Source organism: Coffea eugenioides, chromosome 3 (genome assembly GCF_003713205.1).
Source record: "Coffea eugenioides isolate CCC68of chromosome 3, Ceug_1.0, whole genome shotgun sequence".
In the NCBI taxonomy this organism is placed as follows: domain Eukaryota; kingdom Viridiplantae; phylum Streptophyta; class Magnoliopsida; order Gentianales; family Rubiaceae; genus Coffea; species Coffea eugenioides.
The window spans coordinates 7,742,888-7,864,783 of NC_040037.1; the positions used below are offsets into that span (position 1 = coordinate 7,742,888).

The window sequence follows — 121,896 nt, forward strand, 5'->3', positions numbered from 1 at the left end:
CTAGGAAAAGCAGAGAAGTTAACCTCAACCAACCAGGAAACAAGATGAAAATCATAGGTTGTTAGCTTAAACCTCAACCAATCGAAAACTACAATCTTTGATGTTAAGCACAAACCCACATAATTTACCTTCACAGAGTCTAGAGAATGGTTGGAACTCAATTTTCCTAAAATTGTGAGGAAAATAATGTAATCTTAGAAATCTGACACAAATAATGGTAATAAGAATGCACAAGAAGGATATGCAGACTCACAAAATGGCACCAAAATATAGATCTAACAGTATTTGAAGCAAATGGATGAAGTATTGAAGTTGCTCTGAGGTTTTCTTACAGCAATAAAACCTAAGCCCCTTCACGTTTTGCAATTCTTGGGAGATAGACAGGAGGTGGGCCTTCATTTTTGAGCAATTCCTCAGAGGTCTCCTTCACGTTTAGCAATTCCCGCATCTGTTCTTCAATTTTTGGACTAAAAACCACCAATCTTGGCCTTTGAGAGAAGAACATATGAGTGCTCGATCAATTGAGAGAGATAAGTGAGGGCCGGCCTTTCTATGTATATATATAATAGTATTATCCCTCAGCTGTAATGAGCCTTCAAATTTTGCCGGAAGGACGTTGCGGGAAAAATAAAATTCTTGGAGGGAATAAAGCGCGCGTGTCCTAAATTCTGAAACATTTATGATGGTTTAAGTGTTGTAGTTAAAAGTTTCTAAGAATTGGAGAATTGGAGTATATTATATAGAATGAATATTGAGTGTTAGAAGTATATAAAAATTGAAAGAGATCATGTATGAGAAAATGAAACTAATCAAAATATTCTCAATATATAGCAAATCAAATTAACTGAGTTTGATAAATTTGCATTTAATTTTCAAATAGAGGTTTGTTGTATGATATGTAATTGCCATTTCTTGAAATTATTCCTCACTCTTATATTTTTGCTAAACTTCAAAGAACTTAACTACGCATAAAATAGCATGAGAGGAATGCCTGCAAGTGTGCTAGTCAATAAATATTTATATTATATTTGTGCTAATACATGTCCATATGCATAATTCAAAAATTCTTATGTATTTCATATATGAGTATTCTTTTCAAGTAACTGTATAAAACACTTATAAATGTTAATAATTAGATGATTTAATTTAATTGTTCTAAAGTTTTAAATACGAGGATAAAGAATAAAATTGATATGGATGTACTATAATCTATGAAATTATAGTAAATTACTTGTAATTCCAGTTCCTCAACTTTTAAATCTATTTGTATTGTGACTTTCAACTATGTGTTATTTTGCTAAACTCATATTTCTATGATGAACTTTTGATCATAATTTATAAAAAAGAATTTCGTGTAACAAGCGCTTTATGTTGCCTATCCATTTTTTGAATTGTTATAAAAGTATGTAATTCTTTTATTAAGAAAAAAAAAGTCTTCTGTAATAGGCTTAACCTCTCCTCAATTAAAAAATTGATTGAGATAATGTACTTTAGAAGTTTAATTGAGTATTAATAAGGGATAATTGCAGAAACCTCCCCTGAGGTTTCTGACATTTGCACTGACCTCCCCTGTGGTTTGAAAAATTACATTGACCTCCCTTGAGGTTACTAATCCTTTGGAAATTCAGTCCAAACGATTAAAATATTGTTTTAGGGAGTGAAATTAGAATTTTTTACCAAATTTGTCATTTGTACTACATGTCCAATGAATGACAAAATACTACAAATTAATTAACAATTAATAAACTTTAAGGAATATAGTTTATAGGCAAATACGCATTACCTATTTAAAGTACCGACTCTTTATGGGTATTTTACTTTCAAACATTTAATTTAACACAAATATTTACGCTCAAATACATATTTGTATTTACTTTCAAATATTTAATTTTTGTTAAATACAAAAACTACCAAGCTCTCTTCCGTAAAAATATTAATATAATACTTTTTCAATTTTAGTTACAAACATTTATGTATTTAACATAAATTAAATGATTCAAAATAAAATACCCATAAAGAGCCAATACTTTACTCATGTAATGGATGAAAGCCATAAAGAATTAATACTTTATGGGCCATTTCTTTTTTAAAAAAAATATTTAATTTATATTAAATAAATAACCTACCGATTTCCTTTTTGCAAGAATATTACTATAACACTTTTTGAATTTTACTTACAAACATTGATATATTTATCATAAATTAAATGTTTGAAAGTAAAATATCTGTAAAAAGCCGGTACTTTAAATGAATAATACGTGTTTGCCTATAAAGAGCCGGTAACTATTTAAAGTACCGGCTCTTTAAGGGTATTTTACTTTTAAATATTTAATTTAATACAAATATTTATGCTCAAATACAGATTTGTATTTACTTTCAAATATTTAATTTTTGTTAAATATAAAACCTACCAATCTCTCTTCCGTAAAAATATTAATATAACACTTTTTCAATTTTAGTTACAAACATTTATGTATTTAACATAAATTAAATGATTCAGAATAAAATGCACATAAAGAGCGAATACTTTACTCGTGTAATAGATGAAAGCCATAAAAAATTAATACTTTATGAGCCATTTTTTTTAAAAAAAATTAATTTATATTAAATAAATAACCTATCGATTTCCTTTTTGCAAGAATATTATTATAACAATTTTTGAATTTTACTTACAAATATTGATATATTTATCATAAATTAAATATTTGAAAGTAAAATACCCGTAAAGAGGTGGTACTTTAAATGAGTAATGCGTGTTTGCCCGTAAATTATACTTTTTAAAGTTTATTAATTGTTAATTGATTTATAGTACTTTGTCGTTCATTGGATATGTAGCACAAATGGCAAATCTTGCACAAAATTCTAATTTCACTCTCTAAAATAATATTTTAATCGTTTGGACTAAATTTGCAAAGGATTAGTAACCTCAAGGGAGGTCAGTGTAATTTTTCAAACCACAAGGGAGGTCAGTGCAAATGTCAGAAACCTCGGGGGATGTTTTTGTAATTATCCCTATTAATAATTGTAAACCACTCCATTTTTATTATTCTAATGCCAACATAACAAATGTGACTTTGAACTATATGTGTTATTTTGCTAAACTCATATTTCTATGATGAAATTTTAATTGTAGTTTATAAAAAGAATTTCATGTAACAAGTGCTTCACAATGCCTATCCATTTATTCTTGAATTGTTACAAAAGTATGTAATGCATTAATTAATAAAAAAGTCTTGTGTAATAGGTTTAATATCTCATCAATTACAAAATTGATCGAAATAATGTACTTTGGAAGTTTCATTGAGTATTAATAATTGTAAACCGCTCCATTTTTATTATTCTAATACAAACATAACAAATGTGACTTTAAACTATATGTGTTATTTTGCTAAACTCATATTTCTATGATGAAATTTTAATCGTAGTTTATAAAAAAGAATTTTGTGTAACAAGTGCTTCACAATGCCTATCCATTTATTCTTGAATTGTTACAAAAGTATGTAATTCATTTATTAAGAAAAAAGTCTAGTGTAATGGGTTTAATCTCTAGTCAAATACAAAATTGATTGAAATAATGTACTTTGGAAGTTTCATTGAGTATTAATAATTGTAAACTGCTCCATTTTTATTATTCTAATACCAACATATCAAATGTGACTTTAAATTATATGTGTTATTCTTCTAAACTCATATTTTAATGATGACATTTTAATCATAGTTTATAAAAAGAATTTCGTGTAACAAGCGCTTCACAGTGCCTATCAATTGATTCTTGAATTGTTACGAAAGTATGTAATTTATTTATTAAGAAAAAAGTCTTGTGTAATAGGCTTAATCTCTCCTTAATTACAAAATTGATTGAAATAAAGTACTTTAGAAGTTTCATTGAGTATTAATCATTGTAACCAACTCCATTTTTATTGTTTTGAGACCAAAATAATAAATGTGACTTTGAACTATATTCCAATTTTGTCAAATACCAATGCATATATAGATTAATTAATTTTTCAATATTATTTGTGATATCATTTCCCCTTGTTTCCATGTTAAGTGACAAGATTCTAAAGTACTCCCTCAATCTTAATATTAGAGTCATTTTTTGGGAATCCAAATTTATATGGAGATATGATAATCATTATGTTTAGATGAGGTGGCATTGATGAATTACATATCTATCCTTTGAATTCAAAATATTGTTTTAATAGAAGTGTATCAAAATTAAAAAAAAAAACTTTTTCAAATGGCAAAATTAAAAAGTATGTATTTAATTTGAAATAGCGACTCTTATTTTGGAACATCAATAAAGTAAAAATATGATAACAACTACAGACAAAGGAAGTACATAACAACCGTTTCATGAAATTTGAAGTTCTTTGACAGAGTTGTGAAAGATAATGAGCCATGTGTAACACTTTTTCCATGCCTGCATTGTTTGGCTGGTAGATATAAAATTCAAAACCCATAAATATGCTTGATTTAAAGTATTTGGTCTATATGATTCTCCAAGTTCCAAAAATCTTGGGCAATTGTATTACATATTGTTAGACTTTCCCACTTTCATTACACGGATTAATAAAAAATAATAAAATGCAAAATTGAAACTAAAAAAGCAATAAGCATAAACTAGGATGGAAAAAGGGACGTGTGACATTTAATCATAATTCAGCACCTATGCATGACCAAAAGTTGAAGTCATTACTTCAAAAATACATGAACAGCAATTGTGCCTTTCCAAAATAACCACCGTTTAAAACAAACTTGAGCTTCCAAAAGGTCTTGTCACCTATTACATCCCAAACAAGCCACCTAAACATTTTAAACACTTTCACGGTGCCTTCCAGATTGCAACCTATTTCCAAATTCGCAATGTTAACCTGCACCAGAAAAATCACATATTAACAAGCCAAATTCAAGCAAAAAATTAAATGCAAGCATTTTTAGAATTGAATTACAGGACTTTTGTCAAGAAGACAAATTGCCACATAGAGCAAGGAAAACACATACCATTACTCCTTTTAAACAAAAATAAGCCTAGCTTCAAAAATATTTTATCATCTACCACATCCAAAACTAGCCAAACTACAACAACAATTCAAGCTCAAGTGGCTCCTTCTAGATTGCACAGCCTATTTCCATCCAAAATCTCCAAAATAAACCTGCAAAACAAAAATTTAATGTAAGAGATTTTCCACATAATGAAATTTTTTACTAAAACCATTGTGCCTCAACTGCATTTCTCAGCACTAAAACTTCCCATGTATTTGGCTACCCATATATTGTTTTCCAAAATCACATATAACTTGCATCACATCCATTCATCATTTTGTCATAGTGTATTACTAGAAATAACAGAGAACTGACTCTATGCATTCATATTAATTGAGATTCGTACTAACATCATCACACAGAAGCACAAATTGGTGACATCACCAATAAATTGTTTGAAAGAATGATGATACAACGATGGAAAGTCATTATTATTGCTGAAAGATGTCATGCATGCTCATGCACTTGTCCACCTACCAAGCTGCATGCATACATGCAGGAGTTTTTTTTTTTTTTTTGGGGGTGGGGGGCGAGGGGTGTTTGGATTTTGGGGCTTTGGATTGTGAGAAGAGAAGCTACATCTGCAACTAGTCATGGAAACGGCTGACAGAAACACAAGCTGTAAAAATTGGAGAGTTCCAAAGAAGTTGTTGGAAACACGGCTAGAAACAGAGGAAAAACAGAGCAGCGATATCACTTCAAGAAAGCAGTGCTATTATGGCACCATACCAATTCCTCACCCAGCTTAGTGTGTGAAACAGCTAAAGAAATGTTCAAATTAAGTCGAGAGAGAGAGAGAAAAAAGAAGTCCTGTTTTTCACACAAGATAATGCTAATTAAAATGCCACAACTGATTCATTGAAAGGACTAGCATCATTTGTCCATTGCTCTAACACTGAAGACGTTGAAGCTGTTGGCTCCCCCATTTGATCAATTACACTCCCTATCTTTTAAAGAGTGAACATGGAATCATGGCCAAGAAAACTCAGCAAGATTGCTCTGGGATTAACTTGGCATCAATCTATTACTATAAAATTCAAGACCCTCATGGACATTGATTATTGTAAGAAAGCCTTTTACGTTCCCCTTCTGTCGCTTCCCCAACCAACCGCCCATTCAGAGGAGAAAGAGCGGAAGCAGTGGCGGCGCCGGAGGCAAGAAAAATGGCGGACAAGGTGGTGACTATTCGTACTAGGAAGTTCATGACCAATCGTCTTCTTTCCAGAAAACAATTCGTCATTGATGTTCTGCATCCTCGAAGGCCTAATGTTTCCAAGGCTGAGTTGAAGGAGAAATTGGCTAGGATGTATGATGTCAAGGACCCAAATGCCATCTTTGTTTTCAAGTCCAGGACGCATTTCGGAGGTGGCAAATCAACCAGGTTTGGATAGATGTATGGTTCTGTAGAGAATGCTAAGAAATCCTGAGAGTTCTAGGCCTTGTCAAATTTTTATAGAGAAAAACAAAAATGTTTTTGCAGCAGAGTTATTTTCTCATTTGTTACTTTGAATTGTGTCTTTGTTCCTTTGAAACTAAGCCTTGAGATTAATGTCGTTGTGTAAAGTACTGATAGTCAAATTCGTCATGCCTTCTGCATCTAAGTTCAGCCAACTTGAAGGACCACAAACATACACAGATTGACAAAAGATCCTATAATCAACAAGGTATGCACCAGAACAAATGCAATTTCAATCCAAATACTGGTTGGCAATGAATTACTGGGTGAATGTAATCAACTAGAAAATCTACATATCTTCTCATTTTTCATGTTCCGATTAGTGCTATTCAATACTCATTTTATTAGTGCGCTATTCTAAATCTTGAAGATATCATTGGATGTTACTAGTAAAACAAAACTACTATTACTCAAAATGACATCTCTGAGGACTGGAATTTTTTATTTCTATGCTTTCAGTAGTTGAAGAATAATGGCCTTTACTAACGATAAGGCCAAACCTATAAATTGTCCAAAAGGACAATAGTTAATGATACGAAAGTATTGTTATCTTCTATGATATAGCAGACCATAATTTAACCACTTATCAACAAAAGCATACCATGTTAAAGACACAACTCCTATACAAGTTAAGAAGGATTAGGGATATAAAATCATACAAGCAAAAAAAGGTTACAAAGGTAATGAACATGGTTCTACCATAAAGAAGCACAAAACAAGAATCCTGACTTGTTGAACATGCCAAATGTGTTAAAAGAAGTGAATAACTCAAATATTATAAACATGAACACGGAGGATGATAGGTAGCAAAGAAAACTCAATCAGATTCGCATGGTAGCAATCGATTATTAAATTCAAGAGGACCACATAGACACAATTAGTAACCGCAATAAAAATAACAAGTAAAGTTTTACATATCTAGCCTTGATCTTAAAATAGAAGAAGAAAAAGCGCACCTGATTACAAATTGTTAGAGAGAGAATTCGGAGAAATTAAAAGGGAAAGAGAATGAAATCAACGAACTTGGTGGCATTTATCTTCCCGCATCTGCACTTTACTCTTCTGTTTCTTCTTTTTCTTTTCCTTTTTCAAAGGCCTCTTAACTCTTAAAACTACAACGTTTGGTTGTATTTTTATTTTAGCAAGAATAGAACCACTTCTTGCTATTGGTCAAGTACAGATCGGCGAGAACCTGTCCTCACCAAGTGCGGTACATCAGCGTGGAACTGCATGAATTCTCACGAGTACCAAAAAGCCTTGGCGCCACTATGACTACAATTTGGAGGGAAGCTTCCCGCCTTTCTTTTTGGCAAGGATGTTAAGCGAGGAAAGTCATAGTGCTAGCAAAAGTCAAGCTGTCTCCAACATTTGGTGAGGATATGCTCTGTTCCTCGTCATCCACACATTAATAGCGTTGACTTGTCTGCTCCTCGTAAAAAATTTTGTAGCCAATTCCCTTCTTTGTTGTAGTGAAATAGTCCATCCTCTTAAAAAAAAACTAAAATTAAAAGACTCCGGGCCCAACAATGTTGAGTACGGGTTAATTACCTTTACCTCCTTGAAGTATAGCTAATCTACAAGTGATGTTTGGCTGGTAACCAAAAATTAATTGTTTTTTTTTTCCAAATGATAAAATATTTTATATATATTGAACTTGAAAATACAAGATATTAGTTACTAAAGAGGACAACTTGTCCTATTATCCTCATGTATACTTTCTTTAAGTCACAGGGGAAAACTTTGCTTCCATGTAATGTTGGAAACAAGTTTAGTTGCAAATTGTGTCATTTTATGTGCACATCTATTTCTAGCTGTATACACAAAAGAAAGAGTATAGTATTGGAACATGCCACTCAGCTATCCTATATCTTCCATTATGGTTGCTATTGGTGATTCCTCTTTGCATCCCTTTTGGATTCTTTCAATGACAGCTTTGCAATCAGACTGCACCTCAATTCTTTGCCACCCTGCTTCTTTGGCCATTTCCAGTCCCTACCGGATTGCATCTGCTTCCTATAATTCTGCTCCACATTTACTTTTGTTTCTGATACCTCTAACTTCAATGAGGTTTCCATTATTGTCTCTTGCAATCAATCCTAAGCCTGCTCCGGCCAGTGCAGCAGGTACTGCCGCATCAGTGTTGATCATCACCACACCTGCATCTGGTGGTCTCCACTAGTGGTTTTGCATATGGTGACATATTCCTGTTCTGTGCTTTCCATCATTGCCAAATTGCTCTTCTTGAAACTCCAGCCACTCTTTCTTTGCATGATCTAAGATTGACATGTGATCCTTGTATTTTCCATTGAACTGGCATGCATTTCTGGCCTTCCAAATTTGCCAAATTATGTTTGCTGTTAATGTAATATGGTCTTCTCCTTGTGGTCTTTTCCTAGCATTTAATATACCTTGCCACCATCTCCAGAAGTTTAATCTCCATTGTAATAATCCATCCCATTGTATTGGGGCCAACTTCCATATAATGTCTGTATTTCTGCAAAAAAAAAAAAAAAATCATATGTTCCACTGTTTCTTCCACTTCAATACAACACTTGCATAATGGAGACCCTTTTCCTATTCTTTTGTGTATTAGTTCATTCACAGGAATGCTAGTGTGTAAGCATCTCCATATGAAGTGCTTGATCTTTTCCTTCAACTTCAGTCACCACAAACTTTTCCATACTTTTTCCTTGTGTTGGGAATAGCTGGTTCCTTCAGTGCCTTGATCTACCTGTCCTCTTTGTCTTACCTCCTTCTTTTCCACTTCATATCTAGATTTCACTATGTATGCTCGTAATTTGAGTATTTCCAGAGACCATATCCTTCCTGGGAAACATACTTAGAGGCATTCTCAGTATTTGTTTAGCTTCCACCTCTGAGAAAGTCCCCTCTGCCAGCTCCTTGTTCCATCCCCCATCTTTAATCAAGTTTGCTATTGTTTGCAACTGATAGTCTTGGGGTTTTTGTGTTTCTATTTTCCCTATAGGTGTTCCCACAAGCCATTTGTCCATCCAGATGTTTATGTTGGTCCCATCTCATCTCCCACTCTCTTCCACATACCCTTCTGAAGAATAGTTCTAGAACTATAAATACTTCTCCACACCCAAGATGCAGGACTTCTCCCACCAGGTTTATTGGTGATATTTTGTATTTTGTTGTCAGCACTTTGCTCACCAATAAGTCTGGTTGAAGTAAAAGTCTCCGTAGTTGCTTTGCTAATAGAGCACTATTAAAATGTTTTAGATCTCTAAATCTCAAACCTCCCTTTCCCTTCACCTGTGTAATTTTCTCCCTAACTTATCCATTGCATCTTTTTGTCCTCTTCACCTTAACTCAATTCAATAAATGTCGCGCATTCACAGCCATTGACAGCAAGGGAGACGTACAATTGTTTAAGGCACTGTTTGGATTGAAGGAAGTGGAAGGAGAAGAAAGGAAACTAGAGGGCTTCAATGGAAAAGAACCGAAAGAAATAGAAGAAAGCAGATTTTATCTACCTTGTTTAAATTAAGTACTATAAAAAAGAAAGAAAATATAAAAAATATTGTTTGGATTAGATAAGGAATGGTAAGAAAATAAAACTATTACATATTAGTTATGTTTTTATTCATAATTTAAAATCGAATTTGTAGACACCTTGATTTGTTAGAATATTTTAAAATGTTCATTAATCTTGGTTTCTTTTCCCTCCTTTTCCATTCATTTTTAGATAGAAAGTAGGCTGATAAAAAAGAAATAGGCATTATTCCTCTATTTTCCTCTCTATCCTTGCCTTTCCCTCCTAAAAAACCAATCCAATCATTAAAAACCTTATCCCTTTCTTTTCTTTCTTTTCCTTTCCATCCTTTTCCTTTAAAACAAACAGTGCCGTAGAACAGTTAACCTAAGCTATCAGACTTGGAGAGTTACACAAAACATTAGCTGATGCCGTAAAAGTGAACAAGCAATCACATGCATACTGCCTTAAGGTATTAGGAGCTCAGTGTGGGTGACATATATCTATATCCGTAAATTTAGGTAAATTAGATATAGCGCCCTATGATTTTATCCATTGTCATATGATCATTGTAATATTTCAAAATATTCACTATAACTTTCTGTGATTTTATAAAAGGTAAAAATAAGTAAAAATTAACCTTTGTAACATCGTTTGTTTAAATATCTGGTATCATCCTTATTTAAACCCTAACACTCTCTTGCATAATACCATAGGAGGATTATAAGGATAAATGCAAAAACTAAGGGGAATAAAATGAATATCCATGCAAATCATAGAGGTAGGGGGTAAATAATTATTATGAGCCCATAACACGCCTTTTTGAAGAGTGCCCTATTCAATTGCCGTAATTGGTGGTAATTTCCATCTGTTTTCCACTATATTATTATAAGGGCTTATATGGCTATTTTAAATCCTTAAGAGGGCCATGTGTAATATACAAAACTATCTAGGATTACATGTAATTCACCTGTAAATTTATGTCTGAATAGAGCCTTAGAGTTGATAAAAACCAGAAGATGGCTCAAAGCCTCAAGCCAAACTTAACGCAACAGTTCAACATACAAAATATATATTCACATGCTGTCATTCTCGGGAAGGGAAATAAGGCGAACAAGTTCTCAATTGTTTTATAGATATTTGATGGAACTTTAATATACTTTCTCCGATGTCCATGAACAAAATGAAGACGAAAGGGAAACAAACCTCGCAGAAACCCATAGACACCCATCAAAAAGAAAATTAAAATATTGCCAAACATATTCAGAGAACCAGTTTCTAGTTCTTAACAAGAAAGAAAAGAGTTGTATAGGTGAACTGTAAAGAACATAAAGGGTTTCTAAGGCTTACTTTTTATACCAATTACTTCAGAATATAAAGCCTATCAGAACTTTGGTCTAACATTATGGGTTCTTTCTACTACTCCTATGATACTACTAACCTTGATACGTTTGTTTCATTTTTATTTTTTTTTTGGATACAATCGAGAGCCAAAGGCTCTAAAACATTGGCAATAGGCGCCTTTGACATCATTATTTAAAGCAATCCATCAAAAGCACACCTATAAAGCCATCCACGACATTAGAAACAATCACCAGCTATCCATTATGTCAGTAAAGCCGTAGCAAAAAAGAAGTCATAGTAAAGCCTAGCGCCATACTGAAGATGATAAAAGAGACGTGACTATTGGGTTTGTAATACCCTTCTCCATAATGAAACTATGCATCGATTTTTCTTCCTCCGTAATGCAACTAAGTATTAATCGATTTTGGTTTTGGTAGCAAACATGTTCCCACCAATAAGAACAGATAAAGTCTTGGTCAAGCCTTCTGATGGGGTTTGACAACAAACCTATAAGCTGTTGATCACCCAGTAACACACTAGTTGATTGGAGGACATTAGAATGTTCGGACTCCTAACTGAGTTAACTCAACAATTTCACATATGCGCCAATTCTCAATCCCTCAATATCCAAGTCTTCTTGCCTTTTATTCACTTTTTTGTGCAGCGCAACCTTAAAATCCATTACTTCCCTAAACATGTGCTCCGAGTCTCGAGTAATGGTCAGGATAGGTAAGCAAAGATTTGGGAAGAACCCACTGGTCTTGAATTGTATGTCTTTTTCTACCTAATTATTGGTTGAATAGCCGAAATTGGATTTTTTTTTTCCATTTACATCCTCTGTAGTGGGAATGGTTGGCTCCTCACTCAGCAGTTATCCCAGCTCCAATGCAGTAGAGTACTCTAGTGAAGTGCCAACGTTCTGCCAAATCGATTAAAGGGCATATCTTGAAGTTTATCCAAAAAGTAGGTACAATTTTCTTGATATAATCTTGGCCAACAATGTTGTAGCAACAAAAGTGAATGGGGTGCGATGTTGTATATGTTTTAATGGTCAAATACATTAATGTTGATATAAAACATTTTTCAAAAAATTTTAATGTGATTTTTACCACTCCATTATCTTACCTACACATTTACTAAAAATAGTAGTGTTATACTGTAATTTTTTTCAACAAAGATTTCAAAGATCAACCATCTGATGAAGCAGTTATACTCAAATAATTTTTGCAGCAATCACTATCAAAGTGTTTTCTTTATTACCTTTTTAAGATCTGAAAATTATTTCAACAAACCAAAATGTGACCTTAGTCATGTGTCTTAGTACCAAAATGGAGCGTTCTATTTAAGTATGGAACCTAAGTGGGGTCTTAGGTCCAAAATGTATTGAACTTAAGTTGGGTCTTCGGTCTTTTCATGGTGTTTTTACACAAGTGAGAGACAAATTTACATCACTTGGAAGGTCTGTATTTAAAAAGTGTCAATGCAAAATGTAAGTGAATATTATATTTGTGTGATTTTCCTCGACCAATTTGCGAGATTAAGATAGGAGTATGACTATTATTTGTTTGGATTTAGTCATATGATTAAATTAATGACAATTATTTTTATTCCATGGAAATAACAATCCTAAGGACATATATTTATACGTTAAGTAATTTATTAGCGGAATTGACTGAGTTTTCCCATCAAGAAGCAAATATACGCATCCAAATCACATGCCTTTCTCTATATGTGGAAATGAAAAGACATCACTAGCATCTCTATCTTTTCTTCTTAAAAAAAAAAAAAACAAGTATTGCATACAGAGTGATAATGACACTTTTTTTTTGTCTCCACAATCATTTCCATTCTTGTTGCCTAGTAAGTCATTCGGACAAATCTAAGAAATTAATGAATTGAAAAATAAGTTTTCATTACTGAAATTCCTTGTTTAACAGCCAAAAGAATTTTTCAGGTGCTTTCAGACTATTGAGTTTGACATATTCACTATGTCAAAAGAGAAATGAATAAATGAAACTATGTAATCTAATGAAACCCGCCAAAAGCAGTCAAGTTATTACTATCCAATGCAATGCAAAGGTATAACTCTAATGACATCACCCTATCGATGTTGACATGTATGCTGTTGTTTTTGTCAAAATACATCATAGAAATAATTTTGCCATTCGAAATTTATGCTCAATTTCCTCTAGGTGTATCCCAATTTTGGGTCCAAAAGTTTTAGGCGCTGGAAGGGGCCCTCATATGCTGCTTGTACTTGTGGCCAATTTTCCTCCAACAAAAGATAAGTTTTCAATCTATTGCCATTAGGAGGTGATGATCTTGTCGATCCAAGTTTGATGGGTTTTCAACCAATTGATGGGGTAGAACCCTGATGTAGCGGAGGCTTTCATTGTTCGAGAGAGTTGGGGGTTCCACGAGTAGATCCTTTGGTCGGTACACATCTCAATATTTTTTCCATTTTTTCAAATTTAATTGTATATTCTTTCCTTTTCAGTTTAGAATACTGGTAACCTATATTCTTTTCTTTCCTTTATTTTACAAATTTTGACAATATTATTGAAATTTTAACACTCTTGTTATTGGGTTTATACCTATTCTTGAGTGCTGTCAAGTAGTTAGAATCTTGTTGATTCTTGTTGAGGTTCCTTTGAATCTTGGTTTTCTTTAGAGTTGACCGTGAATCACCGTGATTCTTTATTTTGAATTAATTAGTGTAACTAATTCTGCCGAATCATTTCTGCTGCCATATCACCTGCATTAACATGTCTATTTAAAGTAGACTCTAAAAGTGCATCTTGATTGGTCAAATGAATCTTTACTTAAAAGATGTATCTTCCTTGATTCTACCCTTTGTTTGATCGCTTCTTCTCTATAAATAAAAATCCTCCTCAAAAGTTTTGTCCGGCGAGTTAATTGTATCTTAAAGGTAATTTGTAATAGAAACAAACAATGCCTTGAGAAAAGTGAACCCACACCTTAAATTTTATCTATACTAGTGCTCAATACACACTCAATATGTGTGCAATCAAAAAATATCTAATATTTATGGTCATATACTTTAAATAAAATTTTTATTATTGAACCAAAGTTTCATCTTTTAAATATTTTCTATAAAATAATTTTATATTGGTAGTTATAATATTTAGGGGTAGTTATGTTGAAAACATATATTTAAATAGTTAATAGTAAAAATAGATGGGTAGTTATAGGTAGTTAAAGTAACACAAATAGTTGTTATAAGGGTAAATTCATAAAATGACAATAAATGTTAACCTCAATGTTAACACCAAACCCCTTTTTCAAGCTTTATATATAGTATAGATTTCTATTTCTCTACAAATTTTCTTCAACAATCTGTATACATGTTACCCTCCTTACAAGTTGGTTAAATCAAACGATTCTCTCCATATTACATTATTGTTCTAAAGAGAAGTGGAGTGATGTGCTTCTTTTTTCTTTAGAAGAAACCATTACAAAAGTAAACGTGTAGTCAGAAATAGCCAAAAACAACGTTAATTAAACTAATAAAATGTAATTGGAGTCGTGCTTAATAACACTATCCTAAGAAACTATTTCATGAGGTTAAAATGTTTTCCCAAGATTAAACAAGGCTTCTTCTTGTTTATAACAAGAAGGATCAGAACTTTAGCAAGCGTTAGCTAAATCCAGCAGAGAGGGAAAGAAGGAGAAAAAAAAAAAAGAAGTATAGCAAGAAAATTGTCAGGAAGGTCTCTACTATCAACTGTTGGTGTATTTCTAAAGTGGGAGGGAAGGGGGAAGGAGAATGTGTAGAGACCTACACCAACAGCTAGCTGACAGTAGAGACTTTTCTGACACCATCTACACTGTCAGCTCTACACCAACAACTGACAGTAGAGACCGTCCTGACAATTTTCCGGCTCTACTTCCTTTTCTTATCCTTCTTTCCCTCTTTGCTGGATTTAGCGGACGTTTGCTAAAGTTCTGATCCTTCTTGTTATAAGCAAAAAAAAGTTTTGTTTAATTCTAGGGAAACATTTCAACCTCATGAAACAATTTCTTAGGACAGTGTCGCTTCTCCATCATCTTTCACACATTCTCTAGTACATTCTCCTTTGCCCTCCTCTTCCTCTCCATCTATTTTCCCATCTTTTTCTTCCACATTCTGCTTCGGTCTCCTCTTCCTCTCCATCTATTTCCCCCTCTTCCCTCTACTGTTTCTTCTCCATCTACAATCTTTTCTCTTCCTCCTATAGAGCTCTTTTTCCCATTGCTTCTCCTCCACTTTCTCCATCTACAATCTTTTCTCAATAAAGATATGCAACTATTTCAAAACTTTTTTTGTCACCCTCTGTACATCTCTTACACTTATTTTTTCTTGAGCAATCTCAACATGATGTTCTAGATATTCAAGCTTCCTACCGGATAGTGGCGACTGCTTTCTCTTTTTTTAAATTTCTAATCTTTTTTGTACATTGTCTTTTGTTGTACTTTCACCATACTCATGCTTGATAGCATATTGAAAACCAGCTCCTTTTTTTCTTAAATTTCTAATTTTTTTTTGTACATTGTCCTTTGTTGTACTTTCACCATACTCATGCTTGATAACATATTGAAAACCGGCTTCTTCTACTCTTTTCTTTGTTTCTGGATATCACTATTCCAAAAGATTAAAAAGCACTGCAAAGTGAGTAACAAACACAAACTACAGATCGAACCACAAGAAAAGGCGATAGCATATCAATCGAAACCTAGAGTCATCTTATGATAGTTTACAATATAAGTTGTACCACATTAGGCTATATGAGATTTGTATCAGCAACAATGTGAAGTACAATTTCATCATACTAATACAATAAATAGCCAAAGAAGGTACATTCAAAATATGCAACACAGCTTGTAAAAGGATAATAGGTTAGAAGGAGCACAAACTAATTAAAACATGCTCATTTTTCTCCTACTCGGTAAAACTTCTTCTCTATTCTTTCCTCAATTTCTGTTCTGTTCTACCTTCTTAGGATAACATTGGCTAATCTACTAGCTTGAAAACAAGGTGGGACAGTTGAGGCACACGGTCAATCAGAATATTCTTTTATCCTTTTTCATGTTTAGGAGACAACACACAGATGAAACTGAAATCAAAGAAAGAGCTGAAATAGTTAACTACTGAACTAAAACATAATACCCCTTAAAACAACCAAGGCATAAAAGACAAGCACATGTAAAGACTATGAAGAAAGATCAGACCAAATATCCAAAATCACAGCTAACTTGATTCTTTCTATCCAAACCTCAAACCAAAGCATATTGTTCACAGACCAAGAAACCATCAAAGATAAATAAAAAATAAAAAATAAACTCAACAACAGATTAAAGGCATTTATGAAGCAATTTGACAAATATTTAATGTGATTATATATGAAAAATTAAACTAACAAACCTAACAACAAGCAATAAATTCTAATAAAAACTCCCCTAGCAGTTGAAGAAGCTTCAAAATGAAGAAAAAATAGCAAAATAAAAAAAAAACTCAACTAATAAAGGATGAATTAATGATGATGAGTGCAAACTTTATAAAGCAAGAAAAGAGAGAAAAAGGAAATCACCCAATGTCATCCACGTAAAGCAAAGCAAACCCTTTTGTTAGTGTTTTTCTCTCATAGAAGTGAAATAAAAGGAAGCTCAAAATTTATATATATAGGCCTATCTAAATTTGTTAAAAAACAGAAAATAAAAACAATGTTCTGATGCAATCTACTGGCTGGAAATTCCACAGAAGCACAAAATAATTGATCTAACAGTCAAAATCAGTGAAGCAAAATCCCTAAATTCAAGAGGGAGGCAATATTTTTTATGGAAAATAATACCCTTGAAAAATCATTCCTGTATGCGAAAGAATGCCAGAGGCAAGGAAACATGCAAAAAAATTAATTTCACGGGTAAAAAAAATCTAATCGAAAATGGGTTCTGTACATTTTTCATGGGGAAAAAGTACAACTGATATACTATAAAAAGACCTAACCATGAATCTACCAAAAATCTCAGCGAGTAAACCGACAGAAAGAGATAGAAGTAGTTCCACATTCGTGTTTGCTGTTGTGTTTGTCAAACATAGTATTTTAGTTCAAATTTTGTGTAGATTGTGGGAGTTCTCACCAATATCTTCACATGAATGAAGATGATATGGCTGACAAGCTATGCAAGTTTTTGAAGAGAAATAAGTATCTCGTCATTTTGGATGATGCTTGGGACATTGACGGGTGAAATTTGTTGAAGCACTCACTGCAAGATGATTGCAATGGAAGCATGATACTAGTAAATTTCAGAAATTGTCATTGCAAATTAAACCAGATAGTGAGTACCACCATCTTCGCGCATTACCGATAGAGAAAAAAGCTATTTGACAAAAAATATTGTCCTCCAACAACAAGTGAAGTTATATTGCACGTAGTAAAATACTGTAGGGGCCTATCTCTCACAATTGTCCCTATTGCTGGAATTCTTGCTACTACTAAGCTAGATTGCTAGGAAGAAGTTGCAAAGACGTCTAAGTTCCAGCATTTTTGTTGAAAAGAAAGATGATAGTGGTGTGGGCAATTGGATTGTAGTTCTTTAGGGAAGGCGTCTAGTTCTGGTTGAGATATTTAGCTCCCTATTAAGCTTCGGACTCAGCCTCCTCAGTGTATTGCTCCCATGTCACCGGACTCACATGCCTCTCTCATCTCAGAGTAGTTGGACTTGCAGCTTCTGAAACGCTGAAATTGCTCTCCAATTTCACAAACAGAAAACAAGACGAAGAATTCAACCAAAAATAATTTACACGCCTGATTAAAAATCTCCTAAAATATGATATCACTTTTTTCTTTTTGCTCCAAAATATAAGTCATATCTCAAAATGGTTATTGATCTTCAAGCACTTACCCCAAGAGTTGGGTCAAAGAAGACATACTCCATCTCAGCAAACCAATCTATATTATGGTTTTAATTCCATAAGAATGTAGTTTGTATGATAGGACTCAATCCATGCACCATCGTAAATAATCAACTGAATCTTGCAAGACCCAATTGAAACCTGTGAACGACACTAAATACAGCCTTGAAATAGAATCTCTAAATGGTGTCAGCAATTGTGGCATGACATGGGTTAAGTTGCTCGACTCTCTCAATGGTTGGCTAAGAAAGCCTCAGAATAGGAGATGACAAAGTCGTCTTCAGTGTCTGTAGAAGAATAGCTGGAAAATAAAATTTATTTCTTTTCAATCTTTTTCAACAGTTTTTACTCGAAAAAATTGGAGATGAACAATACACTCTGAAGAAATCATAATTTACAATGAGACTTCAATGAGACAGAAGTCATATTTGATTTAATACTGTTTTTCTTTTCCCCTGTTGTGGCTGCTGATTGCTTGAGAAACTAGGGAGTTTCAGAAGCCGCAAGTCAAAAAAATATTCAGATGTCTGAGGCACATGAATTAAGAGACGTAGCAGCAATACAGTGATAAGGCCGACTAAGCGGAGTTAATAAGGGGGCTGATGAAGAAGTCAGTTCCTGACTCAAGCGTTTCTCAAGTTTTGACAGCCACACAGGCTGCTTTGCGGGATTCGTTTCATCAGTTGGTGTTGTTCGCCCCGTCACCTGTCTCTGTAATTTCTCAAGCTGCTGCGATACCTGTGTCGTCATGGCTCGAGCAGATGGTCTCGTTATCGTCAGCGCAATCTGATTATGCTATTATTTTGGCATTAACGGACAGATGGTTTGCCTCAGGCCTCGCAGGCCAGAGAGGGGCTTCCATCCATATTAGAGTTTCCCAATTTTCAGTCGTTTGAGGATGCAGTTAAGCATGTAAATTATGAATTAAATAGATGCTCAACTGTTCAAGTTAGTCTTTTCAGCCATTGCAATTTGTAAGAGCTTAAGAGTTCCATAGCCACAATGGACGATTCTATTTTCATGAATGCCGCTGATTAAATACTTGGCTTTTGGTAAATCAATCTATCACTCAACAGATTAAATTAACCCTTAATTACTATTTTAAGTTGCACGCTAATAGCTTGGTAAATTTTTCTGGGACTAAGTTTTGATGGTAGCTCTTAGCTTAGTAGATAGTATTATTTTAACGAATTTTCTATAGGAAAAAATGTAACACAGTTTAGGGCTTTGTTTGGTACTCACAATTTTGATGTTTAAATTTTCATTTTTCAAAAGTATAAAATAAACAAATATCATGTTAAGAATTAGCTCTTAATAATTACCACCTTTTCTTCCACAGTATATCTATGAAGTCATATTAACTTAAGAGATTGCTACTGCTTCGCACTTGTATCAATCATTGTTGGTCCCTTCTTCTTTAATTGTACAAATATCTCGCAATGAACATAGATCTTAAATACTATATGCATAACTAATTAAAAAAATTGCTGAATAAGGATAATAGGACATTTTTTTTTCATTCACAGTAGGCTCGGAATCTTACAAAATGGAAGGGAAAAGAGAAAAGTTTGAGTGTTGAATCAGAAATTTCTCAATTACCTGGCTAATAATGTTCCTACTTATTAAGTTAGTTCTTAAAGACAAATATTAAGGCTTTGTAATACAGTGAGTGGTAAGCTAAATAATTAATTATTTTGATTAATAAGATCATAAGTATGAAGGAAAATAACCGAAAGGTTGCAAAACTACTATTATGCGTATATATTAGTTGTAGAAAGTGGTAATTTATTAGAGAAATTAACTGAAGTTTTCCCATCAAGAAGCAAATATACACATCCAAATCACATGCCTTTCTCTCTAATGTGAAAATGAAGCGACATCACTAGCAACTCTGTCTTCTTGAAAAAAAGCATTGCATACAGAGTGATAATGACACTTTTTTTTGTCTCCACAATCATTTCCATTCTTGTTCCCTAGTAAGTCATTCGAACGAATCTAAGAACTTAATGAATTGAAAAATGCTCTGTTAATTTGGATCCCATGTTTTTGGGGTGTTTTTCAAAAATTAGGTTTTAAATACAATAAAAATTTTTAGAAAGTACTCTAAAAGATAATCTAAAAATTAGTTTAAATTTTTTTAAAATTTTAGAAACTCTTCTACTCTTAAATATCTCAAAATATTTTTTAAAAATATTTCAAAATATATTCTAGAAACTCTTCTACCCCAAAATAGTATAGGTGCTTTCAGACCGTTGAGTTTGACATATTCACTATGTCAAAAGAGAAATGAATACATGAAACTGTATGTATATACTAATGAAACCCGCCAAAAATAGTCAATCCATTATCAAATGTTCGCTCTATACAATGCAAAGGTAGAACTCCAATTACATCACCCTATAAATGTTGACATGTATACTGTTGTTTTTGTCAAAATACATCATAGAAACAATTTTGTCATTGGAAATTTATGCTCAATTTCCTCTAGATGTATCCCAATTTTGGGTCATTGAGTCAGCATTCAAAAGCTTCAGGCGCTGGAAGCGACCCTTATGTACTGCTTATACTTGTGGTCAATTTTGGGGCTTCAGCCATAGTCAATTTCCAAGCCGCCATAGTCTGCAGCAGCCCTATATATTCTTCAACCCCCACATATATAGGGGGAAAAAAAAAGCATTTTGCACAATTGTCTAAAATTTCAAAACATTAATGTGCAATGTTATCAAAACAGTAAAAGAGATCATTTACACGTTTGCAAAGTGATCAAGGTTAACTTTCAAGAAGCAATTATACTTACCATTATCATTGTATTACACAGATGCAAGAATTTTGTACACCCTCTAATTCTCCGCCATCCTCTGACACACTACGACAATCAACATTCAGAAAAAAAAAAGCCATAAGAATCACGAAAACATAGTCAAATGCTGCCCAAAATACTACCCATTTTTTCCTCCAACAAAAGATAAGTTTGCAATCTAATTAGCTTCAAATATTAGTTTTTGTAGATATAGAAAAGGTAAAAGTAGGCTTCATTTATAGCAACCAACCAGCATTCTTGTTTTCGTCTTTACTTTTTCGTTAATTCAAGAGCTCGATATGATTGTTAATGCATTAGTTTAGGACATTTTTGCTCCTCAAAACTCTAATATTTTTTCCTAGATCACATCATGCAAATTTTGATAATATTATAGAATTTATAGTGTTAAACACTTATTTCACTCCAAATTTTTTCAAAAAAATAAGAACACCATTGGGGCTTTCTTTCTATTTTTTTTGTTTTGTTTTGGTTGGGGGGGGGGGGGGCAGTGAGGACACTTGGAGAGATGAAGGAACTTCTATTAACGTACCTTGGCTCAAACTCTTGAACATGAGCAATATCTTTGCCATGGGCGTCCGGCCAGGTAACTTTCCTCGACCCTATCCTTAGCTGCTGACTAAATTCTAAAGGTTCAGTCGCTTTCTTCAGATTACTCTTAAGAGGCATGGGTTCATTAAGCTCTTGAGATGCATCAGACCCACCAATGTCACTCGCGATGCCTCCACTGTTCTTGACTTCAACTTGTGATTCCTCATCAAAACAAAATTCGTGAAAAAACCCATATTTCTTCTCTAATGATCTATGCTTCCTGTGATTGTTGCTGGTGCCACTTCTCCTAACACCTTCGTCGTCTTTGCTGTCGGAATTCCTCGCTGCTACGTAGCATGAGCACACTAAAGATGTGCACCTGTTATGCCCTGAGGCCGCCAGGAGTGCAGAGAAAACAGAAAAAAAAAAAGAAGAAGAGAAAATGGTATTTAAAATCTTGATAGTGTGAAAGAAATTTTCATTGACTTAGCTCATAGGATCAAATGGAAAATGAAGTGGCTAAGAAGATTGATGTATATGCGTAATGCTTTGTCTTCACTTTCAGCAAATTCCAAAAGGTTTGATTAGGTTCATATTCTGCACGTAGAGAAGATAGTGGGTTGAAAATTTTGAAGCATGCGGGTGCGGTTTTTGGTGGGATTTTATGAGCCTGGAAAAGAAGAAAGGATACAGAACTAGGGATAATCATTTTCTCATGCTTCGTCTCCACTATCACTTGTTCTCTTTTCGCTTTCATACTCATTACACTAGTCCAGTGAAATAGTGAATCAATGGGGGAAAAAATAAGAATAACATTATTCCATTATCTAATTAGGAAAACTTTTCATGAGATTCCATGTTTATTATGGTGTCATGCACTTACGCTATTTTCAAATAACCTATTGAATAATATATCATGTATCACAAGATGCATTAATATCAATTATTCGTCATCCAATAATAATAAAAAGCATCTGTTTCCTTATTTGATGATAAATGATTGATAATAGTTCATCACAACGTATTGTTATACCATATATGATGCCAATGTACAAATTGTTTATGCATGATTAATGATAAAATATGTACAATCGAATTGGTGACCGACTAAGACATGTCCATTTCCATCTGGTCCCCAATCCCAATATATTTTTTGTGTATGAGTATTCTCTGCGTGTCTCCTTTTGTCCCGCTTATGTATTATATATGACTTGCCATCATAGACAGTTAAAATCGCAATTCTAATTAGCCAAGTACACTTTGGCTTTCCTTATTAATTATCTTTTTCTTCATATTGTTTGAGAGAATCATGCACCATTTGTGGCTTTTTTTTTTCTTCTTTAACCTTAGTCATACTGTTCTGCACTTCATGTGAATCTCTAATCCACCATCAAGAAATTCTAGTGATGTGAAAAATATGAATCACTGCAAAGTTAATACATGATCACCACTTTTACTACCATGGCACTTTAAATCATGAGATGACACGATAAAAACAAGAACTTTTTAAAAAAAAAAAAATTTGGTAACCATGATATCAAGAACATTATTGTATAGAGAAAAGGGAAGGAAGAGGATTCCATACAAGCAATTGATCCTTACGCAGTGTGAAATTTTAGAGGTCAATACTTAAAAAAAGAACCAGCTATGTGTCTATTGTTGATTTTAGGGTGAAGGTATTAATCATTTTCTTTCTTTGGTGCAATAAGTCTAGTGCTTTTTCAGTAAAGTTGATGATAAAAAGCACCATGCGCGTGTGGCATTGATATAAAGCATGATTTTGTGCTCGTGATAGTGTAACATAATTATGATGTCTTCTTCTTCTTTTTTTCCCATGAACTGAAAGATTAATTATACTGGTATAATTGTTTTGACAGCCAAAATATGTTTAGCTCTTCTCTGTTTATGTTACACTCTACTACAATTAATTAACTGCATACTTCTAATCTCCAGCTCGAGGAGATGAAAGCCTTTACAAGAACTTCAACTCGTGCAAGTTTTCTCCAGTTGGTCTTTTGCCCATTCTCGATTACATTGCAATTTTATTTTATTTTTTTTGCTTTTGTCTTAGCCTTTTGACTTCAAGCTGCATGAAAGGATTGAAAGTTCACACTTGTGAATTTGAAAGTTCGAGATTCAGTCCTAGTAGACTAATATTGAAACAAATTACATCACCATATATACTTGTGTCAACAGAAAAGAAGGTTAAACTTCTTGCCTCTTTCTTGTTTTTCTCTTTTCTTTTCTAATGAAAGTGGTTTTAGTCATTAATTTAAATCATGTTGGGTCTTAATCAAAAGGGTAAGTTTCTTACTGACAAGTCGTCAACCTGTGCAATAATAAATACCTACTCGAGAAAAATACAGATTTTGTATACAGCAGTGAGTAGGGTCGAATCCACAGGGATTGGGGATAGTTCGTTTCTTCTAGAGTTCAAAGTAAAGGGGGTTTTGAGATTAAATGCCAATTAAACAAATTAAATGCAGAAAGTAATTAATTCAAAGAAATAATTAAGAGAAGCTCTAGCCAAGGGTACACTTCAGAAATGGTTCATGCACTGATCATTGATTCGTAGATAATTCCAACTTTTATTAATAGATTGGTTATAGTTGTCATGCACGCGATAAACAACCAACCTTTCCTTAATTTATCGATAGCTAAGGTACGACCGTTAGCTATTTCTCTAACCCAAAAACAACCCTAGGTACGACCGTAGGATTTAATTTCTAGATTGCATTAATAATTAGAAAGGCCCAATCCTAACTAACAAACACGCTACGAGGGTTTGTTTAAGCTAAATCGTATATTCCCCTGACATAAACCCAATTACGCCAGTTGCTACTGAGATAGAGATAACGAACAATTACGGATTCAATTACCCCTATTTAGCAAAAAGAGCCTATATGAATAATTAATTATTGCGCACTAATTAATCATCCACACGAGTTATAACGGTTAAAAGCAGAAAACATATGAATACCAATAAATGAAGGAAGCAATTAAAATAAATTAGATCTCACAGTAATTGTTGAACCATATCTTCAGTTGTCCCCTTGACTAAAATTGAGAAGCTGGTTCTCCATTAATGGAGAACCATCTGTGCAAAAGAGCTATTTGAAGTTTACAAGATTGTTCCTGGCCAAAATCGGCCAACTAGCCCAGGAATTAAAAAAGTAATAAGAACAAAGCAATTGTCCTCTTTTATTTCTGCCGTCAAAAGAAGATCCGAATTTGTTGCTGGCTGAAGTCTTTATCACGCGGGATCCGGCTCTTTCTCTTCTTTGTTTTTTTTTTCCTCCCAAATTAGCCAAAGCCCCCAAATACAAAGGTCCACCACCGTGGCTTTCTCTCGATGGTCCCCACCTAGCAAAGCCAAACGGAAATTCATGCCAAGCCAAGCAGACCTACTAGGAGTCTAATACTTCCCTCTTTTTCCTTTTGGTAGCCACGAAATTGAAGGAATTGATTTTCCTAATTTTTAGCTTTTTGAAACCAAATAGACTTCCTCCTACTGTTCCGTTAATAATCCACGTAGACTCCCTTTTGAATTAGAAAACTCTTGAAAAATCACATCTTTTATCTCTTTTTGCTCCACCTTCCTACAATTAGTACCAAATACCAAATATAAGTAAAATCAATCAATTAAAATAATGTTTGGCTAAAATCTAGGGAAAAATAATTATAAATTTAGCAACAAATTATGGCCTATCACTTACCCACGCTTGTACACTTCAACGGAATTTCTAAAGAAGGCCCAATTAGATGTCATGGTTACATAGAAAACACCATTCTTGGAAATTAAAATATACAAATTAGTCAGTAAAAAAAATGAACAAAAATAAAATTCAGCATTTCCATTTTTTTTTTATGGTCTTAAGGATCCAACAAGTTCGGGTGTAACCTTCGAGAATACCTCAAGTAATCAACAAAAATTATAGACTAAAACTGTTATCCAATCTAGATTCCGAATTTTTTTTGGGCAAAGGAGAAACTAAAAAACAAAATCTCTTTATTATAATCTTAAATGGGCTAGTTGATCAATATTCATTAAGAATTAATTTATACGGTTAAACTTTGCCGAAAAGAATATGCTCACCAAAATGTGCCAATGGGCATACGAGTCAAAAAAAAAAAAAAAGGGAACTGTCTGGCATTAATTCCTTGTATATGTGTACATGAACATTCACTACAAACAAATACTCCAAATTCAAAACCCCTTCAAAGTTGCACACAGTAATATTCTCACAATTTATCGAACCCTCTAATCGGCAACCTCCAAGGAAAAAGGAACAAGAGAGTCAACGAAAATGTGATGAAACTCAGTAACTTTTAGAATATATAGATGGAGTGCTGTTTGACCCAGCCTTGTGGTGAAGGAATCGTTTTTCTCTTTGTGTTCTTTTTCTCTTGTCATTAGCATAACACTTAAAGAATTGATCAAAATTAGGTGTGATTACTTTTATATATATAGCACGAATTCATGACACATAATCTGACTTACATTAAAAACTTTCTTTTACCACATATGACATACATGTAGAAATTTCTCGATTGTACATTTTTTTTTAATTTTCGGGTCAAGAAATTCTCGTAGGTATAACAAGTATACATGTATTTTCACAAAACTTCTCTCGCAATTCACAATCTTTTTCTTTTTCTCTTATTTTTTTTTTCTAGCCCATGTAATCTCTCACGGTTGGCTTGTCCCTGTACGAATTATAATTGACAAGCTGATCATGAAACTGATTAGGTAATACCTATTGCAAAGAAATATTTAAGGTGGTCGACCATAAGAAACGAGTGAAAATAGCGGAGCTTATTGAAGGCGGGTTTCTTGATATGGGATTCACATTTTATCAAGTTCGGATTGAAGTGATTGAGAATGCCAAGGACGAAAACTCATGCACGGTCAAATTCACAATTGAATATGAGGTGAAGGAAGATGCAGCTGCTAATGCTTCACTTGTCAGCATCCGGCCTTATGTTACTATGATGAATGTTGGTGTGGATTATCTTGCTAAGAACAAGAACAAGTGACTTCCCATTTTTCTGCATTTTTATCTTTCTATTTACTTCAATTAATCTCCTTTTTCCTTGTGATTTGTGATGAAAAATTGTTGTAAAAGGAATTATACTTCGGTTATTTTGAAGCAGGAATGAGGAAACTCTGAAAAAATGGTCCATTTCATACCTAATTAATTTTTTTTTCCTATCTTGTTACATTCTTGATAATGCATAATCGTCCCTTACACATTCAACTCATGTTTCTTGTCTGGAACGTCCTAATATAACCGAGGCAAAAATAGAAAGGGATTGAATTATCCTCAAAGATGATTATTTCCCCAAAAAAAAATTAAAAAAGAAAAAGGTGACCTTTTTACATTTTTTCAAATCAACGAAAACGCCAGTCACTTGTTGTAAAGTCTCAGGTTGGTTATAAGCTAAAATTGATAAGTCGGTTCAATCTTAGTACTCCCTCCGTTGCAATTATTGTATCATGTTTCAGAAATTCAACTTTTTAAAAATAGTTATTTGATTGTGATATTTATACTTTTCTTTTCAATTTTACCCTCACAAATTCAAATTTTGAATTTAAATGGTAACATACTTATGATTAAAAAATGGACTATATTGGAAGGAGAGACTAAAAAGAGAACTGACTTTCTTAATATGACAAACATTTTAGGACATTTCAAAATGAAAAGTATGACGCATTCAATGAAACCGTTGGAGTATTTGTTTCCTCGCAAGATGAGTTATACTGTTTATCTCCTTGCAATATCTAACATAGGTACCCATCCTTGTAAAATTTTAGGTTGGTTGTCAGTTGAAATTGATAAATTGGGTTTAGTGTTATGATTTTTATCCCGGCTTTAATATGTTAACAATTACAACAGTTTGATTTTTGTCTTGGGGTGGCAAAAAACAGGGAATCTCTTTTTCTCTTCTTGTATTTATTTTCTTCATTTCAATTGGTAGCATTTCACTTCAAGAGTTGTGTAAGTGCCCGGTGCAACCCAATGAGTACAAACAAATTCACAATGATGCACAAAGATATATCAAATTTAAGCACAATAAAGAAAACTTAATTAAAGAGAAAGGATAAGAAATGCAAACCAAATATCAAACCAATAGCCTCTTCAATTGATGGCGATGCTAACCAAGATGTACAAGTGAAGGCTCACTCCTTCCTCACCCCAAACACACTTTGGTTGAGCCAAGGAGTTTTACAACAATTCTAGTTAACCCTCAACAACCTACACTTGAAAGATCACTCACCCAATTAAGAACTATTTTATACAAATGAGGCAACCTTCACCAAGGTTTTACCACTTCAAGTGATAGGTTCACCTTCACCAAGGTTTTACTCCTCCTAGAGAGTAACCTTCACTTGAGCAACCTCACAACCCAACTTTCCCAACCCCTTATACAACCAACAAAGAATCTTTCTACTCAAAAATCTCACTTGTAAGCTTGTATTTTGTGTTGGCAAAAGTCCCGTGTCTTCTTGTGCTTTGGGGTGTTTATAGAAGGTGAGAAATGGCTCCAAAAGGCTCTCCAACGGTCAAATATTAAATGCTGTCAAAACTAGCCGTTGGCCTGTCGGACGTTCGAACCACCTGTCGGACGTCCGAACCCTGCGTCCAAACCACCTGTCGGACGTCCGAACCCTGCGTCCGAACGTCGTCAGAGAGTCATCAAATCTTTGCGAAATTTCTCGGACGTCCGATGCGATTGATGTGCGTCCGAGGGGTGCGTCCGATCCTTCCGGACGTCCGATGCTTCCTCACGAGCGTCCGACAGAATATCCTTCCTGATGTTCTTCATCCTTTTGGACGTCCGATAGCTTCCTTTCAGACGTCCCACATGAGTGCCCTGTTTTTGCTTCTTCTTTTGTGCCACAAGAATCTGTTCTAACAAATTGCTCACATAAAAACATTAGCCCAAATCTACATTTTGATTTGTTAATCATCAAAACCAAGGATTGATCGACCAAGGTCAACAATCTCCCCCTTTTTGATGATGACAAACAAAATGAAGATTTCTTTGATCAAATAAGTTCAAATAAAACTCCCCCTTAGAAAATGCCAACATACAAAGAAATTTCAATAAATCCTACTCCCCCTTTTGACATCAATCAAAAAGCAAACTCCCCCTTTATTTTCCAAATCAAGACCATATAGAATGACAAAACTTTCATGATACCAATTGTAATTTTTTATAGGGTTCTTGGGAGTTAGTACAACATGATCTAGCAATCCACATGGATTTCATACCTTTTCTCATATTTTTCTTTACATAGCAATCATTTTGCATATGTCCAAATTGACAACAAAAGTGACACATGATAGAAGTATTTTGCACATAAGTGGATTTAATGCAACTAATTTTCTTACTTCTTATCATAACAAACTTATTTGTGCCTTGAAAAGATTTGCTTTCTTTTGTTTGAGAAAACTTTTGTTTTTCATTTTGGAGAAACTCGTTCAAGTCATTAATTCTTTTCTTTAACAAATTTTGTTCCTCCAACATTTTTTCATAAAACTTTGTTTTCTCTTCCAACTTCCTTTTCAAATTATTTTTGCAATCAAAAATATTTTTTTGATTTTTTAAATCATCATTTTCCATTCTCAAACATTTGTTTTCCTGAAAAAGTTTGGAGTTTTCTTCCAACAAATCATTTATTTTTGTTTTCAAATCTTTATTTTTAGCATAAGATTTTCTCAAACTTTTATGCATTTTAATCATAAGAATTTTCACATCATCATCTTCATTATCTTCATCACAAGAAGAGTGATAAGAACTTACCTCATCTTCTCCAATGGCCATTAGTGCCATTTGGGCCAACTCTTCTTTTTCTCTTTTTGAATTGCATTCATCCCATGTAATTTTGCAATCTCCTCTTGAACATCTCTTGTTGAAGATCTTCTTGAAACTTTTGATGTGAGGAGTTATATCATTGTCCACTTCCATGATTTCATTACCCGTGAAGGATGGGTTATCCCCCACTTGAGATGCTTTAAAAGCTATGCCTCTCTTATACATTCTTGCATTTTCTTCCTCTTGCACTTTGAATTTCAGCTTTAATTCATAAGAGGTTAGGGTATCCACAAGAGATTCAATGGACATAGAATTTAAATCCTTTGCCTCTTCTATAGCATTTATTTTGTTTTCCCATTCTTTTGGCAAGGCATTCAAAATCTTTCTATTTTTCTCACCCAAAGAATATTCTCTTCCAAGCAATTTAAGATCTTGAATAATGTCACAAAATCTACTACACATCTTATCAACATTTTCAAGAAGATGCATTTTGAAAAATTCATATTGAGAAACAAGCAAAGATTTCTTTTGTTCTTTAATATCTTGGTTACCTTCATGAAATACACACAATTTATCCCAAATATCTTTAGCTGATTTACAACCTTTAATCCTACTAGATTCATTTACATCTAATGCATTGTACAATATACACATGGCCTTGGCATTCAAAGAAAGGTATCTCTTGTCTTTTTCATTCAATTCTTGTCTAGTCTTTAATCTACTCAAATTAGTGGTAGAGTCAATTATTCTGGCTTCATAAGGACCATCTTCTACCACATACCATAATTCAATATAAACGGATTGTAAGAAAATCATCATTCTTTGTTTCCACATGCTAAAATGAGAACCATTAAACATAGGTGGTCTATCAATAGATTGCCCTTCCAAAAAAGAAACTTTTATGGTTGCCATGATCTTTACTCTAAGCGGTTAAGCTTGATCAAAAGAGACCAAGCTCTGATACCAATTGTAAGTGCCCGGTGCAACCCAATGAGTACAAACAAATTCACAATGATGCACAAAGATATATCAAATTTAAGCACAATAAAGAAAACTTAATTAAAGAGAAAGGATAAGAAATGCAAACCAAATATCAAATCAATAGCCTCTTCAATTGATGGCGATGCTAACCAAGATGTACAAGTGAAGGCTCACTCCTTCCTCACCCCAAACACACTTTGGTTGAGCCAAGGAGTTTTACAACAATTCTAGTTAACCCTCAACAACCTACACTTGAAAGATCACTCACCCAATTAAGAACTATTTTATACAAATGAGGCAACCTTCACCAAGGTTTTACCACTTCAAGTTATAGGTTCACCTTCACTAAGGTTTTACTTCTCCTAGAGAGTAACCTTCACTTGAGCAACCTCACAACCCAACTTTCCCAACCCCTTATACAACCAACAAAGAATCTTTCTACTCAAAAATCTCACTTGTAAGCTTGTATTTTGTGTTGGCAAAAGTCCCGTGTCTTCTTGTGCTTTGGGGTGTTTATAGAAGGTGAGAAATGACTCCAAAAGGCTCTCCAACGGTCAAATATTAAATGCTGTCAAAACTAGCCGTTGGCCTGTCGGACGTTCGAACCACCTGTCGGACGTCCGAACCCTGCGTCCAAACCACCTGTCGGACGTCCGAACCCTGCGTCCGAACGTCGTCAGAGAGTCATCAAATCTTTGCGAAATTTCTCGGACGTCCGATGCGATTGATGTGCGTCCGAGGGGTGCGTCCGATCCTTCCGGACGTCCGATGCTTCCTCACGAGCGTCCGACAGAATATCCTTCCTGATGTTCTTCATCCTTTCGGACGTCCGATAGCTTCCTTTCGGACGTCCCACATGAGTGCCCTGTTTTTGCTTCTTCTTTTGTGCCACAAGAATCTGTTCTAACAAATTGCTCACATAAAAACATTAGTCCAAATCTACATTTTGGTTTGTTAATCATCAAAACCAAGGATTGATCGACCAAGGTCAACAAGTTGGCACACCAAACTCGTCATGTTATTACTTTGTCATAGGGTGGTAGATAATGAAGAATCTTTTTCTTTTTGTTCAATTTCTCTATTTGGGTATCTAGCACAGCAAACTTGTCCCCATATATCTGGTCAACAATCTCAGCCATTCAAAAACAGTACTAGTATACGCAGGCCAAAAACATCCGCAGAATTTTGGAAAAAAAATTGTTTGGAAAACTATCAGAAGAGATGGACACAAAGGTGGCAGCAAATGAAGCTTGGAAAGTGGCGATGAACAAAGTTTTTTTTTCTTTTTTTTGGGATGAACAAAGTTATGCTTGCTATTCTAGATTACTTGTACTCCAAAATTTGAATGGTTATCCATTCTTGTTGGATTTAGTCTTTCAATATTACTTAATTGCTTTTCTATTTTCGAGGACAAGGAGGAGTTTTTTTTTCCTTTCGTTGTTTAACCCTTTCGCACCTTTTCATATTCTTTCAAGTACAAGATTTGAATCCTAAACCTAACAGTAAAAAAGATTCTAATAACCTTACATTGTCTTGGGAAAGGTTTTAGCTGTAATCTTAATATATATATATATATATATATAAAGAACTCAAGTAAATTTCACAAAAGAAGAGGTGTACCACTTAGTAAACCTTAATCAGCCATTACAGGCCACAATATCCACTACCTATCAACAAGAATAGTGATAAGAATCCCCAACTCTGCACAATGTCAATGTTTTCCTGAGACCTTTTTACAACTTTCCAATCAACGAAAATGCCAGTCACATCCTTGACAAAGTCTTTACGTACGAAGTGAAGGGAGAACAAAACTTTCTGAAAGACACACTTTGATTTCTAAACCTCACAGATGACAGAATGTAGTAGCAGAAGCAATCCTATGCACTAAGCAGACAAAAAGTGAACTTGTACATTTCTGTACCATCCATTGCAATTCATGATCTCAATCAGCAGTATATCTATAATTTAAACAGCATCTTTAGACTAATCCCCATACATGAGCAGAAAATTAAAGAGACAACAGAAAACTAGATGGAACACAAATGATCAGCATACTACCACAAGGATCCCAACTTATCCTTTGTTGTAATTTGTTAATAATTTGTCCTTTATTGTAGTCTTTGACCAAATAAAGACCCCACACAATTCTATTTGGATTGCATTTAATATAAAATTAAGGGACTCCATAGTTCCGCTTTAAGTAATTTCATTCAAAAACCAACTACTAGACTTATCAAGTAGTTTATCCATACCGTGATAAAATTTCTGAATGAAAATAATAGAAATCACCTTGCATTATCCAAAGTGAGGTTTATCAATTCAACCAAAATAACAAATGTGATTACAAAAATACGATATGTTAATGCGGTAGACAAACACTTGAAAATAGTTTCAAAAAAAAATAAAATATGGATCAATCTTTTATTTTATTTCTACCCCATATAGCTGTGAGTCAAATAAAATATCATTTTTCAATATTTATTTACTAGAATTATCTCCTAATCAAAGACCTTGTGATCAAATTCTATAACAATTGAATAAAAAAATTCAAGAGAGATGACAACATAGTTTTTTTTTTTTGCTCGGGCAACAACAACAGTTGTATAACATATTCTATCCTAATCTACAAGGAGGGGGAGCCTAAGGAGACTTGTGTATCAGTGGTTGATAGCTATACTGACCTGACTAAAGCAAAAAGATGCTATGATACCTCCCTTAAATTTTTTTTTACTGCAGGTGGGATTTGAACTCCCTACCTATAGCCCGAGGGACTTAAGTCCCTCTCTAAGCCCAATGGTTGATGACAACCTAGATCAAAAGTTTTCAAAACGCAAATTTCATTCCTCAAAACTAAAAATTAAAAAGCTGTCCAAGTCAAGGGATAAGAAGGGTTAGAAAGGTGAAACCCAACGACGAAAACATGGGCTTCAGATATTCTCTAGCCCAGTACATTCTCAAATATTTGGGCTCTTGCTTGGGGCCCAAATTTTGTGATTATCCTCATCTCCTCCGGCGGCCTAGTTTTTTTCTGTCTGGCGAACCGGCGAAGAAAGAGAACAGTGGGATTTTCTACTCTAGAAAATGAACAGGTAATTTAATTATTCCCATTTTCTTGTGTTTCTAATTCGATTTTAGTGGTTCAGAAGATTGTATTCTCCCCCCAGAGTCATTTTTTGAAAAAAATCCTGTTAAAGAATGTTGATGATTTCTTAAACGAAATGTGCATCTAAATGTGTAGCCAAAAACTTCTAAAAGAAAATCATGAAGAAATCAAGAGCAGCAGGTGTTAGAGAACGTAAAAAGAAACGAATTTTGATTTGGGTTTCTGCAGCCCTTTAACTTTGAAGAGCTAATTGTTCATGTGATGTGTTTTTTGAACAATTAAATGGGCTGTAAAAGCCTCTTGAATTTTGAACCCAAAAAAAAAAACCAGAGAGCTTCTTGAAAGTGCTTCTTTAAGTTTTAATTGTATACTTATTATTTGAGTAGAGGTGCAAATTCAATCTTTTTCGGTATACATTTGGAAGTTTCTTGGAAGATATCTTTTATAAATATTATTGAATTGGTTGTCAGCTGATTCTAACTCCAAACTGATATCTGATGTCTTGCATTTGATGTTTGCGAGTTTTATGCAGTGTAGTCGAAGTGACATAGTGCATGTATGAATGGAAGATTGTATAAATTATCTCGTTGAACTGTCTAGAGTCAGTTTTGAAGTGATTCTATCTACTGATGATATGAAAAGTATTACACTTTATGCTTGCAAATCTTATGTGGACCTATTTAAAGTAAGACCATCATGTGGAGATTTTACACCTAATATGCGTATCATTAAGTGTATCCAATTTCTTGTAATGATTCAAAGATTTTACTTTGGAGGGCAATCATTTGTGTTGTTTTTTTTTATGGTTCTCAATGTAGGGCAATTGTTAGGAGAATTACGCCTAATATCCGTACATGGAGATCCACCCTGAAAACTTTCTGTAGTGATACAAGTGAAAAGTTACATGGTTCACACGGTGACAAAGCAGTTACAGTAAAGTCTTCATCCTTGGTTAATAAGTTTGACCTTTTTTTATTATATTTTTAATCTCATTACAGCTCTCAGTTTAAACCATGATCTTGTCATTTCCTGTGTTTCTATATGTTGCTAGCTCTTGCTTTGATGGATTATTTTTTATCATGCATAGTTGATAGAGTTCAATAACTTCATTTTTGTCATTTCCTGTGTTTCTGTATGGTTTGGAAGATGCATCGGACAGACAATTTGATTCTTTGTCACTGGAAGCTGATAAAATCTTGTGCTCTGCTAAATCTAGCCGGATAAAGTTTATAAGGCACTTTTGTTTGTTGGTGTGATTTTTCAGTTTCATGCTGAACATTAAAATGGAAAACATTTTTTTTTTTAAATAGGAGCAATGGGCACCATAGGTTGTCATGTAAGTAGGAAGCTACCACATGAGATACGTATGTAACTTTGAACATATAGTAGTTGTGTCGGAAAACTAAAGGAAGATATTTTCAGGAGGTTTTGGTGATGGCATTGTGCAAAGTTACACATGCAGGAAACATACATTTGATGTTTCACTGTCAATTAACTGATAACTAACATATTAAGTCTGATTATACCTCACTTTTACTGCATTCCATTACCAAATGCAAATGGCTGGTGGTTTGTAATGTTCCTTTTCTTACATTGCTTCCCCTCTGACACCCTACTCTTTCACATCCTTATAATTTTTCTTAACATTTATGATTGCTTATAAAGAAATTAACCTTTTATTCTGTTCTGTTTACTCCATCTATTTAATGATCATCCGAGAGCATGTTTTTTTGTTTTCCCATTGTTCTCTCTCTTATGTCAATTTTGATAATCTCAATAACCTGGAGCAAGAGTAACACGATTTAATTTCAGTCAAAAATATATTGATGATACCTAAAAAACTTGGTAGCTATAACATGGTATGCTAAGGACGGGATCTGTGGTTACCTTATTGAAGGAATGTCATAGTCATGCTAATTTTCTTTGTTGGTTCTTTAATCTTTCAAGTGATAAGGTATAGATTAGCCATCATGTCAGTCCTTTATTCCTTCATTTGGGAGATTATTATTGAAAGTTTCTTAACTCAATTTCTACTCTTCAATGTTAAGCAGGACTCAACCGACAATGTTCCTCAATATGATGTTGCTATTGTTGGGGGTGGCATGGTTGGCATGGCTTTTGCTTGCTCCTTGGGTACAAAAATAAACAGCTTTTTTTTGTTTGAATGTTAGATATACTTTTCTGATCTTTAATGTTTGTCTGTTTTGCCTTACCATGCGCATATAGTGGCCTAGCTGTAAGTTAGTCCTGTATTTATGCAAATAGTAGTTCTGTATGTTTCAGAAAACATATTTTACATCTTTGCAGTCAAACTTTATGTTTGACTTGATCTTAAACCTCCAACACTAAGGTCTCAATTTGTTTTTTCGGCTTCCTCCTCTTTTCTTCTTTCATTTTTCTTTATGCCTTTCTTATGTGTAACAATATCCAAAAATCGATTTTTGAAGAGCCTTCTTGATTGGTTAAACTTGAACGAGCCTTATATGAGTTTCACATGCCAGTTATATATTTTTGTTCTGCTTCTTTTTCTTGTTCTAGGGAAACAAGAGGAGATGATTAATTGGAAATGCTTTCAGTCTTTTTGATGCATTAAACTAGTTTTTGTGCACATTGGAGTATCTAGATTACATAAACAGTTGTTAAAATGTTCTGCAGCTAGCATGCCATTGACAAAACATCTGAATGTTGCCATAATTGATAGCAATCCTGCACTGCTGGCCAGAGATAACATCAAAAAAGAGGACGCTCCAGATCCAAGGGTCAGTACAGTGACGCCTGCAACTATATCTTTCTTCAAAGGTACAACCTTTGAATTTTTCTTTCCTTTTTTTTTTCTTTGCTGTGCTTGCAGATAGTATACTAGTTCGTGTTTCTTATTCTGCTGTGTGGTCTTTTTATAATTAGGACAATAGTATGCATGTGTAGAGAATAGAGTTGTTATTACATCAACTCATGTAGAGGCATGCTGGTAGATGTATTAAATATTTTAGTCCTTTCTCTGCAAAAATGGACCATTAAATAATACTTATGCCAATTCAAAGCATCATGACTGTTATTCATTCAACTTAAAACAGTTCCTGTTGTATGGGAAGGTTAGGCCCATAGACTTGTCTAACTTTGATATTTTGGATGAGGTATAAAAAGAGCAAGTAGGGAGCTGCCTAGACCAACTTAACTGGCAAAAAAGAATCTCATGTTGACTGTGTTAGCATTCATTCATGGTTATGAGGTTGAGGCAGTGCCTTTACCTCTTCGTTAACTGCATAACGGAGATGCTTCATTTTCTTTGCCGGTGGGATCTTTTTCTGTCATGTTCTTTTTGCATGAACTTAAGCAACGGTTTTAGGGTATTTTAGTCCTGCATTTCCTTGCTACTCAATCTCATTGTGGCCAAAAACTACAACATGCACCTTAGATACAAAGGTTGTGTGATTTTAGTGCTGCCATATATTACCTGCCAGATGAGGAATTTAGCTATAATAAGTAGAAGCTTATCTCTCTTCTCCCCGTACATGGACAACAATAAAAGAAGGATGATGATTAGGTGGTATGTGGTTTTGCATTTCAAACATGTTTATCAGAAAAGGTAAACATGATTACCCTTTATACTGAATCTATTTTAGGTTGTTCAGTTACTCAACTAGTTGAGTCTTTATTCAAAGTGTAATCTTTGTCTGAAAAGCAACTTTAGATGATAAAAATGTTTGAAAAAACTTTTGACATGATAGTCCAAGCATAAATTTAGTTTTCAATCTAAAAGGTCAAGATTAATGATGTTAATCTGAAGTCAAATGTTAAAAAACGATCATGTTGTTAGTGGAATGCTCTTTGGGGGGTACTAAAATACCCATTTCAGTGTGATTGTTCCCAACCTGATGCCAAGTTTGTAGAAATACTGAAACGCTATTTGAGATGCTTAATTCTGAATTTTCTTCTTCTAAATGGTCCACTCGACTTTAAAAGGGAATTTTTCATCCTTCTTCCAAGATTATGGTTGTTTATCATTGACCAACAAAGTATGACAGTGGCGGCATGTAGGTATGGGTGCATGGCAGTATGTTCAACTGCATCGGCATGCCTTTTTTGATAGGATGCAGGTAAATCATGCTGTTAATTTATATTCTCTAAGCATCTTTACTTATTTGGTGCTTGCGTACAATGTGAACAGAACAAAAGTAAGCTTTCTTTGTCTTGGCGCATGTTATTTTAGGATTTAGGATCTACTTCCTTATGGCAGTGTTGTAATTGCAGATTTTTGTTGTAGGACCTAAAACTGCAATGTAGAAATATTTTTGTTTTTCGAAGGCCTTAAAATGACAGAGCACAGCTCTTTACAGCTTCTGTCTTTCTGTTTGTTGCAATATATGGTACTTGATAGAAGAGTTTAATCTGTTTCCTTTATACCTTTGGCATGTTGCAGTGTTTGCTTGATATGAAAGTAAGGATTATGTTACAGAAGTAAGTTACTTTTTATTGTGTTTTGCTTTCTGAAAAACAATGCACAACTAGTTGCCAAGTAAATGCCTAAGGAAGCAAAACTTAAAGACTCCAACTGGAAATGTAATGGTCGGGCCACATAGTATGTCCAACCATGGAGGAAAGAGATTTTTCTTTCCTTGGGATGAAAGATTAGTGTTTGAGCTGCCGATAAACTTTTTATTTGTGAGGTATCTTAGAAGTATGCGATCAGACATGGCAGGGTTAATTAAAGAAAAAGGATTTGTGTAGTCAGCATGGATAAAAATGTTAAGTTTTATGATGTTGGATTTGGCAGGGTTATTTCATTTACTTTACATGTTGATTAACATGTAATATGTTGCATTTTTATCTCATATTTTTTGCTGAATTGTCATTGTAATAAGAATTAGCTGAATTTCTGGATTATGCACTGAGTTGTGCAAGACTGGTACGTGGTATGGGAAGAGTATTTTCAAAGCATCTAGTAAGTCATAACAAAAGCCATGCAAGTTGGTGGGCTAGCATAAATCTGATACAGCAAGAGTGTTTTTGCCCAATTGATTTTATCCATGTTTCATCAAATTGCTGTCTTATGATTCTATAGGTTTGGGATTACACTGGTCTTGGATATACAAGGTACAGTGCGCGAGATGTTGATAAAGCTGTCCTTGGGTGAGAGTAACATTTAACTACATATGTATTATCATTTCCATATTCCAGTAGCGGTTGCTCGCAGATGATACATGATTTGAGATTTTAATTCAGGTGTGTTGTGGAGAACAAAGTGCTTCAAAGATCTTTGTTATCATGCATGGAGGTACTTTACTACTTAGCTGTTCTTTTTCTGTTTATCAGTTGTGATTTGATTGTAGCTGTAATTTTCCATCCCTTACTTGGTTCAGTCTCTATGATGCTACCTGTAGCTTCAGCAACACTTATTTATTTTTTGATCTTCACGAGAAACATCTCCACTTTTGTCCCAATTCCCCTTCTTTTGTACAGAATGTGTACTATCATCAATATTGCTTCTCATAAAGAAGCTTCTTACTTTTACCATCATGTTCTTGGTATCAATTTCTGAAGAGTAGGATATTGCATCAATATAGTTGTCATAGTTACCTTTTTATTTGTGGATAAGCAAAAATGCTTCTGAATATCGTTCAAGAATTGTCATTTAATCCCTTTTCGAAAAACTAATGCCCTCTTCCATGAAACAAAGTAGTGATCAAACCAAATTTATCTTCTAGAAACTTGTGGTTTGGCTTGTTTTGTCCATAATTTCATAGATGGCCCATAAGTTAGCTTAGAATCTTAATTTGAATTAGCTTCAGTCTTGGAAGGCCCCAGACGATGAGTGAAAGCTGTATATGTACTTTTCTATTTGTTTAGTGTGGGAACATTTATAGTTGAAAATAAAATGTGCATTTTTAATAATATATGTAGATTTTTCACTTGAATAATGTATTTCTGCTTCTTCCAATCCCATTATAATGCTTAAGCCCAATGCTGAAACACCTTAATTGCATAATTTTTATTTTGAGCATGAGCTTAAGCATAAGCTGTATAGTTCTGCTTTGCTCGAGTTCTAACTTTACAGCCCTTTCAATTTTTCACTCCTCCATAGTCCCAAAGGAGAAAGGCTTAATCGTTTTCTTCATGTGTTTCATTTGACAGCTTGAGCAAACTTCTAGTATTTGCTTGACTTATTTAAAGTAATAACTTTCAGGACTCAGATGTCAAGAAGAAAATATATCCTTCTAGATTGAATTCAATGACACTACATAAAAGCTCCTTGTTATCGGGAACAGACAGCATATCATCAGAACCTTCTGGAAGTTTAGCTAAGCTGAACCTGAGCGATGGTGATTGTTTGTATGCAAAGTTGGTGGTGAGTTCTGGCTTAATTTCAATTTGATGAAGCAAAAGATTGGCAAACTAGAATATGTTACATAGGTGCATCTTACAGATGAATTTGTTGAGTCATGCTCATCTTTCCACCCGTTTTAAGTCAATTTATTTGATGCATATTGCAGGTGGGAGCTGATGGATCAAAATCACATGTCAGGAAATTGGCAGGAATTAGTACAACGGGGTGGAAGTACCCCCAAAATGCAATTATCTGTACTGTAGAGCATACAGAAGATAACAGGTGTGCTTGGCAGAGGTTTCTGCGTACTGGGCCCATTGCCCTTCTGCCAATGGGTGATAATTACAGCAACATTGTTTGGACAATGGACCCCCAACAAGCTGCAGATCGCAGATCAATGACTGAGGCTGATTTTTTAAAAGCAGTTAATGATGCTTTGGATGATGGACATGGTCCGCGTCCTCAATCTGAACGAATTGGAGACGGAGGAATATTGGCTTGGCTAAGATCCGACGAGACATCATCAGCCAGTGAGCACTTTGAAGTGCCTCCCAGAATCACTAAATTGGCCTCGGACAGAATGGTGTTTCCATTGTCCTTAATGCATGCCAACAATTATGTATCAAAGCGTGTTGTTCTTATTGGTGATGCTGCGCATACTGTTCATCCATTAGCTGGTCAAGGAGTGAACCTGGGTTTTGGAGATGCAAATTCTCTTTCAAGAGTCATTGCTGAAGGTGTTGCTGTAGGATCTGACATTGGAGAGGTACGTTGATACCGGTATTCTTGATTCTGTAGGATATCATTTTGAACTTGTCATGGATATGCCTTTGTTTTCCTTGTTAGCCCAAGTTGAACAGTGCAAGCCACGTATTTTATTAACTTCAAGCGGTTGCACTCTTTGTAATATCCACCGTTGAACACAGACTGCGGTTGGAAGTAGTTGCCTAGATGACCGCATATCATTGCATCATTTTGTATTTTTCACTGCTGCGTATGGTCTGGAAATGGAATTTGAAGCAGTTGCTTAATGTTTGTTTCATTGTTCGTGCAATTTCTGATTTCATTTCTGCGGAATTACTACCTCTTTTTATGGTCAGATGACGCTTTTGAAGAGATATGAATCAGAAAGGAAAGCCGCGAATATTGCAATGATGGCCATTCTTGATGGTTTTCAGAGGGCATATTCCATTGACTTTGGGCCTCTAAATGTGTTGCGTGCTGCTGCCTTTCATGGAGTCAACTACATCTCACCCCTGAAGAAGAATATCATTTCTTATGCTTCAGGCGAGCAGAGACTTCCACTTTTTACATGAAATAGATGTAAACTTTTTTTTCTCTTTTTTTTTTCCCTTGTTTTGGATAAAATATAGATGTAAACTTCAAGAGGCATTTTGTATGTAGATGACTAAATGTACGTGCATAATAAGCTTGAGAGTACCCAAACATCAGCTTCAGGAAAAAATACATACATATACATATATATAAGCTCAATTTTCGTTTGTGAAATTGACTATGGTCTTTCGCTATATTTAATAAACTACGAAGTCGTCAATGTTGCAAGGGGCATAAGCGTCTACTGACAAAATCCGAAGCAGCTCTTGCAACCTTTGTATTGACATTTTTAATGTGTGTACACAAATGCAGCGTCTATGTTCAAGGTTCTTATCCACTTGTGTTGTACTTAAATCCTAAACGAGCACTAACTAATGCAGTATTTTATCAATACAGAAACTTTTTAAGAGCGGTTTGAGGGGAAAATTAAGGGGAAAGTCATCACTATTATTTGGACAAGGTCATCACTGAAAAAGCTTGAAATTGCTGGTAGTAAGAGCAAAATTAGTGCCCGGTTCATTTACTGAGAGCTTCGCCTGCTCGTAGATCATGTGAATGTGAGGGAAATAACAAGTCTTGGATGGTTATTTTTAAGAGATCAACAATGTCAAACTTTAGTCCAATTGCTGAAGATCCTGACTGAGCTTCCATTACCAATGAGGTTTGTTCTTTATTACTTGCTTTTTTCTTTTTGGACACAAAACAATCTGTAGATTATTATTTAATTTAATCCTAATTAATCCTCAAGTATTGTCAAAATTCAGGCTTTACTTTAGCTAATGACTCCTTAATCCAGAGATTTACGATGTTAGTAAGGTAATTTGTAGGTTTACATCTCTTCCTTCTCCTTTCTCAAGTCATTTGCTATTTATTCCCTGCACTTTGTAAATATTTTCGTTATGATAGTATTTCCACATTCGTCTAGGTTTTGGTTTGTTTGTGGTGCTATTTTTTTGTTAGTACTAGTATTTCCAGTTGCTTCTTGTGCTGCTATTTTGATATTGTGAAGTTTCTGTAGAAGCTCTTATCAAGCTGATCACGAGGACAAAGTTTGTCACCAGGCAAAACTGTGCTTATAACTTAAGAAATTGCCATCATTTAATTATTAAAACAGATTTGCAATGAATTAGTTGTGATTCAGTTTTTTCATTGTGCTTTCGAGCAAATCAGATTACATGTTTGCATGTTGTGGTTTGATCTGTTATCAGAGAATCTTTCCAATCTGATTATTAATAGACAAAAGCAGCACTGTATCATCTCAATTTCGCATTGTAATATGCGAGATCCTAAGCCACTGCATTGAAAATCTACGAGTGTTGAAATGCTAATCATTGAGTGTTTTTTTATTGTCCAGAACCAGGTGTTGCTGTTGCTGACCTTTGGCCAATATATGTGGTGGTCTCATGTTCTGTGGCCGGTATGTGAGATCTATAACATCAATTTCTAAATGCTGTAGCTTTCATGTTAAAGAAATAGAGGTTTTGCAACTAGTGACGACGTGCTCAAGTTTTGTCATGTACTTTATATTGGTATTTCTTGAGGCCAAAACTCGGGTCTTCATAGATTCAATGGTCGTGGTGTGACATAATCTGGATCTACCCAAGTGTGTGCCTTCTTTCAAATCATTGGGGAACACCAATTGTGACTGCACTTGTGGAATTGATTTTTTTTGTTAAAACAAAAACATATAAGTGTCCTGATAAGCTAGATAATTCACGATGATTCTTCTAACAATAGTCCTATTTTAGTACTTACATGCATGTTTGGTGGTATTTAGGCAAAAGTTTTTAGCACTGTGACTTGGACTTCCATTTTGTCTTTTCATGAATTCTTTTATCATGTGAAGGATTTGTTTTTTTTTTTTTCCACTTGAATGGATACAAGCTTTCTCTTTTGCTATTTTAATGGTCCCTTTGAAGAGCTGTGGATAAGATTGTGTCATTTCCAAATAATTCAGAATTGATGTACTAATTGTTAAAAAGCGTTCCGTTAAGTGCTAGCGATGCCCAGCGTTAAGGAAAGTACCAGGGGTGACAATCAAGTAGCAATAACATTGGAATCTGAAGTAAAGAACTTTTGCACAAATAGTTCATTGATTGGTTACTTTGAAATATACGAAATAGCATTGGAATTTTGCCACAAGGATTAATTACAAAAACTCCCCTTAAGATTTGGTTAAAGTTGCAGTTTATCCCCTAATGTTTATTTCTTCTCTTTTTATCCCCTATTTCACTCCAAGTCGTTGACTATTTAAGCGATTATATTGACAAAAAATGCCCTTTTACATGGTTTATAAGGAAGGACCCCCCTCCCCCCTCCAAGATTCTTTGGATGTACAAATTATAAGATATGATTTTTACTTCTAAATAATTATTTTAATGTAAACCTTTGGATAAAATAAATTTGAATATTAATATTCTTAATTTGTTCACAATCGCCATGCATGTAATTACTTAAAGTGGGTAGATCACGAATTTTGTGAAAAAGGAAGAGAAATATGTGTTATATGGCAATTTTTTTGTCAAAAATTAAGGAAGAGAAATACGTGTTTTGGTGTAAAAATTACCTTTTTTCAACAATTCTTGAGCGTAATACAACACATTTTTCTCTTCGTTTTCCTCCAAGTTTAAGGTCTACCCACATAAAATAATTACATGCATGATGATTCTGAGTAGAAAAAATGCTATTCATAATTCAATTTATTTTATCCAAAAATTCCAAAAAAATCTATGATAAAAATTGAATATTGTAATTTGAACATCCGAAGAGTCTTGTAGTGGTGATGTGGCAAATTGTGGTCCACTCGATTTACAAGTGGGGGCAGTAGACCAAGCCTACACAATTTTTTGCCTTTCTATGCATCTTTGTGCTATTGGGTTGAGAATTAACCCTACTTTCACTTTTATTTTCTGCGCCTTCATTCTCCGTGTCCTCTTTCCTATCCCGTATCCTGTTTCTTATTTTAGTCTATTTTATATCTTTTTACGTTCACCTCCTGTTTTTCCAATCTCTCTTTCGTGAAAATTTTTAATGGACAAACAAAATTTTAGTTGGTTTCTTATCTTTCTTTCCTCTTGATTTAGTTGGTTTCTTTTCTCTCTAGGTTTGAATTTTTTTCACTTTTACTTAAACATCCTTTTGATCTGCAAAAAAGATAAAAGGGGAACATAAATCCGCTGAAAAGATATTCTTAGATCTATCTAATACCAGTAAGCGTCCTTTAGTAGAAGAATAAAGAACATAAAATTTATTTTTTTTATTTATTTTTTTCCTCTTCTTTTTTTGTGTGCTTTTGTGACGCCCAACCCGATTCAATTCAAAAAAAATATGGTACTCGACCCATATTATTTGACTAGATCAGAGGAGGTTTGGGTACCTGCTTATATGCAAGGTGGGTTTGGGGTTAGAGGACTGAAAACCTGCAGGGTACTTGACCTGCACCACACATGTTTTTTCATGTTTACGCATATGCAAAATACTATTTTAGAGCTAACTAAATAATTTCATTGAGCAAATTGCACCCCTAAATATGAGAGATTATAATTTGTTTACAATATTCATTTGTAAAGGTCATGATCTTGTGATTTTTAGAAAAGAGTTCAATTGATATGGAATACATATAAAATGTTAATGTTTATTACGATTTTCAATGGTTATGGATTCTTTTAATTTTTTTTTCTTTTCCTTGTATTTTCTTTGCATGTTTATTTCTTGGCATCAGACCTTTTTTAGGTAAAATCTAAGCTGAATCATAGATGAGTATGTAAAATATATAATTAAATTAGTATAAATTAATTTTTAATGAATACCCACTAATATGATCCACTTCCGGCGAGTACTCGATGACTGAGTATCCGTTGATATGTGGAGTGGGTAAGGACTAGAAAACAACTAATCCGCAAAGTGTAGGTCGGATTAGCCAAATCCCGTGTGTCGGGGGAGTATCAGACCCGTGCTCCGCACTTCTACCAACTAGATAAAGGAACAGCTTTAGCTCACCAAGGAGTGCCAAATATCGATACCCTATTGGAGTGAGCAAATTTGTTTTAGTTATCTTGGGGTTTAAGGGATTAGAAATGTCCATTTGATCTTGGTGTCCAAACTGACAGTCCAAACAATCCCTTTCTATTTAGGGTTCGTTTGATTCATGTACTGGTTCAGATGGGATGATTCATCTTCGGATTATTAATCCGGGGTTGAGTTATCTTTGGATTAATAACTCAAGTTATCTAGTGTGTGTTTGGTTCTAAGTTGGATAGAATATATTGAAAAATAATCATATTCTATGTTTCGTTGGAGATTGGATGATATAGGATTACTATTTTATGACCAAAATACCCTTTAATTTGTATGTTCATTTTAGTAAAATAATTTGATAATTTATAACTTTTATTAAAATAAAGTAACTTGAAACTTTAGAATTATAAAGTAAATATTTTAATATATAAAAATTTGCATTCACTCAAACTCAACCCATTTGAGCCCTTAAAAATAGGTTTTAACTTAGTTTTTGAATCTGAATTTGAAATTTAATTAAATAATGGGCTGAGTTTTGGTTAATTAAGGTTAAATTCAATAAAATTTGACTCATTAAAGAGTTTTAAATGAGCCAAGCTCAAGCCATTATAGAAAATTTTTCTCTGCGCTGAGCTTGAGCTTAATGAAGCCCTCATTCACAAATCCTATTTGATAAAGTTATGTGTTTATATAGAACTAGTTTTGTACCCGTTCGTTGAACGGGAATCTTCGAAAAATAATAAACTATTTAGTCAATTTTATAAAAATATCGATATGAAATACAAACTTAATGTATATTACTATATGCGCATTGTAATATAAAGTATCTTATAATATAAATTTGAACATCTAATTCAGTAAATAATAATTCAAAAATGGAAAAAAAGAACATTCGACAATACCATAACATTCAAAAGCTTTGAAAATAAATAAAAAGTGTAGTAAATAGTATCAAATAATATTCTACTTTTCAGAAACTTGTTTTTGTTTTTCTTCTATTTGAGCATTCTCCTCTATTTGTCCGTGCAAATCAGCATTTATTGATTTTCTATTATCACTGCATGATAGTAAAGCAGGATAACTAAGTATAAAAAAATAAATGATTTATCGCATTGAAGATTGTATATAACAATACGTAAAGATTATAATTTAAGAAAGTAAAATAGTATATTAAATCTACCTTCTCATGCAAATCTTTTTATGAGAATTTCCTACCTCTGTGGTTTTTGTTGAACCCTCTGATGAATGATTCATATGAAGTGTATTGAAATATTGTTGATTAGAATCATTTATTATACTAATTGGGATCTGGGAAGAAAATACTTCAAGTTGGTATTGGTTGTCGGTTCCACCAATCTGATAATGATTTATCAAAATTAAAGGCAAAAATATTATGTGAGATATAATATGTGAAATATAAGAGAAATTTATTACTAATTCAAGATATATTACTAATCCTATGTGTTCATAAAAAAACAAACAGAAAATAAAAACAAAAAAAAAATAAAATTCAAGATATGTTACTAAACTTTTACAATTGAAGATCAACATGCCTTTTTTTTAAAAAAATATGTATTGAAATAAGATGTACCTAATAATCAAGAGGAGTGGAAACCCAAAATCGATGCTTTAATGTGCCAACCGCTTGCACTGAAAATACCTAACCATGAATTTGATGCTTGAAATCAATATATTATAGGTTATATATAGTGTAGGCATAAGAAATAAGAATTGATAAGAATATAAAGAGATATTAATAAGAACATTAAAAGTAGATTTATCTTGATTTAAGTTGTTTAAAGTACATAACTTTGGGTAGGAAATAAAAATCCCATAATATTAAAAATTCTTATAGAAAATAAAAGTGCGTTCTCAAGACAGATTTTACCTACCTTGAAAGACCACCTCAACTATATCGAGTCCTTTAAGTGCATGGACTCCTACGGTGTGGGTCCACACACTAAATACTCCCCACCATCTTAGTAGAGATGTATTGTGATCCTATAACCTAACAATGAGTATAACCTGCATGTTTTGATTAACAACGAACGGGTTTATAAGAATTTACAAACCCGTACTCAAATAGGAATTTATATTTGACCGTACGGGTCAAATACATATAGTTAATTGGATTCAATTAACTTTTTCTTTTCCATAAATTTCGTGCTATGCACTATGTCTTGAAAATGCACTTAATAATAAAATTTATTAAGAATCCTATTTCCAACATCAGATATTGACTTCTGTTATTAATGGTTCCTTTTGAAATTAGTTACTTTTCTACTTCTTGTAGTGATAACAATTCTTATTTACTTCGGTACCCTATGCAGTACACAAATTATTGGCATGAATTTGGAGATATATCTAATAGAGATATTTATGTCTCTTTTATTTATATCGCATTACTTTCCAGTTCCTTTTTTGGGTAGGAAATAAGAATCATATAATATTAAGAATTCTTATAGGAAATAAGAATTAATATATATCTAAACAAAAAAGGAGCAAGCCACGTAGGAAACTACTTGCCGTCTCGTTAAGCCACGTAGGAAAGAGAAAACATAAAGGGATAAGAATGAGGATACGACTTTATTATATATATATATATATATATATGATTTGGTTGAGGAAACAAGATTAGTAAGGGCAACTTAGTTCAAGGGCAATATAATCCTTTTATTATTATGTAAGTAGGGGCAAATCAGTTAAAAATTTAAAATAATGAAGAAGGGCAAATTAGTTAAAACTTTTTAATATAATCAGTAGCAACAAATTAGTCCATGTATTATCATATTATTATGTTAGAGTATGGTTATATAATATTCATTATGAATTTGTATCATGCACAAGGGCAATTTAGTCCAAATATTATTATGTTGGTAGTAGGGGCGAATTAGTCAAAAATATTTAAATTAATTAGTAGGGGCAAATTAGATCATTTATGTTATATTATCATGCGTGAGTAAGGTTATATAACTATTAGAGTATAAATTTATATTTTTTTTGTAAAGATAAGTTAGTTTAAAATTTTATCATCCTATCTTTTAGTTATCCCGAGATGAGAAATATTACCTCCCTCATGGGATCATTTTATTCCATGAATAGGGGATTAATTTGGTTAATTGGGATGTATCATCCATGTATAAAATGCAACCAAATATGGGATCAAACAAAATGATTAATCAAATTTTATGTCATCCCATAAATCAAATGGACATTTTGGGGGTGTATTGGTAATAGTAGTCCAAATATTTCCATTTTCTGAATTGTTTATGGTTGGAAAGGTGTGAAAAGTCCGTTAGGTCCTTCAAGTACACCCCGAACTTGAAAGGCAAATTGTTCAAAACATCGCTTATATTTTACAAAATGACTTATTTCATCCCTCAATTTTAAAAGTATAATTTTTGTACCTTATAAATTCACATTGATCAATTTCGGTCCCTACCTAAATTTTCAACTAGTTTTTTATGGAAATATACCACATGCGTTGCATGTGATTATTTTTGAAACGCAAAATTGTCAAATCAAATTTTACATAATCAGATCCATAGTTTCTCATGAAATGAATTTTAATTTTTTCATCCCTCATCGATCACGCATACGAATAGATTTTTTTTTACTCATGTATATATCTATTTGATTTCACCCGAATAGTACAAATAGCATGTTATATATTTGTCTTTATTTTCATTTACAACTAGAAATTAACTTGTTCGGATGAAATCAAATAGAGATATATTACATATTATTTGTACTATTCAGGTTAAATCGAATAGACATGTACATGGTTTTCAAAAATAAGAAAAAAAATTATTTTTGCACATGATTAATGAGGGATGAAAATTTTATTTTATGAAACGGGAAGAAGGAAAACAGTAATTTTGAGAAATGTGAGGAACGAAAAATTCATTTTGCAAAATGTAAGGGAATATGGATCAGATTATGTAAAATGTAATTTGATAATTTTTGCCCCATAAAAAATGATCACATGCAATGCACGTGATGGATTCCGGTCAAAAACTAGTCCGAAACTTGGATAGGGACTAAATTTGACTAATGTGATTTTTTAAGGGGACGTAAAATTATACTTTTAAACGTGAGGGACGAAAAAGGTTATTTAACAAAATGTATAGGACAAAATGATTTTCACAAACTTAAAACCCGTTCATAAACTTTACCATTTATTCTACTGACCTAATTTTTCTGATTTGCTACGATTTCTTCATAGATTTTCATTCTTTCTTTACACAAAATTCAGCAACTTTTAGAAGGTATCTTTACCATTCGATCTACTCCCACCGATTTCGGTTATGCACAGGGCTTAGATTGGGATGGATATCTTGTAATCGAATATGTATGTACTATTCATGTATGTATCAGCTATCTGTCTTTGTTCTTTTTTTTCTTGTTCGAGGGAAATAAGTGCAGAATGATTATGTATGTGATTTCTTGAAAATGTCCTGCAACTAGGATACCACTGACTAACATCTGATTGTTGCATTTATTGATAGCAATCATGCATGAATGGCCACATATCGCATTAAAACAAAGAATCCTCCTGATCCAAGGGTCCGTACAATCATGCCTGTAACTGTGTGTTTGTTCAAATGTACAACCTTTCACTTGCTTTATTCATGCTCGCAGATAGTGTAGTGGTAGCTATCACAGATAGGATAGGAAATCATCAGTTAATGGCAGTTTGAAGTGCTGCTTTAAATCACTACATCGGCCACATAAACAATGGTGTTTGCATTGTCCTTAATACATGCCAATGATTATGTGTCAAAGCATACTATTCTTATTGGTGATGCAAGCACACACTATTCATCTATCAGCAGGTCAAGGAGTGATATGAGTTTTGGAGATCTGTGTTCTCTTCTTTAGAGTTATTGCTATAAGATCTGATATTGAAGAAGTATGTTGATATCTAAAATTCTGATTCTGTAGGGCACCACTTTGGAACTGTCGTGGATTGCCTTTGCCCTCGTTGTAAGTCTCGAGTTGACGAGTACAAGCAAAGTAGTATTTATACAAACCAAGTAGTTGTGTTATTTGTAGCATTTACTGCAACACATGGACTGCAATTAAGAGTTGTTTGGATGACCTGATACTGTTGAGGTAATACTAGTCTGGATATCTTGTAATCGAATATGTATGTACTGTTCATTGAACACTCGTACTTTTCTATCGCAATTGGTTGCGTGCCCAATTATGCTTGTGTTAAACAATGAGAAATCTAGTTACCTTGATTCTGAATTTTTGATGTCCTAGCATGTAGAATGTTCTGTGTTAAATTGGAAAAGATAGCTTTATGCATTTCAATGTAAATTAGGCCTTTGAAGGTGTGTTATTAAGAAGATTTTTTTGAAAGTAAAACTGAAAAAAGAAAAACAGATGAGTCATATATGAGCTTCATATATCAGCTGTCTGCCTTTGTTCTCTTTTTTCTTGTTCGAGGGAAATAAGTGCAGAATGATTTGTCCATGATGCTTTCAATATTTCTTTCATGAATTCAGCTAATTTTTGTCGACCGTGGAACATCTAGATTATGTATGTGATTTCTCAAAAATGTCCTGCAGCTAGCATACCATTGACTAACATCTGATTGTTACAGTTATTGATAGCAATCATGCACTAATGGCCAGATATCGCATTAAAACAGAGGATCCTCCTGATCCAAGGGTCTGTACAATCATGCCTGTAACTGTGTGTTTGTTCAAACGTACAACCATTCATTTACTTTATTCATGCTCGCAGATAGTGTAGTGGCAGCTATCTCTTATAATGCTGTGACTAAGATAATTATATGCGTGTCGATAACAGAAGATTTATTTCATCAGCTTAAGTGGATGTATGCTAGTAGAGTTATTGAATCATTCAATCATTTCTTTGCATAGTTTTAATTGGAATGGGCAAACGTAGAATGAACCATCAACTAATACTAATTAAAGCATCATAACTGATGTTAATTAAGTTTAAATGCTCTTGTTGTTTCGGAACGTTAGGCCCATGGACTGTTGTTAATTAACCTTATTTACTATTTTTCTAAGTTATAATGGCTTTATTTCATTATCTTAATGATAAGGCACGTGAAGTAGAAATACTAAACGAAAATTGCGAGAATTTCATATTGTTAGAGGTAGAAAACTGGTCTAAAATGGCAAGGTTGGGGTCCAAAACTCTTTTGAGAGTTGATGTTGCAGCTTTATTGGCCTATACATCTCCGGAGGATAGGTCTCGTCTCATTTACTTGCTAACAATCGCGGGTTTTACCAAATCAGTAATGATTGGGTAAATTTGGAAGAAGTCAAAACGAAGAAATATCGTTTCTATCGATTTCCAATACTTGTTTGCTACGAAAAAAGGCCTGGGTGAGACTTATTTTATTGTATATTTGACTGTAAAATTGTTTGTGCATCTAATCCTTGTTGTTTATTTTTTTTAATGCATATGCAGGTTGACATTTAACGTTGATGCCTGTTTTCTAGCGAGCACTGCATTGGAAATCAGTTGTGATCTTTGTCGAGACTTGCTAGGTGATGAGAAGATTGGCTTTCGAATTTTACATGTTAAACATTGTCGATGAATTGTTGAAGCTGAATTGCAGGGGATATGGTGTGTATTAGAAAAAATATATGGTTGTAAAAAGAAAGACGGTCAATTTACAGTTCTTTGTGACAACCAAAAAGTTGTAAAAGTTGCACTGGGCGAGGAAGTGGACGAATGCACAGTTAATGGAAAACTTTTAAGGTAAGTTTGGATGTATGACGATCTTTTACAAGCTGTTTTGAATGTACTTTGAATTGTTTTTTTTTTTCCCTTTTAGAACAGTGCTATCCGGCAAGTAACAAAAAAGTTGCAAGAAGCGGGTTTTGAAATTACTATCAACCATGTATATCGAGAAATGAACAGGGCAACGAACGCGTTGGTTGATAAAGAGAATGTATTGTGGATGAAACAGTTGCCCTTGCAGCCATCCGATTCGATGAATAAGTCTTTTAACAAAAACATGGTGATATTATGATAGTTCAGGACAATACAGTCAATAGATGTATACAAGATGATCGGTGAGACTTATTTTATTGTATATTTGATTGTAAAATTATTTTTGTGTATAATCCTTGTTGTTTAATTTTTTTTAATGCATATGCAGGTTGACATTTAAAGTTGATGCATGTTTTCTAGCGAGCACTGCATTGGAAATCAGTTGTGATCTTTGTGAGACTTGCTAGGTGATGAGAAGATTGGCTTTCGAATTTTACATGTTAAACATTGTTGATGAATTGTTGAAACTGAATTGCAGGGGATATGGTGTGTATTAGAAAAAATATATGATTGTAAAAAGGAAGACGGTCCATTTACAGTTCTTTGTGACAACCAAAAAGTTGTAAAAGTTAAACTGGGCGAGGAAGTGGACGAATGCATAGTTAATGGGAAACTTTTAAGGTAAGTTTGGATGTATGATGATCTTTTATAAGCTGTTTTAAATGTACTTTGAATTGCTTTTTTTTTTTCCTTTTGGAACAGTGTTGTTCGGCAAGTAACAAAAAAGTTGCACGGAGCGAATTTTGAAATTGCTATCAACAATGTATATCAAGAAATGAACAGGGCAACGAACGTGTTTGTTGATAAAGAGAAAGTATTGAGGAAGAAATGGTTGCCCTTGCAGCCATCCGGTTCGATGAATGAGTGTTTTAATAAAAACATGATCATATTGTGATAGTTCAGGATATTATAGTGATGATCTGTGAGCCTTATTTTATTGTATATTTGATTGTAAAATTATTTTTGTGTCTAATCCTTGTTGTTTAATTTTTTTAATGCATATGCAAGTTGACATTTAACGTTAATGCCTGTTTTCTAGCGAGCACTGCATTGGAAATCAGTTATGATCTTTGTCGAGACTTGCTAGGTGATGAGAAGATTGGCTTTCGAATTTTACATGTTAAACATTGTTGATGAATTGTTGAAGCTGAATTGCAGGGGATATGGTGTGTATTAGAAAAAATATATGATTGTAAAAAGGAAGACAGTCCATTTACAGTTTTTTTTAACAACCAAAAAGTTGTAAAAGTTGCACTGGACGAGAAAGTGGACGAATACACAGTTAATGGGAAACTTTTAAGGTAAGTTTGGATGTATGACGATCTTTTATAAGCTGTTTTCAATGTACTTTGAATTGCTTTTTTTTCCTTTTGGAACAGTGCTGTCCGGCAAGTAACAAAAAAGTTGCAAGAAGCGGGTTTTGAAATTGCTATCAATCATGTATATATCAAGAAATGAACAGGGCAATGAACGTGTTTGTTGATAAAGAGAAGGTATTGTGAAAGAAACGGTAGCCCTTGCAGCCATCCGATTCGATGAATGCGTCTTTTAACAAAAACATGGTCATATTGTGATAGTTCTGGACAATACAGTCAATAGATGTATACAAGATAATCGGTGAGACTTATTTTATTGTATATTTGATTGTAAAATTATTTTTGTGTCTAATCCTTGTTGTTTAATTTTTTTAATGCATATGCAGGTTGACATTTAACGTTGATGTCTGTTTTCTAGCGAGCACTGCATTGGAAATCAGTTGTGATCTTTGTCGAGACTTGCTAGGTGATGAGAAGATTGGCTTTCAAATTTTACATGTTAAACATTGTTGATGAATTGTTGAAGCTGAATTGCAGGGGATATGGTGTGTATTAGAAAAAATATATGGTTGTAAAAAGGAAGACGGTCCATTTACAGTTTTTTTTAACAACCAAAAAGTTGTAAAAGTTGCACTGGGCGAGAAAGTGGACGAATGCACAGTTAATGGGAAACTTTTAAGATAAGTTTGACTGTATGACGATCTTTTAGAAGCTGTTTTGAATGTACTTTGAATTACTTTTTTTTTTCCTTTTTGGAACAGTATTGTCCGGCAAGTAACAAAAAAGTTGCAAGGAGCGGGTTTTGAAATTGCTATCAACCATGTATATCGAGAAATGAACAGGGCAACGAACGCGTTTGTTGATAAAGAGAAGGTATTGTGATAGAAACGGCAGCCCTTGCAGCCATCCGATTCGATGAATGAGTCTTTTAACAAAAACATTGTCATATTGTGATAGTTCAGGACAATACAGTCAATAGATGTATACAAGATGATCGATGAGCCTTATTTTATTGTATATTTGATTGTAAAATTATTTTTGTGTCTAATCCTTGTTGTTTAATTTTTTTAATGCATATGCAAGTTGACATTTAACGTTGATGCCTGTTTTCTAGCGAGCACTGCATTGGAAATCAGTTGTGATCTTTGTCGAGACTTGCTAGGTGATGAGAAGTTTGGCTTTCGAATTTTACATGTTAAACATTGTTGATGAATTGTTGAAACTGAATTGCAGGGGATATGGTGTGTATTAGAAAAAATATATGGTTGTAAAAAGGATGACGGTCCATTTACAGTTCTTTGTGACAACCAAAAAGTTGTAAAAGTTAAACTGGGCGAGGAAGTGGACGAATGCACAGTTAATGGGAAACTTTTAATGTAAGTTTGGATGTATGACGATCTTTTATAAGCTGTTTTAAATGTACTTTGAATTACTTTTTTTTTCCTTTTGGAACAGTGCTATCCGGCAAGTAACAAAAAAGTTGCAAGAAGCGGGTTTTGAAATTGCTATCAATCATGTATATCGAGAAATGAACAGGGCAACGAACGCGTTGATTGTTAACGAGAAGGTATTGTGGAAGAAACGGTTGCCTTGCAGCCATCCCGTTCGATGAATGGGTCTTTTAACAAAAACATGGTCATATTGTGATAGCTCAGGACTATATAGTCAATTGATGTATACAAGATGACAAAAATGGTTTCAAATACTTACATATCTTCCTGGAAAAATTTTAGATGACAAAAATGAAGGAAGAAAAAGATGGGGAGATATATGCTGAGCAAGAGGAGGACAAAGGAAAATTTTTAGGAGATGAAGGAAGCGGAGGAGAAAATAGTGTAAGAAAGTCCATCGAAATTGAGCATGCCCTTTTAAATGATGATGAGTACGAATTTGTTGCATTTGTAAATGGGACAATGGACGGTGATTAGGAGATGTCTAAACGGATTTTAGAAAAGATGCTTAAATTTGATGTTGTGAAGTTTATTGCTGCCGTGTTGGAAGATAAATCTAGATGGTGCTTTGATATCCATAAACAATTTTTGTTTGTTGGTTGTAGTAAACCTCCTCTATTGCATTTAAAACACATTTAAAACTTTGAATAATTGAATAAAACATTTAAAACACAAATTAAACATCTTTAAAGTGTACATTCAATGTTTTAAATGCAATAGAGGAAGTTTACTACAGTCAGGAAACAAAAATTGTTTATGGATGTCAAAACACCCTCTAAACTTATCTTCCAACATGGCAGCAAGACACTTCACAGCATCAAATTTAAATATCTTTTCTAAAATTCGTTCAGGCACCTCCCAATCACCGTCCACTATCTCATTTACAAACGCAACAAATTCGTACTCATCATCATTTAAAAAGGCATGCTTAATTTCGATAGACTTTCCTACACTATTTTCTCCTCCTCTTCCTTCACCTCCTAAAAATTCCCCTTTGTCCTTCTCTTGCTCAGCATATATCTCCCCATCTTTTTCTTCCTCCATTTTCATCATCTAAAATTTTTTCCATGAAGATATGTAAGTATTTGAAATTATTTTTATCATCTTGTATACATCTATTGACTATATTGTCCTGAGCTATCACAATATGACCATGGGCCTGTTTGGAACCCCAAGTTTTTTACAAGTTATTATATTACTAGTTTTTTAACAATTTTTACTACAGGAATCCCAAAAAACTTATCAAAATTTTTAACCTAAACACTTTAAAAAATTTTCCCTTCAACTTTTCTAATACACAAAAAATTTTCGAACAACTTTTCTTGAGAGGGGGAACTTTTCTTCATTGGCATCAGAGAGTTCTTTCTTCTGGTGAACTTTCCCTTCAACTTCTCCCACGGTCTGGCACCAAAGGGAAAAGTTCTCCAACAAAAAATTTCCCTGCAACTTCACCAGCGGCATCAGAGAGTGGATTATTAAACTTGAGAAAAGGTTTGACTTATTTTTTTTTAAACTTAGGGTGAGGGTGGCTGGGGAAGGGGGAAGAGGGGGAGAGGGAAAATTGCAACAAAAATAAAAAGTTTCTGTACCTAACCTGTCCGGCAAGAGAAGGAGAGAAGAGGGGAGGAGAGGGAGAGGGAAAATTGAAAAAAAAAAGGTTTATGTTGCTCTCTCCTCTGCCGGCAAGGGAAGCAACGGCGGCGAGGGAAGGGGGAGAGGGAAGGGCAAAGGGGAGGAGAGGAGGAGAGAGAGAGGGAGAGGAAAAATTGGAAAAAAAAAAGATTTCTGCTACTGCCTCCCCTGCCGGCAAGTGAAGCAGCGGCAGGCGAGGGGAATGGTAGAGGGGAGGAGAAGGGGAGAGAAAAAATGCAAAAAAAATCTTTGAATCTGCCGCTTCATTGGTAGCTTCGGGAGAGGGAACAGGGGAGGGAAGGGGGAAGGGGAAGGGAAAAGAAGCGGGAATGGAGGAAAGAAAAGAAAAAAGAAAGAAAGAAAAAAAGAAAAAAAATGAAAGAAAGAAAATGAAAAGGAAAAAAAGTTTTTTCTCTTACAAAAATTTTTCTACAACTTCTATAGCGATCTACAGTAAAGTTTTAGACAAACTTCCAAAAAACTCAGGTTCCAAACGGGGCACATGTTTCTTGTTAAAAGACTCATTCATCGAACCGGATGGCTGCAAGGGCAATATTTTCTTCCACAATACCTTCTCTTTATCAACCAACGCGTTCGTTGCCCTGTTCATTTGTCGATATACATGGTTGATAGCAATTTCAAAACCCGCTTCTTGCAATTTTTTTGTTACTTGCCGGACAGCACTGTTCCAAAAGGGAAAAAAAAACAATTCAAAGTACATTCAAAACAGCTTATAAAAGATCGTCATACAATCAAACTTGCCTTAAAAGTTCCCCATGAACTATGCATTCGTCCACTTTCTCGCCCAGTGCAACTTTATAACTTTTTCGTTGTCACAAAGAACTGTAAATGGACCGTCTTCCTTTTTACAACCATATATTTTTTCTAATACGCACCATATCCCCTGCAATTCGCTTCTACAATTTCTTGACAATGTTTAACATGTAAAATTCGAAAGCCAATCTTTTCATCACCTAGCAAGTCTCGACAAAGATCATAACTGATTCCCAATGCAGTGCTCGCTAGAAAACAGGCGTCAACGTTAAATGTCAACCAACATATGCATTAAAAAAAATTAAACAACAGGATTAGACACAAAAATAATTTTACAATTAAATATACAATAAAATAAGTCTCACCCAAGTCTTTTTTCGTAGCAAACAAGTATTGGAAATCGATAGAAATGATATTTCTTCGTTTTGACTTCTTTCAAATTTACCCAATCATCACTAATTAGGTAAAACCCACGATATTTAGCAAGTAAATGAGACGAGACCTATCCTTGAAGATGTATAGGCCAATAAAGCTGTAACATCAGCTCCCAAAAGAGCTTTGGACCCCAACCTTGCCACTTTAGACAAGTTTTCTATTTCCAACAATTTGAGAATCTCGCAATTTTCGTTTAGTATCTCTACTTCACGTGCCTTATCATTAAGATAATTAAATACAACCATTATAGCCTAGAAATATAGTAAATAAGATTAATTAACAACAGTCCATAGGCCTAACGTTCCAAAACAACAAGAGCATTTAAGCTTAATTAACATCAATTATGATGCTTTAATTAGTATTAGTTGATGGTTCATTCTAAATCTGTTCATTCCAATTAAAACTATGCAAAGAAATGATTCAATAACTCTACTAGCATACATCCACTTAAGCTGATGAAATAAATCTTCTCGTATCTACACGTATATAGTTATCTTAGTCACAGCATTATAAGAGATAGCTACCACTACATTATCTGTGAGCATGAATAAAGCAAGTGAAAGGTTGTACGTTTGAACAAACACATAGTTATAGGCATGATTGTACAGACCCTTAGATCAGGAGGATCCTCTGTTTTAATGTTGATATCTGGCCATTAGTGCATGATTGCTATCAATAAATGCAACACTCAGATGTTAGTCAATGGTAAGCCAGTTGCAGGACATTTTCGAGAAATCGCATATATAATCTAGATGTTCCACTGTCGACAAAAATTAGCTGAATTCGTGAAAGAAATATTGAAAGTATCATGGACAAATCATTCTGTACTTATTTCCCTCGAACAAGAAAAAACAGAAAAAATGCAGACATCTGATATATGAAGCTCATATATGACTCATCTGATTTTCTTTTTCTAGTTTTACTTTCATAAAAATCTTCTCAATAACATACCTTCAAAAGTGCATAAAGCTATCTTTTCCAATTTAACACACAAAACATTCTACATGCTAGGGCATCAGATACTCAGAATCAAGATAACTAGATTTCTCATTGTTTAACACAAGCATAATTGGGCACGCAACCAATTGCGATAGAAAAGTACGAGTCTTCAACGAGCAGTACATACATATTTGATTACAAGATATCTAGACTAATATTACCTCAACAGTATCAGATCATCTAAACAACTCTTAATTACAGTCCATGTGCTGCAGCGAATGCTACAAACAACGCAACTGCTTGGTTTGTATATATACTACTTAGTTTGTACTCTTCAACTTGAGACTCACAACGAGGGCAAATGCAACCCACGACAGTTCCAAAGTGGTGTCCTGCAGAATCAGAATTTTGGATATCAACATACTTCTTCAATATCAGATCTTATAGAAATAACTCTAAAGAAAAGAACACAGATCTCCAAAACCCATATCACTCCTTGACCTGCTGATAGATAAATAGTGTGTGCTTGCATCACCAATAAGAATAGTATGCTTTGACACATAATCATTGGCATGTATTAAGGACATTGGAAACACCATTGTGTATGTAGCTGATGTAGTGATTTAAAGCACCACTTCAAACTGCCATTAGATGGAAACACCATTGTGTATGTGGCATGTATCCTCTGATGTTTTAGAGTTGCTCATCCAATGTGCTAAGAGACATCCTGACATATTTACATGCTGCAGTGTTGATAGTCTAGGTTTTATGTCTGTTACACTGAGCTTGATCCGGTGTACTGTTAGGTCCAAATCAAATTTCTTAATCCATTCAGCAGGGGCTGAGAAAAATGTTGCATGGACTCTTTTCCCGAATCGGAGTAATTTTCTAATCAAGAATCCTAATTTATCACCAAATTAATAAGTATCTTGTTTATCTGTAACGTAACAGCTTTCTAAGAATCCGTAGTCCACAAGAAACTGAGGTGTTAAGGTTATTCTTTCTGTTCCTACTAAAAGATTTACAGATTCATAGTTGTCTAATGAAATGGATGCTTTATGGCAAAGAAAATCTAATTTATATATACAAAGGCCATTAATTTGGGAATTGTTACATGGATGCTGGTTTCCTGGGCCTTGTGTATTTGGGCATTTTTTATCATGGTCAAAATAATGGTGAGTACGGATTGCTATTTGGTGATTTCTGGTTGGCATTTGGCTTATTTGTCTTACATAGTTTTGGATTGTGCTAAGGATCAGAAGATGTTTATTTTGGACTAGATCAGAGATATGGCTAATAATATGGGCTGGTAAAAAGTCTTTTAGCTGGTATGGTTTAAAGAATATTCTAGGTTTTAAGAATTCAAAAGGTCTATTTGAAATGGGCCTATCTTGGGCTGAAGAGTTCCCTTATAAAAATGCTAATGATGCTAGCCTTCCTTTAAGCCCTTCCAGCTGTGACATTTGGGCTGTTATGGTCTCATTTTGTGAGACTACAACGGCTTTCATATCCTACAGCAGTTGTAACGATGATTTGGTCTTTTCTTTAAAAGAATTCACCTCTTCATTGTATTCCCTGCACTTTTTGTTTAATAAGGCAAAATTTCTAGTCATAGCATCACAATGTCTACAGAATTCTATTCTGTTTACATTATTCTTTTCTACTGCATGGCTATAACTGCTATTAGGGGCATCTGTCTTTTGAACTGGCACCCTCATGCTATCATTTCTACATGTCTGATCTATAAAAAAGTTTATGCCAATGCTAATCCTAGCATATTCTAATGCTTCATGAATATTTCTAAATCCTTTACAGAGGGGTTTTTGAAAATTATTAATTTGATCAGCTACAGAAGTCCATAAGGAATAGACTCCTGGTGTTCTTTCTCTGGTGACAACAAAGTATTGAAAACTTTGATTTGGAAGATTTTTAAAATAAAATGCTAAAATATTTAGATTTCTAGCTTTGTCTACTGGTGTCTTGCTATTCCAGAGGTTATCTAAGATATCCTGCTAGATTTCTTCTATTTTACCTTCTGCAGTGCTATGGAATTGTAGATTTGATCCTTTCAGATACTTGGTGAGTTCCTATTGGCCAATCTTTACCTTTCTGAATTGAGCCATCTGCTAAGATTCAAAAGGAGTGTCAATGATTCTAGATAAATAATCAGCTAAATTATTATTGCTACCTTTTATATGCTCAAAATTTACTTTATAACCATTTCCTATATGCTATCTACAAAATTCATCCATCTTCTTGTAGAGCTTCTTTTTTCATTATACTTATTAAAGAATTTTACTATAGCTTCACAGTCAGTTCTAACTGTTACTTCTGTTTTATTTATGATAAATAATCTAAAGTTATCAAGACTATATTTTACTGCTAGCAATTCTGCATCTATACTCCTAATATTTCCTTTCTCTTTATACTTTTCGCTAGCATACCTGCAAATTTGTTCTTCTATTTTACTACTGTATTTATTTGGTTTAGAGAGTAAAATTGCTCCCCATCCTTTATTGCTTCCGTCACATTCTATTATTAGATAATTTGTGTCTAACGGTAATATTGTATCTGCTAATTTTTCTACTTCTTTTTTAATTTCTTGGACTAACTTTATATCTTCTTTATTAAAAAATTTGTCCCTTTAATGATGTTTTTGAGTATAATGGTGCTATCATGTTATTTAGATTTTTAATGAAGGGTCGTGCATATTTTAATAGTCCTAAGAATTGTTGTAATCTTTTTGTTTCTTTTATTTTATCAGGAAATTCTAGAATCTTTTTACAAATATGTGGTTGCTGTTCCACTAACGAATTCCCCCAATTCCTTAAACGGTGTCGTTCCACTAATGTTTATTTCTATTTTCTATCCTAACAATCCCTTCCCCTTGCGATTTGACTTGTCCTCAAGTCTGCAAAAATCTGAAAATTGTTGCTCTATGAAAGCTCTATCTTCCCAGGAAGCTTCATCAAAGCTGAGGTGATTCCATTTGATCAGTAGTTGTATAACAGGCTGTCCATCTCGTAAAATTGCCCTGCTCTTAAGAATCATTTCTGGCTTAAGGGGGCATAGATCATGCTCATCCCATTCTAGTAATGTTGTAGACAATTACTGTAGAGGTCCTACCTTCCTTTTGAGTAAGGATACATGAAATACCGGATGCACTCTGGCCCCTGCAAGAAGTTTCAGTCTATAAGCTACCTTCCCAATCCTTTCTTCAACTTGAAAAGGGCCATAATACTTAGCAGAAAGCTTCAAGCATTTCCTCACAGATACTAACTGTTGTCTATAAGGTTGCAACTTTAAGAATACCCAGTCCCCTACTGCAAATTCCCGCTCAATCCTATGTTTATTAGCAAAATTTCTCATCCTACTTTGAGCGTTGGATAAGTGCTCCTTGATGCTAGTGGTGATTCTGGCCCTCTCCTGCACTATCTGAGTTGTAGCAGGTATCATTGAGTCCTGATGTGGTCCCAAGGGAAGAGGTGTTGGTTTATAGCCAAACAAGGCTTCAAATGGTGAAAGCTCCAAGCTGGTGTGGTATGCAGAATTGTACCACCATTCTGCAGTAGGTATCCATTTGCTCCATTGAGATAGGAACTCACAAGTCATGCACCTCAAATAGGATTCTAGACGCTGATTTAGCCTCTCACTCTGGCCATCTGTCTGAGGATGGTATGAAGAAGAGTACTTGAGTTGAATTCCCATTAGCTTGAACAGTTTCCTCCAGAAACAACTGGTGAACACTCTATCCCTGTCAGTGATAATAGATTATGGCAGTCCATGCAACCTGAAAACATTGTCTAGGAATACTTGTTCAACCTGGCTTGCTGTGAAGGGATGTGTTAATAGCAGGAAATGTCCAAACTTAGTGAACCTGTCTATTACAACCAGTATGGTATCATAGCCTTGTGATTTGGGAAGTTTCTCAATAAAGTCCATAGAAATGTGCGACCAGGCTTGTTGAGGAATTGGAATGGGCTGAAGTAAGGCAGGATATGAAAGATGTTCAGACTTGTTGTGTTGGCACACATCACACTCCTGTACATAGACAATAACATCCTTCTTGAGCTCTGGCCAGTAAAATAAGGATTTAATCCTGTGCCAGCAACTCTTTTGTCCAGAACATAGTTATTAAACCCAGTCCGACCTGGCGGTCGAACAGGTCAAACCGGCGACCCGGTCATTGGACCGATCCGGGTTTCAAATCAGATCGTTTGAACAAGGGGATCGTTGACTAGTCAACGACCCGGCGGTCCGACCGGATTAAATCGGAAACCCGGCCGGTTTTGTCCTCGAACCCGATTTTGTGGAAAATTTTTATTACCTTTTGTTGGAGTTCGAACCTTGGACCTTTGCCCAACACTACAGCATACTTACCACCAGGCTACTTCGAAATATGCTAATAAACTACCTTTATTATAATATATAAATATTTTTTCAATTCTAACTTTTTTTTCTCTAAAACAAATATATTGTAATCTTTTAATAAAAATTTATTACCCTTCAAACTCTATAAGTTATAAAATAGATTTCAAAAATAGCATATTATATAATTCATTTTAAAGACAAATATTATTTTAATAATTTTTTACACTTAAAATTCATAAATAAGTTAGATAATTACACTAACTATTGATAAAATTTTACACTTGAAGTTTGGTGTATTACTAAATAATTTTATATTTGATTGATTCTTATATGAATTAATTATTTTATAGCAAATTAAATGAGCTTTTGCTATGGCATTATTTATTACAATTTATATCATATATCTTATATAAAAAATTAATATTTAAATATATTTAGTGACCCACCGGTTAAACCACTTACCCACCGGTTGAACCAGTAACCTGTTGACCCACCTCTTTCGCCAGGTTCCTTCTCGGGTTAGGTTTAATAACTATGGTCCAGAGTGTCCTCCCATTGCAGAGTCGTGTAGAGCTGAGACCAGCTTGTTTCTGATGTCATTTCTTGCCTTTACATACATCTTCCCTTGGTATCTAAGTACTCCATCTGTCAGGGTGTATGATGGTTGCGAAGTGGGGTCTAACAGTAACTGAGACATGATCTCTTGGCATTGAGGATCACCATCATAACTCTTCATCAGTTCCTCCATCCAGTCTGGTTTTACAGCAGATAGAGCCAAATAGGAACTAGTGTTACTGTCCACTTTGATATCCTTTCCTTGTCTCCTTGAGAGTGCATCTGCAACCAGATTTTCAACACCCTTCTTATATTGGATTTCGTAGTCCAATCCTAATAATTTGGTTAGCCACTTGTGCTGTAGAGCACTGTTCAATTTCTGGTCCAGTAGATACTTTAGTGGCTGATGATGAAGTGATGTCCTACCAAATAATGCTTCCACTTAGTGACAACCATGACTAGAGCAAGGAGTTCCTTCTCATACACAGATAGTCCAAGGTTCCTGAGGGAGAGTGCTTTGCTCAGGAATGCAATAGGGTGGCCTTGCATCAACACAGCCCCTAGGCCTCCCCCACTGGCATCAATCTCAATGATGAAAGGCTTACTGAAGTCTGGCAGTTTAAGGACTGGTGCAATGACCATCAGTTTCTTCAGTTTCTCAAAGGAGCTCTGAGCACCTTCATTCCATGTGAAGCTATCTTTCTTCAAGAGTTCAGTCAGAGGTTTACATATTTGCCCATAACATTGTATGAACCTCCTATAGTACTCTGTCAACCCCAAAAAACTCCTCAACTCCTTCACTGTCTGTGGTACAGGCCACTTCCAAATACAGTCAATCTTAGATTGATCTATACTAACACCCTTCTCAGAGATAGTGTGCCCAAATAATCTACTGTTTTCTGAGCAAAAGAACATTTAGATTTTTTTGCATATAACCGATTTTGCCTCAGAGTATCAAACACTATTTTCAAATGCTGAACATGTAACTCCAATGTAGGACTGTAAACTAGTATATCATCAAAGAATACCAAAATAAATTTTCTCAAATATGGTTGGAATACCTGGTTCATCAGAGATTGAAAGGTGTCTGGTGCATTGGTAAGGCCAAATGGCATCACTAGGAACTCATAATGGCCGCAATGAGTTTGGAATGCTGTTTTGTGAGTATCCTGAGCCTTGACTCGAATCTGGTGATATCCTTCTGTCAGATCCAACTCTGACTTGAACACAGCTCCTGCCAATTCATCTAGTAGCTCTTCTATATTTGGTATTGGATATTTGTCTTTAATAGTCATCTCATTCAGTTTTCTATAATCTACACAGAATCTCCAAGTGCCTTCTTTCTTCTTGACTAGCAGTACTGGAGATGCAAATGGACTGGTACTGTGTATAACTATTCCATTCTCTAACATTTCTATAACTTGTCTCTTTATTTCCCCCTTTTGAGAGTAGGGGTAACGGTATGGCTTGAGCTTGACTAGTTGAGATCCTAGTTTCAGAGTAATCTCATGGTCAATGTTCCTTTTTGGAGGTAAGGAATCAGGTGTCTTGAAAACATCAGCATATTCACTGAGGATGTCCTCTACTTCTTTGGGCATGGCATCCTCACTTCCATCCTTATTCTCCTTCCATTCCATGGCTGCACACACCTGTCTTTTATATTCAATGAAATACCTCAAGTCCTTCCTTCTGATCAAATCCAGATCACAGTTCTCACCTTGCCCTTGTAGGTGTACTGTAGTCCTTGGTTGAACAGAGAGATTCTTAACTGATGGAAATCAAATGTGATTGGACTGAAGTGCACCATCCAATCCACTCTCAGTATGATGTCCTATCCTCCCAATTCCATTACTTTGAGATCAAACCTGAACTTGTACCGATTAACTTCCCACATCACACTTGGACAGATTGCATTACTGGTGACACAGGTGCCATTTCCCATGATCACGAAAAAAGGGTTTGAGACCATCTGGTACTTGATATCCATGCCAATGACTAATTCACTGTTGATATAGCTATCTGAGCTGCCAGTATCCACTAGAATTAACACCTCTTCCCCATCCAGCTTCCCTGTCAGTGTGATAGTCTTCCTTTTTAGGGCCTCAGACAAGGCATGAAGGGACATTTCCATTACTTGGCCAGGATTTTCAGTTTGATCATCCTGTTCCCTCAATGCATCTTCGAACATTGAGTCATCTTCTTCCTCACAAATCAGAAAGTTTAAGTGTCCTAACTTACATTGATGTCCAGGTCCATACTTTTCCCCACACTTAAAGCACAGGTCGTGGTTTCTTCTATACTGAATTTCTTGAGGTGAAATCCTTTTAGAATCTGGACGATCAGTCTGTAAGTTCTTGAATTTAGTGTCCCTGAAATTCTCAGTTGAAGGTATCTTATAGGTGTTGGTATTGGTGTTGGCTGCTACTGGAGCAATGCCTTTGGTTATGCCAAACTTACTCTCTGCAACATTCCTGTGGCCTTCTCTAACTCCTCTAAACTAGGGGCCTGTTTGGAAGTCAGGTTTTTGGACAAGTTTTTTACCTACTAATTTTTTAACAACTTTTACTACAGGAATCTCAAAAAACTTCTCAAAATTTTTTACCTACACACTTAAAATATTCAAAACACAAAAAAAAAAAAATTCTCATCCCCTTCTCTCTTCTTCTTCCTCCCTCACCCTAACCAACCACCACCTCCGCCGCCTATTCCAGCGCTAATCACCTCTTCCGGTGCCGATCTTCTTTTTTTTTTTGCCCTTTTTCCCTTTCCCCCTCTTTCTCCCCTCTGTCTTTTTTTTTTCTCTCTGCGTCTCCCCCACTCCTCTCCCACCACCCTTCCCCTCTGGCCGATCTGGTTGCTGACTAGATCGCACGGAAGAGGGTGAGGGCGGCGGGGGAAGGAGAGGAGGGGGGAAAAGGAAAATTGCCCAAAAAAAAATTTTATTTCACTGCTTCATCTGCCGGCAAGAGCAAGGAGAGGAAACGGGAAGAGAAGGAGAGGAAAAATGTGAAAAAAAGAAAGGGGCAGAGGGAAGGTGAGAAGCGGGAAGGGGCAGAAAGGGAAAGGGCAGAGGGGAGGAAAGGGATTGTGGGCATAAGTGGTGGCGGGGGAGGGAGTGTGAGGGGTGGCGGGCAGAGGAGGGAGGAACGGGGAAAGGAGTGGGAGGAGGGTGGCGGGGGAGAGGGGAGGAAAGGGGTGGCGGGGGAGGGAGAGGGAGGGAGGAGAGGAGAAAAGGAAAAAAAAGAAGAGAGATGGTGCTGGCAGAGGTGCTGGAGGTGGGAGGCAGAGGTAACGGGGAAAGGGGAGGGGGAAGAAAGAAGAAGAAGAAGAAGAGAGGAAAGAAAAGAAAAATGAAAGAAAGAAAAAGAGAAAAAGAAAGAAAAAGAAAAAAAGAAAGAAAAAAAAGAAAAGGAAAAAAAAAATCCACCTTACAAAAACTTCTACAAAATTTTTCACATTACAAAAACTTCTATAAAAAAGTTTTTCACCTTACAAAAACTTCTACAAAAATTTTTCAAAAACTTTTACAGTGTACTACAGTAAAATTTTAGACAAACTCCTAAAAAACTCAGGTTCCAAACAGGCCCTAGATTTTTATGTTGTGCTCTTGCCACAGACAGATCTCAAAGGCTTCTGATAGTGTAGCAGGTTTCAGCATCTTTACCATAGGCTTAATTTATTCTTTCGGTCCACTGATGAAACTGGAGATAAAATAACTCTCATCAAGATTCTTGTTCTTGACCAACATTAGAGGTTTCAATTCTTCAAACCTTTCTTGGTACTCTTCCATACTTCCTTCCTGTTGTAGTTTATTGAATTCCTCAACTATATCTTTATAGCCATTATCATTGAATCTTTAACACAGAATTTCCCCAAACTCTTTCCAGGTAAGTCTAGGCTTCTCAATCCTTACCCCTTGGAACCACCTGTCTGCCTTTCCATCAAGATACATCTCTATGATAGCTACTTTTTGCTCATCCGGAACTTGATAGTTAATGAAATATTTGTTACATTTCCTTAGCCAATTTCTCGGATTCTCTCCTGAAAACAGTTGTAAATCAATTTTTGAAGGATTTGGCACTTGAACTTTACCTTCCTTCCTGAGAACTCTTGTAATTTCTGCTTCTGGATACAATCTGGATTGAGGAGGGGGAGTCGGTAACAGTGGTGGTGTTTGTTCTGTTCTTCCCCTGGCTTCTTCATCCGGCAGTTTCTCCTTCGCACCAGTCATATTTAGCATTAGTGAGCTGAATTTTTGTTCTAAAAATTCGCCAAATTTCTGCTCCATTCCAGTTACCAGGCTTTCCATGCGCTTATTGCTTTCTTCCAGTTCTCGACGAATCTCCCCTCTGAGCTGCTGCTGCGAAGATTGCGACGATTGAAGATTCTCCATGATTTCTTGTAGCTTAGTCTCCTGTTTCCTCACTTGTTCTTCCAATGTCTTGAATCTGGTGCTTTCTGGCATGATTCCACTAATTTGTCCAAGGATTCCGTTAGCTCTGATGCCAATTTGTTATGGATTGAGTTATTGAAATGGTAAATTTACAGATAGATCAGAAAGAATGGAAAAATTAGGGAAGAATAAGAGAGAGAAATAAGAAAGAGAGAGAGAAAGGAGCACGAGAGAGAAGAGGGAAAAGAAATCAATTATGGTTCATAACTGTCTGATTGTTACAGAGAGTAGGCCCCATTTATTGTTGTAAACTAACTACTGTAACTAACTAAGCAAATGGCCAAACGTTGCCGTTCCACTTAATAATTGCCCCAATCTCCTAAACGGTGCCATTCCACTAACTAATTCCCCCAATTCCTTAAACGGTGCCGTTCCACTAATGTTTATTCCTATCTTCTATCCTGACAAAAAACTGTTCATTTTATGCTATCTGGATGCATTTTAACTTGCCAAAATCCTGATTTACAATCAAACTTGCTATAGATATATTTGCATTGGATTCTATTTATTAACTGGTTTTTATCTGGTATGTCATAACTATCTTCTTTAGTATTATCGTTTAATCTTTTATAATTGATTACCATCCTACTTTTTCCCTTTACTATTTCAATATGTTTCTTTACTATAAATGTTGCACTTCTATGTGAACTTTCACTTTTTCTAATTACCTTTAATTTTCCTAAGTCTTTTATATGCATCTCAAATTCTTTAATATCTTCATTACTAGCTTCTATTTTTCCTGTACTTATTTTTAGATTTGGATTCAATAATTCTAATTTACAATAAGTTTTATCTTTTTCCCAATGGGTTGTTGGATTTTCTCCAAATATTTCCAGTTTTTCTAACTTACTTATTAAGCTGTCTATTTCATATGTCCCTGTCTCTAACATATTATAAATTTTTTCATTTTCTAGTATTTCTAAACTTATTTCTATTTCATCATACTCTTCTAATTCTTTTATTATTTGTTCTTCTTCTAATTGGTAACACTCAGTTTGTTGTATTTTTTTATGGGCTATGTCTATTATTCTATCTATATCTTTTTCTTTATGAAGGGTAAGAGGAGGTTTTTGTTTTTGTTTTTGTTTTGGCATGGTTCCACCACGTTTCTGTCGCAACTTAGATGCTATTGGTAATGTATGGTTTCTAAGTATATCTAATCCTTGTCTTGTTAATATTATTCCATTATAATGAGTTAGTATGAAGTCTAATCCTATTATCAAGTCAAATCTATGTGGTCTAATGTTAACTTCTGGTAAGTAATATGGTTGACCATGCGTTGGGAGTATTATTTGTAGATTCTTTACTGATTGTGTATATGTATAATATGTTCCATCCATCTGTCTAGCCTGTATCACATGTGTTGCTTTATTATGAAATCTTTCTGGTATGTTATTGCTATTTAAAACTGTGTTTGTACATCCTGTATCTATCATTGCTTTTATAGGTAATTCCCAATCTTCTATTTTTATTATTAAATTTATACTTACTGTATAGAATTTCTTAGTGTTTTTATCATAATCTAATAATTCTGTTAAGTTATCTATGTAAGTTAGCGGTATTAGTTGACATAAATAGTGTTCAATTGAAAAGAATGCATAACTTGATGCCAAATCCTCGCTGCATCAATCGCTTTGCCTTCTTTATGACTACTTTGAAAAGGGGAGTGCGGTATATATAAATTGTTACTAGCAGATTGACTTTTGAAGGTAAACTCTCATTTTCTTACTACATTTGTTGGTAATCTGGTAACTTTGGAAATTAGTCACCCTGGAGCAGTCTCTGTGTGGTCCTTGCAATTCAACTTCTATGTATGCGAGTCTCTCTTCCTGTTTCTTTGTGGGATTTTTTTAGCAGTTTTCCTTACATTTTCAGCAGTTGATTAATTCTTGGACTGCACTCATCTTTGCTTTAATTCACTTGTAGGAATATAGTTCATGAGTTCCTAGTTCCACTTTATGTTTGTAAACTGTCGACTCTGGTGTATATCCGTCATACCTCATCAAGGAGTGATATGGGTTTTGGAGATCTGTGTTCTCTTCTTTAGAGTTATTGTTGAAGGTGTTGTTGTAAGATCTGATATTGAAGAGGTATGTTGATATCTAAAATTCTGATTCTACAGGACACCACTTTTGAACTGTCTTGGATTGCCTTTGCCCTCCTTGTGAGCCTTGAGTTGAAGAGTACAAACCAAATAGTATATATACAAACCAAGCAGTTGTATTGTTTGTAGCATTTGCTCCAGCACATGGACTGCAATTAAGAGTTGTTTAGATGACCTGACACTGTTGCATCATTTGGTACTTCCGTACATGGTCTGAAAATGAAAATTATGAGGCGACTGGCAAGTACTTAATGTTTATTTCCTTGCTCATGCAATTTCTGATTTCATTTCTGTGGTCGAAGAGGTATGGATAAAGCTGCAAATATAGCAATGATGACTATTCTTGATGGTTATCAACGGGCATATCCCGTTGACTCGGGGCCTGTAAATTGTTGTTAGACGCTACCTCTCATGGAGTCAACTAGGCATTGAAGTATCATTTCTTATGCCTCAGGTGAGCAGAGAGATCCCAGTTCTCATGAAATAGGTGTAAACCTAAATAATGATCCGCTATGTAGATGATTAAATTCGCTTACATAAGAAGCTTGGGAATATACAAAAGTTCAAACTATCGATTTGTAATGATTTTTTAGTCTCTAGATTTTTTCGATGGCAATAGAAAACTACAAATATGCAAGTGCAATTTTCTTCCATGAACAGACTCTTTTCCATTTCTATTGTGCACCTAAACACCAGCTTCATAAACTGCAGGTGAATATTGTAAGTTGCAAATAAATGGTGTTTATTGCTTTGTCATAAAACGAACTTCACAGACAAGACTCGCAAAAAAGACGAAAAAATCGTGCTCAAGTTGACAAAAGACAATCAAATAAGCTCGTTTTGCCTTGTCATCCAATCGCTTGGCAGGTTGCATGGGCAAGGGCACTGGTCCGCAACTGTAGAAGATTACACGTGTTGGTTCGGATTCCATCTCTATTGTATGTAGCCATTTCTATTGTCCGCAGTATATACAAAAAGTGAAACTCAGTAATCAGCGCTGTGATATTTTCTTTTAATACTATATCCTATAAATTAACATTTGAACATTTTCAAAAGCGTTTGAATGGTAAGCTACAAAATCATAATTACAGCAGTGCATCTCGGATTAGTCGAGCCATAACCCGTGAAGATAACCTACTGAGAACCTCAGGAAGCACTTTGGCTGAGAGGCCCGGCAAAACAGGAAGCAGCTCTTGGATAACTCTAGGAATATTGACACCCTGCAGAAGAGAAGAAAGATTATCCGCTGATATACTGTGTATTTTTTTCACCGTGTTTTATTTTGTTTTATCTGGTTTAGTCCTCTCCCATGCTTCGAACGTCATTGCTGAAAAGATTTTTCTCACCCAAATTCACAACATGAATAGCATATAGGTACAACATTCTTTTCCATACTTAATAGTAGAACTTCAGTCTAAATGTCATTTTCTAACCAAAGTCCATTTCTCCTAGTAATGTAAAAGATCTAGATAGCTAAATGAACTACGTCAAGAAGCAGATTAAAATGGTGTATAGTTTTATATAGACGTGAGAAATCTTGAATGAAATCAGACCAAATTCATCTCAATTGTCAAATGAACATCTTCAGAGCATTGCTAGCTGATACTAGAGAATCAGTGCCCCTGAACAAGTCAAAAGAGAAGAATGTCCACAAAAATCACCATAACTTATCATCGATTACCTAGCCGGGCACTCAAGTCGGCATTCCAATTATTAAACCTCGGCAGGTGGAGTTGGTCTTTGTGTACTGAGCATTTGTTGACGAAGAGACCTGACGGTTCCATTGCTAACATCAACCCCACCCACGTTGTATTGTTAACAGACTAAAACCCAAATGCAGCACTAACTGATGCTGTATTTTGCATGCAAGACTTCGCAATTTTGCACAAGAAAAACAGGATAATGATGGAATCATCACATCAATTCTACCTGATTATAACCAAAACTAATTTACAATGACAATTGTTGCAATCATTCCTAATAATAGACCTCACAAGCAAAACACTGTTTTTTGCTTTATCACACACAAAAATTGAATTGCAACTGTCACACGCCCCAACAATCATCACTCATTGGTATCATTGGGTCAAATAAATTAGCTTAGCGCAATTATGTATAACCATACATGCCACCTATGTAATGAGTCATACACATTCCAATTTATTCTAAGAAATTTTGCCGTGTAATAGACAAGAAAATTCCTACAACAAACATAAGTTCTTCAGTATATTTACCACAGCTATAGGTTTTGCCATGTATGACATGATATTTGGTAAAAGTTACTCTGAAGTAATATGCATGCGTTTTAAGGTCATGGCTTAACATGATTCACACGCTAACATTATACAGCAGGTACCACATAATTTTAAAAATGGAGACACTGCAGAATACTATCAAATGTTTAGCATAGAAATTCCCATACCTGATTTGATGAAGTTATGCTTCCAGCAGTTAAGAATTCAATAATTTTTTCAACATTGTTTAATATGACTTTGTCCTCTTCAGTTATTGATGGTAGAAGTGCAGCAGGCCTAAAAGGCCCCAGGGCAGGAACCATGCTAAACATAGGAGCCACATTTCCAATCCCTAGCAATGCCATTATCTGCACCAACTGTTCCCTAGTTACTGCATCAATTCCCTTCACAATCTGCATACAAATTTCTGTAAAATCAAATTACTAATAAACCTTTTCTAATACAAAAACTCACAATAGCATTAGATAACTGTAAACTTTCAATTCACAAGAGTAGTAGCATATAATAGATTTGCATCAACATTTCCACTCCCATCAAATGGGGCCCTCGGACTGTCAGTAAGCATGTCCATGTGCTTATATGGTCTGTCAGATTTAAAAGTTTATTATGCGCCTTAGAACAACAGACAGGGAGAATAGTTTAAAATTAGTATGGTAACCCTTCCACCTTTCACCTGAAGAGACTGCAACGTCTTCCCAAATAAAGAGATATAAAGAGATCTGGAGAACATCATGAGTTAGGTCAATTAATGAGATTTCATTACACAAAATTGACAAATACTTGTTATATGAATGTCAACAACAATGTTAAGGAAACTATATGATCTCATAAAAATACAGCGCTATCAATCCATAAACTGGCTGTCTTCACATATAAAAGAAATAGCTGTTAAAGGCCCTTACCAATTAAACAGCAAGCAGTCGCAATAAATCTAGGATATGATTTAGATCTCCTACTCTGAATGCTACTATAGCCATGAGAATTTCATTTCGTTGATCTGTCAATGAAAACATCAATCTTGTGCTTGTACTTGTCTAGGACAACATGCTTTAGAACCTTCAGTGATGCTAGTAATGTAAAGATAATATTATAGGCAATCTAAGTAAAGATCCAGAAAACCTAGACTAAAAATTTGACTTGAAGCCAAACAGAACACAAAACAAGCTAACAACCACAAGAGAAAAATTAAATCACTTTCAAGCCTCTTGAGTTACCTCGTCCAAGAGAAATTCTCGGAAAAAGTTCCCCTTGTCAGACAATAAAAATGCTAAGGCAGCTCTTGTCTGAATTGGCTGCACAGATTGAGGACTACTTGTAGGAAATCCAGGAAGCATATAACTGGATTGATTTTGTAAGACACCAAGTTCTGCCATTCTGCCACTCAGATTCTCTCCTCCTCCACTCTTAGCAGCAGTAATGAAATTCTCAAAGGCTTGCATGACATCAATGAACCGGTCAGCATCAAAGACACCAGACTTTCCATAGATTGTATATCGTAAAGCATTCCTTAGGCGTGGGGATTCATCAGTCAGGAGTCTCTGATATTCAGAAGGAGGAAAGACGTTCAAATACTATTCCTGATAGCCACATAATTAGGCATTTACAGAATGATAACAACCCATCCACAAACAAAAAGGAAAATAAAGAAGATATAGGTAGGGATATAAAGCAAAAGACAATAATAAGGAAAAAGAAAGAACGTTTCACGATTAAACAACTGTTGTTTCAGTATTCAGAGTTCACAAAGAATGACAGAAAGCTGTTAAAGGGATGAAATGTTTGAATCCTGAAGCAGTAAATCAATTCCTCAACCTTCCTGGCCTAAAAAACCCCAATTATAGCCAGGTGAGAGAAGGAACCTAGAAATAAAAGGATGTATGCTAACAACATACAGGCAGGGAGTCTAATCCAAAATTATTTAAGAAAGAGAGCATCAGAAATGACAATAATATGTTATACACTTGTTAAAAGATATGTTTAGGAGTCGCTTATGCAAAAGGTAAGGCACTATCATCCATCCATGAGAAATTTTCTAAAGATGGACCAAAAATATCTAGATGCTAGCAAAAGTATATCATTGTTAAATCCTTGTATTTTTCCTTTAGCCAAATCTTCCAGCACTCTTTTTTGTGCAAGTGAACCTCATAAATACATGCATATTTGGAAACAAAATACTGCATGATATGACCAACATATGCAGCACCACAGTTTTTATCTTAATACTTCCATACCTGCGCTATGTATGGGTAGGCTTCATCTACAATAGCAAAATCACGATTTCCCACTAGAGCTATGCCTTCCAACACCCCTATTGCTCGAATAATAAGAGCAAAATAAGGAGGTATTCTAAATGGATAATCAAATGTAATTTGTGCCAAATCTGATGCCAGCTCCTGAAAGTTAATGTTTTTGGCTCCCCCACCCTCCAATGCTTGATCAAAAACTTTGGCCAGTACAGGCAATATCGGTTCCAAATTAACTCCTTCCGGAATGAAATCAAGTTTGACGAAGTCTTTGACAATAGCATCATAATCTCGATGAATAAGGTGAGCAATAGCTTCAATCATACCATATTTCTGATCATCCTTTAGCTTTGTTACTAAGCCTGAAATACGAAAAATATACTTTAGAGAGCACCACATTAAACTGGCTAGAGTTTGTTTCAACTGTGCATTACTCAACGTATTCCAGGAACCCTATCCTCAACTTTAAAAATGTCATAAAGCTCAGAACATAAGAAATCGACAGACAAGGCAGATTGAACTTTGACAAAATTTGGAAAGAAAAAAAAAAGCCACCAAGATCGAGATAGAGAATAAATTTCAAAATGGTGAAAACTCTAATCTATAAAATGAATGGAGAAGGTCAAGGAAAGATTTTACTCAATATACCCTCATGGCTAAACAAAAAATACATAAAGTATGTCAAAAAAAAAAAAAATTCATGACATTTATAGCATAATGAAAAGTATTACCAAAGTCAAGTATCGCTAGTTTCCCATCTGGAGTACGAATCAGATTCCCAGGATGTGGATCAGCATGGAAGAAACCAGTATCAAGCAACTGTAGATGTACAGCAAAATAAGAAAGTTAATAGCTACAAATTTAGCACTCTAAATGTCACAAAACACGCAATTCAATTTGATAAAGTTTATCAGACAAACAACCCATATACAAGCTGGCCTTTCTCCTGCCTCATAGGGCATATCCATTGTGAAGAAACAATAGAGAGCTAGACATCTTTCATATGTCCAACCTCAAAAAAAAACTGATCCATTTTGAAAGCAATTGTGCTCAAATCATATATTTGATGCACCAGGTAGGCCTGGATACAAACACCAGAAATAATGACCTGCTTTGGTCAACAAGGATGAAACTTCCAAAAAGGTTTATATCTCCAACGAATCAAATTGGCTAATGGTGTGCGTTCATGAGCCCAAGCTAACCAGAAATCCCAAAAGAACATATTTCGCCTAAGGTGATGGACTACTGGAATGGTAATGATTGGCATTGGTTTGACCGAGTAGCAAACAGCTTAACCTTTTGGAAAGCAGGGATTGAAAATTTACCTGCTTAAGGTAACATATCACCCCCACATTTACCAGTTCCCCAACATCACTTGCTGTACTCTGTGACAGCTTCTCTCCTTCAATCCATTGCGTTGTAAGAACCTTCCTTGATGTATAGTTCTGATAAGTTTTTGGAACAACCACCTGATATGTAAAACTTGTTATAACTTTCCATAGAATCACTGGCTGGCATTTTCAGAACAAAACAAAATATTTGGTTCGATTTTAACAACCTACAAAGAAAAATTCATCTGTTTATAGCAGAAAAGTTCACAACTTGTTCAGCACAGAAGACATGCACGCTTAACGTAATTCATGTTACCTGCGGTAGATCCTTCTTCATCATCTCAGCAAAAGTAGTTCCATTTTCTCCTTCAGTAACGTAATCAAGTTCTTCAAAAAAACGTGCAGCCCATTCATCAACTAATCCAACCACATCAACAGATATCTAAAAAATAATAAGGGGAAAATCAATTATTATTTTGTCCATGCCATTGTCCACATTAGAAGAGAAAAGAAAAGGAAATTTTTTTAACTACATGTGTAAATTGACCTGAGGAAACTTCCGAAGAACCAACCCCAAGTTTCTAATGATGTACAAATCAACAGTTACAGTTTCAAGAACGAAAGGCCTTTGTACTTTCACAGCAACCAAATCCCCATTCTCCTTTAGTCGGCCCTTATAAACCTGCCCGAGAGATGCTGCCATTCATTTTCAACAATGACAACAAAATGCTTTATTGTCAGAGATTAACACAAAACAAAAGGTTCCAAGCATTCATTGATACGATTAATCTACACCATTATATCACAAACAACTCATTTTAATTATCACTTTTAAGTCAACAAAGTAATTTTAGAATATTTGCAGGGGTCAACAAACAAAGAAATTACCAGCCGCAATTGGGGATGAAGAAAGTTCAGAATATATGTTATACCACGGCTGTCCAAGCTCCTCCTCTAACAGAGCCATTGCAACGTCATCAGGAAACGATGGAACCTATACCAATGAAAGAAAAAGTTAGCGAATAATAAAATCTTAAAAAGCATGTCTACAAACTTATCCTGGACAATAATTATTATCTCTCTTTCCTTCTCTGATATTCTTAAAACTTTTCCTGAATTCACATCAAATTGCAAGCTTGAAGCTGACTTTGCTTGCAACTTGTATAATCCTCCATATGTTTCCTCAAAGAATGTCAGAGAAGGTATCAAGCGGAATTTTCAGGTGGCAAAGACAATTGTAATTTTTTTCCCTGAATAACTCTTTAAAGAAAAAAAAAAGGAAAGCTTGAAAGGGTTGAAATGGAACAAAAGATGTTACAACAGTTGATCGATACAGATGACAAAAGAATAGCAATAGAAGGAGAATGGACAAGTGAATGCAGATATAAATGCATGCATGAAGATGTTTATCAAGTCATTGTATATCTAAGATAACATTAGCTACTACCAATTAACATAATAAGCATGCAAATATCACTTTTTCCACACAAAGCACTTGCCACCTTATGGACGATTACCATAATCGAGACATCCGAAAATTGTGAAAATGGTTTTTTAATGTAAAGCATCTTCATCTGTCATAACAAAAATCTATACAAGCAAAACATGTCAAGTACAACAAAACCAGGAATTAATCCAACTGACCTTATCACAAAGCTTTTGCAGCTCAATCATTGCAGCTGGAGATAATATATCTGGTCGAATGCTCAATGCCTGCCCAAGCTTTATGTATGCTGGTCCCAGAGAGGTTACAATCTCTCGTAATTCAATAGCTCGAGCAACTTCATTCTAGTTACAATTGTGAAAAAGACAGGAAAAATATAGGATTATTTGTGAAAGACAGATGAAAATCTGATTTCTGTGAGCTGGGTGGACAATTGTGGTCAAACACTTCCATCACAAGGGACCTTTAAATGCTTTTTACCTCTTTGACTTTTTTGTTTATTATATCCCAAGCAATACGTGAAAGAAAACCTCCAGCAACAGACAACAACTGCACCATACGTGTAGCTACAGCACGTGGTCGTTTTCCCCAATATGCAGCAATACTAGCAGGATCATAAACCAATGGTAAAAACTCACTGCTTTCATCAACCTGGGAAAAAGAAACCCACCAATAACACAACAATGAGGATTCCTTGGTTGAAAGACATCCTTTACAGGTTGAGTCTACAAATGCTTGATGATAAGCATCAATGCATACAATGCACTGAGTTTAAGCTATTTAGTGGCTTAAGAAAGATTCATATTCTCAGTATATCCCATTTAAGGTACTCCAGGTAACCAAGGATATCAACCAACAAGCAAGACGTGATTCACATATTTCCCACTTGAAAGCCCAAACCCTATAACCATATCATCGATCTCTGGTTGATTTAAATAATTCACAAATCAAAGGCTAATGACCCTTGAAAGTAGAATTAGCATACTTAGTAAATCAAATCATGCTATTAGACCTCAATACAATGAACATTGTCAAGAACGAAAACAAGAATAAATTCCTCAAGTTTCAATGTGGAGTTATAAGGCAAACCTCAACTAGTCTGAGCTTGATATTATCATCAGCAAACAACGAATCCTTCAAATTTTGACCTCGAAGCCCACTCATGAGCACTGCCAACTGCTCATTTTCTTCCATTTGTGCCCTCACTCTTTTGATCTCCTGTGAAACATCCTGCATTCTCTGCAGTCCACGAAATTCAAAGCTTCACTAACCATTCACCACCTCTAGTAAACAAAAACAATATACCAGGATAAATATTTTTCTCAAAAAAAAAATCATCAATAGGAAACATTTAGAATTTTTTTCCCCTCAGTTTCTCATAAAGCAGAATACAATTCATTTTCAAGTACAACTAATTAGCACCAATTCAAATAAACTTAATTAAACCAAAAAAAACGTAGAATAAAGCAAACTACAAGTTATTGAAGGACAAAAAATTTGGATCTTTACCACTAAGCAGAGCGAAATTGTCATAAGAACAACACAATATTACATATAACTGAAAAATTCTGTTAATTAAACCTGAGAGAGAGAGAGAGAAAACGGCAAAGTTGTTAAAAAAAAATCAAAATCCAAAAAAATGAATCTTTTCCAGTACGCTTAACTAAAATCTAAAAAATCAGCATGCAAACTACGAGGCAACTGAAAATTCTCATAATTAAACACCAAAAAAATGAAAAATTAACAAAATTAAATCAACTTCAGAATCCCAAAAGTTTCTCATAGTTTCCATTGAGCTTAACTAAAGTTTCAAATGCAAATACCAGCACCTGAACAGGAAAAAAAAAAAAAAGAACAAACTTTAACAAATTTATAAGAAATTTAAATTCCATTCCACAACTAGAATTTCACACAGTCGAAAACAGTGCAGCCAACAACATACTGTGGAAACACCATTGACTTTTTTAGACGACGTCGTTGCAGAGGAGGATCCATATCCATTAACAACTTTCGGCTGCGAAGAAGAAGAATTATTTGCCTGTTTAGTATCAGCCGGTCTTGGCTCCGTGGCAATAGCCCGTACCACGCCATTCCTCTCATTAATTCTCCGGAAAAATCCGTTACGATCAGCTGGACGGTCATGAAAATTAGATGAGAGAGTATTTTGCCGCCGTGTGGTGCGTCTCAGTGGGTTGATTCCGCAGTAGACCAGCTGTACACTTGCAGCTGCGTCCATTGACGGAATCAAAATTCACAAAATAGAGAAATTTGAACTAATTGGACTGTGTGAGTGCGTGTTTTTGGAGCGGAAATGTGTGAAGTCAGTTGGGAATAGGGAGGGAAGGAGTGGGCTCAGTGGTGGTTCTGGGGAGGACACGTGGAAGAAATTAATGTACTGGTTTTTTATTTATTTATTTTTTTTTAAGTGCAAGTGATATGATTTGAATATGAAATATCTTGCTTAGAGCTGCGTACAAGTCGAGTGCTCATAAGCAACTCGAGGCGAACTCGAACTAATTAAACCGAACTTTAATTCAAAAATACTCAATTTATTAGTTCTGGAGACGGCTCGATTTTATATATATATATATATATATATATAATATTTTATTATTTATTTAAAAAAATTATTTTATTTATTTTTAAAAAATAAAAAGATTAAACATGAGCTCGAACTTGACGCGACTTGAATTTGAGTTGAGTTTTACATTGAGAACTCGTCGAGTTTGAGCTCAAATTTGATAAAATTAAATCGAGACTCAATTCAATTAAGTTAAAGTTCGACTTAATTCAATTCGATTGCAGTCCTAGTCTCACTTTTACACTCCCTCCCCAGAGTTTATTGCTACAATAATATTCCTCTTAAAAAGATTTCCAAACTAATGCAGTTTCAAAATTTATTCCCTTATTAATATGTTTATTGCCATGTGGACTTTAAATATAGAAAACTAATCACCCTTAAACTTTTGCTCTTATCTTCTTTCATCTTGAGAGATAAATCCCATTACAATGTCAACAACTATTAAGAGTTTAATTAAAATTCACATTAGATGAATCCTTCATTTTTTTTAATAGCTCAAATTTTGCTACTTCTTCTCTATATATTGTTCATTGTCTATCTTGAGGAAATTCTTAATATATTTGGAAATTTCCTAAATCATCATAGCAACTAAAACATTTTCTTACCATGCGTATGATGAATTGCCATGTAGATAAACTGAAAATCTCCAGAGATCTATTGTGTCAATTCATGATTTTTTAGTGTTAGAATGCATAATGATAACTCTTCTAGATATCAAGTATTAACTAACCTTGGTGTTAATTCTAATGCTAATTATGACTTAGATTTTTTGTGGTAGGTCAAAAACATGTGAGGCTTTTTTTTCATTTCTCTTTTCCTTTAAAGTGGAACTTTTATAGTTCACGCTAAACTATAATCATTATTAGAGCCAAAGTTTAAGCGTAATTAGTTTTTCATATTTAAAGTCCACATGACAGCAAATATATTAACATGGAAATAAATATTGAAATTGCATTAATTTGAAAATATTTTTTAAGAGAAAGATCGTAATGGCAATAAACTCCGCTCCCCGAACCACCCATAACCCAACCCGGCACTGCCCCACTACTGGTTTGTTAACATGGACAATAGAACAAAACTGCAATTTCTCTTTTTCTTTTTTTTCTTTTTTTTTTTTTTTTTTTGTCGACGGAGTGGGGTGTCCGGGTCAAGTCCGTAAAGGCGGCCCGACTAATCCCCACTCCGGCCCGGCCCAGCGCCCCAACCAGACCTAGCACGTTAAATGCACGGCGAACTGATGTTGCTGCGGAAGTTCGACCCCAGGACATAACGGTCCCGAGGAGGAGGCGCCAACCACCAGCCCATTCACGTGGGGGCAATTTCTCTACCGTCCATTTTTCCTTCTGTCTGCTGCTTTATGGTCGGGCGACACGGATTCACATGTAATTTGTGTGACCAGATTTAATGGTTATTTTCTTTGGCACAAGATTTAAATGATTATTTTTGTTGAGTCGTTTTCTTTTCCTTTTTCGTTCTTTCCTTCTATGTCTTTTTTTTTAAAAAAAAAGCTGAAGTAGGTTTAGATAAGATAGATGTTTCTGAAATGATGTCCTATACACATAAAATGGGATTTTGTCCTATACGAGCTTTCATCCGCCTGCTATAGGATTAATTGAGTAAACTAAATTGTGAATTTGTCCTAGAGGAGCTTGTGTCCTACAAGTTTTTAAATAGTGAATTTGTTTTGTAGATACATATTTTAGTGGTATTTTAGAGATGTTATTAAAACATTATTATTATTTTTAAAATTGATACCCTCACTCAACCTTCTTTCTCCCAACCACCTGCTCATGCCTCTGCACTTTACTCATACCTATGCGGCTATACCAGCTCGACCTTTTCGCCCCCTCTCCCTGCCTTCCATTTTTTCACAAACACCCCACAATCCCTTTTCCTCTCCCTCCTTTCTTGCCTAACACCCCAACTCTTCTGTCCTTTTTCCACTCTCACCCCATTATGGTTGTGCAGCAGTGACGGAGCCAATATTTTTATTTTGAAGGGCCAAAATTTTTCTTAAAAAGTTATCTTAATGTGCTATGTTTAAAATAATTTATATTTATTTAAATATATAGCATCTAAAAACATCAAATATTAACTTTAATTATAAAGCATGTAAAAATATTTTTTTGAAGAAAAAATTGATTCAAAAATGGTTAATTCACACACACACATATATATAAACTCTCATAATATAAACTAAAATTGTAAAAAGTTAGGGAGGATCAACTTTGGTTTACACATATATTGACATACTATAAATTAAATTTTCAAAACTCGGGGAGCCATGACTCTCATCGGCCCCTCTTGACTCCGTCATTAGTTGTGCATCTGGATCAAGAGAGAGGGGTAACAGGCGGGGCATGAGTGGGAGATGAAGAGAGAGTGGGAGACGATTAACGAGAAACGAGAAAAGATAAATAAGAGGTTGATAGGATGGTGGTAGGCGGTGGTGGAGTAGAAAATGAATATTGATGTGTATGTTGTATTTTTTTTTTAATGTCTTGGAGGTAGTCTTTACTTTGTAGTGTGTGTTTTGGGTGTTTTGATGTGTTTTTGGGATATTTTTTAGTTTTATTATTATAAATGTATTTTTGAAAAAATCTCTTCTAGCAACTCAATCCTTCTTAATAAATTTGAATTACATTTTATTATGGTTTTCTTTCTCTTCTACCAAACTATACCTTTATTTACAAATTCACATAATTTATTTTATTCATATGTATTAACTTTATTTTGTTTTAATTTAATTGTTACTTCATTGATGTTGCTTAAAAGTTAATATTCATCTATGGAAAAATATATTTTTGCATATTTGGTATTTAGATGAGTGTGTGTATGTGTAGTTTTAGATTTTTAATCATATAAAAATTTTGTATACCTTGCATATTTAATGAATAATATTATATTAAAATAAATGTATGTATAGAAGTTTTTACATATTAATATGGCATTTCTGAACACTTGGTTACATTAGTTTTCTAACATAAATATCCATGAATATGTAAGAATATCATTTTATATTTTCTTGAATTATTCATATTTCCAAAAATTGACAACTAATACTAATATAAAAAAGAATCGTGTTAATGCACGGATCAAAATACTAGTTTTGTTTTTTAGTTGGAGAGCAGAGAAGCATAGCAGGAAAATAAGAAGAGTAAAAAGATGGGGTGTTTGCATTTGCAAATGATTTAAGTAAAAGATGAATGCAGCAAAAAAAAAAAATTTAGCAGTAGATAATTATATTAAGTTTGCATGATTCAAACCATTGGTTGGAATTTCAGTTATGCTATAGTAAAACTGCAAAAAAAAAAAAAAAAAGAACCAAACCATATATATTTGTTTTCAAACTTGTGGTTTTTATTATGTTTCAGGTTAGTATCTTTGTCTGACTTTGTGGCAAGGTATGTGTCACTCTTAAATTAGCTCTATGTCCATGAAAGACTGAAATTTATTATGAAAATTACATAACTCATCAAAAAGAATAAAATAAAAATAACTGGTATCACAAAGCCATGGCTGCATAAATTTTACACAAAAAATAAAATTTACTTTTAAAAAATCTTTCTAACAAAATAAAAGCAAAATGATCCATAAATGAAACTTTTGAAAAAGTGAAAAAATGGTCCATAAATGAAGAGGCAAGGAGTAATCTGCAAAAGTGATCCTCCGTTGAACTTAAGCATAAACTTCCTTTGAGAAAAAATAGTTAAGGACAAACTATTTGATTTAATAGCTACTTTAATTAGAATTCGCAAATAGACCTGAAAATATGTGTTCAAATTAGTATATATACTCAACCCCTGAAAGAAAAAGTTACCAAGATTTGTTTGCAGAAGGAACATAACCACAAGGTTTTAAAGGTTTTAGCAGTTTACAATCCAAAAGCTGCATTTTTTCTTTTCTTTTTTAGGCAATGAGCTACTTGATTCATTAGCATTAATTCTATAACCTGAAAATGTTGGTAGTGATGATGAAGTTATTGGGAAGATTTACATTAAAACAGCCATTTACATGAAAGATTAGGCTAAAGGTACATTACAAAGTTTAATTTAAAATCTAGTAACCTTTTTAATGCTAAAGTCTAGTTTCTAGGTTTCACCTAAAGACCACTTATTTGCAAGGAAAGGATATGGTAAGAAGAAGAATAATTCTCATATTTCCATGTTATATTTACATGTATTGGGTGGATGCAAGTAAACAATTACTGCTTCACAATAATCTTGAAGAAACCATTTCTTATGTTGACATATATTAACAATTATGCCACAAATACATGTATGGATTGCCATTTTTGCTTAAAAAATTTTTACATAGGCATATTTTTCAATCACTTCTTTATCTCGTACGAGTCAAATTGTTACAATATAATTTTTTATAAAAATTTAAAAAAAATAGCAATCCAAACGGATTAAAATAACTGTAAATTGTACTACTAGTTTAATCTGAGGATAATGATGGTATTCCAACCGAAATTAATTTTCTCGTCAAAAAACATACTCCAAGAAAAATGTATGGCAGTTTCAGTTTTAGGGTTCTTTAACTACCCATTTCACACATAAGTAGCCCCATATCTTTCTTCTTTACCGTTTGGCCTCAAAAAACCAAAAAGAAATAGAACCCTCCAGAAGCACACTCGCACACACAAACACAAACACACACTGAGAGTGCTACAGGGGGAGATAGAGAAGAATGGACAGGTACCAGAGAGTGGAGAAGCCAAGGCCTGAAGAACCTATTAACGAGAATGAGATCAGAATCACTGCTCAGGGTCTTATTCGTAACTATATTAGCTATGCCACCACGCTTCTTCAGGTTAGCAAATTACCTTATTTCTTCTTCAACCATACCTGTTCTTTTTTAAATTTCCTGGGTTTATTTTTCTGTCAGAAAATGTTTACATGTTTTTTGATTTGGGTTTTTTTTTGTTTTTGTTGGTGGGATGTGTTTATTTGGTAAGTATTTGCTTAAAATTTTCATAAAAATCGAATCTTGGGATGCTCTTATAAAGGACTTGTGGCGGTAATGAGCTCATGAGTTTGCGAGGTTCTGGCTTTTGTTTGAAGGGATGTATTAAGCTATCTAGAGCCCAAGGCCGTTGTTCTGAATTATTTTTGCCCTAAAACATTCATTTTTGTAGAGCATTCTGTTTGATTCTTCTTCTTACTAGGAGAATCAGTAGCTGTCATAGATGTGTCTTTGAGTCTGGAGACATGAAAATTTTTGGTTTTGTGAAGGTCTTGTCTTGAAGCCTGCACATTACCCCCATTAGGGTGTAAGCATTTGTTACTGTTTAAAATTGCTGTGTCTCATGGAAAGATTTCGTGGAAAAGCAAGAGATTCTTGGTGAAAGGTTTCCCTGGTTTTTATCTGATCAAGTGTTGTGTTAATGTTTGTTTTCTGGACCTATATGAGTGCAATTTTTTGAGATTTACCTATCATGATGTAATACTTTAATGTCATGCCAGCTGTATTTGTTATGTCTATGCGCTTCATTAGATTTTAGACCTCTTATGGTATGCTTTAGTTAATTGTCCCATTTTATTAGCACATTGTGTTTGGGAACTTTATCAGTGTTAGGACCTGCATATCTTATGATTTATATGGATAATCCTCAACTCCTGAAAGTGAGACCAATCCTGGAATTGGTATATTGGAATCACATTTCTGAAACTGAGGGGGTGCTTGGTTCATGCTCTAGAATTGGAATTGGAGATGGAATAATATACAAAAAATCAGTATGGGTTTGAACCCCTGGTATCATTCTACAAACTCGAGCTTGGCATAAATATAGTTGGAATGGTGTCAAATTAATTTTTCATTTTTTTTAATTATTGTTCTCTTTCCTGGATTGATAATCACGGCCACCATCAGACCAGCACCGAATCACTACCAATCCAAATCTTTTTTTGTTCTTTGTTCAAGAATTACCAACAATAACTCATGACTAATCAATAAAAGATCTGGACGTTTGTCATTTTTTTCCTTTTCTCAAAAAATTGCAACTGGAACTTTCAAACATTCACAAAAAATTTTCCGAAAGAAAATGGCAAATTTCATCCTCTGCTGAAACCTGTTAGAAACACCATACAATGCATTCCAGTTGGAGCCCTTCACAAAGAGAAGAGGAGGTCGATTGCAATGAGGAGGATGATTTGATGGCGAGGGAGGAGAGGAAAGGGTCTACTGGGGTGATGGGGGAGTGACCAGTGGTGGGAGAAGAGGAAGGATTTGTCAGATGCCATGGAAAAGGAAGAAAATTATAAACAAAGGAGGAGGGGGTGTTGTCAGATGCCGAGAAGGAAGGAAAAGCGGTCAGAGACAAGGGAAGAGGGAGGAGTTGTCAGATGCCATGGGGGAGAGAGGAGTGTTGAAGGCAAGGGAGGAAGGGGAGGCTCGATGGTGGGAGTCTGGGAGAGGGAGAAAGGAAGTATTTTATCAAAATATTTTATTTTTTATTTATTCACCGTTGGAAATGAATTGAGGATTTTGAGTGATTCCTCCCAATTTAGTCAGGAATCATGAATCCCCAAAATTTTTTGGACGTGATTCCAATATTTCAATTCCCGTTACAGTGTACCAAGCTCTAAGTATTGGAATTATCGTCATTCCCCATGCCAAAACCCTCAGACCAAGCGGCCCCTGAATGATCGTGAAATTTTAGGAAATTTGAATGCTGGAATTGAAGAATTGAGTGCAGGGCTTGAAGTTTGTAGAATCGTAGTTTAAGGGACTTGTGATAAAATTAGCATATCTACTGTAATTTTTGGTTAACTTGGAATGAGTTGGTAGATTCTAATGGGTTTAAGTTTCATAACACTCAACGGGATTGTGTGTCCAACTGGATTTTATCATGTGGACTAGTGAACAAATAGTCTCGAAGGGTATGCTTAGTTTTGTGCGTTATAATTGTTGATGATATTTTCAGAGCATCCTTGAAGCACACGGCTTGTACCTATATACGTATGCAAGATAACTTTAAAAGGTAACTTTTTGTATTTTGTGGAGATGAAGTTAACTAGTTTAGGTGACTTTATATGGTTTGGTTCATCAAGGTTGAGGCTGTCATAACATGCCAGTCCCAAGAATTAAGAAACTCATCCATTTTAGTGCATCCTCCAAAAAATTGTAAACAAAATTCAATGAGCATGTGACCTCATTTGGAGGTCATATGGTGCTTGTGCGTCTTTGAAGCTCTTACTAAATGGCTTTCCTTTTTTCCTTTTTCTTTTGCTTGGTCTTGATATTTATATGCCTAATTTAAGCATAGTGGTACTCTCCTTAGGGCTTGTAAAGAACCTATGAAGAAGGGAATCCTGAAAAGAAAATCCAGTGGATTTTGGCTTCTAATGTGGTGCTTCTTCTACTTGGATGATTTAAAGTGTAAAACTTATTACACGCTTAAAGGAGAAACTAGTTTTACTAAGAGCATTAAAGGTAAAAACTAGTTTTACTATAAAAAAGGAGAAACTGTGAGGTCTATTTTACATGCTTTGCATACTAGGTAAATAGTGCTAGTATTTCTCTCCCTCCCTCTCTCTCTCTCTCTCTCTATATATATATATATTATGTTGTTCTTCAACATGAAGCTTGAAGCTATTTCCTTCGCTTTGTGAACTCATGAGAATGTCCATGCCTAGATATACATGAGTAATCCTTTTGGTCAGTTGCTAGTTCTTATGATATCTTAGGATCTGTAAGCGTGAATTTAGTTATGTAGTTCCTTTTATTGTGTATTTTGGTCTCCTTAGTCCATCTAGGAGAGGTAGAAAGTTGTCCTGTTTCATATTTGCCTCCGGATTCTTGATCTTAACTTTTCTTCTACTTTTTCCCTATTATTAGCACAGTTTTCTTTCTTACAGCATGTCTATAGGAATATCTGCATATGACATGTTAGATTATCATTTTATCGTAAGAGTATTTGGATCAGAGTGTGGAGGTATAATGGAATAGCTAATTCTTCTTTTGAGGGTCTAATTGTTCTGAAGATGCATGGCAATGGAGTAGCTCTGTGCCTGTGCAGTTTTGGTACTAAATACCAGATATCTGCTTTCATGATTAGGAAAAGCGTGAACAGGAGATTGTTTTGAAGGCAATGGGCCAGGCAATCAGTAAGAGCGTGGCCATTGCAGAGATTATAAAGGTATTTTTTGCAGCTTACCCTTTTCCTATTAAAAATTTCTTGTGATTTTAACTAGTATTCCTTCACATGAAAACAGAAGAGAATCCCTGGGCTGTATCAAGACACTTCTATTGGCTCAACAACCATAACGGATGCATATGAGCCAATTGAAGAGGGTTTAGAACCGTAAGTTGTTCATTTAAATGTTACCTAAAGTTAGAGGCAACAGAAGTTACTTTTGATAACTGGAAAAATATTTATTACTTCTACCTTCTGTGTAGTTTGGAGATGACTCGCCAGGTCTCCCTTATATCAATTACTTTGTCAACCAATGAGCTGAATAAGAATTCTCCAGGGTAAATATTTATATACTGTCCTCTTCTCCTGAAAGAAAGGGACCTCTTTGCCCCCCCCCCCAAAACAAAAAACATCTCGCTTGAAATCTCACGTGTGACAGTTTAGGAATTTTATGTGTCTAGGTACCAGGCGCCCTCCAACATAGATCAGCCAAGAGGTGAAAATCAGCAGCACCAGCAACCAAGACAATATGTTAACATAGCTGAAAATAATCTAGGTGAAAAACCTTTCCACTATTGTTGGTTCTTATTTTTATTGTTTATGGTGTAACACAAGCTTTTTGACCTTCTATGTTTTGGCTCTTGGAACTTGGGTAATAGGTTAGTTTGAAGGGCACATCAGTTGTGTTTATCTGTAGCTTCTTACATGTTTACTTATGTATGGATTTCTTCTGATGATACATGATTACTAGATTCATATGGTGGCCGAGGTCGAGGCAGAGGTCGAGGAAGAGGAAGAGGACGTGGTCGTGGGAGGGGAGGCTATGGAAACTATCAAGGTATTTATGCAGTAATAGTGAGATTTAGCATTTTCTTGATTTAATTTTGTTAATTTATGTTACTTTATCACTAGGGGAGAACGGTGGATATTATAACTATGGTCGAGGAGGTGGACGAGGCAGAGGCTGGGGTTATCGTGGTTAGTTTATTTCTTTTACGATGCTTTCTGTTTTCTGAAGCGGTGTTATTACAGTGGACAAGCCTGACTGAGGCAGACTTTTCCTCTGCTGCTATTTATGTATGCCTAGTCTCTGTTTGTGTTACGAGGTTTTGAGAAAACATTGTATTTTTTTAAGATTTGGAATCACACACACGTACATATGTATGCATGAATGTATTAAATGTGAGTCAATGGAGACCTGTAACTGTGGTACTTACACACCACACAAGGATCCTTTGGGATAACTAGGCTGTTGCAGGCATGTTGCTACACTATCTTGTTTGGTCAAGCATAATACCTAATTGTCATGGAAAGTTTGCGAGTTTTATGGGCATATTCTGTTCCGTCCCTCTAGTGTGATGAAAACTTTGTGTTTGTGCGGCAATGATGTTGATTTTTTTAGGTTGCTTGGCACCTTAATCAACCTAAACTGCTACTATGAGTTAAATTCCTATGACATTCTTTGATATGGAAAAGTTTGAAAAGATGGAACCTCAATTATTTGTCTTAACCACTACATTTGTCATTGTCAGGTTCGGGATATGGAAGGGGCAGAGGTGGATTCCAAGTTGGGGGCCGAGGTTATGGTCGTGGGCGTGGAAGGGTGGGCCGAGGAAGAGGTGGTGTAAACCAGGCACAGATTTGAGATGGTTTGTCTGAATGTTTTGAAAGCTGAACAGTTTTACCTGATCTTATATCATAAGGAAGTTTCAGTGCTTCTTTCGTGGAGAATGAACTTTGTGGGTGATCTTTTCACAGTTTTCTGGTTTGCCATACTATGGATGTGCCAGGGTTTTCTTTCAATTGGCTGCCCTTTCTCCAAGAGAGCCGTATGTTGGTTCTTGTTTTTTGCGAGATTCATGTTACTGCCTTTTTGTAGCTATATTTGATTTTTGAGTGTATATAGATAGATATTTTAGTGAATTTCCTTTTTCTTTTCCATTTTGCAAAGCCAGTAGCTCATAATAGGCTGTAAAAGATTGGATTGGAAATGCTTTTTTTTTTTTTTTTTGGTTTGGAGCACTTCAAAATTGAAATATACATGAAAGAAAGAAGGGTATCCATTTGAGAACCTGTAATGACTTTGCCGGCTAAACTAGTGGACAAGCACAATATACATGGATCCAACTTTGTCTGTTCCTTTGTATGATTGGGGGGATTCAGTTGTCGATGTTGGTGGACCGATGGTTCTCTTTGTGCAGTTTGAGTTGCACTTGTCAAAACAGTATATGACAAGACAATTTGTTTTCCTTGCAGACAGAAAAGTATTGTTGCAGTTGTCTTAATAACATGAACTTTTTCTTGCTTTGATGCATTTTTGGCAAAAGCAAAAGTTTGGCAGCTGATTGTGAGAATGTGGGATGAATGCACATCGACTAGCTAATGACAATTCCATTAGAAACTTGTTGGACCGCTAAAAGCGAAAATATCTCTGTAGTTTCTTTAGATGGAAAGGACAGAAAACAAAGGAAGAACCCCGCAGCCCCCGAGAAAAAGTAAAAGGAGAAAAAAGGAGGGGGAGTGGGGTTGGTTTGGGAGGGGTAATACAGTAATGGGATTGGTACCCATCATGTTGTGGACATCTTCTTCTCCTCTTCTTTATGCATTTCCTCCTCCATTTCTTTCTGTTCCATCAACTTTCTTGACAATGCCTAATGTGAATATATGATTTTCAAAAGAGACTTAAAACACCATAATTGGGCTTGAGGAAAAATTATTTCAAAGGAAGGATCATTGGTTTCTGAAAGGAAAATGAGAAAAAAAAATACCATGAATGTGATTTAATTTTACATGAGCAGCCTATGCTAGGTTGATTTGGCTGTAGAAGTTATTGTTAATCCGTTTGAAGCCCATAAAAATATTGTTTTGAATTCTCAAAACTATGCATTCGTCTTTACAAGAAATCCATTTCAACATTGCTGGTATAGGTGCTTTCTTTATTTTTATTTTTTTAAAAAGAAACTTTTCTGGTAGGGGGTTATGCTTGTTAATTACTGGTTCGAGAAGGAATGAATTGGATAGTTTGGAAGAGAAAATATAAGTAAGAGATCTTAGGTTATTGAACCCCAGACCAAACTAGTACTAATTGCCAATGGTGACGAGGAGCCCACAAGTGACAGGGTTTGTTTTAATTTAATTTAGACATGCTTAGCTTCTAATTAAAAAAATTTTGTTTTTGACATTCACAACTGTTTTTTCTATTTTTTAAACTTTAGAACTTTTTTTAAACCTTCTTTCTTTTAATATGTTTTTTTAAAAAAAAAACTTTGGACTTGTTTTTTTTATTGCACTTACCTCTCCTTATGTTTATCATAATTTTTAACTTACCTCGTTGCCTATGTTTATCATGATTTCAAGAAATCTTGTATTCTACTTTTTGTGTTATCCAATTAAATTGCATTTTGTTGTTCACCGAAGCACTTTCTCATTGCCAATGCCCAAATGCTCATCTATTGCATAATTTCAAAACATATTCCCATAGCTTTTTCTATCCTGCATAAGTTGTAAGAATGAATTTTTTTTTTATATAAAATCAAATTTTATTAACAGACCAGAAACAATGAGTCCTCGTTTGCAAAAGAAATATAAATTGTCTCCTTCAATGATGTTATTACCAAAAGCAGAAATATTATAGCTAACGGGAGCAAGGACTCCAATTCGCCAAAAAAAGAAGGGACCACCATGATAAAGTGGAGAGTAGAGAGTGATAGAGTAGAGAGGAGGAAATGAAGAGAATGTTGTATTAGATAAAATTGTATGCGTCTACAAGTACATGAAGTGCCTTATATAAATATGGTAAGATGTGATAATGTAGTGGGTTGTGGTAGTTGGTAGATGTCGTAAAAATATGCAGTTAGTGGATGGTAAAATACACTACATACAAGATAGAAAACGCTAGAAATATAAGTTAGTTAGTAGCTATATTTACATTTAACATCCCCCTTCAAACTCAAGGTGGTAAAGTGAAAATCAACTTGAGTTTGAAAACGAGAATATGAAACTGTCTTGGTGAATAGGATTTTGTGAAAATATCCGCAATTTGGTTGTAGACACCACAAGTACTAGAGAAAGAGTTTGTTGCATGAGATGGTGCCGAACAAAATGACAATCAATATCTATGTGTTTCGTCCTTTCATGGAAGACATCATTATGAGCAATTTGGATAGCAGTCATATTATCACAATAGAAAGGAGAATCGATAGAGAATGAAACACCCATGTCATGAAGGAGCCATCGTAACCATAGAAACTCAACAGTAGTATCAGCAAGGGCATGATACTTCGACTCTGAGCTAGATCGAGAAACAATTGATTGCTTCTTGCTTCACCAAGAGATAAGGGAATTTCCAAGAAAGAAATAGTAACCTGTTGCAGAACGACGGTCAATAGGATTACCAGCCCCCCTCGGTTAGCTCGGGTGGCCTGTCAGGGACGGAGCCAGAAATTTATTTTTGGGGGGGCTGAAGTGTATTAAAATTTTTTTTTTGTGACGAAATAAATATATTTAATAAGTAAAATTTAGAATCAATAATTATAAAAATAATAAAAACATATAATTATACATACCCAAAAATTTGTTATTGATTAACACTTGAAGTATTGGTAGTTGTTGCACTCGAATAACGAAGAGGAGGCAATTGCATTCTGCGAGTCTTCATCCGTTGAAAACGCTGCAATATTTGCTCATTTTCAATTGTTGCAAAAATATCCTTCTCGATGTATACAACCAGACAGTCATTCATCCACTCGTCTCCCATTTTGTTGCGCAAATCAGTCTTGACAATATTCATTGCAGAAAATACTCTTTCAACAGAAGCAGTCGCAACTGGTAGAACTAATGCCAACTGGATCAGACGATAAACCAACGGAAAAACTGTATTTTTACCAGTTTTAACCATTTGTTGAGCAAGACTTCCCAAATCTCCAACTTCTGAAAATTGAGGATCGCGTTGCACATTATAAATATAATTTCGAAGTTGAGACTCAAAATATAAATAATCGTTACTTGAGAAGTCTTCAGGATATAAATCAGCAAGACGGAGTAGTTTCTGCACATTGAATTGAGAGAAAGAACTTTTTGGATCAAGACATGCTATGCAACTAAGCAATTCCGTGCTAACTTCCGAGAAACGATTATTCATCTCTTGTATAATTAAATCAACAACCTGACATCACAACAATAATAAAATTAATAACTAAGAAAATTTCTAATTCACATAATTAATTCTTAAAATTTCAAATATAAAACTAACAAAATTTTAAAAATTAAATACAACCTAAAATCTATACAATTTCTAAACTAATTTCTAATTTAAATTTAATATCATTAAATTTTTTAATGTAATCTTTCAAATTCTTAAATTACATTAACATAAACTAAATAAAAATTAATCTTAATCAAATTAATATCAAGATACTCAAAATTCAAAAATAATTTAAACATATAATTAACAAAAATATAAAGATGAATATTGTAATTTAAACCAAAAAACTAACCTAAAAGATTTATGTGAATGGAATGGTGGAGAGTTGGAGTCTTGGAGCCTTGAATTGAAGGCTTGAAGCAGGATGGTAGAATCTCAACTGAAGCTTCTTGGAGTTCTTGGAGCCTGGCGTCTTCTTCTTGGAGTTGGAGTCTTGTTTGCCCTTTGGCACTGGCGGCGTGCTTTTGCATCAGATGAAGCCTTAGGGCTTCATCTGATGTATTTTTTTTTCCCCTCATTATACAAAACGACGTCGTTCCACTAAAAGTGAAACGACGTCGTTTTGTATTTAGAGGGCAAAAAAAAAATTTCAAAATGAAATGGGTCATCTTCTTCCTCAGCAGTCAGCACGGCAGCGGCTTTCCAGCTCTTCTTCACTTCCTCTGCAGCATTCATGGAGCCATGGAGGATGGTAGATCTGGATCACCGTGGGGGAGCTGGGCTGGGCTGGGCTGGCCGCCGGAATCCCCTATATATAGGGGGTTTTCCGGCGGCTTGGGGGGGGCTTAAGCCCCCACCAGCCCCCCCTTAAATCCGTGGCTGTGGCCTGTGTAGCCTCATTAGGTGAGACAGGTCTGGGGTTCGACCCTGAGCCTAGGCAACCGGGGTAATACTCTCGGGGATCGGTGGGGCCCGCTCTCCCTGGGCGATGGGACTTAGTGGTCACAGACGGTATTACCAGTCCGGAGTGACCGATACCCAGCGACAAAAAAAAAAAAAAAAAAAAGGATTACCAACCCAATCGGCATCAGATTATGTTTGTAACTCTAGAGAAGAAGATGAGGAAAAATGCAATCCATGATAGATGGTTCATTTCACACAGCGCAAGATTCGAAGAACTGCAGTATAATGAGTGGAATGTGGACTTGACATGAATTGACTCACCAAGTGTAAAGCATAAGCTATGTCTGGTCGAGTGATAGTTAAGTAGACTAGACTCCCGACTAACTGATGATAACAAGTAGGGTCACTTAGAAGTTCTTCATTATTTGGACGTAATTTGATATTAGTTTCAAGTGGAGTGTCAGCAATTTTAGAATCTGTTATACCAGCACGAGAGAGAAGATCTGATGCATACTTGGTTTAGGATAAATAGTAACCCGTAGAGGACTTGGAGACCTCAAGACCAAGAAAGTACGAGACTGTCCCCAAATTCTTCATCTCAAATTGTGTGCTAAGGAATTCCTTTAAGGTTTGAATTCCTACTCTGTCGTCACTAGTGATTAGCATATCATCCACATAGAGAAGAAGCAGAATAATTTTGGATGAAGATTTTTAGATGAATAATGCAAAATCATGGCCTTGTTTGGCACGCAAGTTTTTGGCCAAGTTTGTCTACTACAAGTGTTTTAACAACTTCATCTACAGTAATCTCAAAAAATTTCTCCAAATTTTTAAACTATATACTTCAAAATATCCAAAAATATACATACTTTAAAAAAAAAATTTACAACTTCTACAGTAAATTACAATAAATTTTTAAACAAACACCCAAAAAACTCACTTACCAAATGAGGCCGCCCATATGAGCTATTAGAAAAGCCAAGTTTTTCAAGGGTGCCGCTAAATTGTTAAACGTAAATTTAGCTACTAGCTAACTCATATTTTTAGAGTTTTCTATTTGAGATCAATTCAGCTAAAACTAATCGAAATATAGGCAAAGGATGACGGCGTAAAAGATTTGCTCGTGTAGGCTCATAGTCATCATTGTGTAGGCTCATAATCTCATGTTGTCTCTATATTTGATAAAAAGTTCAACATCTTTAGGACAACGCCATTCAGGTTCAGAGATAGCCAACTGTTTCCAAAGATTATTCATTTGAGAGTGGAAAGAGTCAATGGCTGACCTGACTCTTGATGAAGTTGTTGTATTTTAGTGGCAAGTTGATACTGATGAACCAAATCAGCTGCGGTATACTTTTTTGCCAAAAAATTCCAACCTTCTTTTGCAGTGTCAAAACTATGCAAAAGGGCACCAATGGAGGGAGTAGAAGTATTGATTAGTCAAGTGATGATTTTGTGATTGATATTATCCCATTCTTCCAATGTATCAGAAAATTTATCAGAAAATTCTTCCTTTTCTTGAGTGAACTTGACACGCTCTCTTGTGATGACTTGTCACAGTTTGCGGCCTTTAAGAAAGCTTCTCATTGCGGGCATCCATAATCCATAATTGGCACCATTTAAAATAATGTGGTAGGATGAGAGACATCGGAATCAGGATTAAATTCCATTAGGATAAAGTGCTGATCCAGTAATGACGTAGCACTTGATTGAATGATGTCTTGGTGCTAATTGGGTGTGAGAAGCACTGAGATGATTGTTGTATTAGATCAAAATTTATTATGAGAAGAAAGTCAAAGAAAAGTTATAAATTAGGCCCCAAGTTCAAGTTCCAATACCATGATAAAGTGGAGAGTGCAGAGTGATAGAGTAGAGAGGAGGAAATGAAGAGAATGTTGTATTAGATAAAATTGTTTGTGTCTACAAGTACATGAGGTGCCTTATATAGGTATGGTAAAATATGATAAATGTAGTGATTGTAGTAGTTGGTAGATGTTGTAGATACATATGATTAGTGTACGATAGAATACACTAGATACAAGATAAAAAACTGTAAAAATATGAGTAGCTATATTTACATTAACACACCAAACTCATTTTGGAGTCAATTCCCAATTAGGTACAGAGGTACCTATTGAAATAAAAGTATGAAATCCTCACGTAGATTTGATGGAACACTAGATTGCAAGACCTATCCCAGTACTTATTTAGAGATGGGACATGAGCGCAAGTTTTATCTCAAATTTGGGTGCTCAATTTTATTTGACTTTCACCATTTATAATTAGGATTAATTTTGTATATACGTGGTGGCATGACATGTATTCCCAATTCGATTTTGAATTTTAGTTCTTATATATGTGGCATGCATTTATACCTGTTAGTAGATATCCTGCCAATACATACAAGATAAACCCTTATAATTAATCATAAATTGGGGGTAGATATACAAGAAATTCTCTTATTTGGCTATTTCTACCAAGAAAAAAAATGATTAGTTTGTTACCTGGTCATCTATTGGATTCTAATGACTAATAGATCACTTGAAATAAATGTTTTTAGGATTTTTATAAGGGGTGCTTATTGAGGAGTCGTTAATATACATAAAATTCATCTAATCTACCATGTATATATACATACTAACAATTATTATCCTCCATTACATTTATATATTTTTCCTATTTAATCTTGAAAACCTCTCTTATATTTATTTAATAATCCTAATTAATCTTACATTTTAAAAAATATGATATCAAAATATATTTTAATGAGTGTGTAATGGGCATCCGTTAGAAAGACCATATTATTATTCAAAAAATATATTTTAAGGGTTTTTTCTAACAGGGCATAGGCACCCATTAATATACCTAAACTTTATCCAACATATTATGTGTATACACATATTAACAATTATTACCTCTCTTGCATTTACACATTTTTCCGAATTAATCTTAGCTTTCCAAAAATTCTAACATCTGAAGTATACTATACCTTAATGAGTGCCCATTGTATGCCCGTTGGATAGATAGACCTTATTTTTAATTATTTTTTTATTTCATATATATCATATTAAAAAAATTATATACTAAATAATTAATTCCAAAGAGTTTTTCCAAATAACCTTTGAATTCAAATAAACTCATGATGTTTTGGGGAGAAATTCCGTAGGTGTTTAATCCAATTTTCCCAGTATGGATTATTACCCAAATTCACGCAATAGACCAGATCGGGAAATTTATTATATGAACCTTAAAAGGGAAGAAAACGTAAATATAAAAACACACTCGTTGAGATCACAAACGTGGCGACTACAGGTGTCAAACATGAATACTGAAGCACAACAACCTTGAACCTAACTGTTTTCCCGTCCACATTCATCTTCATCCCAACTTGATCCTGTTACGCATTTAATCAACTTTCTCTTTCCTCTTCCCATTGGGCATTTGGCAGCAGACTTCAGCTTTCCTCCTCCTCTCTTGCTTCATTCCTGGGAAATCCCAGAAGCCCATTTCATTAATGACTCGGAAAACTTGAGATAGGAATCAGTTCTAGGATTGTTCTTGATCAGAAGTTTCCTTAAAATACACAAACATGTATGGTACGAAGAAGAAACAGGAGTCTTTCCACGTCGTTCATAAGCTTCCTCCTGGTGATAGTCCTTATGTCAGAGCAAAATATTTTCAAGTATGTGTTTTTCTTTCTCCTTTCCTTTTTCTTTTTGATTTTTATGCAGTAGATACTGTATAGATACTCGTGAAGATTTATGAGAGCTATGTTTCTTGATGCATGATATTTATGAGATATTATATTCATGGGCTTTTATTTAGTTATTTTGTCCTTAAAATGATTATTTTACTTTATTTATTTTCTTGTATGCTCTAAGTGTAATTTTTGTTGTTTTTCTTTGGTAAGTGTTTTGGAGGTCTTTAAGTATGATTAAAATGACTTAACTTTCCCAAATCATGAGTTAATACTTAGTATCTAATTTGGATGTGTTCTAACTGCACAATACTTAGGTCCATTTATTTTGTATTTTTGTTTAAGTTTGACGAAGAGCAAAAACCTTAACCATTAATCTATATTCAATGATCAACTATTTCTCTGGGAATCATATATTTTTGTTTAATATGTTATCTAGTTGATCCTTGTTACGATAGCATTTGTTTTGCGCTGGTGATTCGATTAATTAGCAAATGCTGTTCATATGGTTCTTTGCACGTTTTTAAATTTACTGGGAACTGTTTCTCTAGTTAAAAGGGTTGGTTCTGTTGATGATGTCCTCTTAAGTTTTGTATCAAGTACTAAATCTTCTTAGTGTTAGAAAAAGGTTATTTCTTTCCTGAGGCATCAAGATAGAGTCCTGAGACCTTTTTAATGACTAGGTCCTCACACTAATGGATGTAGAACTTCTGTGCTTTGGTCTTGTTGACAATGGTGCTAATTATACTAATTTCTATGTGCAGTTGATTTTGTTAACATACCCTTAGTCCTGTATTTGATTACTCCATTCTCAGACTCAACCTGGCACATGGTTAGTTGGTCTCATCTACAAGTTTGGAAACAAAAATTCTCCTTTTTCAAGGCTTGTCACCTTGTCTACTCCTAGTGGCCCAATGAAGAAAGCACATGGACTATCTGATGTTGCTGTCTCTTTAGGAGTTCTGATCAACATATTTTTCTTCTTTTTGGGTTTTAATTTGTGCAAGTTGCAGGAGGATTAAGTTGGGATTTTACTTTATATCAGTGCTTCTGGATACTTCTTTTTGCAATCCATTTTTCTGCTTTTATTTTATTTTATAGAAATTTTGTGGCCCTAATCTTTTGGACAAGCCTTTGCAGTATTCAGCAAAATGGTTCAGTTATACCTGCATTTGTTCTCCAATGTGCATTCGTTTAGATTTCTAGGACATATTGAATGTGACGACTCATGCCTGCATTATTAAGTTTCTGTACCACCATTTCTCACAAAAGATAAATGTTAAGCAAAGCTGCTAAACATCCTCCTTTATGGGGTTTAGGTCTTGTCTTTACAGCATGCTTAAATAGTAGAAAATACTCAGGAGCCTGGTTCTCTCTGTCTGAGGATGGAAAAGTGCATATGTACCCTGTTTGCTACATGCATAGACTTTGTTATATTACATATCCATCTGGTATTTGTTGATCAATTATTCATGTTTGTTTTCTATCTAACAAACAGCTAATTGAGAAGGATCCAGAAACTGCAATTGTTTTCTTCTGGAAAGCAATAAATGCCGGAGATAGAGTAGACAGTGCACTGAAAGACATGGCAGTGGTTATGAAACAGCAAGATAGAGCTGAAGAAGCTATTGAGGCTATAAGATCCTTCAGGGATAGATGCTCTAAGCAAGCCCAGGAATCACTTGACAATGTCCTTATCGATTTATACAAGGTTTGACAACTTGGAAGATAGATTTAAAATTTCTTTTCCTCTTAGCATATTTCACTTAGAAATCTGCTGCCAATTGTGGATCTCTCTCTTAATCTTAAATATATTTTTTAGTTAATTGGTGAAGCCAGGGAACTAAATGTAAAAAGCTCCCCTGGGGAGTGGTTGGGACTTGATGTTATAAGGGTAGTATTAGATAATTGGACGTCACATTATGCTTTAGACTAATTATGGCTTGTTTAAGAAGATGACATCCTATATATGTTTCCATGAGATTTGAGATTGTACAAGAATGTTAACTAATAGATAAGTTGGAACAAAATGTTCTGTTATTTCTTTTCCTCATGGTACTTGTAAGCTCCTTTCCTTTTTTTTTCCTTTGTCTGATCTTTATGTTCTACTGTCATGTTGTCAACATAATTTGGGTGGATTTGGCAGAAATGTGGAATGTTGGATGAGCAAATTGAACTGCTGAAGCAGAAGTTACGGATGATATATCAAGGAGAAGCATTCAATGGAAAACCTACCAAGACAGCTCGCTCCCATGGTAGGAAGTTCCAGGTTACCATTAGGCAGGAAACCTCAAGGATACTGGTAAGGATTATGACATTACATATGTTCAGTTTATCTCATAATCCAACTTAATTAACTACCTTTTGGGAGGCTTCCAATGCTCTAGTTTTCATTAATCCACTTCCATTTAATCTAGTTGTACCACTGTTAGTTCATTCTTGTATCTCAGACACAGACATATTCCACGAAAGAACAAAAAAAAAAAAGAGCTTGGAGATGAAAGATCACAAACTTCGAATAACCAGAACTAAATCTTAATTACAGCTTACTGCCCATATGATCATCCAATTTTGTCATTTTTTATCCAAAAATTTATGGAAGTTGGATATGTCTACCAATAACTATGGTAAAATCTACCTTTTGCTTTGGTTATCAATCACTATGATAAAACACCTTTTTTTTTTTTTTGGTGTTTGGGTGGGGGGGGCTAACCACTGCAATAGACCTCTTCTATTTTGTTCATGGGCTTAAACTCAATCAATTCAAGCTACTTAGTCAGCTTGGCTAATGCTAGCTCCCAATGGTAAATTTGCAGGGAAATTTGGGTTGGGCATACATGCAACAAAGCAACTATGCTGCTGCAGAGATTGTTTATTGCAAAGCCCAGCAGATAGACCCTGATGCCAATAAGGCTTGCAATTTGTGTCTATGCCTAATTAAGCAAGGTCGATATGCGGAAGCAAGGCCTGTTCTTGAAGACGTGTTTGAAGGTAAGCTTTCTGGTTCAGATGAACCCAAGTCGAGGAATCGTGCTGAGCAACTGCTGAAGGAGTTAGAGCTTTGTGAATCAGAAGGACTTGCTCCACCTGTTTCTGGACCTAGTATAGAAGATGCATTTGCTAAAGGTCTTGATCAATTAATGAACCAGTGGACACCATTTAGGTCAAGAAGACTTCCCATTTTTGAAGAAATTTCACCTTTCAGAGATCAATTGGCCTGTTGATCCTTCTGCTTTTACTACATTTTTTCTTTCTTTTTTTTTCGGTTGGGGTTGATTTTGTACGTAGTTGATGATCATAGATATAGTGAAAGTAATTAAGAATAGTCAAATTCTGGGCTTTCTTGACCCTGTGAGCCATATCAAAAGTTTTGTGCCGCTTGAACACATATTCAAGCACGTTGTGCCATTTAGATACTACAGTTTCTGCTGGTGGTAATGAGAGAATATAGTTTTACCATCTTGAGAAATTTGTCCATTCATTTTTTTTTTATTTTTTGTAAACATTTGTCACAAATCATTTAATATTTTCGAGCTTTTAGCAGAGGAGATATACCACATTTAAACACATGAATGATCTTCTGGGAACATTGTCTTTTAAATTATGACAAGAATTATCTCTCAGGCAACATTGTCTATTTTGTCTCATGTTTTCTCCTCCTTACTGATTACTTGTTACTCTTTTAAGCAACAATGAGGTGCTCATGTGACATTCAAAGTAAACAGGAAAACAGGAGGTAGCACATTATTGACTAGCTATAGATTTAAACTTTTTTTTTTCAAGAGAAAAAGAGGCTTAATAAGTGATAAGATATTTGTTTCTATCTAATATATGAATATTTAATGTATTGGCTTCTATCTAAAATACAAGAAATTTATAGCTCTGTCACATTTTGTTTTTATACAAGTAATCCCAAAAAATTATTAAAATGCATACTGTTTTCTCCATATGGAAAAAAAATGCTTCTTCTATATATTTGTGAAAGCCAGACTTTACCATGTAAAATGTTAAAGTTTCTGCACCAAATGTCCATATTTACAAGTCTTGCCTCCCAACTCCCAAGGGTTAATTCTTCACATTTCATCATATAACATTCATTTTTACTTGGAAATCCAACATGTTACTCAAGTTTCTTAGCAAGTAATTAGTACCTTGACAGGGAAAGCAATTAAAAGATATCCAATGGAAAGAGAACAATATACAGCAACAGCAGTGTTATATTTATGAATTTGAATGCCAAAAGATACCAGCACAAATTAATATATGCCACAAAATCCATAAGGATCAAAAACTTTCAATACTGATCAACAAGGAGTTACAGATGTAAAATACTACCATGATAAAGGATTCAGTGTTACTTAGGCCTCAATCTCAAACCTTGAGCACTTGATTGAACCCATGGACAGGTCGATCTCAATCAAGTTTTCTTCCTCATTCATGTCATTGATTTCTGCAAAGAGCTGCTTGATGCTATGCTGATGAAACATTTTTGTTTCTGTGGAGAAATCTTGAAACTTTTGCTGCCAAGAAAACTTGGGATATTCTTCTTTTGGTCCAACATAATGGCCACTAGGAAGAGCTATCTCAATCAAGCTTTCTTCATCAGAAATGGAATCATCTGAACATTCTGGGCTTTGGCTTGGTAAGTTACCTGAGTATGACCAGTCAATATCTGAATCTTGATCACTTGAAAATGACTGACCATCAATACTTTCACTTTCTGAATACAAATCAGGATGAATCTGATGAGCTGCACCACCTCCCTGATTTTGAACTGCCTTTTCTTGAAAAGTATTACTCTCATCAGCTTTTGCCTTCTGCTCTTCTGATACTTTGATAAAATGAGGGAAACATTGCTGCTGCTCTGTGTTGCTGATTCCAACAACTTCTTTCCCTGATTCATTGTCAACCTCATCAAATTCTGGTGAATCTTGCTGGTGCTGACTAGCTTCTTTCACTGGTTTATTGTCAACTCCTTCAGACTCAGATTCTGGTGAATCTTGCCGCTGCAGAATAGGGTGACTAATACTGCTCTGACTAAGAACTTCTACTGTTTGCACCGTTTCTTCTTGATATTCTCGCTTTGCATATGCGAAGAGAATTGTGGATATAATCAACACTAAAGATGTGATAAAAATGGATAAAACCCCACAACCAGAAAAGGCTGAAAATGTAATAAGAACAAAAACCCCTGGTAGTATTGATTTTTGCAGGATGCAACTAGAAGAAGCCATGTCAGTTGTTTTCAGATATGGAATTATAGATCAAAACCTGGAGCTTTACAGCATTTTTACAAAAAATGGAAAAAATGGATCGATAGAAAAGAACAAAAAAAGAAAGCCAACTTTTAGGCTAAGCTGTAACCTGCTACACAAGTACCAGGAGCAAGTTGATAAAGATGAAGAACTGGTTTACCAAGAAAGGAACATGAACATGTTATTAAAGGAGCAAATTCTGGTTTTTAACCCTTTATAATATTGGGACACTTGCCAGTGTTCAGACTAGTCAAATTGCTTGGCAGTTTCTCCCCAGCTTGCTTCCCCTTCACAGACTGATCACTTTTCCCGAGCTTGTACTGTTCCTAAAAGACTGGGATTTTATTTTCTCGATACTAATCAGGTGGTTTTCCTCTGCAACTGATTCTCTTGATAATGCCAAAATCTGGTCTTCCTGTATCAATTTTATGAACTCAACACTTGGAAATGAGAGAAGCCATGTGAAGTCTCTGAGCTCAACACATGGCACTTTCTATCAGATCAGTAAAAGCCTCCCCACAATACAACAAAACCAAACAAGCAAATCCCATTAAAAAAATTACATTAGTAGTCAGTATTCCTCCATAAAAAGTAGTATTCTGAGACTTCAGAAGTTGCCAGTTTTAAATCCAGCTTCAAGATCCTGAAGATCAAGGAGTATGAAGAAAGCACTACCACCATTGATATTGCTATAGTTGCTTGTACTCATTTCTCTGTGTTACCTATTTCATCATGCCACTCAAGATTAATTAAAAAAAAAAAGAGCTATTGGAAACTTTTGAGGGGACTACACTTAACAAAAGCATGCCAAAAAAGTTCTAACTTTTCCCCCCAAGTGGAGCCTTTCATCATGCCCCTAGACTCTTTTGACTTTTCGATTTAGCTTAATGAGGTTCAATAATAGCGGATTTAGGTAAAAGTAAGCAGGTTAATTTGGATTGTCAAATCTCTTCAATGAAAAAGAAAAAACTACATTTTAGATAATAGTCCTTTAACCATCGTAGTAAAGCTCACTAGAACCTTTGCTATTATTTAATTCATGCTAAAATAAGTTTTTTTTTTTTTGGTTTTTTAAAATATATTTTAAGAGGGATTTGAACCTAAAGTGTTAAATCCTGTGGTTTGAACATTAACTATTACACCAAAACTTATTAATGAAAAGGAGTAAATTCACATTGCATCCTCAAACTTGTGTCACTTTTTATTTTACACCCAAAATTTAATTTTGGACAATTTGCACCCTTAACTCACAATTTTGTCCCATTTAAATCCAATCAATAACGACATTGGCAAAATTAACAGAAATAGAGAATCATACAAATTAATGACAATGTGTTGAAAGTGATCAAAATGAGCTAAGGAATCACAACTGAATCAAAATAATATATTAGCATTAATTTGTATCATCTTTTATTAGATAATTTTGCTAGCAATATTAATTATTAAATGTGACAAACTTTTGACCAGTTTGTTTTAGTTGCAATCATTTTGCTTATTTCGACCACTTTCAACACATTGTCATTGATACGTATGATCCTCTATCCCGTTAATTTGACTACCATTGTTATTGATTGGACTTAAATAGAACAAGTTTGAAAGTTTAGGGTACAAAGAATCTAAAATTATGAATTTAGGATAAAAAAGTGTTCAAAATTGAAGTTTATGATACAAACTAAGAAAGTGATACAAGTTCAAAGTGTAAAATAAAGTTAGTCCAGTAAAAACTAAAAAGTCATCACCAAGAAATTCATGTAAATGTCATAAACAACCAAGCGTTGTAATGATGATGATACAAGTTCAAAGATATAAAATAAAGTTAGTCCCAACAAAAAGTCATTACCAAGAAATTCAAGTAAATGTCATAAACAACCAAAGGTTGTAATGATGATAGGGGGATTGGAACAAAATCTTTTCTCACCTAAACCAGCAATAATTCTCAACAAGAAATGGCCAAAGGGATCACAGGCTCTTGACCTCGACACAAAAAGAGGAAAAGACAATCAAGATAACTCTTCTTTTGTGGAGCGTCCTATTAGAGGAAAATGTATGGTAAAGTTAGGGAAGATGATTTTTTTTTTTTTTTTTTTTTTTGTCGACACAGGGGTGTTCGGGTCAATCCTTACGGGGCCCGACTAATCCCCTGCGACCCGGGCCCGGCGCCCCAACCCGACCCAAGCACGATAAGTGCGCGGAGGAATCCAGCAGAGCATAGACTCGATCTTGGGACCAAGTGATCACCCGTAGGAGGTGCTACCGCTGGACCATTCACCAGTTAGGGAAGATGAATGGATAAACCTTTTCTAAGGTATGTGATGGAACTCCTGATGCTTCAAGGGATTATAGCGTTGATGCTGAATTTGAAGTGAAGGACAGTCCAAGAGACTATATTTATTTTTTGCTTCAAGAGTCATGAAAGAGAGCTTAAATGGACGCTTATTCTAATTTGCATAACTGTCTTTGGCAGTACTTAATCTGACTCATGATACGTTTTTAAGTCACGTACATGGATTAGTGTGATTATTATTTTGTTTTATGCTTTTTAAGAGAGGGATGTGATCCTCTTTGTGCTGTTCAGATTTGTTTATTCAATTAATAAAGATTCAGTTTGTGCAACTAATACCTGCACTAAGGTTGAAGTCCTGGGAATTAGAGGTTCTAAGTTTAAATCTCTCTGCCCCTTCCTTGTTTTTTAAGTCTCGCCCTTGGAAATATATATATATATATATATATTAAAAAAGCTCTAAGGGAAAATTGCAGCATAAATACACATATATAGAAGAATGGTACACTTATAATAATGATATTCTGATGTTGAGTGGTAGCTAACATGAAGAGAAAATTACAAAATTATTTAGTAGTTGAATATATAGTTGAAAATTATTTAATGTTAAAAAAAAACTTATGAAATAGGAAGTATTTATAGTTTTGGGATTTTTTTGTTGTAGGTTAAGTGGTTTTTTTTTTTTTTGGGGTAATGAAAAGTTAAGTAGTTGGAATCCAATACAATGAGCCCAATTATCCAAGCATACAATTATTTTCCTCACCACATTTTTTTTTGGGATGAAGTATTTATTATGATTTATACAACTCAAAACCAAAAGAAAAAAATTTCTTAAAAGGTTAATCACCAACACAAAAAGATATTTCTTCTAGTTTTGGGCTTTAGATCACAATCAAACTGTGAAGGAGTATTTTATAATAATATGACTTTGTCGAAACAAATATTTTGATTTTAGTCCTGTCACTCACACTCCTTCCTTTTGAACCACCAAACCCATCCCCCTTCCAATTTTAGGAAAAATAAAGTAGTCTAATTTTAAAACCAATGCACATATATAAAACCAACTTAAAAAAATATAATATTAGAAATAGCATCCCAATATAAAAGCTAAATTTATGCTACTTTTTTATTAGAAAAAATAGAGTAGTATAAATTTAGTTTTATATTGGGATGCTATTTCTAATATTATATTTTTTAAGTTGACGATTCTTATTTGCTGATTCAATAAAATTTTTTTCCTTTGCCTATTGAAAAAAAATCCAATTTCTAGCTTATCAACTTGAGTTAAACGAAAGACAATATACTGTTTTCTTGGTTGTTTTAAGGTTAATATTATCTCTTATTTCCAGCTTCTGTAGCTATTTTAATTGTTTCTTTTTCTTTCTTTAATCGTGGCTTAAATTAGTTTCCCTCATCTTTGGGAAAGAAACATAATCGTTTCTAATTAACATGCAACATTTTGATAAGCTTTAGATAATCTATGATGAACCAAGTATAATGTTACAAAATCGATTCAATCCATCAATCCTCCATCTTAATTAAGTGGCTTTCCTTTTACGTAAATTTACTGCAATATTTTCTGGTTTGTTATTTTTTCATATTGTATGTTGTATATTGGTTGGTGTACCCCTTTTAATTAAGAGTAAATCTTATATACACTACTGATAGTGTATACATCATCACCGTTAGATATATGATATACGTGCAAAAATTGAATTTTAAATTCAAATTTTGTATAATTATCATATATCCAATGCAGTGCAGAAAAGATTAATCTATTAATTAATATGCACCTTACTCTTTTCTTTTTTTTTCTTTCCCAATGATTTCCATGCAATTTTAAAAGTATAGGTTGGTTCTTTGATGAGATACGTAATTCCATAATGGACTCACTTTCAAAAATTAAATCTTGCTAAAACAAAAACAAGGCAGTTTTGTGACTTTTGTCTTTTGAGAGCAAAAAGTGATAACAGGGGGTGCTACCAAAAAAAAAAAAAACAGATGTAATGATCTTGTGCGCACAATAACAAATAACGATTCTGTTTTAAAACTTTATCAAATCCACCCTGTAATATCTGGATTAATTTTGAAGCTGCAGATTTCAGCAAGGATGTAATTTTTAGGCATTAATAATTAGGGCTAATTTCATAAACCTCCCATGATATATCTGACAATTTTATTGAGCTCCCTTGAGGTTTCAAAAATTACACCTACTTCTCTTGATTTGATAGTTTTAGTAATCAAACTTTAAACTTGGTCAAAAGTTTAAATGAATACCCAAAAATATCCTCACCTTACCAAGTTCAATGTTTGCCAGATTAGTCAACATTTATATATTTCAATGCAACAACAAGATGTTATTTGTAACAAGTAATTTTGTTGGCTGGTTAATTGGTCACATGTTGTTCATGAAATGGCTTGGATTGGTATTGGTCTGGATACGGCAAAATCATTCTATTAGATCGAATAAGTACCTTCGATCTAATAAGTACCTTGTGTCAGAATTGAGAATTTTTATGGCTTGGATCTTCTAAAGCAATAATAATATATTTAGCACACATATAAGAAAAGATTCTTAAGTCTTCAATACCAAATTTGTTATTTGATAAGCAATTATGATGATAATTCTATTATTATGATAAAATATTTTTCAATACCAATTTTATTCATTCTAAATTGGAGAAGAAAGTGTTATTATAATGCTTTTAGAGTTGGTAGATTTTTGGATTGGGAAACTATCATTATTGTTTGATAGCAGTTTTGGGCATTTTTTTTTTTAGTTAGTGTTTTTTGAGTTGGTGTTGCTTTTAATACCAAAAAAAAAGATTGACAAATAAAATTAGATCACAATAAAATTTTTCAAAAAAAAAGTAACTAGTTTAACATTTAAGGTTTGTGTTTGTAGTTGCATAGTTTTATTGGCAAAAAGAATTAAAAAAAAAGGAGGAATACAAAGAGAAAATGAAAAGAAAAAATAATTATAAATCCCATTCTTTGTATATGCATATCCAACAAGAGAGCTTTGTTAAAATGTTAAGGCTAGTATTGTTATTTTAGGTAGACAAGGGAGGCAAGTGTAATTTTTAAAATCTCAAGGGAACCCAATGAAATTATTAGAAACCTCAGGGGAGGCTTCTGAAATTACCCCTAATAATTAATTAAGACAAGGAAGAAAAATAAGTGACAGAAAGAGGAAATAAAGGGGAAGTCAACTTGATTTCCCAATGACAACTCAACAGCCATGACATGCAAAATGTGTTATCTATCAAGAAGTTTGCCAGCAGGAAAACTTTGTTCCCCATATATGGCGGCCAACCGTAAAATTTGGCTAGGCCTCTTAATTAAAATCTGTTTCATCTCTGATTTTTATTCATTGACAATGTATAGAAAATGATATTTCCATTGTAGCAATAGCTGTGAACCAAAAGTCCAGGTTGTGGTTTAAGCCCTGGCAAGAAAGGCAAGGAGGGGACATATATACAGAAAGAGGTGGTTTGAGGAGGAGGAGGAGGAGCAAAAGCCATAATGACTAACGCCACGATAACTGTGGATTTTGATAAACTATATCAAGATGTTCAATGCTATTCTGATACAATATACAGGTTCAATGGCGTTTGGGATGGCCCTAATCCCTTGCTTCCAGTTGTTCCTCTCTTCCTTGTTCAATTAACAGTTGCTGTCCTGGCCACCCGCCTTCTCATTATTGCCTTTAGACCCTTTAACCAACCTCCCTTTGTAGCTGAAATCCTCGTAAGTTCAAGATTTTTGCAGCTCTTTCATGCATGTCTGTAGCTGAAGTCCATCTCCTTAAAGAAATATAAGAATAGGAAAATTATGTTCAGGACAAATTAGTGTATTCACCTCGACTGTTGGACCTCAATTTAGATGCATATCTTGGAGAATGCTTTGTTTTCCTTTTGTAGTTTAATGACCTCTTGGCCTTGATACGATTTCTGAAGGAAAATGTCTTCCTGATTTTTTAGCATGAAGATAGTTGGTTGGCGCGATTCTCTGCGAGAATTTGAGATTTACTGAAATTTAAGCTAAATCAATTATGGTTTCTTGTACCTCTCAAGCCATCTTTTATGTGCATACATGCTTGCATTATTCAGTTCACCTATATGGATATGAAGTCTTGCTCCAAATATGTTGATTTGGGTGTAAGAAATCTTACATGGAATATTGAAAATGAAATTCTTAACAATGGTCCTAATTTGTTGTGATGCCACAATTAAGAATACTAGATTGAGCTTAGTTTTATCTTAACGTAGTGTTTATATGATGAATACAGCACATATCAGTACTTCTTTCCCCTTGATCAAATTCAACTGCATTCAATGCATAAATTGAATCAAGCATACATTTGGCGTTACTAATCAGAAGGAGAAAATGATTTCTGCAATTTGCAGACTGGTATCATCTTGGGACCTTCTGTACTTGGGAAACTTTCATTCTTCTCAAATTTCTTATTTCCACCTTACTACCTTCCAGTGTTAGAGCCAATGGCGCATTACTCCTTGGTCTATTATGCATTACTGACGGGATTACAGATGGACATACGAGCAATGTACCGAACAGGAACCCAGGCTAAGCATATTGCCGTGGCTGGAATATTTATTCCAATGATCATTGGTTCCTCCTCATACTTCACTATAGAGGATCACGTAACGGCTGAATCACCAACAAAATTAGGTGCTTTTTTCTGGGGTTCTGCTCTAACAGTGACAGGATTTTCAGTGCTGTCTAAAGTTCTTGATAGGCAGAAAATCCTTCACACAGAGATTGGAAAAATAGCTGTCGCTTCAGCTTTACTCAGTGACCTGGCCTCATGGTTTTTTCTTGCGCTAGGACTTGCAATAACGGGGGATAAAACAACAAATTTGATCTGGATTGTGTTATCTACGTGCGCTGTCGTGTTGTTGTGTGGTTTCTATGTTCGTCCTGCTCTGAGTTGGATCGTTAAGAATACTCCAGAAGGCCAAGGGTATAGTGAATTCTACCTGTGTTCAGTAATAACAGGAGTTGGGCTCCTCGGAGTGATCACAGACGCATGTGGTACACATCCACTTATTGGTGCTTTAGTTTTTGGACTGATCATCCCTGATGAAGTTCTTGAATCTGTACTTGTTGATAGGCTTAAAGATGTTGTGAATGGAATATTTATGCCTGTTTTCTTTGTTGCCTGTGGGCTTAGAGCCGACCTGAATAAAGTTGAGGCAAGCTGGATTAAGGTGGCATTAATCATCATATTAGCCTCTTCTGCTAAAATTGTAAGCGCCCTTACGATCTCATTTTTACATGATTTACCAACCAAAGAGGCAGTGGCTGTTGGAGTACTCACTAACACTAAGAGCACCTTAGCTTTGGCAATTCTTGAGATTGGTCTCACCCAAAAGGTATTTTTTTCTGTCCCTCTCCCTGGATATGGATTTGAATTAGGTGTTGACTCAGAAACTTAGATATTTTCTTTATCTTAATTAAACAGGCTCTGACTCAGGAAAGTTTCTCAGTTATGGTTGTTGCCATTCTTGTGATGACAATGGTTGTCACGCCAGCAACAATGTTGTACCGTCCCACAAAGAATATGACGCCATATAAGAGGAGAACCATACAAAAAGCAAAATCAGATGAAGAACTCCGAATACTTGCTTGTATCTATGATGTACGAAATGTCCCTTCCATCATCAATCTCCTGGAAGTGTCCAATTCCACTCAAAAATCACCAATCACTGTTTTTGCTCTTCACCTAGTTGAACTCATCGGCCGTGCCTCTGCTATGCTGGTTGTCCACAGCGCAGGTGGATCAGGCCCCAGAAATCCAAGTTATTTAGAAGAAAGAACAGAACAAATCCTCGCTGCCTTCGAAAACTACAAGCTACAAAGTGAGGGTGTAGATACTCAGGTGATGACTGCAAGTTCAGCTTATGCGACAATGGATGAAGATATTTGCAGCATTGCCAAGGACAAGAGGGCAGCATTCATAATGCTCCCCTTTCACAAGCAACAAACCTTGGATGGAGACATGGAGGACATAAATCCCACTGCTCGAAATGTCAATGAGAGTGTGATGGAAAATGCACCATGTTCTGTGGGCATTCTTATTGACCGTGGTCTCACTGATTCACAAAACCGTGCAAGGAGCATTGCCATGCTGTTTTTTGGAGGTTCCGATGATAGGGAGGCATTAGCTTATGCATGGAGAATGGCTGAACATCCAGAGACCAGCCTAACAGTGGTAAGGTTCATTTCAGGTCAAGACACGGAGGAAGAAGAATGGGATCCCCTGGCTTTTGAAGATAGAGATCAAGTGACTATAGAAATCGACTCCAAAAGCCACGGACTTCTAGACGATGAATTCTTGAACAAATTTAAGATTGCTACAGTCAATGACAGCTCCATAAGCTTCTCTGAACTCATGCTGAACGATGAAGAAGAGACTGTTAATGCAATAAAAGACATGGATGGTGACAATCACGATCTATACATAGTCGGGAAAGGGAGAGGAGTAACATCGCCTCTGACAGTAGGCCTTGCTGATTGGTGTGACTGCCCTGAGCTAGGGCCTATTGGGGATCTTTTGGTCACATCAGAATTCAAATCTGTGTTTTCAGTGCTGGTGGTGCAGCAATATCATAAGCCATCTGTTCCTAGAGATGGTTCAGTGAGGTCTGCCGGCACAATTAGTCAGAGGAAGGACATGGAATTCAGGCCATCACTCTCGGAGACCGAAACATTTGAGCCATATGCAAGCTTTAGAAAGACTAATTTCTTAACCATGAACTAGTATTTTTCAGGATTTTTACCCAGTGACTTGGAAGATTGTTAGCAGTAGATCCAGAAAAGTGAACAACAAAAGGCAAGGTCATTTGCAAATCACAATATTACCATCTCACTAATTCTTGTATACTCAGGCTTGTACACCGCAATAGTGTTTTTTCTCATGATAGAACGACAATAAGAAGGCTCTATTCAAAAGTGCTTTCAGAAAAGTTGAATAGAAAGCCTTCTACGTTCAAAAGTGCTTGCAAGGTTATGGAAGAACTTTTACTGAAAGGTAATAAATTATTTTTGGGAAAAAAGGCCACCAACAGTTTTTCTTTTTTTTTTAATCCAAGAATAGAAGAACTTCCATCACAATACAAAATTTTTGATGCACCATAACAAAATTAATTATAATGCATTAAGAATTTTAGCTAGCAATCGTTATTTTTCTTCCCCTTCCTCTTACAATATAAATGTGTAAGTTGTCAGAGAGAACGTAATATAAATGTGAAATCGGATCAAGGCAAAAGAAAAAAAAAACAAGCAAAAATCTACTTTTACATGAATAATTGATTACTTTATATCAATGTTAATAAATTTACTAACCTAACAATTAATTTTACCATGCATGGACAAAAATATGGCACGAAGAGAAATTATAACTAAAATTAATTCGAGGAGAGTTAGATGTAAAAAATGAGTAAAACCTAAGTGACTATTAACCCATTAATTCTCTTCAATTAGGTTTGAAGCCAAAAAGAGAAAAAAAAAAAAAAAGAAAGAGGTTAATTGAAATAATGTGCTTTGTTAGTTTGTTGTGCGTGTGTGTGTGTGTCTATATATATATATATATATATATATATATATATATATACCCCTTGTCATTGCCCGATCCCAGAAAAATCCATCTTTTCTGTTATATCAATATCATATAGAACTTAAATTATTTTAGCAAAAAAAAAAAAAAAAGGAGAGAGAAAGAGATAAAAGATGATCAAGAAAAAAATACAAAAAATTCATATTTGGATACTTTACACAGTCAAACTTCAACAATTTGCTCTTAAATACTCATAAGAAGCTATAGGCAATAGGCATTACTCGAGCTTCATATTTTAGACCCAAAAAAGAAATAATAATAAGAACATGTTATTTTTTCCAAAAACTCTTCAGCAACCTCCCAAGAAGCACCCAAAAAACACCCTAATACACCCCATCAACCACCACCACCACCACTTTGACCACCGTCTCACCCTTCTCTTTCCACCATGGCCCCATCACTCCCACAATGATCTTCACTCCCTCCTCCCCTTTCCCACTTCCTTCACCACCCCCACCCCCGCTGCTGCCACCCCCATCTTATTCTCCGTTTTCCCCCCTCCTTTCCTTTCTCACCCCCCCAAAAAAAAAGCCAAAAAATGGTTGTAGGTATTGGCTAACGGTTCATCATCTTAAGAGTGTTTACGTAAGTGTAGCTTGAAAATGACACAAAAAGCTTCCGGAACCTGCATTGGCAATTAAGATGAGATAAATGAGAATGCACAAAAGATCATTGAAGTCAGTTAGATTATTCAAAGTAAATATATCCCCACCCCAAAACAACCTCTTTTTAGGAAAATCATGAAAGATCTTGCAAGGAAAAATATATTGATCCCTTCTCCTTCCAATTAGATGTGAAGATAGCAGCACGCATACCATATCCATTGGCTCCTATGTTGAGCCATTGCAGCATAGCTTTGAAAGGGATTTTCGTTCAGCAAAGACTGCAGTTCTCTGTTTAGACATTTCCTGGCTAATAAAATGGACAACCAAATATCAACTGGTCCACTGTATTTGCGCAATATGTTGTTACTGACCTGGGTATTATAAGAACAAAAGCCATGATTTAAGGTTGTAGAAGCTGTAAATGAAACATAAAATAAAACACACTGCCGCTTTCTCCGGAAAAATCCTAAATGGAAAATGAGAAACAGGAAGAGAAGGAATTTGTGACCAAACGTCTAATAACAGACAGAGGATCTTAGCTTTAGTTGTATGCATACAATGAGAGGTTGCTACAACACCCCAAATATGGATGGATTTTGACCCACTCATGCTCAAATGCACAAGAGACTAAGATCACCAGATTCCTGTTCAACCATGCGAGAATGAAAACAGCTAAATAGCTACTACTTCTATGTATGTTCATATGTTCCAAGTAACAAACAAAGACTTCCACACATAAAACAAATATGTAGATTCTGCTGCCCAGCCACTACCAGCATTTAGAACTAATCACAGACTAGTCCCAAATCTCATTCATCCCTAAGTCTCCCACTCTGTTTCCTGACTGCAGCTCCCAGAAGCTAAGCTTCAGTAACACAATAAAATCAGATGAAAATGTACATAATCTATCAAAATCGCACGTACAAATTGAGACCAAAGGTTAAATCCAATATCAACACAAAATCATAGCAGGGAATGGGGAGTGAAAGGGTGACTGTGCATGGGAAGAGTAATCTTGGAGGGCGAAAGGGCAGGGCTCAAGGACATTGTGGAAAATAATAAATACAAACACTTTACAATATGAGGTTTTCTGATGGAAGTTAAGAGAAGGAGCAAAATTTCTTCAATTTCAAAATTGCATGTCATAACCACATACTTAGCTGCAATACTAGGTCACTCTACCATGACAAACAAGGTCTTTGGTTCACTTCGCTCTTTTTGGTACAACTAAGTTGTAGTTGGAGGAGGTCATGAATAATCTAACAACCATGGAAGAAATAAAATTCACAATAACCAGTAACTCTATTATCACAAGATAGATATTGTAACTTACAAGTTCCCAGGCTTCAACTTGTTGGGAAGAATTTTGCAAGAGCTTTCTGCATAGCAAAACCAATATTCAGATTTCATAAATGCAAAATCAACAAATACATGCTCTTAATGACAGCACAAATAAGTCAAGATCTACTGACCGCACTCCCTGATGTACATCACAGTGATTACAATGACCAGAAACACCATAATTGTCAAAAGTTATTATCTGAGAATCCAAAAGGAGAGTGAGTTGAGTATAATCTCCAGATAACTTACAATTAACCATTCACATTGCCAGCTACAGTGAGGCACTCATAAGCATGACAACGGCCTCATGCCACATAATTTCACAAAGTAGGAAAAAGGCTAGAAGTAGAGAAGTTGGCCAATAAAATAGACAAAACCTTACCACATCAATGGCTTTAGAATCAACTTCCTCCTTAATAATAATTTCCAATAAATTACAGTTCCAGACCTTGTGAAAACCATCCTACATTCAAAAGCCATATTCTACTAAATTTTTGGCATAATGTGTCACAAGGAAAACAATAGGCCAGTATCAAATCTTGTACGATATTTCAGACAGGTACCTGCAAATCTGGGTGGTCCACAACCTTCACTCGCTGGGACGGCACCTGCATGAGTAAAAATAATTTCAATGACATGGAAGACCAAAGCCCAAGTAAAATATGAACCCCGGAACTGTTTATCTGGATAGTATGTAGAATATTAACGTTAATCAGGCGACAATAGAAATGTGATGTAGTAGTACAGTTCCATAAAAATGTGGATAGTATGGATGTAAAAGATCTGTGGTCTGAGCACCCAGCTGCATGTTGAATGGAAGTAATAAAATTTCCTATTCAACAACAAAATACCTTCAAGACAACAGATGCTAGGTACAGCTCTTCTTTCCTGATGCCCCCAATACCATCTGCATTACCTACAAAAGAGACAACTTTTGAAACTTTTATATTGGAAAAACCAAATGCTGATGACAGTGTTAAGATTGTTGAATTTTCAATGCCATCTTCTACAGAGGACTAGTTACCACTTCAAATGTTCCCAGACTAGAGCCAGTATAATTAGAAACATCGTATAATTAGATACATATACCCATTCCCCATTATGAGGAAGACAATCAGACACAGGAAATTAAAATTTTCTCTATCTGCAAGCTTCAACCTTTTGTACAGCAAAGCAAAATTGCCTGTTTCAGAAAACACGTTCAGGAAATCATTCGACACGTAGTGAGATTACATATCCATTCAAATCAGAACATTGTCTTTGCTAGGACACTCAGCTGTGTTTTTCATCAGATTCCAAGCCAGTTTAACCAACCTAACTGAAACATTAGCCATGGTAGAGGAGACAAAGGAAGTTTCTCTGCTTAATTAGGTGTCCTGCTTATATAAGCAGCTAGGAAGTTGCAAGTCTGTAGTAGTGCATTACCAGTTGACAAGCACAGTATATAAACATTATGCCCCCTTGAAGTCAGGTAATTGATTGTTGGTGAAAAGAACCTGCATAGATATCAAGTACGGTTACAAGCATATGGTAAAACCACAAACTTGTGACTCTTAACGTTTAAAAACAGAAAGGACATCATGTTATAAATCACACAAAGTTTCAAACTTTTGTTTTACTCTTGCACTATTACATTCCTTAGTTTAGGCAATGTTGCTGGCTTATGACCTAAATAAAATTTATACATGCGATCAAAGTCGGAAAATGTTCAGAATGTTCTATATTCTAAACTTAACCGATGTAACAATTCAACCATTATCAGGTATCCAATAAGCCATTTTCAGCAAAGCCAATGTGTTTTGCGAGGAATAGAACTCTATGAGCTAGAACACAACACAAGCTTCTAGTCCAATTAAATAATTGCAACAAAAAGTACACAATAAGAATTTTGTAACACAACCTTACATTGTCTCATCATCAGGGTGTGCAATAACCAACAAGACATTTTTCCTTGAAGGCAACCCAGCACCTAAAATTGCAAAATCCAAGAATAAAATTTACTCCTCAAAGACACAATAATTCATTGTCAGGGACAAAGTATTCATCTATGCTCAGAACAAACTTATTACCGATGAAATAGTGATCTTACTTGCATTATCATTCAGGAAGGTGGTCTTGGAATTTAAAGATGAACCCAAGTGTATTTTGCCCAAAGAAACCGCCCAGAGTAATACCAACAAGCCAACAATCACCAGCCACACCATCTAGCAATCCTCCCAAGACAATGCAATTTCACCGAAAGGAGACTGAAAATGCCCAAAATTTGCAGTAGGAAAAGAGGAGGTCATCCTAAATATTCAATCAAAATCAGCAATGCAGTTATCTGATGTTTTTCATCTTAAATATATATACAATCTGTAAAACCAAAAGATTACATAAAGCTAAAAAATCGTTTTGCTAACATTGGCTAGAAAAACTCCAAACAAGAAAAAACGCAAGTTTTTTTCTTTTATGAAAATCCATACACTTGAGTTGTTCTCTCTTTAGTTTCCTTTGGGCCCATTACATAATAAAGAACCCAAAAAAGAAAAAAAAATATTCAAAAATCATAGTACCAATAATATTCCACAACAATATACTAATTTATACCAATGTTGCTGAAATGGGCTTTCAATAATTCAAGCAAATTTCATGCTTACCTATGATTAAAATACTTGAAGGTACTAAATAGCAATGCAGAAAGAGTGTAATCAATGAAACATAAATAAGTAAAAAAAAAAAAAAGAAAAATTAAATTGATTTGATACCATTCCATTTTCTATACATATGACGATCAGTGATGGGAATTTTATTGAAATGGGTTGTCATAATTACGACGGGTTCTTACCTTAGACAGGCATTGGGAGTCGGAAAAATTGATTCTTTATCGTTGATGGACACCCGCCGGCGGTGAGTCCGGTGACCGAGCTAAGCTTGGTGATCTAGTTGCCGGAAGAAACGGGTTAACGGAATAGAGCGATTTCAAGGTTTGGGAGCTGAAGTCGTTGAGATCAAAACAACGTGATTTATTCGCTGGGATAAATTGCTTAAATAGTCCCTCTTACTTTAAGAAAATATATTTTGTTCCTCCCTCCCATCTGAGAAGTACTAATCCTCACCTTTGGAATAAAATTATTTAATTCCTTAACATAATTTAAACTGTACAACTTTTGGCCAAAATGCAAAATCCCACCTTCAGCTATATTTCTAACAATAAAAATGTCACACTGATATCAAGTCTACGTGGTTTATGCATATTTTTATTTAATTTTTATATTTTTTCTTGAATAAAAGAATGAATTACTCGATTGATTTCTGTAACTCTCGGGATATATATTATAACTTGAATATAGCCCTTTCATAATTTGTGCTCAAACATTTTCTTATATTCTCGAAAAAATCACATTCATTTTTTATGCCTTACATTGGTCAATCAAAAATTTAGGTCTATGGCATACATAGACCATACTCATTTGAATTTGAATCTTGTTTTGAGTCTTATTTTGAAAAAAGATATTTAAGGCCATGTCATACTTAAAGAATTGGAAGGTGAAAAATGAAATTAGAAAACTTCATCGTGTAGTGAAATTCTATCAACGTATGAGCTTTTTTTAATTTTTTTTTTAGTAGGAGAAGGTGGGATTTAAAAAACGGAAAGAAGACTGGGGATTTAAACATATGAGCCTTGAATAATACACACAAATATATTCCCTTGACTGATTGATTAGAGCAAAAAGAATAATGTATTTGTCAAATCATATTTATTAAAAAAAAACTTTAGTTCTTACACTATATAGGTATCACATTTTATATCGAAAAGCTGGACCATAATAAGAATGTATCCTTAAGAGCATGTGATTTGCAATTTACGAATTAATTTATGAGTAAATTTTATGTACATTTACTGTGTATACACTATCACAATTGGATATACAACATACATGTAAAATTTGAGTTTCAAATTCAAAATCGAATTATGTATCATGCATCTAATAGTAAAAATGTATACACTGTTGGTGTGTAGAAGATTAATCTTTAATTTATTAAACTTTGTCCGAAAAGTACTACTACTAAATAGTAAAATTACATGGATTCAAGATGTAAAATAAAAGGAATTAGGCAATCATCCAACTAGGATCCGAGATTGATATAAATGACATGTTAGATTAAGTGTGGTAAATGTTTTACAATAGGGTGTAGAGATTCTTCTGCACTTGCTTTCTAATGTTCCCTATACATTGTAACCAAGATTACAAAGCTCTTACCCCACCTCAAGGCAGGGAGAAAGAAAATTCTAACTGAGAATGCTACTAGCACCTGGAACATTTTTATATGTCTGAAACCAGCCAATTCTACGATGAACCACAAAAAGACCAAATCTGTGATCCATGGCAACAGATACTGCCTGAATCAAAAACATTTGAAACCAGGACATACAGACAGTATGATGATTAGAAGAATTGCTAGTATAATACCAGCCACAATCAACTTCATCTTCATATTCTGCACCCACATTTTTCTTTTCATCTTAGTACCTTGTTGCCTAAAATCTTGAGCCTGAAACATCAGACAAATTTTCTCATCATTTAAGAAAAAAGGAATTCAAACTAATTTAGGGGTGCAAATGCATAAGATATACAAGTACGTTAAATAGAATTACTTTCTTGGTTAGCTCTTAATGATAAGTTCAAACTAATACGTAAACTTCTTAAACTAACCTGCGATCGAAGGTTTTCGGTTTTATCGACTAATAACTCGATCTTTTCTCCACGATCAAGAACCTAAAACCAAGAAATTTAATGTGCATAAAGTGACAGAAAACTTGGTAATTGGAAGCAAAAAAAAAAAAAGGAAAAGCATGCAACAAATGAATGCTTATTTTAGCTTTCTTACCTTTTCAATGTTTTCCATCATCACTCCTTTCACTTCAGAAACTTGAGCTTTAATTTTTGCAAGCTTATTGATCTCTTCTGGATGATCAACACAATACTTCATGTGCTCTTTCAGTTTTGGCCTACCACAGAACAAGGAAATCTTTGGTAAAGCACTTAAATTAATCAAAAGAAAAAAAAATTTGTCTGATGTTTTAGTATTCTAAAAACTGATAGTTAAATCAGAGAATTGTATAAATGCAAGGAAGCTTAAAATGTCATTTCGTGTATTTATGTGGTAAAATTGTGTGCATGGTTGGAAAAAAAAAAAAAAAAACAAGATCCTTAAAAGAAGAACGAACTACAAATACTAGAAATGGGAATTACCCAAACTCTTTGTTTAAGCTCTTAGCACTGGCAGTTGATGCTTTTCCTCCACCGTATCTCTTGTGAAAGTCTTCCTTGATCCGCTCTAAGAAGGCGATGGGAAGTTGTCTGCCTGCAGCTTCAGCAGCAACAACGCAATAGGCTGCATTATCCAATATTTAGTTGCTTAGCACGTTCCTTATGATTAGTTATATGTAAATAAATGTGGTATGTAAATGAAAAATGATGCTGCTTAATCAAGAAAAATAAAATAGGAAAAAAGGTGAGCATTGTAAAAAGAAAAATAACAAGGGAAAAAAAATGAAATTGAGATTCTTGAGTTGCTGTTAATGAGTAGCTACAAGAAAAGTTAAAGAAATGATTTACTTTTTCATGCGAGAATGGATACATACATAATTATAGTATGGATACATACACGTATCCATACATACTTTTTCACGCGAGAATGGATACATACACGTGGAATAAATACTAATCATTTTACTTATAGTACTTTTTATAATATAATATATATGAGATAAAAAAATAATTGAAAAGATAAAAAATTATTAAAAAACGTATTTATGATGCAATCAGATAATTTTTTTTTATTTTTAACGTGTGTGTATATATATTAAAATTGGATGCAATATGCAATACTCGAAATGCATAAGCTCATAAATCTCGATATTGCATGTTCATTTCTTTTCATATTCAAAAATATATCCATGAACATAAAGATTTTGGAAATTTCAAAAGATTTTGTGCTTATATGCCTTCTAATTAAGTCATCTCATACTCCATTTTTGACATTTACATAGGAAGACATATAGCAGCACGGGGTAGCCATTCCTCGCAAGATTTTGGAAACATCTATCATGACTATTCATAGTTTGAACTAGAAAATTATGTAATAAAAATTTGCCACCCCAACAAATTTTCTTACAGCTAGAGTTGACCTCCTATACGTCTAATTTTCATCTTTAGCCCCTGCAATGTTCAAATTCTTCGTTCCTGATCACCAATGGCTATATAAACTACAAGAACAAAGGGAAAAAAAAAAAAGATGTACTAAAAACTGCAGCATGGATAATGAATGAATAAACGGGGTTGGCAAAATTTGGCTTACTGAATCCATTCTCAACGTGGTAATTGAATGTATGTCCATCACAATTGTAAGTGAATTTGTTGTTGGAAGCGGGCAGCTTTTGTAGGCATTGAGAGGCAATGGTGGTGAAATTGCCTGTAAACTCTGTGTATTCTGCTAATATTACAGTGCCTCGTGCCACAAAGCTGTAGATCAATGTTTGTTGTCCCATTTTTGTTTGATCAATTCTCTACTATTTGATCTTCATATGCAAGAAAAACCCTCAAATTTTCATCAATTGAAAGAAAAGGAAAGTGGTGAAATTTGGCAAGAAAATGCAAATGAAGGTTTGAGAAAGAGAGACAAAGGTGAAATGATTGGATCAGAGAGAAATGAGGGCTGAGAATATGAAGAGGGAGTCTTTTTCTTTGTTTTATCCTAGAATTGGGGAGAGCTAGCTTAAAGAAGTAAGATTGATGATGTCATAATTTAGTAACGTTTTATTTGGAAAGAAGATTTAATTGATCAGCACCCATCAAAGATGTTCCTATTTCTTCTTCTTCATATAGTATAGAGTAAACCTAAATTAAATTTGGTAAAACAAACTTGGCCATGGTAACTAAATTATATTTTAACAGAACGTAAGTAAATATTTTCCTTTTTTTCTTCGTCATAAAGGGAAAAAAAAAACTACTTT

At 34.7% G+C, this 121,896-nt stretch overlaps 9 protein-coding genes and 2 long non-coding RNA genes across 15 annotated transcripts; 4 read left to right on the forward strand and 7 right to left on the reverse strand.

Annotated features, from left to right (window-relative positions):
- Window positions 1–4,556: 4,556 nt before the first annotated feature.
- Window positions 4,557–7,801, reverse strand: LOC113766894. Of its 2 annotated transcripts, none has more exons than XR_003467812.1 (3): window positions 7,526–7,801; window positions 5,005–5,156; window positions 4,557–4,874 (listed from the first exon to the last, which is right to left on the reverse strand). It is a non-coding gene; the product is annotated as an uncharacterized LOC113766894 (long non-coding RNA). The 2 variants fall into 2 exon arrangements; XR_003467813.1 differs by lacking the exon at window positions 7,526–7,801 and adding an exon at window positions 7,459–7,496.
- A 12,771-nt stretch (window positions 7,802–20,572) lies between these two features.
- On the reverse strand, window positions 20,573–22,251 carry LOC113766856. Its single transcript, XR_003467807.1, has 2 exons — window positions 21,606–22,251; window positions 20,573–21,121 (listed from the first exon to the last, which is right to left on the reverse strand). It is a non-coding gene; the product is annotated as an uncharacterized LOC113766856 (long non-coding RNA).
- Window positions 22,252–33,426: 11,175 nt separating this feature from the next.
- LOC113767131 (ubiquinone biosynthesis monooxygenase COQ6, mitochondrial) lies at window positions 33,427–41,343 on the forward strand. The gene is made up of 10 exons (XM_027311310.1): window positions 33,427–33,495; window positions 34,328–34,442; window positions 35,561–35,642; window positions 36,165–36,308; window positions 37,548–37,606; window positions 38,572–38,639; window positions 38,733–38,784; window positions 39,694–39,855; window positions 40,001–40,600; window positions 40,935–41,343. Exons 1-10 carry the CDS (start codon window positions 33,488–33,490, stop codon window positions 41,148–41,150), a joined length of 1,506 nt encoding a protein of 501 aa, XP_027167111.1. The 5' UTR covers window positions 33,427–33,487; the 3' UTR covers window positions 41,151–41,343.
- A 29,417-nt stretch (window positions 41,344–70,760) lies between these two features.
- LOC113767065 (uncharacterized protein sll0005) lies at window positions 70,761–79,632 on the reverse strand. Of its 2 annotated transcripts, XM_027311236.1 has the most exons (13): window positions 79,254–79,631; window positions 78,401–78,550; window positions 77,792–77,962; window positions 77,512–77,655; window positions 76,756–76,861; window positions 76,415–76,563; window positions 76,184–76,309; window positions 75,862–76,005; window positions 75,268–75,355; window positions 74,525–74,898; window positions 73,508–73,831; window positions 72,461–72,685; window positions 70,761–71,258 (listed from the first exon to the last, which is right to left on the reverse strand). In XM_027311236.1, exons 1-13 carry the CDS (start codon window positions 79,545–79,547, stop codon window positions 71,124–71,126), a joined length of 2,430 nt encoding a protein of 809 aa, XP_027167037.1. In that variant the 5' UTR covers window positions 79,548–79,631; the 3' UTR covers window positions 70,761–71,123. The 2 variants fall into 2 exon arrangements, with proteins under 2 accessions (XP_027167037.1, XP_027167038.1); XM_027311237.1 differs by lacking the exon at window positions 70,761–71,258 and having other exon boundaries at window positions 72,594–72,699; window positions 79,254–79,632.
- A 4,837-nt stretch (window positions 79,633–84,469) lies between these two features.
- On the forward strand, window positions 84,470–90,103 carry LOC113765253 (RNA-binding protein FUS-like). Its single transcript, XM_027309367.1, has 8 exons — window positions 84,470–84,707; window positions 87,955–88,035; window positions 88,112–88,200; window positions 88,296–88,370; window positions 88,494–88,588; window positions 88,784–88,870; window positions 88,945–89,010; window positions 89,565–90,103. Exons 1-8 carry the CDS (start codon window positions 84,585–84,587, stop codon window positions 89,675–89,677), a joined length of 729 nt encoding a protein of 242 aa, XP_027165168.1. The 5' UTR covers window positions 84,470–84,584; the 3' UTR covers window positions 89,678–90,103.
- A 2,505-nt stretch (window positions 90,104–92,608) lies between these two features.
- On the reverse strand, window positions 92,609–93,172 carry LOC113765919. Its single transcript, XM_027310159.1, has one exon. It carries the CDS (start codon window positions 93,170–93,172, stop codon window positions 92,609–92,611), a length of 564 nt encoding a protein of 187 aa, XP_027165960.1.
- A 4,214-nt stretch (window positions 93,173–97,386) lies between these two features.
- LOC113767096 (protein SULFUR DEFICIENCY-INDUCED 1-like) lies at window positions 97,387–101,246 on the forward strand. Its single transcript, XM_027311268.1, has 4 exons — window positions 97,387–97,760; window positions 99,274–99,486; window positions 99,922–100,077; window positions 100,592–101,246. Exons 1-4 carry the CDS (start codon window positions 97,668–97,670, stop codon window positions 100,997–100,999), a joined length of 870 nt encoding a protein of 289 aa, XP_027167069.1. The 5' UTR covers window positions 97,387–97,667; the 3' UTR covers window positions 101,000–101,246.
- Window positions 101,247–101,990: 744 nt separating this feature from the next.
- On the reverse strand, window positions 101,991–103,753 carry LOC113765544. Its single transcript, XM_027309761.1, has one exon. It carries the CDS (start codon window positions 103,007–103,009, stop codon window positions 102,134–102,136), a length of 876 nt encoding a protein of 291 aa, XP_027165562.1. The 5' UTR covers window positions 103,010–103,753; the 3' UTR covers window positions 101,991–102,133.
- A 5,083-nt stretch (window positions 103,754–108,836) lies between these two features.
- LOC113765920 (cation/H(+) antiporter 15-like) lies at window positions 108,837–112,095 on the forward strand. The gene is made up of 3 exons (XM_027310160.1): window positions 108,837–109,061; window positions 109,721–110,707; window positions 110,797–112,095. The coding sequence occupies exons 1-3, from the start codon at window positions 108,837–108,839 to the stop codon at window positions 112,093–112,095; spliced, it is 2,511 nt and encodes an 836-aa protein (XP_027165961.1).
- A 1,382-nt stretch (window positions 112,096–113,477) lies between these two features.
- On the reverse strand, window positions 113,478–117,855 carry LOC113765744 (probable N-acetylglucosaminyl-phosphatidylinositol de-N-acetylase). 3 transcript variants are annotated; one of them, XM_027309987.1, is made up of 11 exons: window positions 117,724–117,855; window positions 116,986–117,142; window positions 116,802–116,865; window positions 116,322–116,392; window positions 115,748–115,812; window positions 115,460–115,504; window positions 115,279–115,359; window positions 115,028–115,095; window positions 114,889–114,934; window positions 113,766–113,926; window positions 113,478–113,575 (listed from the first exon to the last, which is right to left on the reverse strand). In XM_027309987.1, the coding sequence occupies exons 2-11, from the start codon at window positions 117,098–117,100 to the stop codon at window positions 113,506–113,508; spliced, it is 786 nt and encodes a 261-aa protein (XP_027165788.1). In that variant the 5' UTR covers window positions 117,101–117,142; window positions 117,724–117,855; the 3' UTR covers window positions 113,478–113,505. The 3 variants fall into 3 exon arrangements, with proteins under 3 accessions (XP_027165788.1, XP_027165787.1, XP_027165789.1); XM_027309986.1 differs by having other exon boundaries at window positions 116,986–117,185; XM_027309988.1 differs by lacking the exons at window positions 116,322–116,392; window positions 116,986–117,142; window positions 117,724–117,855 and having other exon boundaries at window positions 116,802–116,859.
- A 1,430-nt stretch (window positions 117,856–119,285) lies between these two features.
- Window positions 119,286–121,443, reverse strand: LOC113765921 (putative vesicle-associated membrane protein 726). Its single transcript, XM_027310161.1, has 5 exons — window positions 121,242–121,443; window positions 120,134–120,275; window positions 119,769–119,889; window positions 119,594–119,656; window positions 119,286–119,432 (listed from the first exon to the last, which is right to left on the reverse strand). Exons 1-5 carry the CDS (start codon window positions 121,429–121,431, stop codon window positions 119,286–119,288), a joined length of 663 nt encoding a protein of 220 aa, XP_027165962.1. The 5' UTR covers window positions 121,432–121,443.
- Between the last annotated feature and the right edge of the window lie 453 nt (window positions 121,444–121,896).

Bases quoted from the DNA above. Each gene is read 5' to 3' on its own strand.
- LOC113767131 (XM_027311310.1), top strand. The intron at 38,640-38,732 runs GTGAGAGTAACA...ATTTTAATTCAG, and splicing joins GTTGATAAAGCTGTCCTTGG to GTGTGTTGTGGAGAACAAAG. The intron at 40,601-40,934 runs GTACGTTGATAC...TTTTATGGTCAG, and splicing joins TAGGATCTGACATTGGAGAG to ATGACGCTTTTGAAGAGATA.
- LOC113767065 (XM_027311236.1), bottom strand. From the start codon at position 79,547: ATGGACGCAGCTGCAAGTGTACAGCTGGTCTACTGCGGAATCAACCCA. The intron at 77,656-77,791 runs GTAAAAAGCATT...AATTGTAACTAG, and splicing joins TAAACAAAAAAGTCAAAGAG to AATGAAGTTGCTCGAGCTAT. The intron at 76,862-77,511 runs GTCAGTTGGATT...TCATTGGTATAG, and splicing joins TGCAAAAGCTTTGTGATAAG to GTTCCATCGTTTCCTGATGA.
- LOC113765253 (XM_027309367.1), top strand. From the start codon at position 84,585: ATGGACAGGTACCAGAGAGTGGAGAAGCCAAGGCCTGAAGAACCTATT. The intron at 88,036-88,111 runs GTATTTTTTGCA...ACATGAAAACAG, and splicing joins CCATTGCAGAGATTATAAAG to AAGAGAATCCCTGGGCTGTA. The intron at 88,371-88,493 runs GTAAATATTTAT...TTATGTGTCTAG, and splicing joins CTGAATAAGAATTCTCCAGG to GTACCAGGCGCCCTCCAACA.
- LOC113765919 (XM_027310159.1), bottom strand. From the start codon at position 93,172: ATGAATAATCGTTTCTCGGAAGTTAGCACGGAATTGCTTAGTTGCATA.
- LOC113767096 (XM_027311268.1), top strand. From the start codon at position 97,668: ATGTATGGTACGAAGAAGAAACAGGAGTCTTTCCACGTCGTTCATAAG. The intron at 99,487-99,921 runs GTTTGACAACTT...TGGATTTGGCAG, and splicing joins TCCTTATCGATTTATACAAG to AAATGTGGAATGTTGGATGA. The intron at 100,078-100,591 runs GTAAGGATTATG...GTAAATTTGCAG, and splicing joins AGGAAACCTCAAGGATACTG to GGAAATTTGGGTTGGGCATA.
- LOC113765544 (XM_027309761.1), bottom strand. From the start codon at position 103,009: ATGGCTTCTTCTAGTTGCATCCTGCAAAAATCAATACTACCAGGGGTT.
- LOC113765920 (XM_027310160.1), top strand. From the start codon at position 108,837: ATGACTAACGCCACGATAACTGTGGATTTTGATAAACTATATCAAGAT. The intron at 109,062-109,720 runs GTAAGTTCAAGA...TGCAATTTGCAG, and splicing joins CCTTTGTAGCTGAAATCCTC to ACTGGTATCATCTTGGGACC. The intron at 110,708-110,796 runs GTATTTTTTTCT...TTAATTAAACAG, and splicing joins AGATTGGTCTCACCCAAAAG to GCTCTGACTCAGGAAAGTTT.
- LOC113765744 (XM_027309987.1), bottom strand. From the start codon at position 117,100: ATGGTGTGGCTGGTGATTGTTGGCTTGTTGGTATTACTCTGGGCGGTT. The intron at 116,393-116,801 runs GTAAGGTTGTGT...ATATCTATGCAG, and splicing joins CACCCTGATGATGAGACAAT to GTTCTTTTCACCAACAATCA. The intron at 115,096-115,278 runs GTAAGGTTTTGT...TTGGATTCTCAG, and splicing joins ATTCTAAAGCCATTGATGTG to ATAATAACTTTTGACAATTA.
- LOC113765921 (XM_027310161.1), bottom strand. From the start codon at position 121,431: ATGGGACAACAAACATTGATCTACAGCTTTGTGGCACGAGGCACTGTA. The intron at 119,890-120,133 runs GTAATTCCCATT...GTTCTGTGGTAG, and splicing joins AGCTTAAACAAAGAGTTTGG to GCCAAAACTGAAAGAGCACA. The intron at 119,433-119,593 runs GTTAGTTTAAGA...CTGATGTTTCAG, and splicing joins CCGAAAACCTTCGATCGCAG to GCTCAAGATTTTAGGCAACA.